This window comes from Oncorhynchus nerka, linkage group LG1 (assembly GCF_034236695.1).
Source record: "Oncorhynchus nerka isolate Pitt River linkage group LG1, Oner_Uvic_2.0, whole genome shotgun sequence".
NCBI classification, from domain to species: Eukaryota; Metazoa; Chordata; class Actinopteri; order Salmoniformes; family Salmonidae; genus Oncorhynchus; species Oncorhynchus nerka.
The window spans coordinates 33,815,066-33,959,244 of record NC_088396.1 but is presented as its reverse complement, the minus strand read 5'-3'; the positions used below and the strand labels follow the sequence as shown (position 1 = coordinate 33,959,244).

The 144,179-nt window shown below is 42.5% G+C and overlaps 1 protein-coding gene across 4 annotated transcripts; it reads left to right on the top strand.

Annotated features, from left to right (window-relative positions):
• Positions 1–80,572: 80,572 nt before the first annotated feature.
• Positions 80,573–140,766, top strand: LOC115129544 (ubiquitin-conjugating enzyme E2 E3). Of its 4 annotated transcripts, none has more exons than XM_065018349.1 (7): positions 80,573–80,657; positions 81,837–82,056; positions 83,372–83,422; positions 121,197–121,329; positions 137,233–137,328; positions 138,541–138,688; positions 139,899–140,766. In XM_065018349.1, exons 2-7 carry the CDS (start codon positions 81,848–81,850, stop codon positions 139,994–139,996), a joined length of 735 nt encoding a protein of 244 aa, XP_064874421.1. In that variant the 5' UTR covers positions 80,573–80,657; positions 81,837–81,847; the 3' UTR covers positions 139,997–140,766. The 4 variants fall into 4 exon arrangements, with proteins under 4 accessions (XP_064874421.1, XP_029515876.1, XP_064874425.1 ...); XM_065018353.1 differs by lacking the exon at positions 80,573–80,657 and adding an exon at positions 80,724–80,851; XM_029660016.2 differs by lacking the exon at positions 137,233–137,328.
• Positions 140,767–144,179: the final 3,413 nt, after the last annotated feature.

Below are 144,179 nucleotides of genomic sequence, written 5' to 3'. Positions count from 1 at the left end.
GATTACATCATGTTCCAGTGTTCCTAATGGAGGTGTAGATTACATCATGTTCCAGTGTTCCTAATGGAGGTGTAGATTACATCATGTTCAAGTGTACCTAATGGAGGTGTCGATTACATCTCATTTTCCAGTGTTCCTAATGGAGGTGTAGATTACATCATGTTCCAGTGTTCCTAATGGAGTTGTAGATTACATCATGTTCCAGTGTTCCTAATGGAGGTGTAGATTACATCTCATGTTGCAGTGTTTGTAATGGAGGTATAGATTACATCATGTTCCAGTGATCCTAATGGAGGTGTAGATTACATCTCATGTTCCAGTGTTCCTAATGGAGGTGTAGATTACATCATGTTCCAGTGTTCCTAATGGAGGTGTAGATTACACCATGTTCCAGTGTTCCTAATAGAGTTGTAGATTACATCTCATGTTCCAGTGTTCCTAATGGAGGTGTAGATTACATCTCATGTTCCAGTGTTCCTAATGGAGGTTTAGATTACATCATGTTCCAGTGTTCCTAATGGAGGTGTAGATTACATCTCATGTTCCAGTGTTCCTAATGGAGGTGTCGATTACATCTCATTTTCCAGTGTTCCTAATGGAGGTTTAGATTACATCATGTTCCAATGTTCCTAATGGAGGTGTCGATTACATCTCATTTTCCAGTGTTCCTAATGGAGGTGTAGATTACGTCATGTTCCAGTCTTCCTAATGGAGGTGTAGATTACATCATGTTCCAGTGTTCCTAATGGAGTGTAGATTACATCATGTTCAAGTGTTCATAATGGAGGTGTAGATTACATCTCATGTTCCAGTGTTCCCAATGGAGTTGTAGATTACATCATGTTCCAGTGTTCCTAATGGAGGTGTAGATTACATCATGTTCCAGTGATCCTAATGGAGGTGTAGATTACATCTCATGTTCCAGTGTTCCTAATGGAGGTGTAGATTACATCATGTTCCAGTGTTCCTAATGGAGGTGTCGATTACATCTCATTTTCCAGTGTTCCTAATGGAGGTGTAGATTACATCATGTTCCAGTGTTCCTAATGGAGTTGTAGATTACATCATGTTCCAGTGTTCCTAATGGAGGTGTAGATTACATCTCATGTTCCAGTGTTTGTAATGGAGGTATAGATTACATCATGTTCCAGTGATCCTAATGGAGGTGTAGATTACATCTCATGTTCCAGTGTTCCTAATGGAGGTGTAGATTACATCATGTTTCAGTGTTCCTAATGGAGGTGTAGATTACACCATGTTCCAGTGTTCCTAATAGAGTTGTAGATTACATCTCATGTTCCAGTGTTCCTAATGGAGGTGTAGATTACATCTCATGTTCCAGTGTTCCTAATGGAGATTTAGATTACATCATGTTCCAGTGTTCCTAATGGAGGTGTAGATTACATCTCATGTTCCAGTGTTCCTAATGGAGGTGTCGATTACATCTCATTTTCCAGTGTTCCTAATGGAGGTGTAGATTACATCATGTTCCAGTGATCCTAATGGAGGTGTAGATTACATCTCATGTTCCAGTGTTCCTAATGGAGGTGTAGATTACATCATGTTCCAGTGTTCCTAATGGAGGTGTAGATTACACCATGTTCCAGTGTTCCTAATAGAGTTGTAGATTACATCTCATGTTCCAGTGTTCCTAATGGAGGTTTAGATTACATCATGTTCCAGTGTTCCTAATGGAGGTGTAGATTACATCTCATGTTCCAGTGTTCCTAATGGAGGTGTCGATTACATCTCATTTTCCAGTGTTCCTAATGGAGGTTTAGATTACATCATGTTCCAATGTTCCTAATGGAGTGTTCTCATTTTCCAGTGTTCCTAATGGAGGTGTAGATTACATCATGTTCCAGTGTTCCTAATGGAGGTGTAGATTACATCATGTTCCAGTGTTCCTAATGGAGGTGTAGATTACATCATGTTCAAGTGTTCCTAATGGAGGTGTAGATTACATATCATGTTCCAGTGTTCCTAATGGAGGTGTAGATTACATCTCATGTTCCAGTGTTCCTAATGGAGGTGTAGATTACATCTCATGTTCCAGTGTTCCTAATGGAGGTGTCGATTACATCTCATTTTCCAGTGTTCCCAATGGAGGTGTAGATTACATCATGTTCCAGTGTTCCTAATGGAGTTGTAGATTACATCATGTTCCAGTGTTCCTAATGGAGGTGTAGATTACATCTCATGTTCCAGTGTTTGTAATGGAGGTGTAGATTACATCTCATGTTCCAGTGTTCCTAATGGAGGTGTCGATTACATCTCATTTTCCAGTGTTCCTAATGGAGGTTTAGATTACATCATGTTCCAATGTTCCTAATGGAGGTGTCGATTACATCTCATTTTCCAGTGTTCCTAATGGAGGTGTAGATTACATCATGTTCCAGTCTTCCTAATGGAGTTGTAGATTACATCATGTTCCAGTTTTCCTAATGGAGGTGTAGATTACATCATGTTCAAGTGTTCCTAATGGAGGTGTAGATTACATCTCATGTTCCAGTGTTCCCAATGGAGTTGTAGATTACATCATGTTCCAGTGTTCCTAATGGAGGTGTAGATTACATCATGTTCCAGTGATCCTAATGGAGGTGTAGATTACATCTCATGTTCCAGTGTTCCTAATGGAGGTGTAGATTACATCATGTTCCAGTGTTCCTAATGGAGGTGTCGATTACATCTCATTTTCCAGTGTTCCTAATGGAGGTGTAGATTACATCATGTTCCAGTGTTCCTAATGGAGTTGTAGATTACATCATGTTCCAGTGTTCCTAATGGAGGTGTAGATTACATCTCATGTTCCAGTGTTTGTAATGGAGGTATAGATTACATCATGTTCCAGTGATCCTAATGGAGGTGTAGATTACATCTCATGTTCCAGTGTTCCTAATGGAGGTGTAGATTACATCATGTTTCAGTGTTCCTAATGGAGGTGTAGATTACACCATGTTCCAGTGTTCCTAATAGAGTTGTAGATTACATCTCATGTTCCAGTGTTCCTAATGGAGGTGTAGATTACATCTCATGTTCCAGTGTTCCTAATGGAGGTTTAGATTACATCATGTTCCAGTGTTCCTAATGGAGGTGTAGATTACATCTCATGTTCCAGTGTTCCTAATGGAGGTGTCGATTACATCTCATTTTCCAGTGTTCTTAATGGAGGTGTAGATTACATCATGTTCCAGTGATCCTAATGGAGGTGTAGATTACATCTCATGTTCCAGTGTTCCTAATGGAGGTGTAGATTACATCATGTTCCAGTGTTCCTAATGGAGGTGTAGATTACACCATGTTCCAGTGTTCCTAATAGAGTTGTAGATTACATCTCATGTTCCAGTGTTCCTAATGGAGGTGTAGATTACATCTCATGTTCCAGTGTTCCTAATGGAGGTTTAGATTACATAATGTTCCAGTGTTCCTAATGGAGGTGTAGATTACATCTCATGTTCCAGTGTTCCTAATGGAGGTGTCGATTACATCTCATTTTCCAGTGTTCCTAATGGAGGTTTAGATTACATCATGTTCCAATGTTCCTAATGGAGGTGTCGATTACATCTCATTTTCCAGTGTTCCTAATGGAGGTGTAGATTACATCTCATGTTCCAGTGTTCCTAATGGAGGTTTAGATTACATCATGTTCCAGTGTTCCTAATGGAGGTGTAGATTACATCTCATGTTCCAGTGTTCCTAATGGAGGTGTCGATTACATCTCATTTTCCAGTGTTCCTAATGGAGGTTTAGATTACATCATGTTCCAATGTTCCTAATGGAGGTGTCGATTACATCTCATTTTCCAGTGTTCCTAATGGAGGTGTAGATTACATCATGTTCCAGTGTTCCTAATGGAGGTGTAGATTACATCATGTTCCAGTGTTCCTAATGGAGGTGTAGATTACATCATGTTCAAGTGTACCTAATGGAGGTGTCGATTACATCTCATTTTCCAGTGTTCCTAATGGAGGTGTAGATTACATCATGTTCCAGTGTTCCTAATGGAGTTGTAGATTACATCATGTTCCAGTGTTCCTAATGGAGGTGTAGATTACATCTCATGTTGCAGTGTTTGTAATGGAGGTATAGATTACATCATGTTCCAGTGATCCTAATGGAGGTGTAGATTACATCTCATGTTCCAGTGTTCCTAATGGAGGTGTAGATTACATCATGTTCCAGTGTTCCTAATGGAGGTGTAGATTACACATGTTCCAGTGTTCCTAATAGAGTTGTAGATTACATCTCATGTTCCAGTGTTCCTAATGGAGGTGTAGATTACATCTCATGTTCCAGTGTTCCTAATGGAGGTTTAGATTACATCATGTTCCAGTGTTCCTAATGGAGGTGTAGATTACATCTCATGTTCCAGTGTTCCTAATGGAGGTGTCGATTACATCTCATTTTCCAGTGTTCCTAATGGAGGTGTAGATTACGTCATGTTCCAGTCTTCCTAATGGAGGTGTAGATTACATCATGTTCCAGTGTTCCTAATGGAGGTGTAGATTACATCATGTTCAAGTGTTCCTAATGGAGGTGTAGATTACATCTCATGTTCCAGTGTTCCCAATGGAGTTGTAGATTACATCATGTTCCAGTGTTCCTAATGGAGGTGTAGATTACATCATGTTCCAGTGATCCTAATGGAGGTGTAGATTACATCTCATGTTCCAGTGTTCCTAATGGAGGTGTAGATTACATCATGTTCCAGTGTTCCTAATGGAGGTGTCGATTACATCTCATTTTCCAGTGTTCCTAATGGAGGTGTAGATTACATCATGTTCCAGTGTTCCTAATGGAGTTGTAGATTACATCATGTTCCAGTGTTCCTAATGGAGGTGTAGATTACATCTCATGTTCCAGTGTTTGTAATGGAGGTATAGATTACATCATGTTCCAGTGATCCTAATGGAGGTGTAGATTACATCTCATGTTCCAGTGTTCCTAATGGAGGTGTAGATTACATCATGTTTCAGTGTTCCTAATGGAGGTGTAGATTACACCATGTTCCAGTGTTCCTAATAGAGTTGTAGATTACATCTCATGTTCCAGTGTTCCTAATGGAGGTGTAGATTACATCTCATGTTCCAGTGTTCCTAATGGAGATTTAGATTACATCATGTTCCAGTGTTCCTAATGGAGGTGTAGATTACATCTCATGTTCCAGTGTTCCTAATGGAGGTGTCGATTACATCTCATTTTCCAGTGTTCCTAATGGAGGTGTAGATTACATCATGTTCCAGTGATCCTAATGGAGGTGTAGATTACATCTCATGTTCCAGTGTTCCTAATGGAGGTGTAGATTACATCATGTTCCAGTGTTCCTAATGGAGGTGTAGATTACACCATGTTCCAGTGTTCCTAATAGAGTTGTAGATTACATCTCATGTTCCAGTGTTCCTAATGGAGGTTTAGATTACATCATGTTCCAGTGTTCCTAATGGAGGTGTAGATTACATCTCATGTTCCAGTGTTCCTAATGGAGGTGTCGATTACATCTCATTTTCCAGTGTTCCTAATGGAGGTTTAGATTACATCATGTTCCAATGTTCCTAATGGAGGTGTCGATTACATCTCATTTTCCAGTGTTCCTAATGGAGGTGTAGATTACATCATGTTCCAGTGTTCCTAATGGAGGTGTAGATTACATCATGTTCCAGTGTTCCTAATGGAGGTGTAGATTACATCATGTTCAAGTGTACCTAATGGAGGTGTAGATTACATATCATGTTCCAGTGTTCCTAATGGAGGTGTAGATTACATCTCATGTTCCAGTGTTCCTAATGGAGGTGTAGATTACATCTCATGTTCCAGTGTTCCTAATGGAGGTGTCGATTACATCTCATTTTCCAGTGTTCCCAATGGAGGTGTAGATTACATCATGTTCCAGTGTTCCTAATGGAGTTGTAGATTACATCATGTTCCAGTGTTCCTAATGGAGGTGTAGATTACATCTCATGTTCCAGTGTTTGTAATGGAGGTGTAGATTACATCTCATGTTCCAGTGTTCCTAATGGAGGTGTCGATTACATCTCATTTTCCAGTGTTCCTAATGGAGGTTTAGATTACATCATGTTCCAATGTTCCTAATGGAGGTGTCGATTACATCTCATTTTCCAGTGTTCCTAATGGAGGTGTAGATTACATCATGTTCCAGTCTTCCTAATGGAGGTGTAGATTACATCATGTTCCAGTTTTCCTAATGGAGGTGTAGATTACATCATGTTCAAGTGTTCCTAATGGAGGTGTAGATTACATCTAATGTTCCAGTGTTCCCAATGGAGTTGTAGATTACATCATGTTCCAGTGTTCCTAATGGAGGTGTAGATTACATCATGTTCCAGTGATCCTAATGGAGGTGTAGATTACATCTCATGTTCCAGTGTTCCTAATGGAGGTGTAGATTACATCATGTTCCAGTGTTCCTAATGGAGGTGTCGATTACATCTCATTTTCCAGTGTTCCTAATGGAGGTGTAGATTACATCATGTTCCAGTGTTCCTAATGGAGTTGTAGATTACATCATGTTCCAGTGTTCCTAATGGAGGTGTAGATTACATCTCATGTTCCAGTGTTTGTAATGGAGGTATAGATTACATCATGTTCCAGTGATCCTAATGGAGGTGTAGATTACATCTCATGTTCCAGTGTTCCTAATGGAGGTGTAGATTACATCATGTTTCAGTGTTCCTAATGGAGGTGTAGATTACACCATGTTCCAGTGTTCCTAATAGAGTTGTAGATTACATCTCATGTTCCAGTGTTCCTAATGGAGGTGTAGATTACATCTCATGTTCCAGTGTTCCTAATGGAGGTTTAGATTACATCATGTTCCAGTGTTCCTAATGGAGGTGTAGATTACATCTCATGTTCCAGTGTTCCTAATGGAGGTGTCGATTACATCTCATTTTCCAGTGTTCTAATGGAGGTGTAGATTACATCATGTTCCAGTGTCCTAATGGAGGTGTAGATTACATCTCATGTTCCAGTGTTCCTAATGGAGGTGTAGATTACATCATGTTCCAGTGTTCCTAATGGAGGTGTAGATTACACCATGTTCCAGTGTTCCTAATAGAGTTGTAGATTACATCTCATGTTCCAGTGTTCCTAATGGAGGTGTAGATTACATCTCATGTTCCAGTGTTCCTAATGGAGGTTTAGATTACATAATGTTCCAGTGTTCCTAATGGAGGTGTAGATTACATCTCATGTTCCAGTGTTCCTAATGGAGGTGTCGATTACATCTCATTTTCCAGTGTTCCTAATGGAGGTTTAGATTACATCATGTTCCAATGTTCCTAATGGAGGTGTCGATTACATCTCATTTTCCAGTGTTCCTAATGGAGGTGTAGATTACATCATGTTCCAGTGTTCCTAATGGAGGTGTAGATTACATCATGTTCCAGTGTTCCTAATGGAGGTGTAGATTACATCATGTTCAAGTGTACCTAATGGAGGTGTAGATTACATATCATGTTCCAGTGTTCCTAATGGAGGTGTAGATTACATCTCATGTTCCAGTGTTCCTAATGGAGGTGTAGATTACATCTCATGTTCCAGTGTTCCTAATGGAGGTGTCGATTACATCTCATTTTCCAGTGTTCCCAATGGAGGTGTAGATTACATCATGTTCCAGTGTTCCTAATGGAGTTGTAGATTACATCATGTTCCAGTGTTCCTAATGGAGGTGTAGATTACATCTCATGTTCCAGTGTTTGTAATGGAGGTGTAGATTACATCTCATGTTCCAGTGTTCCTAATGGAGGTGTCGATTACATCTCATTTTCCAGTGTTCCTAATGGAGGTTTAGATTACATCATGTTCCAATGTTCCTAATGGAGGTGTCGATTACATCTCATTTTCCAGTGTTCCTAATGGAGGTGTAGATTACATCATGTTCCAGTCTTCCTAATGGAGGTGTAGATTACATCATGTTCCAGTTTTCCTAATGGAGGTGTAGATTACATCATGTTCAAGTGTTCCATAATGGAGGTGTAGATTACATCTCATGTTCCAGTGTTCCCAATGGAGTTGTAGATTACATCATGTTCCAGTGTTCCTAATGGAGGTGTAGATTACATCATGTTCCAGTGATCCTAATGGAGGTGTAGATTACATCTCATGTTCCAGTGTTCCTAATGGAGGTGTAGATTACATCATGTTCCAGTGTTCCTAATGGAGGTGTCGATTACATCTCATTTTCCAGTGTTCCTAATGGAGGTGTAGATTACATCATGTTCCAGTGTTCCTAATGGAGTTGTAGATTACATCATGTTCCAGTGTTCCTAATGGAGGTGTAGATTACATCTCATGTTCCAGTGTTTGTAATGGAGGTATAGATTACATCATGTTCCAGTGATCCTAATGGAGGTGTAGATTACATCTCATGTTCCAGTGTTCCTAATGGAGGTGTAGATTACATCTCATGTTCCAGTGTTCCTAATGGAGGTTTAGATTACATCATGTTCCAGTGTTCCTAATGGAGGTGTAGATTACATCTCATGTTCCAGTGTTCCTAATGGAGGTGTCGATTACATCTCATGTTCCAGTGTTCCTAATGGAGGTTTAGATTACATCATGTTCCAGTGTTCCTAATGGAGGTGTAGATTACATCTCATGTTCCAGTGTTCCTAATGGAGGTGTCGATTACATCTCATTTTCCAGTGTTCCCAATGGAGGTGTAGATTACATCATGTTCCAGTGTTCCTAATGGAGTTGTAGATTACATCATGTTCCAGTGTTCCTAATGGAGGTGTAGATTACATCTCATGTTCCAGTGTTTGTAATGGAGGTGTAGATTACATCTCATGTTCCAGTGTTCCTAATGGAGGTGTCGATTACATCTCATTTTCCAGTGTTCCTAATGGAGGTGTAGATTACATCATGTTCCAGTCTTCCTAATGGAGGTGTAGATTACATCATGTTCAAGTGTACCTAATGGAGGTGTATCTTACATCTCATGTTCCAGTGTTCCTAATGGAGGTGTAGATTACATCTCATGTTCCAGTGTTCCCAATGGAGTTGTAGATTACATCATGTTCCAGTGTTCCTAATGGAGGTGTAGATTACATCATGTTCCAGTGATCCTAATGGAGGTGTAGATTACATCTCATTTTCCAGTGTTCCTAATGGAGGTGTAGATTACATCTCATGTTCCAATGTTCCTAATGGAGGTGTCGATTACATCTCATTTTCCAGTGTTCCTAATGGAGGTGTAGATTACATCTCATGTTCCAGTGTTTGTAATGGAGGTGTAGATTACATCTCATGTTCCAGTGTTCCTAATGGAGGTGTAGATTACATCATGTTCCAGTGTTCCTAATGGAGGTGTAGATTACATCTCATGTTCCAGTGTTCCTAATGGAGGTGTCGATTACATCTCATTTTCCAGTGTTCCTAATGGAGGTGTAGATTACATCATGTTCCAGTGTTCCTAATGGAGGTGTAGATTGCATCTCATGTTCCAGTGTTCCTAATGGAGGTGTAGATTACATCTCCTGTTCCAGTGTTCCTAATGGAGGTGTAGATTACATATCATGTTCCAGTGTTCCTAATGGAGGTGTAGATTACATCTCATATTCAAGTGTTCCGAATGGAGGTGTAGATTACATCTCATGTTCCAGTGTTCCTAATGGAGGTGTAGAATACATCTCATGTTCCAGTGTTCCTAATGGAGGTGTAGATTACATCTCATGTTCCAGTGTTCCAACTTTTAAATAAGGCTGCATGTGATATGTCTTAATGTGACACCATGCAGCCAATGGCAATGTCTGCTTTAGGTATATTGCCAGGAACCACTTGTGGATTTGACAGCTCTAACACAGTTCCACCTACGACACTGTCAAAACAACCGCTATACGGATGTCGGCTAATGTGGATCTGATTCAATAGAGCCCTAAATCTAGAATCCTTAATTAAAACATTAACATAGCGTCACCCAGCCTCTGTTTCGGTAAAAAGATGAGGGATGGGCCTGGAGAAATGTAAGCACTCTCAAATTCATAGATAGAGCTATGGATGAAAGCACTGACCATCCATGATATCAAAATTACAGTTGCAACCATGTTTTGAGGATGTACATTGTTTCTATACATTTACATTGTTTACAAACATTATAGTGAAACAAGCTTATATTTTGGGTTCTGATGGAGTACGACAGCTGAACTAAGCTCATGAGGCATTTATAAGTTACATTCTTCAAGAATCAATGGGTATATATCATTGGATGTATCAATTAAGGATTCCAGTTTTAAACCTAATCCATACAGATATCCATATTAGGACAGCTTCAGAGTCATGACTGACGCAAAGGGTGTCCTAATATGGGCACAGTCTTCATTTAGCTAGAGGTTGGCCAAACAAATTAGTTTAATCCCATCAGATCCAATAATTACTGTCTGCTCACATTAGGCTCTATGGCTTGGCCCGAGCAGGAACGGAACAGAAGTGTTTCTTCCTGTGGGTAAGAAGCAACACAGCCCTGTTCATGTCCCCTTCATCTATCTACCCTGTGGGGATTCTGAGAATCACACCCTGCTGGGCCTAAGAATCCTAGCCTGGTCTCAGATCAGTTTGTGTGGCATGCCACAAGTTTATGCTGCTAATGCATGACAATGACCATAGAAGCTGGCAAGACAGCACAAACGGATCTTGGACCAGGCTACAATAATCCCTCTTGCCCGCCTGGTGGATTGTTTGGCCTAGCTAGCAATACAGAAAGATCAAAGCCTGATCCCAGATCAGTTTGTGTTATTATCTGTTTCCATTGGCAAGACCGCACAAACAGATCTTGCTGAGGTGAAGTCTGCAGAAACAGCTAAGGTCAGGGGATGGTGTAACTGACTCAGAGCTATCTGTCCTCAAACACTGAGTGATGAGAGATGAGACTGATCCATGAAGAATAGGACAGTGGAGGGTCACAGAGAGAGGGTCACAGAGAGAGCTAGGAGGAAGACACTGATGGCTTTAAAAGGCGGTTTGTGAGGATCTAAACTAGAGAGGATATGTGATGGATATATTGATTGTTCAATGTTCATCCCACTGTCAGCAAGACAGTGTTGCACTATAACAACAATTGGGATGTACCATTTTAGATAAGTCGTTAAGATCAAAACTGTAGTGAACTGCTGTCCAATCATCAACAATGTAAACATATCCTGTATCCTCAGTTGGAGTCAGTGGACAAATATTATAATCATATCCTTTACATTTCTACTAACCCCCTTCAAAGTCCATTATGACCTGTCAGCCTAATTAATATAAGACCCACTGTTGCGTTGCTCCTTAGCAGAGAGAGAGAGGGGGCATAAGAGAGGAGGGTTCATTTCATGTCAATAAATTCAACTTCAGAGGCACTGCTGCTGTAATCTTTGGCAAATTTAACATTGCTTTTATTAGTTTTAAATAACAGCCTTAATGACTCGGAACATAATGCTTAACAGCTTATGATGAAAACATCTGATAGATAGCTGCATTTGATGATACGATTTGCCGTTAAATCACAGCATTCCATAAACATTATTTGATGTTCGAAAACAAGCCATTTGTCATTCACAGACCTGCCAACCTTAAATCATTTTTATGAGCACCACTTTAGAGCGGCGGCGGCCCCATGGACACCATGACCACACACGTGCGACACCCATACTGCTCAAATCATAGGCAAATGCCTAATAATGATGATGTTGGCAGAAAACTACCTCAGTAGGCATGGTAGACTATAGACTGTTATGGGTACTTGGTAATTGGCTGCTCTTCAGTAGCTAACTAGAAATACTATTAAATGTACAATCAGGGATCTCCCTAGGATTTTCTGACACGGTGATACTGATGTAGGCTTAAAAGGTTGGGTAGCGAGGAGATCCGGAGGGGGTCAGTCAACTTCCCCCCTCAGGAAGTTGGAGCATTTAGCTTTAAAAAAAACAAAAAACAACCTGTAACTGCCAATTCCTGAAACCCAGAGTCTTAAAATTATGTAAAACAATGTAGCCAGCCAGGGTCGGTGCCCGAACGAATCAGCTGGACGGACATTTGATTTCCATAGGGGGGGGGACGTTTTTTCACAGGACCTATGTGTGCACGCAGCAGCCTCTGCCATATAGACACATTGATACACCATGGTCCATTGGCAGCTAAATAAATGAGCACATGGAACTCAGAGATAGTCTACAGGCCAATGCAGCAGTAGGCCTATAACTTCCTTTGTCAACTAAGTAAAATACATAGGCCTAAAAACTAGAAAATAAAAACTAGAAAATATCCTAATGAAAATTCAGGTTCTCTCAATCGCAAACATCTCTCTACTCCAACTGTCTGCCTCCCTTTCTATCTGTCTTTACTTGAGCTATTGCTAGCGAAGTGCAACATTGTATCAAATCAATCAACTGGGTCCGGCCTGAAGCTTTCGCTGGCGAACTTGCAACATCAACAGTCTTTTCCTGGCCCTCAGAGTTTACAGCGCCAGTGAACATGGGACAGACAGCTGTTTTTAGGAATGTCAGGTATTTTATGATGTTTCCACTGAATATATGGGATCCTCAGATAATAATATTATCATAAAATTGTGTCCTTTCGCACCGAGGCTTGGTGACTATCGAGGTCGCGAGTGTTGGATTTTTTTTCAAATGAGGAACTATTGTCACGGTTGTGTGGAGAAATATAGCAGGTTGTGAACTCTTTAAACAACGTTTCACTCTGGGAAGGTGAATGGTAAAAGGACCCTATCTTTCAAAGATAATTCGTAAAAATCAAAATAACTTCACAGATCTTCATTGCAAAGGGTTTCAACACTGTTTCCCATGCTTGTTCAATGAACCATAAACAGTTAATGAACATGCACCCGTGGAATGGTCGTTAAGACACTAACAGCTTACAGACGGTAGGCAATTAAGGTAACAATTATGAAAACTTTGGACACTAAAGAGGACTCTCTACTGACTCTGAAAAATACCAAAAGAAAGATGCCCAGGGTCCCTGCTCATCTGTGTGAACGTGCCTTAGGCATGCTGCAAAGAGACATGAGGACTGCAGATGTTGCCAGGGCGATAAATTGCAATGTCCGTACTGTGAGACGCCTAAGACAGCGCTACGGGGAGACAGGATGGACAGCTGATCGTCCTCGCAGTGGAAGACCACGTGTAACAACACCTGCACAGGATTGGTACATCCGAACATCACACCTGCCGGACAGGTACAGGATGGCAACAACAATAGCCCGAGATACACCAGGAACGCACAATCCCTCTATCAGTGCTCAGACTGTCCGCAATAGGCTGAGAGAGGCTGGACTGAGGGCTTGTAAGTGCTCTTCACTGACGAGTCACGGTTTTGTCTCACCAGGGGTGATGGCCAGATTCGCGTTTATCGTCGAAGGAATGAGTGATACACCGAGGCCTGTAGTCTGGATCGATTTGGAGGTGGAGGGTCCGTCATGGTCTGGGGAAGTGTGTCACAGCATCATCGGACTGTGCTTGTTGTCATTGCAGGCAATCTCAACGGTGTGCGTTACAGGGAAGACATCCTCCTCCCTCATGTGGTACCCTTCCTGCAGGCTAATCCTGACATGACCCTCCAGCATGACAATGCCACCAGCCATACTGCTCATTCTGTGAGTGATTTCCTGCAAGACAGGAATGTCTGTTCTGCCATGGCCAGCAAAGAGCCCGGTCTGAATCCCATTGAGCACGTCTGGGACCTGTTGGATCGGAGGGTGAGGGCTAGGGCCATTCCCCCCAGAAATGTCCGGGAACTTGCAGGTGCCTTGGTGGAAGAGTGGGGTAACATCTCACAGCAAGAATTGGCAAATTTGGTGCAGTCCTTGAGGAGGCGATGCACTGCAGTACTTAATGCAGCTGGTGGTCACACCAGATATTGACTGTTACTTTTGATTTTGACCCCCCTTTGTTCAGGGACACATTATTCCATTTCTGTTAGTCACATGTTGTCATGTCCGTCAAAAGGAATGTACCAAGGCGCAGCGTGGTAAGCGTACATTTTAGTTTATTTATAATGTCGCCAACAAAACAAGAAAATAACAAATGAACGTAAAGCTACGTAGTGCTCGCAGGCCACTACACATAGACAACTTCCCATAATAACAAAAGGGAAAAGGATGCCTAAGTATGATTCCCAATCAGAGACAACGATAGACAGCTGTCCCTGATTGAGAACCATTCCCGGCCAAAACATAGAAACACAAAACATAGAAATCAGAACATAGAATGCCCACCCAAATCACACCCTGACCAAACCAAATAGAAACATAAAAAGGCTCTCTAAGGTCAGGGCGTGACACATGTCTGTGGAACTTGTTCAGTTGTTGAATCTTGCTATGTTCATACAAATATTTACACATGTTAAGTTTGCTGAAAATAAACACAGTTGACGGTGAGAGGACATTTCTTTTTTTGCTGGGTTTACATTTTTTTACATTTTTTGCTGGGTTTGCATTAACATACACTACCGTTCAAAAGTTTGAGGTCACTTAGAAATGTCCTTCTTTTTGAAAGAAAAGCAAATTTTTTGTCTATTAAAGTAATGCTTTTCTGTGGCTATGTCATGGTTGATTGTATGATTTGAATGATTTTATTTAGACAGGAGTAATTCTATTGTTTTGTCAAAACATCAATTTACTTTAGAGGAAGCCAGCATCCGAACAGTTAGGGCTGGGCTGTATACCATATTTTACGATGCACTGGTATTGATCCGCAGACCGGTTTGGGTTTTTACTTTTCCTTCTATAGTAATAAGTCATCTCCTGCCATTCTCTCTCTTTCTTTCTCTCTCTCCATGCCGCTTTCCACACAGACCTAGACGTCCACCTGTCACTCAAGGAGCACATTTGTTGTTGCTTGACCACGAGACACTTGCATTTAGTCTGCATGATCAATGAAGAACAAGCAACAACGTTGAGGACAACGATGCTGTTTTTACTTTGCTTCTTAATATAAATCCACTAGTGTTCAATATTTACACTATTCATTTGTTTCTTACATCTGCAAATGGCTAGTTTGTCTTTTCTTAGCAAGTTGGGCCTAAATCGTGTTAGCCACTAATGATAATCGCTTGTTAGCTTGATAGCTACCAACAGTTAACGCAAGTGTCGTGTTTTGCTCTAAATTGCAAATCAAATCGCATTTGCAACACTTAAAAATAAGGCTTACATTGTTTGCCCATATAGTGCAGACATACGTGGCAGTGTGGAAATGATCTCAAATGTGTGTTTGAAATTCAGAAATAGATGAAAATGCTGAAAATGGTTTTTGGTTTAATTGAACAGTGTAAAACAATCATCATTGAAATCACGTAAGCTGGGTGTACAATACACGATTTTGGCCATAATTTAGCTGTCCCAGACACGTTGGATCAGAGACAGAATCCCCATGTCGTTGCTTACTTGGGGCATGTGGTCATCACTGATGCTCATTTAATGTGAGCGGGTCAAAAGATGCAATCTGAGGGCTACTGTTCTCCTCTTTGAGCAGTCCAATACATCCCCATATTTTCAAACATGGAACTTGTGGATACGTCATCGGAGGAACCAGACCGTGGCTTGTCGCCAGAGGAACCGGACCGTGGGTCGTCGCCGGGGGCTCCGGGCCATGGATCGTCGCCGGAGGAACCGGACCGTGGATCCTCGCAGGAGGCTCTGGACTGCATACCATCGTAGGAGGCTCAGGTCTGCATATCGTCGCTGGAGGTTCCAGACTGTGGACCGTCATTGGAGGTTCCGGACTGTGGACCGTCGTTGGAGGTTCCGGACTGTGGACCTTCGTTGGAGGTTCCGGACTGTGGACTGTCGTTGGAGGTTCCGGACTGTGGACCGTTGTTGGAGGTTCCGGACTGTGGAACGTCGCCGGAAACTCTGGACTGGGAACTGTCGCCGGAAGCTCTGGACTGGGAACTGTCGCCGGAAGCTCTGGACTATGGAGGCGCACTGGAGAGAAGCCATATCTAAGACTGGCCAATAAAAAGAAAAGATTAAGATGGGCAAAAGAATACAGACACTGGACAGAGGAACTCTGCCTAGAAGGCCAGCACTGAATATATATATTCATTCCCCTTGACTTATTCCACAGTTTGTTGTGTTACAGCCTGAAATGTAACCGGCTAACTTTTTAAAATCTAACCCATCTCCACACAATACCCCATAATGACAAAGTGAAAACATGTTTTTGAAAGATTTTGGGTATGTCTGTATCAGCTTTACCCATCTGGATTTGGGGATTTTCTCCCATTCTTCGTTGAAGATTTTTTCAAGCTCTGTGTGTGTTTTGTATGTGTGTGTGTGTGTGTGTGTGTGTGTGTGTGTGTGTGTGTGTGTGTGTGTGCTTGCCGTCTCTCGTCTCTCTGCTCCGCTGCACCAGCTCTATTTCTCATCCTCAGCGTCTTGGACAGGGCCAGGCTAGAGGGAAGTTAGGAAGTCAGGATGAGGTCTCACTGTGCGAGGAGACAGCCAATGTCCTGACACAACGAGAAGAGACGCTGGTTGTGTCTGAAATGACACCCTATCCCCTGTATAGTGCACTACTTTTGACCGGAGCCCTATGGGCCTTAGTCTAAAGTAGTGCAGTATAGGGAATTTGGTTCCATTTATGATAAAAACTTTATAATTTGCATTATCCGTAATGGAAAAAGTGAATAAAGAGTTTGGCGAAGAATAAAATACTAATCAGTGTATTGGACCTACAGGAGCATTCAGCCTTCAAGTACTGAAGCTGACAGTCAGGCAGGCAGACTGGTGAAGCACACTTCTTGAATCCTGAAGTACTACAAGGTGCAGTGATTTTAGTACTATCTCGCACAAGGTGGCTGAAAACGAACAGAGGGTGTGTTCCAACTGGTACCTGATGCACTATTTAGTGCACTATTTTTGACTAGAGTCCTATGATCCTTGATCAAAAGTAGTGCACTAAATATGGAATAGGGTGACATTTGGGATGAGTTTCTAGCAATTCAATGTGACCAGACTGCTTCATTAAGTCTGTATCACATCACTCCAGATTTACTCTCTGTATGGACAGATAATCCTTACAGTACCAAAAACTCTTATTTCTCAATGCTTAGTACAGTGGTCTCAGAGAAACAGTGTTGCACTGCTCTTGGTTGTGTGTTTAAAACAGACCAGCATCAAACGTTATCATTATCAACGTTTACTAATGCAAAGGTGTCATGTCCATAGGGGCGCAAGGGTTTGTCCTGTTCAAAAAAATGTCAGATGTTAAATGAATTACTAAACTTTATTTTTACCCACACATTTTATCATAATTATTTTAAAAAAAAATGTCAGCTGTATATTGCGGAGGGGTCACAGTAATTGGACTAGGCAAAGAGTACCCTATTCTCTCTAGTAAGGGGTTCTTTCCAAGGTGCACCACAGAGCAAAGATTTGCGTGCAGACGGTATCTTGAGTGGATGAAGAGAGAGCATGTCGAGTGATTTGATCTTTTGATGTGATTTTAGCTGCCAGTGATGGGCAAGACACAAAGGAGGTATGTTTGGAAATTAATTTGATAAAGTTATGTAGCCTATTGATTTCTTCTTGATGAATAAATACAACTAAATTGTTTTGCTGTTTCTCTGTAATAATAGCCACCTAGCGTTATTTAATTGGCTTTAGCTAGCCAGCTTGATAGGTTCCCAATCTCACAACCTCATATCTATCTACCAAGCCATTTCAGGCTATCAATATCTTAGCTGACATGCCTGCTGGCAAGGTTGCTAGGCTTTAGAAATGACAGAAATTGCTTTAAAATTTGGGTTATGATACTATATACCAGTGCGGTAGTTGTACTAAACTCCTAAGGCATACAAATTCTTAAAGAAACAATGTGCGTCATTAATTAAAATGACAATTAAACATGTAAAGAGGTATGCTTAGATAAGCTATGCATAAAAATATACCTATTGTTTTTTTTTACATAGAATTAGGCATAAGGATTATGCCTCTAGATTACATGAAACATCTGTTTCAGAAGTTTGAAATCTTCAAAATTTTCCGACTTCCACCTCCGTCCATCTTCACGTACTTTGTACCCCCTCTAAAATAATGGGTGCATGACGCCCCTGAATATGAGGTTAATCAATCTAATATAAATTGGTTAATCAAATTAATCAATCAGATGAATCAATCTCTAATCACTAATATGAGATTAATTAATTCCAAATTGATAATCTTGGTGTCCAAATTGATAATCTTGACAATTCTGGTAAACTTTGTACCATATAATACACACAGGTTGTACAATACCATACATACAACTGCCAAAATAATGGAAACACTTGAGAAAATTAGGGATATAAAGTATATTGAAAGCTGGTGCTTCCACACAGGTATGGTTCCTGAGTTAATTAAGCAATTAACATTCCATTGTGTATAAAAATACTGGGCAGGCCATTATTTTGGCTACCATGGTTATGCCCCCATAGGATGACAATGCCTCCATCCACAGCACACGATTGGTCGATCGCTGAATGGTTTAATGAGCAACCCACTTCTCTGTAGCGGCGCCTGAGACAGCGTTTTCACCATCAACAAAATGTATTGTGGAAGAATAGCATCGCATCTCTACAATAGAGTTCCAGACACTTGTGGAATCTTCTTTAACCTGTCTTTTTATTTTTTATTTTATTTAACCTTTATTTAACTAGACAAGTCAGTTAAGAACAAATTATTATTTACAATGACGGCCTACCATGGCCAAACCCGGACGACCCTGTGCCAATTTTGAAACTAACTGCAGCTCTTTGTTAAGTGTTGAAGTCATTTCAGTCATTTTGGTAGCTGATGTATATAGTGTTGAGTCATCCGCATACATAGACACACTGCTTTTTTTCAAAGCCAGTGGCATGTCGTTAGTAAAGATTGAAAAAAGAAAGGGGCCTAGACAGCTGCCCTGGGGAATTCCTGATTCTACCTGGTTTTTGTTGGAGAGGCTTCCATTAAAGAACAACCTCTGTGTTCTGTTAGACATGTAACTCTTTATCCACAATATAGCAGGAAGTGTAAACACATAATACATACAGTGGGTACAGAAAGTTACCACCCCCTTTCAAAATGTTCACCTTTTGTTGCCTTACTGTCTGAAATGAAAACACATCAAATTGGACTTTTTCCGACTTCATACACACTATTTGAAGAATCTCAAATCTAAAACACTTTTGGGGGTTACTACATGATTCCATATGTGTTATTTCATAGTTTTGATGTCTTATCTATTATTCTACAATGTAGAAAATAGTAAAAAAAATAAAGAAAAACCTTTGAATTAAAAATAAATGGCAAATAGATCTGGCTTTACAACCGATTGGCTAACATACTGCATATTGAGAAATCATGTGACTAAACTGAATTAAAAGAAGAAGAAACTACACCATGAATTAAAAGAAGAAGAAACTACACCATGAAACAAAGGTAAATTACATAAAGAATGATAGTTAAAAGCTTTGGAGCACCTTAAATGAAATTTTGGGCAAAAATGAAAACTCTGCTCCATCATTCATTGAATCAGATTCATCACAAAACCCACAGATATTTCCTACTACTTTAATGATTTTTTCATTTTTCATTTTCAGTTCCATTCTAGAACTTTTGACCGGTAGTGTATTAAATCTAAAACAATAACCCCACCCTTAGAATTGCAATTACTTGCTGAGGTATAAAAAACCACCTTCCAAATAACAAATCATGCTAATTAGCATGATATCAATTGTAGTGACTTTGATTAGTTTAGAATAAAAGCAGTTGTTCATAGAGTACTCTGCTTAGTAATGCAATTCAAAGCAAATAATTCACAATGGGAGGAAAGGTACTTTCAAAAGATCTACAAAATACAGTTGTGGAAAGGCACAAGTCAGGGGATGGATATAAAAAGATTTCAAAAGCTTATCCCACAGTTAAGACCATTATTATGAAGTGGAAGGCCTTTATGGCAAAGACTTGTCAATGTGTGCATGTGGCCACAATATCACACGCGCTCCACAAATCTGGCCTCTATGGGAGGGTGGCAAGAAAAACACCACTCCTCAAAAAAAGCCACATCAAGTCTCGTTTGAGCTTTGCCAAAAGCACATTGTAGATTCCGAGGCCAAGTGGCAAAAGGTGTTGTCGTCAGATGAGAACCTTTTGGCCTGAATGCAAAACCCAATACATCTTTTCACCCAAAGAACACCATGCCTACAATAAAGCACGGTGGTGGCAGCATCCTGTTGTGGGGGTGTTTCTCTTCAGCAGGGACTGGAGCACTTGTCAGGATAGAAGGGGAAATGGACAGTGCAAAATACCGACAGATTCTTGAGGAGAACCTACAACTGTAACAATACAGAGGCGGATGCAAGATGCAAGCAACGATGGTTTAATGAATACAGGTTACAGCAGCAACAGGACAGACAGACTGTACTCAGACGGAATCCGACCCAGGGACTAGGGCGCATCCTCCTATGTGAGCGTGCTGAGAAACCCAGGTGAGAGTGTCCGGATGGGTAGGAAGGAGCACAGCAGATAATCCACACAAGGGCGGCGAGAGATGAGTACGGACACACGACACAACCTCAGGGAAGTAACAACGATCTGACAACAAGAAACACTGGTTACAGAACATATAAAGGGAAGATAAGTGATTCCAGCTGGCGCAGACAATCAGGCCGAGATTGGGAACCACGCCCACACAAACACGGGGGAGAGAGAGAGAGAGAGAGAGAGAGAGAAAAGGAAAAGGAGGCAGTGGATTCATGAACCGTGACAACAACCCAAACCACAATAACAAAGCAACCGTACAGTAGCTGAAAGACAAGAAGGTGAATGTCCTTGAGTGGCCTAGTCAGAGCCCGACCTAAATCCCATCGAGAATCTATGGAATGACTTAAGTGCAGTCCATGAGAGGTCACCATACAATTTGACTGAGCTTGAACAATTCTGAACGGAAGAATGGGCAAATATTGCACAGTCTAGGTGTGCAAAGTTAGTAGAGACGTATTCAAAGAGACTCATGGCTGTAATTCAAGCAAAAGGTGGTTCCATAATGTATTAACACAGAGGGTGTTCATGATGAAAGCCAGTCAATATTTAAATCACCCAGAAAATATACCTATCTATTGATATCACATACATTATCAAGCATTTCACACATGTTATCCAGGTACTGACTGTTAGCATTTGGTGGTCTATAGCAGCATCCCACAAGAATGGGCTTTAGGTGAGGCAGATGAACCTGTAGCCATATTACTTCAACAGTATTTAACATGAGATCCTCTCTAAGCTTTACAGGAATGTGGTTCTGAGTATAAACAGCCACACCTCTACATTTGTCATTTCTGCATTTTCTGTAGATCTTATAACCATGTATTACTACCACTGTGTCATCAAGGTATTATCTAAGTGAGTTTCGGAGATTGTCAGAATATGAATGTCATCTGTTACTAGCAAATGATTGATTTCATGAACCTTGTTTCTTAAGCTACATACAGTTGAAGTCAGAAGTTTACATACACCTTAGCCAAATACATTTAAACTCAGTTTTTCACAATTCCTGACATTTCATCCTAGTAAAAATTCTCTGTCTTAGGTCAGTTAGGATCACCACTTTATTTTAAGAATGTGAAATGTCAGAATAATAGTAGAGAGAATGACTTATTTGAGCTTTTACTTCTTTCATCACATTCCCAGTGGGTCAGGAGTTTACATACACTCAATTAGTATCTGGTAGCATTGCCTTCAAATGATTTCACTTGGGTCAAACATTTCGGGTAGCCTTCCACAAGCTTCCCACACTAATTGTGGCCCATTTTGGCCCATTCAGAGCTGGTGTAACTGAGTCAGGGTTGTAGGCCTCCTTGCTCGCACATGCTTTTTCAGTTCTGCCCACAAATTTTCTATAGGGTTGAGGTCAGGTCTTTATGATGGCCACTCCAATACCTTAACATTGTTGTCCTTAAGCCATTTTGCAACAACTTTGGAAGTATGCTTGTGGTCATTGTCCATTTTGAAGACCCATTTGTGACCAAGCTTTAACTTCCTGACTGATGTCTTGAGATGTTGCTTCAATATATCCACGTAATTTTCTGTCCTCATGATGCCATCTATTGTGTGAAGTGCACCAGTCCCTCCTGCAGCAAAGCACCCCCACAACATGATGCTGCCACCCCCGTGCTTCACCGTTGGGATGGTGTTCTTCGGCTTGCAAGCGTCCCCCTTTTTCCTCCAAACATAACAATGGTCATTATGGTCAAACAGTTTTATTTTTGTTTCATCAGACCAGAAGACATTTCTCCAAAAAGTATGATATTTGTCCCCATGTGCAGTTGCAAACCGTAGTCTGGCTTTTTTATGGTGGTTTTGGAGCAGTGGCTGAGCGGCCTTTCAGGTTATGTTGATTTTGGGCTTGATTTACTGTGGCTATAGATACTTTTGTACCTGTTGTACCTGTACCAAAGTACGTTCATCTCTGTAGACAGAACGCGTCTACATCCTGAGCGGTATGACGGCTGCGTGGTCCCATGGTGTTTATACTTGTGTACTATGTCACGCCTTGGTCAATAGGTTTTGTGTTATCGTTATATATTTTGGTCAGGCCAGGGTGTGACATGGGTTTATGTGTTGTGTTCGTATTGGGGTTTAATAGGCATTGGGATTGTGTATGATTAGGGGTGTGTCTAGTTAGGCTTGGCTGCTTGAGGCGGTTCTCAATCAGTCAGGTGATTCTCGTTGTCTCGGATTGGGAACCGTATTTAGGTAGCCTGAGTTTCACTTTGTATTCGTGGGTGATTGTTCCTGTCTTTGTGTAGTGTGCACCAGATAGGCTGTAATAAGTTTCACGTTCCGTTTGTTGTTTTCGTAGTTCACAGTTATTTCATGTATCGTTCCATTTTCATTAATTAAAGATTCATGAGTAACCACCACGCTGCATTTCGGTCCGACTCTCTTTCCACAACAGACAACGCCGTTACATACTATTGTTTGTACAGATGAACATGGTACCTTCAGGCGTTTGGAAATTGCTCCCAAGGATGAACCAGACTTGTGGAGGTCTAAAAAAAAATTCTGAGGTCTTGGCTGATTTCTTTTGATTTTCCCATGATGTCAAAGAGGCACTGAGTTTGAAGGTAGGCCTTGAAATACATCCACAGGTACACTTCCAATTGACTCAAATTATGTCAATTAGCCTATCAGAAGCTTCTAAAGCCATGACATCATTTTCTGGAATTTTACAAGCTGGTGAAAGGAACAGTCAACTTAGTGTATGTAAACGTCTGACCCATTGGAATTGTGATACAGTGAATTATAAGTGAAATAATCTGTCTGTAAACAATTGTTGGGAAAATTACTTGTGTCAGGCACAAAGTAGATATCTTAACCCACTTGCCAAAACTATAGTTTGTGAACAAGAAATTTGTGGAGTGGTTGAAAAATGTGTTTTAATGACTCCAACCTAAGCGTATGTAAACTTCCGACTTCAACTGTATGTTAACGTATTTTTAACACTTTTTTAGGATGCTTGATTATTTTTCTTGCTTTACTGGGAAGCTTAGCAGAGTTAGACATGCTCTGGTTATTTATGTTAGTGCAGGGTGAGCTGCACACAATGGACTTCCTGCTAGGGCACACCACTTCAGTGCTAACAGTATAATTCTGGTTCATAAGCATATGATTACTGCATACAATAGCTGTAGAATCAGCAGAGACATTCAGGGCAGCAAGAGGGACATAAATTAGGTTACTTACATTGTATCTTCCAACGCCGCTGGGATAATGTACATTTGCTGAAGCATTATGACAACTCAGTGACACAATGTTAGGGATTAAATGCACTGGGCTTGGGTCATTGATAAGTCATTGTCTCAACGCAGCCATATAATGCTGTGGAAGGATCCATGAACCCAAATGATTTATAATACGAGGTTTGTTTCCAGAAGGTATCAAAATTGCCAATAAATGTTACACCCACAGAGCTGCAATAGTCTCGTAGACAGTGATGGAGAGCTACATGTCTGCTGAACTGTTCAATGCCATGGTTTAAGGAGGGCAGAGTGACAGATATTATGGGGCGTTTGTTGGTGTCAAGCAGTGACCCAATCAGTTCTTTAAAATCCATCTTCAGCTGTTCGGAGCATGCCTTTTCATATTTGCTGACAGTAGCTATCTAGTAGCTATCTAGCTACAGCATATAAACTCGCCCCTCTGCAAACACTCCTCCAATGTGTTTTACAAGGCAGTACTTGTTTAAATTAGGTAAGAGAAAATGATGTTACCATTGGTGTATTCAAATGAGCGTTAAGTTGATGTCACCTTATGCCCTTAATAATGAATCCAAGTGTTTGACATGGGGGGAGGGGACCAGTAACTTTATGATCAAACTTTATCAATGTAGAAGCAACAGTCATCTTTCCTACTTTGGTTGTTATACTTTGATCTGGTTTCCATCAAATATCATAACATTTAATGAAAATGAAATTTGACAAGATTTTGACTTGCACGTGACTTTCAAGCATTCATCAGTCAGACTATTCACAAAGTATGATGATTAACGTATCATCATCACAACCTTAAAACACCCACTTGAATCACATTTATTTAAGCCAATTCACTGCAGTCATAATTGGAGTCAGTCTAATTGATTCAGGGTGTGAGTCCCAAATGGCACTATATAGTACAGTACGGTTGACCAAAGCCCAGTGGGCCCTGTTCAAAGGTAATGCAAAAGTAGGGAACAGAGTGGCATTTGGAACACATCCAGGGTCCTGTTTGATCAGAGTGGAAGCCGTGCAACCCCATCTATCTTCCCCCCTGTGATGTGTTAAGTTATCCTGTTCAACCTTTAAAGAGATTGAACAGGATATTAAGCACTTACAAATTCGTAACATATTGTACACATTGGAATTCGTAACATGTCATATGAAATGAATGATATGCACAATTTTCGGGGACCCATTTTGGCTTGTGAGCTCTACTTTGAAAACTACTGGCTGAAATGATCCAAAACCTCCATAAAGCATCTTTAAGGCGCTAAATCATAGGTGTAAACGATTAAAGACAGGTCTGAGCACTACACACGGTAGAATGGCTAAGTTCATGATGCGTGATCTTCCTGGCATAAAGACAAAAGACTAATGCCAGATCCCCAGTGGGAATCGAACCCACAATCCTTGGCATTGCAAGCTCCGTGCTCTACCAACACACATAGGACCACCATAATGACTGATACCAGGTCAGTTCTGTCAGCTTCTTCATGCATCTTGTACTGTGTAATGGATTCCTTTGAACCATGACCAATGACACTATACTCACATTGCAATGATGGGCGTTTTTCAGGCCAAAACACCTCAGTATGCGAACTGATACCTAAACCCATTCCTTTGAAGGCTCATTCATTCTACACAGTTCAGCACCATAACAACTGACTGAGAACAGCTATCCCACCCATTCCCTCTCCCTCCTACCTCACCCGCTACCTTCCATAAACAATCTCACAACAACTAGCTGTAGTTAGAGACAAATGCAGGACAGGCAGGGGATGCTTAGAGAAGTGCCATACAAGAGACAGCAGGATCAGGGGCCTTATTTATAACCGTTGCGTACATTTCCAACTAAATATCTGCGTAAACTTGATGCATGCCACACATACGCATGTTTACTGTTATAAATCACACCCCTCATGGAACTGTGAAAACACCGCCTGAAAAGCACCCATCATTCACCTTTTATTGTGAAAATAATGCCCTTATTTGCTGTATACTTTGGAAGTATTGGAATTAGGCCAAGGCAGTTTCTAAAGGAAATAGCAATGGAAAACTTGATCAAATGTCTCTGGAGGTGTTGACAGAATGTTGAAAACTTTCTGACATCTTAAAGACAAATAGAACAGCAAATTGTTCTAGACCTGTAAACAGATCATTTGAATTCAATAATCTTTAGCATTGACTTTTTCCTGAACATGGAATATTAGTCCATCATGGACAGAAAAGGTGGTGAGGAATGTATTCTGCAATGGTTATGAAAATATGAATTATGTTTCTAAATGAAATATTATTTACTTGAGACATTTGAATTTACAGTAGACTATTCAGATGCACAGTAGCCTAAAAATATATATATGGAAAAGGTGAACTGTATGTTCTACCATTAAACCTAGCTCTGTATCAGCTCCCATAGAGCAAAATACTTGAAATAATTGATCTATCTACTGTAAAGTGGGTCCAAGCATGTCATTATATCCCCCATTTGCACAAAATACTAGGCTACTTGCAATGCAAAACTTCAATCACTAGAAACTGTGCATATGCATGGTCTACAATTTGTGGGTAGCTAGGTACTTTCTCACGTTAAGTGAAGTTTTTATAAATGCCTACTTTTGCGTGAAAACTGGCACATGCATGTTTCTGGATATATTTACAGCACTGAGAATGACAGATCCCCAGGGTGTTGTTATGTGGAAAGTCAAGAGAGAGGAGAGAGAGAGAGAGAGAGAGAGAGAGAGAGAGAGAGAGAGAGAGAGTGAAGTAGAGCGAGTGACAGAGTGGAGAGAGAAAGAGAGGGAATTGAATTGCGAGAGAGAATTGAAAAGAGAGAGAGATTGCTAGAGATAGTATAGAGAGCCTCTTCTGGCTTCTCTTGAGTGAGGTGCCCAGGTTGTGCTGTTGAGAAATAAAGAGAGGCAGAGAAACTGCCTGTGATTTGCACCATGCTACTGTGGAGACAGTAGAGGAGAGGTAAAGAGAGAGGGGAGAGAGAGAGAGGGGATAGCTTCTGAATCACACTATTTAATACTTCATTGGAATGAAGCTACTGTGGAGACTAGAGAGGGAAAGAGAGAGATAGAGGGGGAGAGAAACTACTAGAGAGGATAGAGAAAGACAACGTCATACTGAATGTAGCTACTTTGGAGACTAGAGAGAGAGAGAGACTAGTAGAATAGAGATTTGCATCATGCTACTCTTCTCTTGGCTTCTTCTCACTCCCCGCAGTACAGAGACAGACATAGCTTGTTTCTCTTCCTCTTAGCCTGGAATGAAAGAGAGGAGCAGAGGGATGCCAGTCCCCCGCCAGTCCCCCAGTGAAGTAGGCTGACTGGAACGGTTGTGAGGGCCAGATGCTGCAGATGGAGCTCAGGCTCAGCCACCATACCGCCCCTGTCCCTAGCTGCAGCCAGCTGCAGTGGGACCACACCGCCCGATCCATCACCTCCTCCCGCTCTCTCCTTAGCCGGAGAGGAGATACACAGGCTGGCTGTGAAGGAATGCCATCTGCCCGCATGAGGAGAGGGTAACCAAATGAAGGCATGACAGCAGGGCTTAAGAAATGAGAATCCCACACACTGCACTCGCCAGTATCGCTCGTTTATTTGAGCTTACGTATCAACCTCAGAGTCTTTGTCAGAGCAAGATCAATAGACAATAGAAAAAGATACACCTCCATCGTCTGTGTGTGACCACCCTCAACAACCTGTACTGGATGGATACTCTTCTGCTTATCTGACAGACAAGACACCCATGGCTGAGCACTACTCCTGTTTCACCTGCTACAATCACCACTCACAACTCACACTGACTGGGGATCAGATCAAAACTAGTTGTTTGACAATGACAACCGGCCCCTTCCTGTTCTGCTGTCTAATGTAGTGCCGGAACCATGTGTAAGACAGAGGGTGTGTGCCAAACGGTGGGCCAAAACTAATGCACTTAATAGGGATTAGGGTGCCATTTGGGACACAGGCAGCAGCAGCCCCTACATATTTAAAATGTTTTTAATCTCTTTAAAGAGCAACTGCCCCTAAAAACCAACTCATCCCTTATATGAGTCAGCAACATTTATTCTATTGTCAAAATTGACGACAAAGTGTACATACACTGTAGGATCATTTTGGGCATGAAGTCAGTCTCGTCGAAAATGGAGTTTGGAACCTTGTTGCGTCACAACGAAAATGATGGTTGGATTTGGATTACAATTATGTCAACAAATCAGGCCTCCTTTTGCCAAACTCCACGTGCAAATTGCCCCTCTCCAGGACCTGAAGATTAGCTTGCAGTTCTCCCATCCCAGCTCGATGAGTTTAAACAGGAGAACGGCAAGATGACAACAATCTGTAAGCCATTGAGAGATGACACCAGTTCTGTATGTGAATCCATGATACCGATGACGGAGAAATCAGATTATCTCGAGGGACAATCAAGACGGAACAACATTGTCGTGGACGGAATAGCAGAATCTCCACATGAGACCTGGATGGAGTCTGAGGACAAATTGAGGGAAATTGTCTTGGAGAAATTAAAGATTGAGGCAGAGCGTGCCCACAGGACTGGACAACTCACCAGCGGCCATATTATATTATGTTTCCCCAGGAAAGGGCTAACATTCATATATTAGCCATTTCTGATACTCACTTCGAAATTTAATTTGATGAGACAGCAATAGCAATACAAGGATATGACATCTATAGGAGACACAGGAATGATGAAGGGGGGTGTTGTTGTATATATTCAGAGCCATATCTCTGTAATGCTTAGAGAAGATCTTATGTCAAGTGTTATTGAAGTGTTGTGGTTGCAGGTTCACCTGGCACATCTAAAGCCTTTTCTTTTGGGGTGTTGCTATAGGCCACCAAGTGCTAACAGTCATTATCTGAATAATATGTGTGAAATGCTTGATAGTGTATGTGATGTAAAAAGAGAGGTCTACTTTCTGGGGGACCTGAATATTGACTGGTTTTCATCAAGCTGTCCGCTCAAGAGGAAGATGAGACCAGTGCCTATAATCTGGTTCAGGTTATTAATCAACCTATGAGGGTGTTTACAAACACTACACGAACAAGATGTATTGTACGGATACATTTATTGATCACATTTTCACTAATACTGTAGAACTTTGTTCTAAAACTGTATCTGTACCTATTGGATGCAGTGATCACAATATAGTGGCTATATCCAGGAAAGACAAAGTTCCAAAAGCTGTGCCTAAAATAGTGTATAAGAGATCATACAAAAGATGTTGCTGTGAATCTTATGTGGATGATGTAAAAATATTTGTTGGACTGATGTGATTAATAAGGAGCATCCAGACACTGCACTTTATGAATTTATGGAATTGCTTCTTCCAATTATTGAGAAACATGAATCTGTTAAGAAACTGACGGTTGAGGCTCCATGGATTGATGGGGAATTGAAAAACTGTATGGTTGAAAGAGATGGGGCAAAAAGAGTGGCTAATAAGTGTGGCTGCACATCTGACTGGCTGACATACTGCAAATTTAGGAATTATGTGACTAAATTCAACAAAAAATAAGAAGAAACAGTATTATGAAGCCAAGATGAATGATGGGAAAAGTACTTTAAATTAAATTATGGGCAGAAAGACAAATTTCTGCTGTACTCCCTGTTCACCCATGACTGCATGGCCATGCACGCCTCCAACTCAATCATCAAGTTTGCAGACGACACAACAGTAGTAGGCTTGATAACCAACAACGACGAGACAGCAAATAGGTAGGTGGTGAGGGCACTCGGAGTGTGGTGTCAGGAAAACAACCTCTCACTCAACGTCAACAAAACAGATGATCGTGGACTTCAGGAAACAGCAGAGGGAGCGGAGAAGGTGGAAAGTTTTAAGTTCCTCTGCGTACACATCACAGACAAACATGGAATGGTCAACCCACACAGACAGTGTGGTGAATACATTTTGCTTGTCATCTAAAACCCTCACAAACTTTTACAGATGCACAACTGAGACCATCCTGTCGGCCTGTATCACCACCTGGTACGGCAATTGCACCGCCCACAACAGCAGTGCTCTCCAGAGGGTGGTGCGGTCTGCACAATGGATCGCCATGGGCAAACTACCTGCCAGAAGGCGAGGTCAGTACAGGTGCATCAAAGCTGGGACCGAGAGACTGAAAAATAGCTTCTATCTCAAGGCCATCTGTTTAACAGCTGTCACTAATACAGAGAGGCTGCTGCCTACATACAGACTTGAAATCATTGGCCACTTTAATAAATAGATCACTAGTCACTTTAATAATGCCACTTTAATATTGTATACATATTTGCATTATTCATCCCATATGTTTATACTGTATTTTTAAACCATCTATTGCATCTTGCCTCTGCCGCTCGGTCATCCCTCATCCATATATTTATATGTATATATTCTTATTCCATCCATTACATAGATTTGTGTGTATTAGGTAGTTGTTGTGGGATTGTTAGATTACTTGTTAGATATTACTGCACTGTCAGAACTAGAAGCACAAGCATGTATCTACACTCACAATCAAATCTGCTAACCATGTGTATGTGATTTGATTTGACTTACCCCTTCAGACATGCCACGAGGGGTCTTTCACAGTCCTCAGGTCCAGAACAAATTCAAGGAAATACAGTATTATACAGAGCCATGAGTGCATGGAATTCCCTTATATCTTATATAACTTAAAGTGAACAGCAAACATGGTTTCAAAAAACAAATAAAGCAACACCTCACTACATTACGCCTCTCCCCCATGTGACCTACTTGTTGTGTGTACAGTATGTACTGACATATATGTGTAAATGATGCACACACACACACACACACACACACACACACACACACACACACACACACACACACATGTTAATGTTTTAAAATGTAGGTACACTGAACAAAAATATTTTACTGAGTTACATTTCATATAAGGAAATCAGTCAATTGAATTAAATTCATTAGGCTCTAATATATGGATTTCACATGAATGAGAATACAGACATGCATCTGTTGGTCACATATACCTTTAAAAAAAGGTAGGGGCGTGGATCAGGAAACCAGTCAGTATCTGGTGTGACCACCATTTGCCTCATGCAGCATAACATATCTCCTTTGCATATAGTTGATCAGGCTGTTGATTGTGGCCTGTGGAATGTTTTCCCACTCCTCTTCAATGGTTGTGCAAAGTTTTGGGATATTGGTGGGAACTGGAACACGCTGTTGTACACATCGATCCAGAGGATCCCAAATGGGTGACATGTCTGTTGAGTATGCAGGCCATGGAAGAACTGGGACATTTTAATGCTACCAGGAATTGTGTGTAGATCATTGCAACATGGGGCCATGCTGAAACATGAGGTGATGGCGGCAGATGAATGGCACGACAATGGGCCTCAGGATCTCGTTAGGGTATCTCAGCGTAGCTATTACCTCCGCAAGGCAATCAAACAAGCTAAGCGTCAGTATAGAGACAAAGTAGAGTTGCAAATCAACGGCTCAGACACAAGAGGAATGTGGCAGGGTCTACAGTCAATCACGGATTACAAAATGAAAACCAGCCCCATCGCGGACCCAGATGTCTTGCTCCCAGACAAACTAAACAACTTCTTCGCTCGCTTTGAGGACAATACAGTGCCACCGTCACGGCCCGCTACGGAAACCTGCAGATTCTCCTTCACCGCAGCCAACGTGAGTAAAACATTTAAACGTGTTAACCTTTGCAAGTCTGCCGGCCCAGAAGGCATCCTAGTCGCTTCCTCAGAGCATGTGCCGACCAGCTGGCTGGTGTGTTTACGGACATTCAATCAATCCCTATCCCAGTCTGCTGTTCCCACATGCATCAGAGGGACACCATTGTTCCTGATCCCAAGAAAGCTAAGGTAACTGAGCTAAATGACTATTGCCCCGTAGTACTCACTTCCATCATCACTAAGTGCTTTGAGAGACTAGTCACGGATCATATCACCTCCACCCTACCTGACACCCTAGACCCCACTCCAATTTGCTTACCGCCCCAATAGGTCCACAGACGATGCAATCACAATCACACTGCACACTGCCCTAACCCATCTGGACAAGAGGAATACCTATGTAAGAATGCTGTTCATTGACTACAGCTCAGCATTTAACACCATAGTACCCTCCAAACTCGTCATTAAGCTCGGGACCCTGGGTCTCGACCCCGCCCTGTGCAACTGGGTCCTGGACTTTCTGACGGGCCGACCCCAGGTGGTGAGGGTAGGAAACAACATCTCCACCCCGCTGATCCTCAACACTGGGGCCCCGCAAGGGTGCGTTCTTAGCCCTCTCCTATACTCCCTGTTCACCCATGACTGCGTGACCATGCACGCCTCCAACTCAATCATCAAGTTGGCAGACGACATAACAGTGGTAGGCTTGATTACCAACAACGGCGAGACGGCCTACAGGGAGGAGGTGAGAGCCCTCGGAGGGTGGTGTCAGGAAAACAACCTCACACTCAACGTCAGCAAAACAAAGGTTGTGGACTTCAGGAAACAGCAGAGGGAACACCCCCTATCCATATTGACTGGACAGTAGTGGATAAGGTGGAAAGTTTTAAGTTACTCGGCGTACACATCACAGACAAACTGAATTGGTCCACCCACACAAACAGCGTGGTGAAGAAGGGGCAACGGCGAGAACATCCTGTTGGGCTATATCACCGCCTGGTACGGCAACTGATCCGCCCACAACCGCAAGGCTCTCCAGAGGGTGGTGAGGTCTGCACAAAGCATCACCAGGAACAAACTACCTGCCCTCCAAGACACCTACACCACCCGATGCCACAGGAAGGCCAACAAGATCATTAAGGACAACAACCACCCGAGCCACTGCCTGTTCACCCCGCTATCATCCAGAATGCGTGGTCAGTACAGACGCTTCAAAGCTGAGACCGAGAGACTGAAAAACAGCTTCTATCTCAAGGCCATCAGACTGTTAAACAGCCATCACTAACATTGGGTGGCTGCTGCTAACATACTGACTCAAATCTCGAGCCACTTTAATAATAAAAAATGGATGTAATAAATGTATCACTAGTCACTTTAAACAATGCCACTTTATATAATGTTTACATACCCTACATTACTCATCTCATATGTATATACTGTACTCTATACCATCTACTGCAGCTTGCCTATGCCGTTTGGCCATCGCTCATCCATATATTTTTTGTAATGTACATATTCTTATTAATTCCTTTACACTTCTGTGTATAAGGTAGTTGTTGTGAAATTGTTGTTGTGAAATAGTTGTTGTGAAATTATCTAGAGTGTTGGTGACTGTAATTGTGCTGCTGGAAACAATTTAATTATGTTTTTTTTGACGACGTTTACTGACACAGGCCATATTCAACGGGTGTTGAGCATTCGTAAGTTCATCAGTTATTCTGAGCGAGAGTAATAATTCTGCCTGGCAAGTTTGATGTATTAGTAGCCAATTTATGTTAGGTAGTCCATGCAGCTTATTATGTGACTTGTTATGCAATTTGTTAATGAGAGAACTGTAGATGCTTTTGCCAATGGGTAGGTTTTATCTGGCCTGTTCAAACTTCAACATAGTACCTGTCTCTGTGAGAAGTAAGATGGCGCCTAAGAGGATGGCTGATGTTTTACATGCTCCTGACCGATTGTGTTATTTTGTTCTTTTTTTTGCGTTGTTTGTAACTTGTTTTTTGAAACTTTATTTTGTACGTAATGTGGCTGCTACCATCTCTTATGACCGAAAATAACTTCTGGACATCAGAACAGCGATTACTCACCACGAACTGGAAAAAGCTTTTTCCTTTAACGAGTCCGACCAGAAGGATATACTGCTCTCCCGGGAAGACGCCCAAATCCCTGCCATTTGCGTGAAGAAAAGACAGAGGAAAAGAGGACGCAGATTGGACTGCCTTCTGAGAATCCGTAGGCGAGCGAGGAAACTCACACTGCTTCCCGCTCTACTTGCTAATATGCAGTCATTGGAAAATAAAATTGCTGACCTACGATTACGATTGTCCTCCAGTACCAACAGGACATTAAGAACTGTAATATTTTATGTTCCACCGAGTCGTGGCTGAACGACGACACGGATAATATAGAAATGGTGGGATTTTCCATGCACCGGCAGAACAGAGATGCTACGTGTGGTACTGTAAGACGAGGGGTGGGGTTGTGTGACTTTTTGTCAATAACAACTGGTGCTCGATGTCTAATCTTAAATAAGTCTCGAGGTATTAAACGCCTGAGGTAGAGTACCCTATTATAAGCTGTAGACCACACTATCTACCAAGGGAGTTCTCATCTGTATTATTCGTAGCCATCTATTTACCACCACAGACTGATGCTGGCACTAGACCACACTCAACCAACTCCATAAGACCATAAGCAAACAAGAAAATATTCATCCAGAAGTGGCGCTCCTAGTGGCCGGGGACGTTAATGCAGGCAAACTTAAATCAGTTTTACCAAATTTTTACCAGCATGTCACATGTGCAACCAGAGGAAAATAAACTCTAGACCACCTTTATTCCACACACAGAGATGCATACAAAGCTCTCCCTCGCCCTCCATGTGGCAAATCTGACCATAATTCTATCCTCCTGATTCCTGCTTACAAGCAAGAACCAGTGACTCGCTCAATACGGAAGTGGTCAGATGACGCGGATGCTACGCTACAGGACTGTTTTGCTAGCAAAGACTGGAATATGTTCCGGGATTCATCCAAATGGCATTGAGGAGTATACCACCTCAGTCATTGGCTTCATCAATAAGTGCATCGACAACGTCGTCCCCACAGTGACCATACGTACACATCCCAACCAGAAGCCATGGATTACAGGCAACATCCACATCGAGCTAAAGGCTAAAGCTGCCGCTTTCAAGGAGAGGGACACTAATCCGGAAGCTTATAAGAAATTCCGCTATGCCCTCAGACAAACCATCAAACAAGCAAAGCGATAATTCAGGATCAAGATTGAATCCTACTACACTGGCTCTGACGTTCTGGATGACTGTGTGATAATGCTCTCGGTAGCCGATGTGAGCAAGACCTTTAAACAGATCAACATTCACAAAGCCGCGGGGCAAGATGGATTAATAGGACGTCTACTCAAAGCATGCGAGGACCAACTGGCAAGTGTCTTCACTGACATTTTCAACCTCTCCCTGACTGTGTCTGTAATACCTACATGTTTCAAGCAGACCACCATAGTCCCTGTATCCAAGAAAGTGAAGGTAACCTGCCTAAATTATTGCTGCACCGTAGCACTCACGTCCGTAGCCATGAAGTGCTTTGAAAGGTTGGTCATGGCTCACATCAACAGCATCCTCCCGGACACCCTAGATCCATACCGCCCCAACAGATCCGCAGATGACACAATCTCAATCGCACTCCACAATGCCCTTTCCCACCCGGACAAAAGGAACACCTATGTGAGAATGCTGTTCATTGACGACAGCTCAGTGTTCAACACCATAGTGACCACGAAGCTCATCAATAAGCTAAGGACCCTGGGACTAAACACCTCCCTCTGCAACTTGATCCTGGACTTCCTGACGGGCCGCCTCCAGGTGGTAAGGGTAGGCAACAACACGTCTGCCACGCTGATCCTCAACACTGGGGCCCCTCAGTGTACTTAGTCCCCTCCTGTACTCTTTTTTCACCCACGACTGCGTGGCCAAACACGACTCCAACACTATCATTAAGTTTGGGGGCGACACAACAGTGGAAGTCCTGATCACAGACAACAATGAGACAGCCAATAAGGATGAGGTGTGGTGCCAGGACAAAAACCTCTCCCTCAATGTGAGCAAGACAAAGGTGCTAATCATGGACTACAGGAAAAGGCGGGCCAAACTGGCCCCCATTAATATCAACGGGGCTGTGGTGGAGCGGGTCGAGAGTTTCAAGTTCCTTGGTGTCCACATCACCAATGAACTATCATGGTCCAAACACACCAAGACAGTTGTGAAGAGGCCACAACAAAACCTTTTTCCCCTCAGGAGAATGAAAATATTTTCCATGGGTCCCCAGATCCTCAAATATTTCTACAGCTGCACCATTGAGAGCATCCTGACCGGTTGTATCACCGCCTGGTATGGCAACTGCTCGGCATCCAGCCGTAAGGCGCTACAGAGGGTTGTGCCCACGGCCCAGTGCATCACTGAGGCCAAGCTTTCTGCCATCCAGGACCTACAGTGGGGCAAAAAAGTATTTAGTCAGCCACCAATTGTGCACGTTCTCCCACTTAAAAAGATGAGAGAGGCCTGTAATTTTCATCATAGGTACACTTCAACTATGACAGACAAAATGAGGGAAAAAAATCCAGAAAATCACATTGTAGGATTTTTTATGAATTTATTTGCAAATTATGGTGGAAAATAAGTATTTGGTCAATAACAAAAGTTTATCTCAATACTTTGTTATATACCCTTTGTTGACAATGACAGAGGTCAAACGTTTCACAAGGTTTTCACACACTGTTGCTGGTATTTTGGCCCATTCCTCCATGCAGATCTCCTCTAGAGCAGTTATGTTTTGGGACTGTTGCTGGGCAACACGGACTTTCAACTCCCTCCAACGATTTTCTATGGAGTTGAGATCTGGAGACTGGCTAGGCCACTCCAGGACCTGGAAATGCTTCTTACGAAGCCACTCCTTCGTTGCCCGGGCGGTGTGTTTGGGATCATTGTCATGCTGAAAGACCCAGCCACGTTTCATCTTCAATGCCCTTGCTGATGGAAGGAGGTTTTCACTCAAAATCTCACGATACATGGCCCCATTCATTCTTTCCTTTACACGGATCAGTCGTCCTGATTCCTTTGCAGAAAAACAGCCCCAAAGCATGAACACCCCCATGCTTCACAGTAGATATGGTGTTCTTTGGATGCAACTCAGCATTCTTTGTTCTCCAAACACATCGAGTTGAGTTTTTACCAAAAAGTAATATTTTGGTTTCATCTGACCATATGACATTCTCCCAATTTTCTTCTGTATCATCCAAATGCTCTCTAGCAAACTTCAGACGGGCCTGGACATGTACTGGCTTAAGCAGGGGGACACGTCTGACACTGCAGGATTTGAGTCCCTGGCGGCGTAGTGTGTTACTGATGGTAGGCTTTGTTACTTTGGTCCCAGCTCTCTGCAGGTCATTCACTAGGTCCCCCTGTGTGGTTCTGGGATTTTTGCTCACCGTTCTTGTGATCATTTTGACCCCACGGGGTGAGATCTTGCGTGGAGCCCCAGATCGAGGGAGATTATCAGTGGTCTTGTACGTCTTCCATTTCCTAATAATTGCTCCCACAGTTGATTTCTTCAAACCAAGCTGCTTACCTATTGCAGATTCAGTCTTCCCAGCCTGGTGCAGGTCTACAATTTTGTTTCTGGTGTCCTTTGACAGCTCTTTGGTTTTGGCCATAGTGGAGTTTGGAGTGTGACTGTTTGAGGTTGTGGACAGGTGTCTATTATACTGATAACAAGTTCAAACAGGTGCCATTAATACAGGTAACGAGTGGAGGACAGTGGAGCCTCCTAAAGAAGAAGTTACAGGTCTGTGAGAGCCAGGAATCTTGCTTGTTTGTAGGTGACCAAATACTTATTTTCCACCATAATTTGCAAATAAATTCATTAAAAATCGTTGAATAGTTGAATAGTTGAAGTGTACCTTTGATGAAAATTACAGGCCTCTCTCATCTTTTTAAGTGGGAGAACTTGCACAATTGGTGGCTGACTAAATATTTTTTTGCCCCACTGTATATAATAGGCGTGTCAGAGGATAGCCCATCAAATTGTCAGAGATTCCAGTCTCCAGTTTTCTCTGCACGCTCCAGTTTTCTCTGCTACCGCATGGCAAGCGGTACCTGAGCGCCAAGTCTAGGACCAAAAGGCTCCTTAACAATTTCTACCCCCAAGCCATAAGACTGCTGAACAATTAATCAAATAGCCACCGGACTATTACAATGACTCCCCCCCTCCATTTGTTTTGTGCACTGCTGGACCTTGCTGTTTATTATCCTCACATAGTCACTTCACCCCTACCTGCATGTACAAATCACCTCAACTAACCTGTTCCCCCGCACACTGACTCGGTACCGGAACCCCCTGTATATAGCCTTGTTATTGTTATGTTACTGTGTTACTTTTAATCATTTTTTAATTAAACGTTTTACTTTTGTTTATCTGGTGATTATTTCCTTAAACTCTTCTTGAACTGCACTGTTGGTTAGGAATTGTAAGTAAGCATTTCACGGTAAGGTCTACACTTGTTGTATTCGGCACGTGACAAATAAAGTTTGAGTTGATTTGTGTCAGATATGAACAATCCTAACTGCCATTGGTAATAGAACAGTGACTATGTGTGTATGTGGCATCTCACATCTCACTGTAAATCTCCCTGTAGTTATTGAACACAACCTGCAGGAGGTTTGTTTGTTGTGATTGAATGGGGGTAAATAGCTGTGGGCAAGGTCCTGACAGATGAGTGTGTCTTGGTGGCGGCAAGGACACACCCAAGAAACTAGAGAACGACTGATAATGATTGTTTTAGGGTCGATGCCGATTATGGGTCTCAAGGAGGCCAAAGAGAATATTTTAAGGTGATATAATATCGTTCAATTTTAAAATGTTGAGGACAAACTTTCCCAGTGACTGCCATGTATGAATTAATAAATCAATTTTAAAATGTTGAGGACAAACTTTCCCAGTGACAGCCATGTATGAATTAATAAATCAATTTTAAAATGTTGAGGACAAACTTTCCCAGTGACAGCCATGTATGAATGAATAAATCAATTTTAAAATGTTGAGGACAAACTTTCCCAGTGACAGCCATGTATGAGTTAATAAATCAATTTTAAAATGTTGAGGACAAACTTTCCCAGTGACAGCCATGTATGAATGAATAAATCAATTTTAAAATGTTGAGGACAAACTTTCCCAGTGACAGCCATGTATGAATTAATAAATCAATTTTAAAATGTTGAGGACAAACTTTCCCAGTGACAGCCATGTATGAATGAATAAATCAATTTTAAAATGTTGAGGACAAACTTTCCCAGTGACAGCCATGTATGAATTAATAAATCAATTTTAAAATGTTGAGGACAAACTTTCCCTGTGACAGCCATGTATGAATTAATAAATCAATTTTAAAATGTTGAGGACAAACTTTCCCAGTGACAGCCATGTATGAATGAATAAATCAATTTTAAAATGTTGAGGACAAACTTTCCCAGTGACAGCCATGTATGAATTAATAAATCAATTTTAAAATGTTGAGGACAAACTTTCCCAGTGACAGCCATGTATGAATTAATAAATCAATTTTAAAATCAAACAATAAATGTGACTTTGTGTTTAACAATCTAACTACATAACAATATAATGGTAATAATTATATTTGAATGGTCAATTAAGATAGCATAGGCCTATTTGCAATACAAGTGAATACATATTCAATAGGAGTGTGTTAATGCATTGAGTTATTGAGCTTGTTTTGACAGTAGAGTCTATGGTGCTACAGATTACAATCTGTTTACCTTCAATTTGGGACTTCTATTAGCCTACTGATGAACAACATATTTCTATTACAGCATGTTGGATGACTGTCATTCATATTCCATTCACCCAGTTATATGTAACATCGATAGGTTTAGGCTACTACATGATACTATAATGGTCCCTATACCCATCATGAGGTTGCTACAACCTAGCTTATGAATTAAAGTTTATAACGTAGGTGCACAGAGGTCGTGAGAACATTTTTGAGGTGACAGACAATGACACATAGACAGACCTTGCAGACGTTTGCCTGCATCTAGCTGATCTAGGGTGTAATCATTAGTCCAACAGTTGCAAACGAGAGTTTCTATTGGTCAAATTCAGGTATATTTATTCCAGTTTCATTCCGTTTGCTTCCGTTTAAGAAAAGTTTTTCAACAGAATTGACGGAATGAATACACCACTGATCACATGTAAACACAGTTCACTTTCATAGCAGCCACGTTGTATTCCTTCACTCATCTATGCGCTCTCATCTTCTCACCTTTTACCTTTGCTTGTGGACTTCAATGCACAACACTTCAGCTGTATGTGACCAGGCGAAACAAACTTTCTAAGCCAAACCATATCATAACCTCTACACACAGCCTACATCGTTGTCACCATATTAGCTAAAGTAACATCATAGTCAACATGGCATTAGTAAACCCGCTACAATCATGCAGTACAGTGTACAGTGAGTAAGCAGTTTATCAGTTACACCTGCAGGCCCTAGTGCCAATACATTAGTAAAACCATGGTGCTACCCTAGAGAGTGCTGTTGAGGCTACTTTAGACCTTCATTGCAAAACAGTGTGTTTTAATCAATTATTTGGTACTGTGAACATATTTAGTATTGTTTTATCTAAAAAGGATATGTTAAATGTTTCACTGTTTTTACCTTTATCAACTGTCAATGTACGGATATGATTCCGGCTGGTCAGATCAGCACACCAGTAAATACCTAATGTTTCACCACAAGTCAGATGGCTAGTTGCCAAAAATGGTGCTTCACAATGGTAATCAGCTAACGTTAGCTAGCTACATTGGCTATTAGCTCCTATCTGATATCTTAGCAGCATATTTATCTAGCCAACTAGGTAGCATAGTAGCGAATATAGCTAGCTAGCTAGCACCACAGATAAAAGGATTAGTTATGACTTAAATGTAAATGTAAATGTAGTTATCGTAATCTTTGCTAACAGGTCATATAGCCACCTGCTTAGCTATCTAGCTAGCTTGCTTATTTCATGCATGTCCTGGCACATAGACACAAGCCTTATTATTAGTTAATTAAAGAAACAGGAATTCAATTTTAGTCACTGTGTCAATTCATCCATTTCTCAATACCACACCTTTCTGTTGGAGAACGAGCTAGCTTGCTGCTGCTGTTGATTTTCCCAGCTAGACATTCCTCAGCATTGTGCAGTGCTCGTGGCTCAGACGGTGAGTGGTGGCTGGCATAGCAGTAGTTTTGTTATGTAGCTGGACTATCGGCAACGCCGATAGAGAAGGGCCAATAACCGACTAGAAAAGGCCAAAATCAGCCCGATGTATTGACTTGGCCGATTATCAGTCATTCTCTACAAGAAACACCCACATTAAACCACACCCCTAAGCCAACTCACATTTGGCTTCTGTCATGTCCGCCAGCATTTTTTGAGGAGCAAGCCAAAATACTAGGTGGGTACAGTTCCCCATTTGAAACGGTAGTATGTGCTTATTGATGAAGCTCACAGTAAACAGTAAGCTCACAGTCATTCAATAAACCTGAGAACTGTCCCATTCAGTTCTGTCTCTTTCCTCACACTGCCTGCCTGGCGGTCTCTGATTAGATTGGCTGATGAGATGAGATTGTTCCTTCCTTTTTTTGTCCAATGATACTTCAATATAATAATGAGAGGGATGCTATCCACTTGCACTATTAAGTGTGTATGATTAGCCTACTGAGAACGCCAGGTCCTTTGCGATAATGATACCCTGCACTGCTTTTAACATGGGAGACGAATTGGCTTTGTGTAAAATGTCAGGGCGGGTTTTATGGACGCTCCCTGAGGGGTGATGCAGAGTAATTGGGGCCTGAAAAGGCAAAAAATGCTTTGGATTCCAGGGATCCTTTATGGGGAAGATCGGGTGGGTCCTACACATCACACACACACACACGCGCGCGCGCACACAACCGAGACTAAAACATGACCCACATACTGCAGCCAGCATACCCCTAGTCTAAGCTGTGTGTGTGTGTGTGTGTGTGTGTGTGTGTGTGTGTGTGTGTGTGTGTGTGTGTGTGTGTGTGTGTGTGTGTCTGTGTGTGTGTGTGTGTGTGTGTGTGTGTGTGTGTGTGTGTGTGTGTGTGTGTGTGTGTGTCTGTGTGTGTGTGTCTGTGTCTGTGTGTCTGTGTGTCTGTGTGTGTGTGTTCTCTTTGTGACATCAGTGACTGGGTTGAATGGATTTATTGGCTTCCACAGCTTCTCCAAGGGACCAGAGAAAGCCATTAGAAAACACATCAGCCATGCAAATATAACCCCGGATGATGGGAACATTTCCATGTATTAAAAATGTGGAATACTGTTTCAGTTTCTCTGAAGACTATCAATGACCACCACCATAGCAAGGAACGCTGCTAAACGTCACCATCTACTTCTGAATTAATGGATGAATGGATGAATTAATGAAAGAATGGATGAATGACAATTATGTTTTTACAGTGATGTGCTTAGTCCTAGGAGTTGATGATTATGCTTGCATCTTTTTGTGATAAGATATCTAGTCGTAGTTGCATATTTTAAAGAAAAACGTATTTTACCAGGTATGTTGACTGAGAACACATTCTAATTTACAGCAACGACCTGGGGAATAGTTACGTGCATAATAGTGCATGGGGCTGTACCGAGACCACAGCTGTAATCATAGGAAGGAGCAGAACAGGGCTGTGTACTGCAGTCAGATACATTGCATTTAAAAGTAGCAAGAGGGGGCCTAGTAGATCCATGACTGAACAAGAGCCCCCTTTGTTCTGTGATGGACGCGCACACACAGACTTGGCCCAGTGCAGCAGCAGTGCACTTATTTTGGCCCAGCACCTACTGTATGTCTGAGTCAAGCCCTGCTGTTTGTACTGAGGCGTGGAGGGCGGTGAGTCCCATGGCAGGTTACAGGGGGAGGAGTCGTCGCTGTGATTAATAACCCAGGACTAAACTTCCTCCAGCCACCAGTGAGAGTAAATGTCATTCTGGTTCATCAGTTTCGATGTATTGCCCATGTGAGGACAATACAACAGAACTGATAAGGTTGAGAGCATTGACACTTTTGTAGCTTTAATGAGGCTTACACAAGAGTTTGAGTTCCTCAAGTGCCTATTCCAATGTTGAGATAGTTGCAACTGTTATATTTCAATAATGTATATTAAAGTATGTAATGTGCTAAAATATTGAATAAAACTAAGGTGTACAAACTTCACATGATGAACACCAATTACTTTTTGCTATCACGGGTGACCAAAAACAACTACCCGGAAGACACTCCCCCAATAGGCCACGCCTCCTGAAAATAACAAGATTACCCAAATATTGGTTAATTTAACCAGCAGTTAAAATTTTATTCACTATTTTAAGGAGGCTTGGCCTAATGGGGTGTGGCTTTAATATTGTTATTTTTGGCCACCCGTGAGAGTAAATGTAATTCCTGTGTTTCATGTTAAGTTTGTACACTGCAAATTCAAATTTTCCTTCAATATTTCAGTATACTTTTAATAACATTATTATTTCAACATTATCACAAAGTGGTAACTATCCTGACATTGGGATATGCATAACCACTTGCAAAACGCCTCATTAAAACTACCGAAGTGTCAGAGCTCAGCCTTAATGTGTGATGACAATACAACAGAACAGATTAATCAGAATTACATTTACACTCACAGGTGACCAAAAATAACTTTCTGAAAGCACACGCCCCTACTAAGCCACACATCCAGTCTTCACACCTCAACATTTTTGTATCATCAGTGATGCTTACAGAAGTGTATAAGTTCCTTAACACTAGAACCGCCATAGGCCAATGGCCACTGACGTTTGATTTTGTAAATAAGATTAATCTGCCCCCCAAAAAGCAATGTTCTGCTCCATCCCAGACTGTCCTAAATGTTTGTATTTTACATTGCTCATTTGTCAGAATTTTTAAATCACAAACAGAAAAATATTTAGAGCCTATTTACCAGTTTTTTCACACCTACTCCCAACTTAATCCGCCAAGACAATTCGCAGTAGGACGTTGGTACTCAGTCAGGCGCTAATACGTCCTACTTTCCCCACTGAGTAAATTACAATTGGATGAATGGACAATAATTGTGCACCTTCACAATTTAATTTAAATTAAAACCAAACTGAACAATAAAGAGGGTGAAGTGGTTGATTTAATATAGAAAGACAATAGTGTAATTTTGAGTTATGCCTATTTATCAGCGTTGGTGCTCATGTTAATAATTTGACCGTGCACCTTATGGGTCGATACCATTCTCTTTTCAAATCAAATCAAATCAAATGTAATTGTATATGTCACATGCGTCAAATACAACAGGTGTAGTAGACCTTACAGTGAAATGCTTACTTACAAGCCCTTAACCAACAATGCAGTTTTAAGAAAATACCAACAACCCCTCCCTCCAAAAGTAAGAGATAAGAATAACAAATAATAATTAAAGAGCAGCAGTAAATAACAAGAGCGGGTCTATATACAGGGGGTACCGGTACAGAGTCAATGTGCCGGGGCACCGGTGTCGAGGTAATTGAGGTAATATGTACATGTATGTTTTACTATATAAAAATAAGCTGTTATGGGACTGTTTCATGTATTGTTACTATATTACTGATGACATTTAAGGGAAACAAAAAAATGTTACGTGTTGCGGTAGGCCTTCAGAATATTGCAAAACATATCCTTGACTCTATCCAGGTTGATATGCGCGGAAAAAACATATCCTTGACTCTACCCAAGTTGATATGCGCGGAAAAAACATATCCTTGACTCTACCCAAGTTGATATGCGCGGAAAAAACATATCCTTGACTCTATCCAAGTTGATATGCGTGGAAAAAACGATGTGTAATCTGATGAGTGACAATATTATCAGTTGTCAAATTGTACATGAAGAGGTGGGCACATCTTGTAATTGACAGATGCAGGGAAAGGAGCATAATTTCATAAAATCCTCAGTCAGAGTCACATGCAGGTAAAACATGTTTATTTCTATATAGTAGCCTGACTGCAGTTTGGCTTCGTTACTGACATGAGGGCAAATGCTCACCTTCGATGGCCACTGGCACGCTGGAGGTGTGCTCTTCAATAATCAATTTTGGTTTCAACCGGGTAGTGTGCGAGCGTTTTGCTGATGTCAACATTGTGAGCAGAGTGCCCCAAGGTGGCGGTATGGTATGGACAGGCGCTAGCTACGGACAACGAACACAATTGCATTTTATTGATGGCAATTGAATGCACAGAGATACAGTGACAAGATCATGAGGCCCATTGTCGTGCCATTCATCTGCCGGAATCACCTCATGTTTCAGAATGATAATGCACGGCCCCATGTCGCAACGATCTGTACACAATCCCTTGAAACTGAAAATGTCCCAGTTCTTCCATGGCCTGCATACTCACCAGACATGTCACCCATTGAGCATGTTTGGGAAGCTCTGCATCGAAGTGTACGGCAGTGTGTTTTAGTTCCCGCCAATATCCAGCAACTTCGCACAGCCATTGAAAAGGACTGGGACAACATTGCACAGGCCACAATAAACAGCCAGATCAACTCTATCTGAAGGAGACGTGTCACGCTGCATGAGGCAAATGGTGGCCACACCAGATACTGACTGGTTTCCTGATCCGCGCCCCTACTTTTTGTCCATAAATTTAAATTGGCTTATTTCCTTATATTAACTGTAACTCAGTAAAATCGTTGAAATTGTTCCATGTTATATATATTTTTTGTTCAGTGTGTATGTTCAGCATTTCAGTTGACAAAGTTTGAAATAAAGCTAAGCAATACGTCAAAAGATGGAAGATGAAAGGGCAACTTTCTATAACCATAATGACTCAACTTTTAATCATTCTATCAATTTGAAACTGATTGAGAATCTTGAAAGCACTAGTAGGAAGGTGTATGTGGAAGCAGCTGTTGATAGCTAAAAAAACATGGAAACAGCATACAATTCAGTTGTGAATCTCGAACTGTTAGACATCTTTTTAGTATTTGAATAAATGCTAAGGGTAAGCCCCGGTACCCAGTTACATGTACAACCACAAATCCTGGTACATGAGTGTTTCTCAACATATGGTACAAATTTGCCACATCGACCTATCACTTCCGCCATATTAGATTTTCCGCCATCTGGATCTTTGATCAAATCTTCAGAAATCTTCTTATCATGAACCGTATATCCGATTGACTCTGTCCCTAGTAGGTTTGCGAAAAGCTAAGCGATTTGTCAAAAGATCAGAGAGAAAAATAAAATACAAATGTCCTCAATTAACACCTTATATCTCCACTTCTCTTTGCTTGATCAACTTGAAACTTGCACATAAAGTGTTTTCAATTGCTACATGTACACAAGAGAGGATGTATAATGATTCCATGCAAATGTCTCTTTCAGTCTGCTAATAAGCAAGCATCTCTTTTATTGTTGCTTGCAGATATATTTTGTATTGATTTCAAAGGAGACAACTGAGGGAAAATCATGAATGTGCAATATAGCCAGAATGTAACAACATATTCCAAATCAACAACCACCCACAAGTACATATAGACACTCTCTACAGCTGAGGGAAATCCTCATTCAAACATACACTTACTAGGTTTGCATCCCAAATGGCACGCTATTCCCTATGTAGTGCAGGTATTGCATAGGGGGCCATGGTCAAAAGTAGTGCACTACATAGGGAATATGGTGTCATTTGGGATGCAGAGAAACCTGACGTCTCAGAAGAGCCTTCATACTTATAAATAAAAAATACATTCTCGATAATAAATAATGCAATTCCTGCGTCTCTAGTCTCTCGCTCGAGGAAACGTTTCCATCAATTGCACGGGTCTTGTTTGTTATTACCCAGCCCTGCAGGATAAATTTGTTCAACACAATCTAATACCATGAGGCGTTACAAGGCGCGGAGGCTGACAGATTTGTTGCAGTGCGAGTTAATCTTTCATAATCACTGATAGAGCCATTGAACAGACGTGATGGTGTGTGTGTGTGTGTGATGGTGATGTGCAGGTTGACTCATAACCCACAGTCCCCTGGTTACATACGTGGGGCCAACAGGTTTAGGATCATGAAATATTCTGTGGATGAAGGGCTGGTGGGCGGTGGGCGGTTTGAATAAAGAGAAGAAAAAAATCCATAAATGTATATTTATTGTGCAATTTATCTATAGGCTACATTTAGTTATTTTTACTCTTTTTAAATTGGGGGGGGGGGGGTAGATCAGCTTTAATATTGCATACACATTGTAGGTTCTATCAATTTAATTGTTTGCATAAATTCAATTGATTGGACATGATTTGGAAAGGCACACACCTGTCTATATAAGGTCCCAGAGTTGACAGTGCATGTCAGAGCAAAAACCAAGCCATGATGTTGAAAGAATTGGATTGGGTTGGGTAGAGGCACAGCTCTGGAGAAGGGTACCAAAACATTTCTGCAGCATGGAAGGTCCCCAAGAACACAGGGGCCTCTATCATTCTTAAATGTAAGAAGTTTGGAAACACTAAGACTCTTCCTAGAGCTGGCTGCCCAGCCAAACTGAGCAATCGGGGGAGAAGGCCCTTGGTCAGGGAGGGAGAACCTAATGGTCACTCTGACAGAGCTCCAGTTCCTCTGTGGAGGAACACCACTGTTTATATTCGGCCATATTCCCAGTCATCTTTCAGTGGTTAAATGCGATGATTCGCTCTTTCAGTTTTGTGCTAATGCCACAGTGGGTACAACATCTCCATATGCACTTCCTTATAAACTCACTCATCGAATCAGCGTATAAATCGATGTTATTCTTTGAGGCTGCCCGGAACATTTCCCAGTCTGTGTGATCAAAACAATCTTGAAGTGTGGATTCCGATTGGTCAGACCAGCGTTGAATAGTTCTTGTCACAGCTACATCCTGTTTGAGTTTCTGCCCATTGGATGGTAGGAGAAAAATGGAGTCGTGGTCGGATTTGCCGAAGGGAGGGTGAGGGAGGGCCTTGTATGCATTGTGGAAATATTGAGTAGCAGTGATCCAGTGTATTGCCCGCACGAGTGCGACAATCAACATGCTGATAGAATTTATGCAGCCTTGTTCTCAAATGTGCTTTTTTTATGTTTATCCCCAGCTACAATAAATGCAGCCTCAGGTTATGGTTTCCAGTTTGCATAGAGTCCAGTGAAGTTCCTTGAGGGCCATTTTGTATCGGTTTGAGGGGGTATATACACGACTGTGACAATAACCGACTAGAATTCTCTTGGTAGATAATATGGTCAGAATTTGATTGTAAGGAATTCTTGGTCAGGTGAACAAAAGGACTTGAGTTCCTGTATATTGTTATGATTACACCATGAGTCGTTAATCATGAAGCATACACCTCCGCCCTTCTTTTTCCCAGAGAGATGTTTATTTCTGTCCTGAGAGAGCCATGTTTCCATGAAACAGAGAATGTTGCAGTCTCTGATGTCTCTCTGGAAGGCAACCCTTGCCCTAATTTCATCTACCTTGTTATCTAGAGACTGGACATTGGCGAGTAATATACTCGGAAGTGTTGGGTGGTGTGCACGCCTTCGAAGTCTGACCAGGAGGCCAAGAGATGAGATATACAATGCCTTGCAAAAGTATTCACCCCCATGGCATTTTCCCTATTTTGTTGCCTTATAACCTGGAATTAAAATTGATTTTTTTTTTGGGGGGGGGTTGTATCATTTGATTTACACTACATGCCTACCACTTTGAAGATATAAAATATTATTTATTGTGAAACAAACAAGAAATAAGACAAAAAAACAGAAAACCTGAACATGCATAACTATTCACCCCCACAAAGTCAATGCTTTATACCTTTTGCAGCAATTACAGCTGCAAGTCTCTTGGGGTATGTCTCTATAAGCTTGGCACATCTAGCCACTGGGTTATTTGCCCATTCTTCAAGGCAAATCTGCTCCAGCTCCTTCAAGTTGGATGGGTTCCGCTTGTGTACAGCAATCTTTAAGCCATACCACAGATTCTCAATTGGATTGAGGTCTGGGCTTTGACTAGGCCATGTAACAGCAGCTCTTCAACTTCAGCAGGCTGAAGAAAGACATTTAAATGTTTCCCCTTAAACCACTCTAGTGTTGCTTTAGCAGTATGCTTAGGGTCATTGTCCTGCTGGATGGTGAACCTCCATCCCAGTCTCAAATCTCTGGAAGACTGAAACAGGTTTCCCTCAATAATTTCCCTGTATTTAGCTCCATCCATCATTCCTTCAATTCTGACCAGTTTCCCAGTCCCTGCTGATGAAAAACATCCCCACAGTATGATGCTGCCACCACCATGCTTCACTGGTGGATGATGGTATTCTCGGGGTGATGAGAGGTGTTGTGTTTGTCAGATAACGCAGCGTTGTCCTTGATGGCCAGAGTACCTTCTTCCATGTGTTTGGGGAGTCTCCCACATGCCTTTTGGTGAACACCAAACGTGTTTGCTTATTTTTTTCTTTAAGCATTGACTTTTTTCTGGCCACTCTTCTGTAAAGCCCAGCTCTGTGGAGTGTACAGCTTAAAGTGGTCCTATGGACAGATACAGTTTAAGCTGCATCCCTGTCTCACACCACGGCCTTGTGGGAAGAAATGTGTGTGTTTTTTGCCAATTGTAACCACACACTTGTTGTTTGTGTACATAGATTTTATAATGTTGTATGTTTTACCCCCAACACCACTTTCCATCAATCTCTCTCTCGCTCTCAAGCTAGCCATCTAGAAGACCAGGAATAAACTGTTTTACAAGGGGTTAGTGGCAGCAAGACTGAATGTGTATTTTTTAAAATTATTATTCTTATTTATTTTTATATTGCAACAATAATATCAATATTATACATCAATAATCAAATCAAATGTATTTATATAGCCCTTCGTATATTATCTGATATCTCAAAGTGCTGTCCAGAAACCCAGCCTAAAACCCCAAACAGCAAGCAATGCAGGTGTAGAAGCACGGTGGCTAGGAAAAACTCCCTAGAAAGGCCAAAACCTAGGAAGAAACCTAGAGAGGAACCAGGCTATGTGGGGTGGCCCCAAAAAGACTATTGTTATAATAACTTAGGACATCATTTATATGTGACAAGGCAATGAGACATTGACAGACATTCAGAGACTTTTTGCATTTCACAAGTTTGATAGATTTATAAAATTGTAACAGATCAATGAAAAAAAAACTAGAAAATAAGGAATTTTTACACCCAATTTACATTTGTGAGTATAATATTTGGCCAAGAGAATAATAATGTTAATAAAATAGTTATGATGGGAATTACAAGGAGAGGGCATAATTCCATTTAATATCATCAACGGTAAACATGGGGAATACTGGAAATGTTAGACACAACCATTCATGAATTTCAATCCATAGTTTACTAGAATGGAGGCATGAATTTTTAAAAGGATCAGAGGATCAAAAAATACAAGGCATTATATTGTCATCTTTTGTGCAAGAAATCATTAACAGGGTAGATGGAAGAAAATATTTTTAAAGTAGTTTCATTAACTTTTGGGATAACTGGACAATAAAGGAAAAAGGTAGTTGCTTTTCACCATAGCATGGGTTGGTCACTTCCATAGCAATATATTGAATTATAATCACCAAAAATTACTTCATTAAATGTCAATCGTATCCACTTGTTGTTGAATTTTTTGTCGAAAAGATTCAAGTCACTAATTTGTAAAATTGGATAAGAGGGAACAACCTCATAATATTACAAAGTGTTCTTAATAAGTCCAAGTAAAGCAAGTGGAATTGCTTTGCAAACCTTCTGGGTAATTGTATGGTCCTGCAGGGCCTTATATTATGTAGTAGGTCTACCTGTTTGAGCTCCTGTTTAGACAGATTCCATTTGGTTTCTCAAGGGAGGTTGTACAGTCTTGCCCTCTACCAGTCTCCATTCAGATAGGACAGTTTAAGCCTGATACAGAGGCTATTTCTTTTGGGCTATTGCCTAGTTTATATTTGGTAAATCTACTTGAAAATGTTGTATGATATGGCACTTTCACCATTGGATCACCAAGACCTGTAAATAAATATAGTCTCTGAGCACGTCAACCTGCCTTGCCTTCTGCTGATGTCATGCCCTTACAACTGCTACAAGGTCTCTATTTTACAATTACATAGGGTAATCAAAATGTGTTGTAGACAAAATAATGAAAAGGGCTGTCTGGTAGTGTCACGTTGGTCATATTGATGAGACCAAGGCGCAGTGTGATAAGCATACATACTTCTTATAATGAAGGAAAAAAACACTAAACAAACTAACAAAGAAACAAAACGAACGTGAAGCTATATAATAACGAGTGCTGACATGCAACTACACATAGACAATAACCCACCAAACCAAAATGGCAAATGGCAACCTAAAAAGATTCCCCAATCAGAGACAACGATAAACAGCTTTCTCTGATTGGGAACCAATTCAGGCCACCATAGACCTACATTTACCTAGACAAAACCAAAACCCCATAGATATACGAAAAACCCTAGACAAGACAAAACACACGTATCACCCTCGTCACACCCTGACCTAACCAAAATAATAAAGAAAACAAAGATAACTAAGATCAGGGCGTGACAGTACCCCCCCCCAAAAGGTGCGGACTCCCGGCCGCAAACCTAAACCTATATGGGAGGGTCTGGGTGGGCATCTAACCTCGGTGGCGGCTATGGATCTGGACGCCGCCCCCCTTCTTTACTCTGAGTCCGCTCTTGTAGCACAGACCCGTGGATCATCGTCGGAGGCTCTGGACTGCGGATCCTCGCTGCGTGGATCATCGCCAGATGTTCTGGACTGGGGACCATCGCTGGAGACTCCGGACTGGAGACCGTCGCTGTAGACCCCGGACTGGGGACCGTCGCTAGAGACCCCGGGCTGGGGACCGTCGCTGGAGGTTCCGGACTGTGACCCGTCGTTGGAGGTTCCGGTCTGTGAACTGTCGCCGGAAGCTCTGGACTGGGTACTGTCGCCAGGCGCTCTGGACTGGGTACTGTCGCCAGATGCTCTGGACTGGGTACTGTCGCCGAACGCTCTGGACTGCCGAACCGCACTGTAGGCCTGGTGAGTGGTGCCGGCACTGGTGGTACCGGGCTGGGGACACGCACCTCAGGGCGAGTGCGAGGAGCAGGAACAGGGCGTACTGGACTGCCGAGGCGCACTATGGGCCTGGTGCGTGGTGCCGGCACTGGTGGTACCGGGCTGGGGACACGCACCTCAGGGCGAGTGCGAGGAGCAGGAACAGGGCATACTGGACCCTGGAGGCGCACTGGAGGCCTGGTGCGTCGTGCGGACACTGGTGGTACCGGGCTGGGGACACTCACCTCAAGGCGAGTGCGAGGAGCAGGAACAGGACGTACTGGACTGCCGGGGCGCACTATGGGCCTGGTGCGTGGTGCCGGCACTGGTGGTACCGGGCTGGAGACACGCACCTCAGGGCGAGTGCGGGGAGGAGGAACAGGGCGTACTGGACCCTGGAGGCGCACTGAAGGCCTGGTGCGTGGTGCCGGAACTGGTGGTACCGGGCTGAGGACACGCACCTCAGGGCGAGTGTGAGGACCAGGAACAGGGCATACTGGACCCTGGAGGCGCACTGGAGGCCTGGTGCGTCGTGCGGGCACTGGTGGTACCGGGCTGGGGACACTCACCTCAAGGCGAGTGCGAGTAGCAGGAACAGGGCGTACAGGACTGCCGAGGTGCACTATAGGCCTGGTGCGTGGTGCCGGCACTGGTGGTACCGGGCTGGAGACACGCACCTCAGGGCGAGTGCGGGGAGGAGGAACAGGGCGTACTGGACCCTGGAGGCGCACTGAAGGCCTGGTGCGTGGTGCCGGAACTGGTGGTACCGGGCTGAGGACACGCACCTCAGGGCGAGTGCGGGGAGGAGGATCAGGGCGTACTGGGCTCTGGAGGCGTACAGGAAGCCTGGTGCGTGGTGTTGGCACTGGTGGTACTGGGCTGGTGACACGCACCTAAGGGCGAGTGCGGGGAGGAGGCACAGGATACACTGGACCGTGGAGACGCATTGGAGATCCAGAACATAGAGCTGGCTCAATACATCCTGGCTGGATGCCCACACCGGGCTAGAATAGCGCACTGGAGACACCGTGTGCATCTCTGCATAACACAGTGCCCGACCAGTTACACGCTCCCCCCGGTAAGTATGAGGAGTTGGCTCAGGTCTCCTACCTGACTCAGCCAATCTCCTTGTGTGCCACCCCCCAAAAAATCTTGGGGCTGCCTCTTGGGCTTCCGTGCTAGCCATGTACCATCATATCGTCGCCATTCCTCTATACTCCGGTATTGTTCCTCGTAGTGTCGCCATTCCGCTTTCGCTGCCTCTAACTCCTCCTTAGGACGGCGATACTCCCCCGGCTAATATCTCCTCCCAGGTCCATTTCCCCATTAAGCGCTGTTCCTCCTTTTTGGTCCTGGTTTGGTGGGTTATTCTGTCACATTCGTCATATTGATGAGACCAAGGCGCAGCGTGATAAGCATACATGTGTCACGTCCTGACCTTAGTTCCTTTTTTATGTCTCTATTTTGGTTTGGTCAGGGCGTGAGTTGGGGTGGGCATTCTATGTTTTTCATTCTATGTTTTGTTCTGTGTGTTGTATTTCTAGGTGTTTGGACTGGTATGGTTCCCTATCAGAGGCAGCTGTCAATCGTTGTCTCTGATTGAGAACCATACTTAGGTAGCCTGTTCCCACCTGTGTTTGTGGGTAGATGTTTTCTGTGTCTGTGTTTTACCATACAGAACTGTTTCGGTTTTCATTTATTTCTCTTGTTCTTCTGTATTCAGTGTTCGGTTACATTTCATTAAAATATGGACACTTACCACGCTGCGCATTGGTCCGATCTTTCCTACTCCTCCTCAGAAGAGGAGGAAAACCGTCACAGAACCACCCACCACCAAAGGACCAAGCAGCGTGGAAGAATGGACTCCTGGACATGGGAGGAAATCTTGGACGGCAAGGGACCATGGGCACAGCCGGGAGAGTATCGTCGTGCTAAAGAGGAGCTGGAGGCAGCCAAAGTGGAGCGATGACGCTACGAGGAGTTGCCTCGAAGAAAAGTGCACGAGAGGCAGACCCAGAAATGTTTTGGGAGGTGGCACACGGGGAGTTTGGCGGAGTCAGGTAGGAGACCTGAGCCAACTCCCCGTGCTTACCGGGTGGAGCGTCGTACTGGTCAGGCACCGTGTTATGCGGTGGAGCGCACGGTGTCTCCAGTGCACGTTCACAGCCCGGTACGTTACATCGCAGCTCCTCGAATCGGCCGGGCTAGAGTGGGCATTGAGCCAGGAGGGATGAAGCCGGCTCAGCGCAACTGGTCTCCAGTGCGTCTCCTCTGCCCGGGTTATACGGCACCAGCCCTACGCACGGTGTGTCCCCGGTTTGCCAGCACATCCCAGTGCGGCCTGTTCCAACTCTCCACACTTGCCGGCCTACAGGGGGTATCCAGCCAGGACGAGTTGTGCAGGCTCGTTGCTCGAGACCTCCAGTGCGCCTCCACGACCCAGTGCATCCGGTGCCTCGGCCAAGGAAGAGGCCGCCTGTAGGTCTCCCCAGCCTGGTGAGTCCTGTGCCTGCTCCCAGAACCAAGTCTCCCTCCAGTCCGGATACGCCAAAGCCGCCCTCCAGTCCGGATCCGCCAGAGCCGCCCTCCTGTCAGGAGCCGCCCTCCGCCCGTCTGTCCGGAGCCGCCAGAGCCACCCTTCACTCCAGAGCCGCCAGAGCCGCCCTTCACTCCGGAGCTGCCAGAGCCTCCCGCCTGTCCGGCGCCGCCAGAGTCTCCCGCCTGTCCGGCGCCGCCAGAGTTTCCCGCTTATTCGGGGCTCGCTGTAAGGGTCCCCAGTTTGGGGTCGGCGCGCGCCACTCCAGAGGCGCCACCTAAGTGGGCCAAGACTAAGGTGGAGTGGGGTATACGACCCGCACCAGAGCCGCCACCGTGGTGAAAGGCCCACCTAGACCCTCCCCTATAGGTTCAGGTTTTGCGGCCGGAGTCTGCACCTTTGGGGGGGGGGGGGGGGGGGTACTGTCACGTCCTGACCTTAGTTCCATTTTTTATGTCTCTATTTTGGTTTGGTCAGGGCGTGAGTTGGGGTGGGCATTCTATGTTTTTCATTATACAGTGGGGCAAAAAAGTATTTAGTCAGACACCAATTGTGCAAGTTCTCCCAATTAAAAAGATGAGAGAGGCCTGTAATTTTCATCATCAGTATACTTCAACTATGACAGACAAAATTATTTTTTTAAATCCAGAAAATCACATTGTAGGATTTTTTGTGGATTTATTTGCAAATTATGGTGGAAACTAAGTTTAAAAAAACATACCACCCTCGTCACACCCTGACCTAACCAAAAGAATAAAGAAAACAAAGATAACTAAGGTCAGGGTGTGACAGGTAGCCTTAATAAAAGTACAAAGATTTGTAGTTAAACAAGTCATTGCATGTATAGGAGGGGGGCTTATTCTAAATCTGCACTTCTACTCTGAGACGATGAATACATATGGCCCCATATCATATGCCATGTACAACAATCAAAAGTATTGTCACAATGTCATAACACCCATCTGACATTTCTCAGTTGATACTGTATACATTGTACAGTATATCAACAGTCACAACAGTCACACTGTTATATGCAAGGCCTGGATGCATACCATAACATACCAATCACAATCAGGTGCAGGTCTGATAATAAAGCCTGCTTCATTAGGGGCATCCAGTGAACTAGTGTGCCTGCTATGATTCATTTAGAGAAAACAAGAGTGAGTTAATCCATAAAAACTAATTCTAAACAATGACTGGGGATTCTAATTGAACAAAAGGAGTTATAGAATAAGCCTGAACAGTACTCAGTTCTGGTCCTTTAGGATCCCGCTGTAGAACTCCAGTGGTTAAGAATTCTCATAAGAACCAGAGAGAGGGACAGACTGAGTAACTGGATCACAGTAGTCGGAGAGGTGCCTTGTCTTGATCCTTCGAGTCTATTGAAGGCAGGCCAGCCACGTTTGAGAGATTACTCAGGTCCTAGTCTACAGAGAGAGAGAGAGAGAGAGAGAGCTCCCCTTGAGGTTTCTCTTTCTCAGATCATCTGTGATAGAGGTGATCATAGTCTTGCTATTGAGAGAGGCCGCCGAAGGCAGACCTGGCTCTCAAGAGAAGACAGGCTATATGTGCAGGCTAAGCTGCACTTCCTAACCTCGTGCCAAATGTATGACCATATTAGAGACACATATTTAACTTTTGTTTATTATCTATTTCACTTGCTTTGGCAATGTAAATATATGTTTCCCATGCCAAGAAAGCCCTTTGAATTGAATAGAGGGAGTGCTAAAAAGTGAAGAGGTCACCCCCAGAGGGCCAAGACAGAACTGGAGTTGTCCCGGTCAGAGTGAAATCTGAGAAGCCCCCTGCCGTCTCCCTGCGCTGTCATCTTTTTCAGAGCTAGTCATCTTTTTCAGAGCTAGTCATCTTTTTCAGCCGTGTGTATTTTTAGAGTGCATTTACAGTGTAGGTCCGTCGGGCTCAATCGTGTGCTGAGTCTGTAGGACCAGGAGACAACCATCACACACATTTATATAATAACATCATAATTACAAAGAGCTGACTGGCCACTGACTTTACACACTCTCTCTCTCTCACACACACACACACACACACACACACACACACACACACACACACACACACACACACACACACACACACACACACACACACACACACACACAATCATCATTCTCTGCCCTCTCTCACGTCGCTCTCCCCTCTCATGTCGCTTTCCTCAGATAGCTCTGTGGCAGCCACCTTTCAAACCCCAGCAGCTAAATTATACTGTTTCGAAAGCACTCCACAGCCACACATTTTATGTCACTCCACAGCCACACTCCAATCTAAATTTCACAGCTGCCCCTGGGAAGGAGTTGACTGGGATTATGTCCCAAAAGGCACTATATCCCCTATATTGTGCACTACGTTCTTTGGCCCTGGTCAAAAGTAGTGTACTAAATAGAGAATAGGGTGCCATTTGGGACTGGGTGATTTAGAGGCTGCAGGTGCATGGCCTGCCAAAACATGGTTCTCAACAGAGAGAGACACAAATATAGTCTGGGCTGTAAAGGTACGTAAATCTCCAGTATATCTGTTCAAATAAAAACATTGTTTTGTGTTTGTAAAAAGATGTTATTGAAAAATATTGAATATCTGAAACATAGCAGTTGGAAATAGATGCTTATGGGGCTGGGGTGTCTACTATATCGCAGTGATACAGAGGAACGACCCATTGACACACATCACATTGCCTGTGTCCAAAATGGCATCCTATTCCCTATTTAGTGCACTACTTTTGACTAAGGCCTACGGGCCTTAGTCAAAAGTAGTGCACTAAATAGGGAATAGGGTGGCATTTGGGATGCATTCTTGTCAATGGCCCTGAGAGGACATGGTTGTCAGTTGGGGATATCCTTCATCAGTCGCAATATAGTGGCGTGAGATTGAAAGGAGGGTGTCATTACTCATCTGGCTGTCAATACAACAAGTAATCTAGGTTGTGTCCCAAATGGCACCCTATTCCTTATTTAGTGTGCTACTTTCGATCAGGGCCCATAGGGAGACAGCCTAGATTACTTGTTGTATTGACAGCCAGATGAGTAATGACACCCTCCTTTCAATCTCATGCCACTATATTGAGACAGCCTATTCTCTCCCCTTCAAAACCTGCGTCTGCACACAGCACCCTGGGGCGTCAATCAGCTAGTAAATGATGAAGAGTACCTGGAACATTATGAAGCAGTTCTGTCTGTCTCTCTCAATTGGCTGTTCATTGAAGGCTATAATGAGTGGAGCATTCAGTATTCATTGATTTTCACCAGAAGTTTTGATCACTTAGAATGTGTCCTAAATGACACACTATTCTCTTCAGAGTGAATAGGTTGCCACTCTTCTCTTCAGAGTGAATAGGTTGCCACTCTTCTCTTCAGAGTGAATACGTGAATATGCCACTCTTCTCTTCAGAGTGAATAGGTTGCCACTCTTCTCTTCAGAGTGAATAGGTTGCCACTCTTCTCTTCAGAGTGAATAGGTTGCCACTCTTCTCTTCAGAGTGAATAGGTTGCCACTCTTCTCTTCAGAGTGAATAGGTTGCCACTATTCCCTTCAGAGTGAATAGGTTGCCACTCTTCTCTTCAGAGTGAATAGGTTGCCACTCTTCTCTTCGGAGTGAATAGGTTGCCACTCTTCTCTTCGGAGTGAATAGGTTGCCACTCTTCTCTTCAGAGTGAATAGGTTGCCACTCTTCTCTTCAGAGTGAATACGTTGCCACTCTTCTCTTCAGAGTGAATAGGTTGCCACTCTTCTCTTCAGAGTGAATAGGTTGCCACTCTTCTCTTCAGAGTGAATAGGTTGCCACTATTCCCTTCAGAGTGAATAGGTTGGCACTATTCTCTTCACTGAAAAGGGAATAGGTTGCCATTTGTGTCACAACTGAAGAATGGGCTGATTGCTTGATCAGCCATTCTAAAAAACAAAACACTACAGGGTTAACATCATCATTTAACATAGTTTTTCCTGTAATGTTTTTTTTATGACATGTTTGTAGAATATATTCATTTATTTAACCTTTACTTTTTTATAGGGAAGTCAACAGAGATTGTCCTCTCTCCAGCCTTCACCCTGTGTGGCTGATTCCTCATGCAACTCTGTCCAACCCTCATCTCTTTATCATACACAGCCAGCACCACAGGGGCACATCAATCAGGTATTTATGAGGACCCAAGGTCAGCTCTAACCTTACTGGAACAAATGGCTGAAATATATCTGGGGTAGATACAGCCGAGAATTTGATATACCTACAGATCCTACAGAGGGAATAATAAGTATACAAAGAATCATGTACTGTATGTCATGAATCGTGAATATATGTCATACTGTATATTGTGTGCAGGTTCATTCAATTTATGCTGTGCAATATTGAACCCTTGGTGAAGAGAAGAAGTGAAGTGCTTAGTTGAGTTGATAGTAACAGAATTCTTTCTCTGTGACTATAAGCCTTCTTCATCATTCTCACGATAGACCACCTACTCAGTAATTCATCCTGTTGACTGTGTCCGCATCAAGAATAAAGACATGATGTGTTATGAAAGTACAAAGAGACCAGTGTGAGGATGACAGCCAGGAAGAGATGAAGGGGTTAGTAGGAGGAGAAGATGGAGAGAGGGATTCCTTGAGGAGTACTTGACGCTGGAGGGTGTGAGGTACAGTGAGTGCTGATTTACATATAAATGTAAGAATATGATAAAATGGCTTGAGGGAGATTGAGAGACTACGGTTCCTCAAACTGGACCACAGACAATGGACACCCTGATGGGTAACAATAGTCATCACTTTTGAAGATGGACAAAACTAAAATCATCATTTTCAAGATTAACTGAACTAAAATCATCATTTTCAAGATGAAATAAACTAAAATCATCAAGTTTGAAGATGATCAGGTTGATATAAATAAGAAACAAATTCAAAATACAGTAACAGTAAAGCAGGTTTGGAAACCAGTGAAAATCATTGTACTGCCAGCTAACACTGTCTACCTCCATCCCTGCAATGCATTGTTCCAACCATCTTTAACAGTAAAGCAGGTTTGGAAACCAGTGAAAATCATTTTACTGCCAGCTAACACTGTCTACATCCATCCCTGCAATGCATTGTTCCAACCATCTTTAACAGTAAAGCAGGTTTGGAAACCAGTGAAAATCATTGTACTGCCAGCTAACACTGTCTACCTCCATCCCTGCAATGCATTGTTCCAACCATCTTTAACAGTAAAGCAGGTTTGGAAACCAGTGAAAATCATTTTACTGCCAGCTAACACTGTCTACCTCCATCCCTGCAATGCATTGTTCCAACCATCTTTAACAGTAAAGCAGGTTTGGAAACCAGTGAAAATCATTTTACTGCCAGCTAACACTGTCTACCTCCATCCCTGCAATGCATTGTTCCAACCATCTTTAACAGTAAAGCAGGTTTGGAAAACAGTGAAAATCATTTTACTGCCAGCTAACACTGTCTACCTCCATCCCTGCAATGCATTGTTCCAACCATCTTTAACAGTAAAGCAGGTTTGGAAAACAGTGAAAATCATTGTACTGCCAGCTAACACTGTCTACCTCCATCCCTGCAATGCATTGTTCCAACCATCTTTAACAGTAAAGCAGGTTTGGAAAACAGTGAAAATCATTGTACTGCCAGCTAACACTGTCTACCTCCATCCCTGCAATGCATTGTTCCAACCATCTTTAACAGTAAAGCAGGTTTGGAAACCAGTGAAAATCATTTTACTGCCAGCTAACACTGTCTACCTCCATCCCTGCAATGCATTGTTCCAACCATCTTTAACAGTAAAGCAGGTTTGGAAACCAGTGAAAATCATTTTACTGCCAGCTAACACTGTCTACCTCCATCCCTGCAATGCATTGTTCCAACCATCTTTAACAGTAAAGCAGGTTTGGAAACCAGTGAAAATCATTTTACTGCCAGCTAACACTGTCTACCTCCATCCCTGCAATGCATTGTTCCAACCATCTTTAACAGTAAAGCAGGTTTGGAAAACAGTGAAAATCATTGTACTGCCAGCTAACACTGTCTACCTCCATCCCTGCAATGCATTGTTCCAACCATCTTTAACAGTAAAGCAGGTTTGGAAACCAGTGAAAATCATTTTACTGCCAGCTAACACTGTCTACCTCCATCCCTGCAATGCATTGTTCCAACCATCTTTAACAGTAAAGCAGGTTTGGAAACCAGTGAAAATCATTTTACTGCCAGCTAACACTGTCTACCTCCATCCCTGCAATGCATTGTTCCAACCATCTTTAACAGTAAAGCAGGTTTGGAAAACAGTGAAAATCATTTTACTGCCAGCTAACACTGTCTACCTCCATCCCTGCAATGCATTGTTCCAACCATCTTTAACAGTAAAGCAGGTTTGGAAAACAGTGAAAATCATTGTACTGCCAGCTAACACTGTCTACCTCCATCCCTGCAATGCATTGTTCCAACCATCTTTAACAGTAAAGCAGGTTTGGAAAACAGTGAAAATCATTGTACTGCCAGCTAACACTGTCTACCTCCATCCCTGCAATGCATTGTTCCAACCATCTTTAACAGTAAAGCAGGTTTGGAAACCAGTGAAAATCATTTTACTGCCAGCTAACACTGTCTACCTCCATCCCTGCAATGCATTGTTCCAACCATCTTTAACAGTAAAGCAGGTTTGGAAACCAGTGAAAATCATTTACTGCCAGCTAACACTGTCTACCTCCATCCCTGCAATGCATTGTTCCAACCATCTTTAACAGTAAAGCAGGTTTGGAAAACAGTGAAAATCATTTTACTGCCAGCTAACACTGTCTACCTTCATCCCTGCAATGCATTGTTCCAACCATCTTTAACAGTAAAAACACAAAATAAAATACAACACTATCCTAATTGACTCTGCATAGAAACCATAGACTCACAAAGAGGACAAAAGAATCCAAACGAATACAGCTGCTGTCTTTGACTGCATCCCTAATGGCAGCCTATTCCCTATATAGTGCATTACTTTTGTCCCGAGACCTATGGGCACTGCACAAAAGAAGTGCAATATAAAGGGAATAGGGTGCTATTTGAGACGCAGTTTGTATGTTCTGTAATCCTCTCTCTCTGCCCCAGGCTGCAACGAGAGAGAGAGAGAGAGAGAGAGAGAGAGAGAGAGAGAGAGAGAGAGAGAGAGAGAGAGAGAGAGAGAGAGAGAGAGCCTGTCTGCCTCTGTCTGTCTGTCTGTCTCTGTCTGTCTGTCTGTCTGTGCCTCTTTCTCTCTCTGTCCGTCTGTCTATCTCAATTCAATTCAAGGGGCTTTATTGGCATGGGAAAGATATGTTAACATTGCCAAAGCAAGTGAAGTAGATAATATACAAAAGGGAAATAAACAATAAAAATTAACAGTAAACATTACACTCACAGAAGTTGGAAAATAATAAAGACATTCCAAATGTCATATTATGTATATTTACAGTGTTGTAACAATGTGCAAATGGTTAAATACAAAAGGGAAAATAAATAAACATGGGTTGTATTTACAATAGTGTTTGTTCTTCACTGGTTGCCCTTTTCTTGTGGCAACAGGTCACAAACCTTACTGCTGTGATGGCACACTGTGGTATTTAACCCCGTAGATATTGGAGTTTATCAAAATCGGGTTTGTTGTCGAATTCTTTGTGGATCTGTGTAATCTGAGGGAGGTATGTGCCTCTAATATGGTCATACATTTGGCAGGAGGTTAGGAAGTGCAGCTCAGTTTCCACCTCATTTTGTGGGCAGGGTGCATATAGCCTGTTGAGAGTCAGGTATGCCTATGGCGGCCTTTCTCAATAGCAAGGCTATGCTCACTGAGTCTGTACATAGTCAAAGCTTTCCTTAAGTTTGGGTCAGTCACAGTGGTCAGGTATTCTAACACTGTGAACTCCTTAGGGCCAAATAGTATTCTAGTTTGCTCTGTTTTTTTGTTAATTCTTTCCAATGTGTCAAGTAATTATCTTTTTGTTTTCTCATAATTTGGTTGGGTCTAATTGTGTTGCTGTCCTGGGGCTCTGTGGGGTCTGTTTGTGTTTGTGAACATGGTATGTATAATTTTATGTTCCTTTTGATGGCGTAGAATGCCCTTATCTCTCTCTTTCTCTGTTTCTCTGTCTATATATCTCTCTGTCTCTCTCTCCCTCTGTCTCTCCATCTCCCTCTCTCCCTCTCTCTCTCTCTCTCACTCAATTAAATTCAAAGGGCTTTATGGGCATGGGAAACATATGTTTACATTGTCAAACCAAGATAAATATATAATAAACAAAAGTGAAATAAACAATAAAAAATTAACAGTAAACATTCAACAGTTACAAAAAAATCAATACATTTCAAATCTCTCTCTCTCTCTCTCTCTCTCTCTCTCTCTCTCTCTCTCTCTCTCTCTCTCTCTCTCTCTCTCTCTCTCTCACTCTCTCTGTCTCTCTCTCTCTCTCTCTCTCTCTCTCTCTCTCTCTCTCTCTCTCTCTCTCTCTCTCTCTCTCTCTCTCTCTCTCTCTCTCTCTCTCTCTCTCTCTCTCTCTGTCTCTCTCTCTCTCTCTCTCTCTCTCTCTCTCTCTCTGTCTCTCTCTCTCTCTCTCTCTCTCTCTCTCTCTCTCTCTCTGTCTCTCTCTCTCTCTCTCTCTCTCTCTCTCTCTCTCTCTCTCTCTCTCTCTCTCTCTCTCTCTCTCTCTCTCTCTCTCTCTCTCTCTCTCTCTCTCTCTCTCTCTCTCTGTCTCTCTCTCTCTCTCTCTCTCTCTCTCTCTCTCTCTCTCTCTCTCTCTCTCTCTCTCTCTCTCTCTCTCTCTCTCTCTCTCTCTCTCTCTCTCTCTCTCAGTAACAACAGACTCTACTTCTGCAGTCATCTGTTATAATCTTCCTCATCCAGACTATTGTTAAGAATGACATTGAAATCACACTTAATTCTTATGTAGTGACATTCAGAAACAAAGCATGTCCCCAGACAGAGCAGAAGACGATGCCAGAAGGTTTAGTCACCTATCAGTCTCTCTAAGGCAACTAATCCTCAGGGGCTCATCTCAGTCATCGACACACTGACCTTTGGCTCTCTATGCACTAGAATAATGCCATGTCATAGATTTGAATATTGCTTCACTGCATCCACAGGAAACTTAGTAATTTCAAAATATATTATACTTAACACCACATTTTTTTTTTAAATGCAGTAGTTTTGATTGACCATATAGTTTGATTCATGAGAATAGGAGTGCGTTCTGGCAAAAGGGCTTGAAATGATGCCATTACGAGCCGTTTATATCCTGAACTGATTGCAACCTGGTTGATTGTAATCTGTTTGTTGACATCACTTCAACAAGTTTTGTCCACTGGGTATGGCCTGAATCCCTAAAATACTGTACATCTAGCCTGGTCAAACTAGGAAGGAATCCCCTCAACAGAACTCCATTATAACAGATCACCCATCAGCTGAGCTAGACCAGACCTGGTGACAGATTGCACTGATTGAAACCAACACATGCCAGAACTGCCAGTCCTACCAGCGAGGGAAGTGAAGCAGATGTCATTTGAATATGGCATTATGCCCATACAGAGTGTTGCCTGCTGTGGTGCCTGCAATGGTGCCTGCTGTGCGTTGCTCCTATTGCTGCGAGGTACAGTTGAAGTCGTAAGTTTACATACACCATAGCCAAATACATTTAAATACACTTAGCCAAATACATTTAAACTCAGTTTTTCACAATTCTTGACATTTAATCCCAGTGAAATTCCCTGTTTTAGGTAAGTTAGGATCAACAATTTATTTTAAGAATGTGAAATGTCAGAATTATAGTAGAGAGAATTATTTATTTTAGCTTTTATATCTTTCATCACATTCCCAGTGGGTCAGAAGTTTACATAAACTCAATTAGTATTTGGTAGCATTTCCTTTATATTGTTTAACTTGTGTCAAATGTTAGCCTTCGACAAGCTTCCCACAATAAGTTGGGTAAATTTTGGCCCATTCCTCCTGACAGAGCTGGTGTAACCGAGTCAGGTTTGTAGGCCTCCTTGCTCGCACATGCTTTTTCAGTTTTGCCCACAAATCTTCTATAGGATTGAGGTCAGGGCTTTGTGATGGCCACTCCAATACCTTGACTTTGTTGTCCTTAAGCCATTTTGCCACAACTTTGGAAGTATGCTTGGGGTCATTGTCCATTTGGAAGACCCATTTGCGACCAAGCTTTAACTTCCTGACTGATATCTTGAGATGCTGCTTCAATATATCCATATAATTTTCCATCCCCATTATGTCATCTATTTTGTGAATTGCACCAATCTCTTCTGCAGCAAAGCACCCCCACAACATGACGCTGCCACCCCCGTGCTTCATGGTTGGGATGGTCTTCTTTGGCTTGCAAGCCTCCCCCTTTTTCCTCCAAACATAACGATGGACAAACAGTTATTTTTTCATTTCATCAGACCAGAGGACATTTCTCCAAAATGTACGATCTTTGTCCCCATCTGCAGTTGCAAACTGTAGTCTGACTTTTTTATGGCGGTTTTGGAGCAGTGGCTTCTTCCCTGCTGAGCAGCCTTTCAGGTTATGTCGATATAGGACTCGTTTTACTGTGGATATAGGTACTTTTGTACCTGTTTTCTCCAGCATCTTCACAAGGTCCTTTGCTGTTGTTCTCGAATTGATTTGCACTTTTCGCACCAAAGTACGTTCATCTCTAGGAGACAGAACGCTTCTACATCCTGAGCGGTATGACGGCTGCGTGGTCCCATGGAGTTAATACTTCCATACTATTGTTTGTACAGATGAATGTGGTACCTTCAGGCGTTTGGAAATTGCTCCCAAGGATGAACCAGACTTGTGGAGGTCTACAAAAAACAAATCTGAGGTCTTGGCCAATTTCTTTTGATTTTCCCATGATGTCAAGCAAAGAGGCACTGACTTTGAAGGTAGGCCTTGAAATACATCTACAGGTACACCTCCAATTGACTCAAATGATGTCAATTAGCCTATCAGAAGCTTCTAAAGCCATGACATCATTTTCTGGAATTTTCCAAGCTGTTTAAAAGGCACAGTCAACTTAATGTATGTAAACTTCTGACCCACTGGAATTGTGATACAGTGAATTATAAGTGAAATAATCTGTCTTTAAACAATTGTTGGAAAAATGACTTGTGTCGTGCACAAAGTAGATGTCCTAACCGACTTGCCAAAACTATAGTTTGTCAACAAGAAATTGAAAAAAAGGGTGGTTGAAAAACAAGTTTTAATGACTCCAACCTGAGTGTATGTAAACTTCCGACTTCAACTGTAGATCAAATAAAATAAAATGTTATGGTCACATACACACATTTAGCAGATGTTATTGTGGGTGTAGTGAAATGCTTGTATTCCTAGCTCCAACAGTACAGTAGTATCTAACAATTCACAACAATAGATAGACATCCATAGACATCTAGTGCCATGGAAAATACATTTTATTTCACCATTTATTGATTTTTTTTACATAGGGGCGGTTTTCGCTCAGGTTAATAACCAATGTAGGTTGGTGAGATTGGTTTGACATGTTGCTGAGTGGATGGGGATTATGAACCAAGATGGGTAATAATGATGACTAAATTTTCCTTCCCAGCACAGAATGAAAGAAAGAAGCAGCAATAAGAAGAAAGAGAGAGACAGAGAGAGGAAAGAAAGAGAGAGAGAAATAGAGAGAGGAAAGAAAGAGATAGACAGGGGAGAGACATAGAGAGGGAGAGACAGAGAGAGGGAGAGACAGAGACACATGGAGAGACAGAGAGAGACATAGAGGGGGAGAGACTGTCACGCCCTGATCTGTTTCACATGGCTTTGTGATTGTCTCCACCCACCTCCAGGTGTCACCTGTTTCCCCCATTAGTCCCTGGGTATTTAATCCGGTGTTCCCTGCTTGTCTGTTGCCAGGTCGTATTATCAAGTCAACCAGCGTGTTTTTACGTGCTCTTGCATTTTCTTATCTCTCTTGTGCTAGTCCTCCTGGTTTGTCCCTTGCCTGCCTTGTCTCTGAACCCGCCTGCCTGACCATACTGCCTGCCCTGACCTCGAACTTGCCAGTCACTCTGTACCTCCTGGACTCTGACCTTGTTTATGATCTTTTGCCTGTCTACGACCATTTTCTTGCCTGCCCCATTATAATAAATATCTGGGTCTTGCCATGTGCCCTTATAGAGACATATATATATATATATATATAGAGAGAGAGAGACATAGAGAGAGAGAGACATAGAGAGAGACGTAGGGAGAAAGACATAGAGACAGAGAGACTTAGAGAGAGAGACAAAGAGATATAGAGACAGAGAGGGAGAGACAGAGAGACAGAGAGACTTAGAGAGAGATAAGAGAGAGAGAGACATAGAGAGAGAGACAGAGAGGGAGAGAGAGACAGAGAGGGAGAGACAGAGATGCTGGACTGAGAGAGAGACAGAGAGAGACAGAGACATAGAGAGGGAGAGACAGAGAGACGTAGAGAGGGAGACATAGAGACAGAGAGACAGAGAGGGAGAGACAGAGAGACTTAGAGAGAGACAGAGGAAGAGAGAGAGACATAGAGAGAGACAGACAGAGACATAGAGAGGGAGAGACAGAGAGGGAGAGACAGAGACTTAGAGAGGGAGAGACAGAGAGAGACTTAGAGAGGGAGAGACAGAGACAGAGAGAGACTTAGAGAGGGAGAGACAGAGAGAGACTTAGAGAGGGAGAGACAGAGAGAGACAGAGAGACATAGAGAGGGAGAGACAGAGAGAGACAGAGAGAGACATAGAGAGACAGAGAGAGACATAGAGAGGGAGAGACAGAGAGAGACAGAGAGAGACATAGAGAGGGAGAGACAGAGAGACAGAGAGAGACAGAGAGGGAGAGACAGAGAGAGTCATAGAGAGGGAGGGAGAGAGAAATAGAGAGACAGAACGAGGGAGAGAGCGAAATAGAGAAGAGAAAGAGAAAGAGACAGAGAGAGAGTGAGGAGAGAGAGGAAGGAGAAGAGGAATCACACAAATCCCCCTTTCACTAGCAATAATTAATGAGAGATATTAGTGCATCACATTTAACATGAAAAATACACTGTAGTAATCATACTGGCAGAGAACAATTGGGACACATGGACAGAGGGAGGGAGGGAGGGAGGGAGGGGGAGGGAGGGAGGGGGGAGGGAGGGAGGGAGGGAGGGAGGGAGGGAGGGAGGGAGGGAGGGAGGGAGGTGTTGAGAGAGAGTTTTGTGAGTAATGTTGACTGTTAATTTTTATTATTTATTTCACTTTTGTTTATTATCTATTTCACTTCCTTTGGCAATGTTAACATATGTTCCCCAAGCCAATAAAGCCCCTTAAATGGAATTGAATTGAAATTGAATGGAGAGAGAGAGAGAGAGATGGGAAAGAGAGGGAGATGGGAGTGAGTGAAGGTGAAAGGGAGAAAGATGGGAGAGAGAGAAAGAGGGTTAGTCTTGAAAGGAGGTCTTTGTACCGTACATCAGCTTTATACTGTAAATTAATCTAGGTCAACAGAGAGCAGATTGGAGCTAAAACACAATCCTGTTTAATAAATCAACAGCGATTAAGACCAGAGTTGTGTTCGCTCAGCTCCAGACTGAAACAGGGAGTGTTTAGATGGCTTTATCCAATAAAAAACACACATTTTTGTTTTCTAAATAACCCTAATGTGCCCTAATGAACATAACCCTGCCCATAAATGATGTGTGTTGAACCACCTTCCCCTTGTCACTGTCTCATTCAGTTCCAGAGTCTTTTGGTCTGACTTTGTTTCATGTTTCCTTACCTGTAAGTTGTAATACACCTCAGGGTTCATGACTGAATGAATGATATGAATTGACAGATTCAGTTTGTCCCCCTCCGAGCAGCACTTCTAATCATCACACTGTTGTAATGGAGCAAAATCATGTATCTGTGGCCCAGTGTCGTCAAGATCATACTTTACATAGTGGTCCATGGATAGAAAAACACACATACACACGCAGGCACACACACTTACACACACACGATGCGTCAAACAAGCTTTATAGTGCATTACATGGGGAATAGAGTGTCATCTGGAATTGAACCATTGTGATCAAAGAGGGCGTATATCCGCTCTGAGCCCTCCCTTTGGCACGTCTCCAGATATGTTAAATCTACAATCCAATCAGTGAACATACACAGTCAGGAGTTATTCACACAATAACCTCCCCCACAAAAGACAGCATAACTATGAACTTATGACCACTTCTTTTAGACCACCTTTGTGCTATTGGATTACAACAAAGTCAATATTTGTTGTCTTTTGACAAAATCCATTGCAGAGAACAATCTATAAGAAATGTCACGATGAGCTGTTTGTACACTGCTCAAAAAAATAAAGGGAACACTTAAACAACACAATGTAACTCCAAGTCAATCACACTTCTGTGAAATCAAACTGTCCACTTAGGAAGCAACACTGATTGACAAGACATTTCACATGCTTTTGTGCAAATGGAATAGACAACAGGTGGAAATTATAGGCAATTAGCAAGACACCCCCAATAAAGGAGTGGTTCTGCAGGTGGTGACCACAGACCACTTCTCAGTTCCTATGCTTCCTGGCTGATGTTTTGGTCACTTTTGAATGCTGGCGGTGCGTTCACTCTAGTGGTAGCATGAGACGGAGTCTACAACCCACACAAGTGGCTCAGGTAGTGCAGCTCATCCAGGATGGCACATCAATGCGAGATGTGGCAAGAAGGTTTGCTGTGTCTGTCAGCGTAGTGTCCAGAGCATGTAGGCGCTACCAGGAGACAGGCCAGTACATCAGGAGACGTGGAGGAGGCCGTAGGAGGGCAACAACCCAGCAGCAGGACCGCTACCTCCGCCTTTGTGCAAGGAGGAGCAGGAGGAGCACTGCCAGAGCCCTGCAAAATGACCTCCAGCAGGCCACAAATGTGCATGTGACTGCTCAAACGGTTAGAAACAGACTCCATGAGGGTGGTATGAGGGCCCGACGTCCACATGTGGGGTTGTGCTTACAGCCCAACACCGTGCAGGACGTTTGGCATTTGCCAGAGAACACCAAGATTTGCAAATTCGCCACTGGCGCCCTGTGCTCTTCACAGATGAAAGCAGGTTCACACTGAGCACATGTGACAGACGTGACAGAGTCTGGAGACGCCGTGGAGAACTTTCTGCTGCCTGCAACATCCTCCAGCATGACCGGTTTGGCGGTGGGTCAGTCATGATGTGGGGTGGCATTTCGTTGGGGGGCCGCACAGCCCTTCATGTGCTCACCAGAGGTAGCCTGATTGCCATTAGGTACCGAGATGAGATCCTCAGACCCCTTGTGAGACCATATGCTGGTACGGTTGACCCTGGGTTCCTCCTAATGCAAGACAATGCTAGACCTCATGAGGCTGGAGTGTGTCAGCAGTTCCTGCAAGAGGAAGGCATTGATGCTATGGACTGGCCTGCCCGTTCCCCAGACCTGAATCCAATTGAGCACATCTGGGACATCATGTCTCGCTCCAGCCACCAACGCCACGACACACTGTCCAGGAGTTGGCGGATGCTTTAGTCCAGGTCTGGGAGGAGATCCCTCAGGAGACCATCCGCCACCTCATCAGGAGCATGCCCAGGCGTTGTAGGGAGGTCATACAGGCATGTGGAGGCCACACACACTACTGAGCCTCATTTTGACTTGTTTTAATGACGTTACATCAAAGTTGGATCAGCCTGTAGTGTGGTTTTCCACTTTAATTTTGAGTGTGACTCCAAATCCAGACCTCCATGGGTTGATAAATTTAATTTCCATTGATAATTTTTGTGATTTTGTTGTCAGCACATTCAACTATGTCAAGAAAAAAGTATTTCATAAGAACATTTCATTCATTCAGAACTAGGATGTGTTATTTTAGTGTTCCCTTTATTTTTTATTTTTTATTTTTTTGACCAGTGTATATAATTGTGTGAGGCAGGTAGAATTTCAGAAGCCATTCAAACAAAACTAGATGCATGTTATAACTTGTCAATGAGCAAAATCTGAATAAAGAAATCAGATCAGTTATCTAATAGTCAGATGCAGCAAAAACACACCAAGCTTTCTTTCAAAATACTGCATTTAACTTGATAAGAACCATATGAGAAACATCCAGACATCAGGGGCAACACCTTATAATGAAATAACTGGACCATACTCTTAATGAAATACTATAATCTTGTCTACCAACTGTTATTTTCCCACAGAGTAAACCTGATTAAATCTCAGCTACAGTGAAAACAAATAGCTCTACTGCTCTAGCCAGTATGAGAACATTGGGTGGCAGTCCTCTACAATACTGCATTTAATGTCTTTCCCAAATGGCACCCTAGTCCCTATATAGTGCACTACTTTGACCAGAGTGTGGTCAAAAGTAGTGCACTATATAGGGATAGAGTGCCATTTTGTTTGCAACTTTGTCTCTGGATACGTTACAGCCCATAACTTGGTTAGCGAGGTGCCTGCCTTCCATGTCTCACCGGGAGTTAAATATCAGTGTGAGGAAAATATTACTTCCTCTACAACCACACCAGAGAGAGAAAACAACATCAGATTACACATTGTTCTTCTGCGGGTGTTATCTTTGGCTGCATGGAGCCTCTGACATGGCGGAGTGTCATGTCTAGGAGTCTGTATCTACCAATGTGGTGTTTCAGCCTCTAGATCCAGGAGAAACAGGAGCACTTCCTTGAGGAATGGAGGCTTCTCTCTTCTTAAAAAAATGGACATCCGATTTCTAATGCCCTTTCGCTTTTGAATTATTCTTTGAAGTTACATAGAGGGAGATAAACAACAGAGAAGCTTAGACAGAGTAGCCAAAAAAGGGTCTCAAACTCTGCTGCCCCTTCTTCACCACGCTGTCTGTGTGGGTGGACCATTTCAGTTTGTCCGTGATGGGTACGCCGAGGAACTTAAAGCTTTCCACCCTCTCCACTACTGTCCTGTCAATGTGGATAGGGGGCTGCTCCCTCTGCTGTTTCCTGAAGTTCACGATCATCTCCTTTGTTTTGTTTACATTGAGTGTGAGGTTGTTTTCCTGACACCACACTCCGAGGGCCCTCACCTCCTCCCTGTAGGCCTACCACTGTAGTGTCATCTGCAAACTTGATGATTAGTTGGAGGCGTGCATGGCCACGCAGTCGTGGGTGAACAGGGAGTACAGGAGAGGGCTCAGAACGCACCCTTGTGGGGCCCCAGTGTTGAGGATCAGCGGGGTGGAGATGTTGTTGCCTACCCTCACCACCTGGGGGCGGCCCGTCAGGAAGTCCAGGACCCAGTTGCACAGGGCGGGGTCGAGACCCATGGTGTTAAATGCTGAGCTGTAGTCGATGAACAGCATTCTTACATAGGTATTTCTCTTGTCCAGATGGGTTAGGGCAGTGTGCAGTGTGATTGCGATTGCGTCGTCTGTGGACCTATTGGGCCGGTAAGCAAATTGGAGTGGGTCTAGGGTGTATGGTAGGGTGGAGGTGATATGGTCCTTGACCAGTCTCTCAAAGCATTTCATGATGACTGAAGTGAGTGCTACAGGGCGATAGTCATTTAGCTCAGTTACCTTAGCTTTCTTGGGAATAGCAACAATGGTGGCCCTCTTGAAGCATGTGGGAACAGCAGACTGGGATAAGGATTGATTGAATATGTCAGTAAATACACCAGGCAGCTGGTCTGCGCATGCTCTGAGGACCAGAGTTGAACAGACCTGAGCGTGGGTGCTTCCTGTTCTAGTTTCTGTCTATAGGCTGGGAGCAACAAAATGGAGTTGTGGTTAGCTTTTCCGAAAGGAGGGCGAGGTTAGAATAACAAATGATCTAGGGTTTTACCAGCCCGGGTCGCGCAATCGATATGCTGATAGGATCTGGGAGCCTTGTTTTCAGATTAGCCTTGTTAAAATCCCCAGCTACAATAAAGGCAGCCTCAGGATATGTGCTTTCCAGTTTACATAGAGTCCAATGAAGTTATTTCAGGGCCGTCGATGTGTCTGCTTGGGGGGGATATACACGACTGACTATAAATGAAGAGAATTCTCTTGGTAGATAATGCTGTCTGCATTTGATTGTGAGGAGTCTAAATCAGGTGAACAAAAGGACCTGAGTTCATGTATGTTGTTATGATCACACCACGTCTCATTGATCATAATGTATACACCCCCGGCCTTCTTCTTACCAGAGAGATGCTTGTTTCTGTCGGCGCGATGTCTGAAGAAACCAGGTGTCTGTACCGACTCCAATAGCGTGTCTTGAGTGAGCCATGTTTCCATGAAACAAAGAACGTTACAATCTCTGATGTCTCTCTGGAAGGCAACTCTTGCTCGGATTTCGTCTACCTTGTTGTCAAGAGACTGGATATTGGCGAGTAGTATGCTCGGGAGCGGTGAGCGATGTGCCCGTCAACGGAGCCTGACCAGAAGACCGCTCTGTCTGCCCCTTCTGCGGTGCCGTTGTTTTGGGTCGCCGGCTGGGATCTGATCCATTGTCCAGGGTGGTGGCCAAACAGAGGATCCGCTTCAGGGAAGTCGTATTCCTGGTCGTAATGTTGGTGAGTTGACATTGCTCTTATATCCAATAGTTCCTCCCAACTGTATGTAATAAAACCTAAGATTTCCTCGGGTAACAATGTAAGAAATAACACATAAAAAAACAAAATACTGCATAGTTTCCTAGGAACGCGAAGCGAGGCGGCCATCTCTGCTGGCGCCGGAAGTCTGCAGCACTTCCACTATACCAGACTAATGCTCGTGGCTCTATCTACACTCGGTACTCGACAGAGGGCACCTTCAAAAAGATGGAAGATACACTTCCTGCTCTCTGAGTGTCTGACCTTGCTGACTCATATTCTTTATACAAACAGAGGCAGCTCATGCTTGGTTTTCCCTTCCATAACAAAGTTAAAAGAGAGGGGAAAGCTTAAGTGGCTCAATAAACTAACTTCAAATATAGACATCCCCGATACACAAACACTCTTAGTAAATATGATTCAAAAAAACTAACACACACTAGGTCCTACCTTGGGACATACCACTTCCAACCAAAATACATACAGACAGCACAAGAAGTGGATGTTGGGTTTTGAAGAGCAATGTTCCAGTCCAGATGCAGTCTGTTTGTATGCACTTGAAGTGCTTGTTGTGAATCTCTGCCCTGTCTACTGTAGCTGTTTCCCTGGAATGGATGGATGAAAAGAGAGAGAGATCTGTGAGCAAGTGATATGTGTATGTGAGAGAGAGAGATATGTGTGTGAGAGAGAGAGAACTATGTGTGATTAAATATTAATGTCCATTTCGTCTGCTTCTGTGTGCTGATGGTCTAATTAAGAACTCATTAATATTAAAGCAGGACAATCATTTTAGGGTTCAGGCAATTCCTAAATTTACTCTCATTTAACCTTTTAAAAGCACAAAGTGAGTGCCACAAAGTACGGGACATTTATTTATAGTGGTTTTGGAACTGTGTGTGTATGTGTGTGGGCAAATGAATCACTTTGGCTGTCTTGTAAATGCAAACTAATTGTCTTTAGAGTAGCTCTCAGTTTAGTTATGATTTACTTTATTCTATCTACCTGTCGTGCACACCAAAGGCTTTGAAACACTTGAGTATAGCATTTTATGGTCTGACAAATGCAGTTCGCTGATTATGATCAGAAATATCTGCTCAGTATCTACCAGTAGAGTGGTATCTCTCTGTTATGATAAGGGTTTTTCAGTCGCCTATTAACTGTTATTACACATATCATGGATGAGTGATTAAGGACATCCTGCAGCTTTTAGTCAAATGCAGGTGTATAATGTTCCTTTACTTTGCATACCTTTGAAAAAGGAGCTTGAAGGCTTCAGTTAAGCCCTAAAACAGTTAAATCCACTGGAAGTTGGATTTAGACAGTACACGGATGATAGCTTTGCAGATAACTATCAGTTGACCTACTGATTCATTCAAAGACATTCCTTACCTCCTGGGTAAATAAATACATGAATAATTAACTTGCACATATTCCCAGCCAACAAGTGCTCAGCATATGTGGAAACTCCTTCAAGACTGTTGGAAAAGCATTCCAGGTGAAGCTGGTTGAGAGAACGCCAAGCGTTTGCAAAGCTGCCATCAAGGAAAAGGGTGGCTACTTTGAAGATTCTGAAATATAAAGTATATTTAGATTTTTTTGAACACTTTTTTGGTTACTACATGATTCCATATGTGTTATTTCAAAGTTTTGATGTCTTCGCTATTATTCTACAATGTGGAAAATAGTCAAAATAAAGGCCCCTTAGTCACAGTGAAGGGAAACCGTAACGCTACAGCATACAATGACATTCTAGATGATTCTTTGCTTCCAACTTTGTGGCAACAGATTGGAGAAAAAACATTCCTGTTTCAGGACGACAATGCCCCGTGCACAAAGTGAGGTCCATACAGAAATGGTTTGTTGAGATTGGTGTTGAAGAGCTTGACTAGCCTGCACAGAGCCCTGATCTCAACCCCATCAAACACCTTTGGGATGAATGGTAACACCGACTGCGAGCCAGGCCTAATCACCCAACATCAGTGTCCGACCTCACTAATGCTCTTGTGGCTGAATGGAAGCAAGTCCCCGCAGTAATGTTCCAACATCTAGAGGAAAGCATTCCCAGAAGAGTGGAGGCTGTTATAGCAGCAAAGGGGGGACCAACTCCATATTAATGCCCATAATTTTGGAAGGTGTTCAATGAGCAGATGCCCACATAATATTGGTTATGTAGTGTATAATATATATGCTATTTAGCAGAAGCTTTTATCCGAAGTGAATTACAGTCATACGTGTATACATTTTTACTTATTGGTGGTTCCGGGAATTGAAACCACTATCCTGTTGTTGGACGTGCCATGCTCAAGTTTTAATGTCATGTGTAGTGAAATGCCTTTATGCAAGCTCTAAACCCAACAATGCAGCCATCAATATCAATGTAGTAATCAAAGTAACATAAGGCATTAGGATATGTGATAAACAGAGCAGCAGCAGTGTGTATGATGATTGCTTGTGAGTGTGTGTGAGTGTGTGTGAGTGTGTGTAGAGTCAGTATAAATGTGTGTGCATGTTATACAGTATGTGCATGAGCAAATTCATTGTGTGTGTGTGTGTGTGTGTGTGTGTGTGTGTGTGTGTGTGTGTGTGTGTGTGTGTGTGTGTGTGTGTGTGTGTGTGTGTGTGTGTGTGTGTGTGTGTGTGTGTGTGTGTGGAGTCTTGCACAGAGACAGGGCAAAAAAATTAAATAAAATGTAGGCATTTTGTTAGCTATTTAGAAGTCTTATGGTTTGGGGATAGAAGCTGTTCAGGAGCCTGTTGGTGTCAGACTTGATGCACCTGTACAGCTTGCCGTGAAGAAGCAGAGCGAACAGTCTATGGCTTGGGTGGCTGAAATTTCTAAAAATAAAATTGGGACTTCCTTTCACACTGTCTGATATAGAAGTCCTGGATGGCAGGGAGCTCGGCTCCAGTGATGTACTGTGCTGTCTGCACCATCTTCTGTAGGGCCATGCGATTGAGGGCAGTTCTGTTACCAAGCAATGGCCATGCGATTGAGGGCAGTTCTGTTACCAAGCATACCAAGCAATGATGCAGCCAGTCAAGATACTCTTAATGGTGCAGCTGTAGGACTTTTTGAGGATTTGGCGGCCCATACTAAATGATTTCAACCTCCTGAGGGGGAAGAGGCGCAGTCGCCCCCCATTTTCTGTAGTCCATGATCAGCTCCTTTTTTACTGACATTGAGGGAGAGGTTATTGTCCCGGCACCACACTGCCAGGTCACTGACCTCCTCCCTGTAGGTTTACCACCATCGTGTCATCAGCAGACTTGATGATGGTATTCGAGTCATGCGTAGCCACGCAGTCATAGGTGTACAGAAGGGGACTATGCATGCACACACACCTGTGGTGCCCCCGTGTTGAGGGTCAGTGTGGGTCACCCTCACCACCTGGGGTCAGCCCGTCATGAAGTCCAGGATCCAATTGCAAAGGGAGGTGTTCAGTCCCAGGGTCCTGAACTTGGTGACAAGGTTGGAGGGGACAATGGTGTTGAACACTGAGCTGTAGTCAATAATCATCATTCTCACATACAGTAACTTTGGAAAGTATTCAGACCTCTTGACTTTTTCCACATTTTGTTACATTACAGCCTTATTATTATTATTATTGAATAAAAACAATTTCCTCAGCAACCTACACACAATACCCCATAATGACATTAGACATTTAGACATTTTAGCAAATGAATTAAAAACAAAAAACTGAAATACCTTATTTACATAAGTATTCACACCCTTTGCTATGAGACATGAAATTGAGATCAGGTGCATCCTGTTTGCATTGGTCATCCTTAAAATATTTATACAACTTGATTGGAGTCCATCTGTGGTAAATTCAATTGAGTGGACATGATATGGAAAGGCACACGCCTGTCTATATAAGGTCCCAAAGTTGACAGTGCTTGTCAGAGCAAAAACCAAGCCATGAAGTCGAAGGAAATCATTTCTGCAGGGATCCTGTAGGGATCCTGGCACCATCCCTACGGTGAAGCATGGTGGTGGAAGCAACATGCGTGGGGATGTTTTCAGCGGCAGGGACCGGGAGACTAGTCAGGTTTGAGGGAAAGATGAACGGAGCAAATTACAGAGAGATCCTTGATGAAAGGGCTCAGGAGCTCAGACAGGGGTGAAGGTTCACCTTCCAACAGGACAATGAAAATAGCTGTGCAGCAACGCTCCCCATCCAACCTGACAGAGCTTGAGAGGATACGCAGAGAAGAATGGAAGAAACTCCCCAAATACAGGTGTGCCAAGCTTGTAGCGTCATACCCAAGAAGACTCGAGGCTGTAATTGCTGTCAAGGGTCTGAATACTTACGTAAATGTAATATTTCAGTTTTTTATTTTACATAAATTAGAAAAAATTCTAAAAGCCTGTTTTTGATTTGTCATTATGGGGTATTATGTGTAGATTGGTGAGGGAAAAAATCAATTAATACATTTTAGAATAAGGCTCTAACGTAACAAAATGTGGAAAAAGTCGAGGGGTCTGAATACCTTCTGAAGGCACTGTATAGATCTGTTGGGACGGTATGGAAATTGGAGTGGGTCCAGGGTGTCTGGGATGATGGAGATGATGTGTGCCATAACAAGCCTTTCATAACACTTCATGATTACAGATATGAGTGCTACAGGGTGGTAGTCATTTCGGCTTAAAGCCTAAGAGTTCTTGGGAACACGTGATGGTGGTCAGCTTAAGACATGTGGGGATTACAGACTGGGATAAGGAGAGGTTGGAAATGACTGTGAATATGCCTGCCAGCTGTTTTGCGCATGCTCTGAGAATACCGTCCAGCCTGCGGCCTTAAGATCACTCAGTTCTCTGGGTCAGTGGTGGCCCTCACGCATGGCCCTGTGTTTTATTGTAGACGCGTGCATAAAATGCACTGAATTTGTCTGGTAGAGAGGCATCATTGGGCCGATCATGTCTGGGTCTTCCTTTGTTATCCGTAACTGACTGAAGCCCTTGCCACATGTGACGTGCATCGGAGCCTGTGTAATATTATTCCTCTTTATTCCTGTATTGTTATTTTGCTTGTTTGATGACTCTGTGAAGGTCATAGTGGAACTTCTTGTACTTGTTCCTGTCCTCGGCCATAGCCTCAGGGTAGGGACAACGTCACCTTCACAGTGGGGACAACGTCACCAGTGCATGCCCAAATGAAGCCGGGGACGGAGGTGGTTAGCTCGTTGATGTTATTGTCTGAGTCTCGGAACATATTCCAATCAGAGCAAGCAAAGCAGTCCTTTAGCATAATCTCTGATTCTGATGACAATTTCTCAATGGAGCAAGTCCCGGGTACTTCCTGCTTCTGCTTGTAAACAGGAGTTTGGAGTCATGATCTGATTTGCCGAATGGGGGACAAGGGAGGGCCTTGTATGCTTGCTTGTGGGTGGAGTAACAGTAGTTTTGGACTTTTTCGCCCCTAGTGGCGAAGGAGACGTGTTGATGGAGGTTGCTTATGTATAGCCTCTTGCAGTTTGTTAAGTGTCAGCTTGTAATTTTTCTTTTCCTGAGGTGGTATGCATACAACCGTTACGAAAAGCTGAAAAAGCTGAGCTGAGAACTCACTCGGGAGGTAGAAGGGTCGGCTTTTTACCATCAGCTATTCCAAGATGGGTGAACAATGGGTCAAGACTTCCACTGCGCTCAAGTCGGCACACCATTTGTTGTTGTTGAAGAGGCAAACCCCTTCCCCTCTCGATTTCCCTGACTCCACTGTCCTGTCCGCTCGGTGAATGGAGAATCCGTAGAGTTGGATAGCCCTGGGGTATATCTTGTCCGAAAGCCATGTTTCAGAAAAGCAGAGAATATTGCAGTCCCGTTGGTTGCAAATCCGCGATCGGAGGTCATCCTTCTTATTATCAAGTGACTGGCCAGTAGAATGGAGGGAAGAGGTGGCAGGTTTTCCCTTCGCCTTAACCCCGACAGGACTCCTGCCGTTTCCACTTGGAAACCCCCAAAATTGGGTCAAAATGCCAGAAAGAATACAGGGCAGATGATTCAAATTCAAAGTTGAAACCAGAATTGAGGTAAGTAACTGCCGAGTTATTGTTAAAGTTATTGTTGGTTATAAGAAATAGCGGATACAGTTTGTGAAAATAAAATAAAAAATAAACGGCAAAAGAATCACAAAATAGCAAAGTTGGGTCGGAGCTAACAAAGCTGCAGCCGTACAGTACAGTGCCATCTCAGAATTTTAACTGAGCTACAGAGGACCATGATCTACTCCTAATGTAACCGTTTGTTCATTCTATTCTATGCTCTAGATTTCTCTCCATACTGTACATCTGATTCATATCATGGGTAAGTTGAGCCTTGTATTTCACTTTTATGACATCAATAGGAAAGCAGGAATCCATGCAGCTCTGTTTCCCGTTTCTTTCCCTGTTGTCAGTGCGCTGTAACGGACGATAAGGCCCAGACGTCAGACACTTGCTCTCTCCTCTCCTCTCCTCTCTCAGGGGAGAGAGACATGGGGAGCGCTAGCCAGCTCTAGCCACACAGCCAAACCAAACAATCTTTCCATTCTCATTTCCCCTCCAGATTCTGAGAAGGAGCCATCAAAGATTCTGAGAAGGAGACATCAAAGTGTGTTGCAGCTGATACTGAAGCCTACACTGAGCAATTGTATCATTTTTGTCTACTATCTTGTAATTACAATGGCATGACATGTACTTAGCAAATCATTCACTGATAATGTGTTTTCCCCCTCTAGCAATCAACTATCTGTTTATCTGCCACGTGTCAAGAGTTGCAGCTCTTCCTCCTGTTTGCACATGCATCCTATGGGAGCTGCGGAAGTCGCAACATTTTCTGATTTCACCTCTCTTCCCTGTGAGTGAGAGGCTGACAACTGCACATTCCAGCCTGCCATGACAGTGTGTGACTTATTTCTGACTCCTGTGTTCTTCATGTTGACACCTGACACCCTGGAGCCCCCTTTTATTTGTTTAGTTTAACCAAGCTGTCATCATGGCATTCATTTGAATGTGTGTATGTGTGTAGTGCAGAGAGGTATTCACAAATCAATTCCAATGTTTGAGGTTGTTGGCTATTCTTTCATGCTTCTGCCCTCAACCTTGACATAACTCAACCTACAACTGTGTGACCTGGCCTTGGAGACAGAGCCTGTTCAAGACCCAGCAACAGTTTACTATATCACACAGATAAACCATAGGTGCTTCCTTTGTCTCTGAATGAATGGGTCAATGATAAAGTGCTGTAAACAGTCAATAGAACTGTACCTACAGTAGCCTATTCAAATGCCACTTGAAATAAAATCAGTTCTCCAATTATGATGAACATTTTAAATGAATTCTATGATGATACTATATTCTATTAATTATTAACGTTTCATGTAAAATAGATGCATGTTCCATGATAGAACACAATTACATTAGGTTTTTGGCCTATATATGTAATAAATTGACAAGTATTTGGCAACTTTCGATTTTTTCCAAAGATATACTATTACAGCCTTGTTTATTTACAATGTATCCCTTCTCCCGTTCCATGAATAGCTGCAGTCAAGGCAATAATCACAGCAAACTTTCACAAGGCAAGTATTCAACTGTAGTAAATAATAACATACCAAGCATTGTTCCAACCTGTGTTATGTAATTCCTCTCTGCTGTTTAGAATCTCCAAAACAACAATAGTCCTACATGTGCTCCCTTACTAAACGAATATCAGAGGACTGCAAGAAGTGACAGCCAGTTGATTTCGTGCCGTTTGCTCCATGACCATCATTTGGAAGCGAGAGTGAAAACGAACCCCTTGACTCAATGGATCCAAAGCAACGATTGACTCACTCGCTATCCAGCGCCACCTGGATTCCAGGCCAGTACTGCAGCATCTCCTTTCCTTCCGATTCTCCAATGTCCACAGCTTGGCCGGAGCTTGTCGTCTTCCCGGCTCCATTTCCACCGGATTTTTAACGCTCCTACCCGTCTCAGATCAAGACGAGACCACGTCAAAGGTAAAGAAGAAGCTCCAATGATCTGGGAGAGTCTAGGTTAGGCGGAGAAAGATCGTCCTTATTTGGTGTTTTCAGCGCTGTCGTGTTAGAGGGAGCTTGCTCGGAACTGACTTCATGCATCAGTTGGTACACCATGCTGATACTGGAGTGTCTCCTACCATAACAAACCTCTCCGTTCTACAAAGGATTCTAAGGTCGGATTCGAATCATTTATCGTTCCTTAGGATGCGTCAAATGACTTATAATCAATATGCTCATATTCGTCGGGTATATACGATTAATGCTCTCCTAAAGTGGGAGAAACATGCTGTGTTTTATTTAGCTCGCCTGCATGCCTTGCGAGCCCCCCTTACTGCAAATAGGTGCAATTATGTTTTCCCTGCAGCTCTTCATTCGCATTCTCCCAACCAATATTGGTGCGCTGGTGACTGTATGCTGTTTGAGTGTTCTGTGTTGTTTTCACCTATTGCTTGGCTTTTGACAGATAAAGCTCCCGGGATCTCACCACAAAACGAAGGTAGCCTAGTAACGTTAGTCAGTAGTCACAATGACTGAATCCGAGCCTGCTTTTATTAACGACAAGGCTACAAATGAGCTGCGATAATGTAGCCTTGTGTTACGGTTCTGTGGGGGGATTATTCAAAGCCAATTGGACCGAGCTAATGGAATGATTTGGTGCTCCTTATCTAACCATCTAGCTTGCTATAGGCGTGTGGTGTGACCATTATGGAAACATCGTGAACATCGTTTGTCCTTCAAAATGACAGGAATTTTAATTAAGTACTCTAATGGATTTTATTGTTATTGTTAGCTATTGTTTATGAACAACTTTTGATGAATAGACGGTAATGTTCAACATCCAACCATGTAAGTCGACAGCAGGACACAGACTCTGAGAAATGAATACTAATGTAGGCTATGAACCAAAGACCAACCCACAAAGGGGTCTACCAGTCCAGAGAATTATGTAAAGTTGAGGTATGATAACCTACCTGTCTGATGAGCAGCATCTCTCTCTCTGTATGTATGTATGTATCCCATTGATAGATCCAATTAAAAAGTGTCTATCTTTTCTTCTTTATGGGGGGAAATATATGTCCAGTGAAAGGCTATATGTCTATAGATGCTAGCCTATATTGCATTGATTAGTTTGATAACTTTTCTGTCGTTCGTTTTCAGGGGGAATCAAAATGTCCAGTGAAAGACAGGGGCGGTCAGATGACGAGAGTCCAAGCACCAGCAGTGGTAGTTCTGATGCGGACCAGAGAGACCCGGCGGTGCCGGAGCCAGAGGAGGCGGAGGAGAGAAAACAGCAGCCCCCCACACCTCCTCAGCAACAGAAGAAACCCACCAAATTATCCAGCAAGACTACCGCCAAGTTGTCCACTAGTGCTAAAAGGTAATGTCTTCATTATCATAATCACTGTATTCTTACAATCAGGGATACTGTAGTCTACATGATCCTTATGTTAAACTGAGTAGCCTAATGAATAATTTATGGTTAATTTATAATGCTTTAATCCTTTGAGACACAATAAGATTGTTAAAAACTAAAGCCATGCAAGTACATTATCATAGTAATGCCTTTATTTGGTTAATTGGTCTATTGTCGCTGGATATGCATCGTTTGTCAAGTTAGGCTACAGGAGCAGAGCAGGACTTAATATTACTTGTTCACATCTAACTTAGCGTATCTGAGGATACATTGTTTTTGAGTTCACATACTTGTGATGGTTGAGTATTGTAAAATAGGTGTTTTCACGCTCACAGTTGATGTCTTTCCTGTGTTGCAACCTGTGTTTGTTTGGTTGTAGAAAACTGTTTCTAAGTTTGGGGAGAAAATTGTCAAAAATATTTTTATGACAAATGTCCTATTCCTCTTATTAGGCCTATGCAACTATGTTTAGTGTTGGTAAGAGGAGAATGATCACTTTAACGTCCAACTAATAAATATAAAGCAGTTGCATGCAATTTTATCTGAGCTTCAAAAAGAAACTGACTTGTCTACACGATAGTCTTAAAAAAATGTATCAAGTACTAACAGTAGATGAGAAAACAAATGTATTGAGTGGCAAGTATGTCAAAATCCTCCCCTTTTCTCCCTTACACACCGTTAATAATGCTTTAGTAACAGCACTCTACTCAGCTCTCTGTTTAAAGGCCCTGTCAAATATACCCAAGGTCCTCCCCCCTCCCTCTCCCTCTCTACCTCATTTGCATATAAGCTTTAAAAGAAAATATTTTGTGCTAAAAGTGACTGGAATGGGTGGATGAGCGGCAGGATGGTAGGTGAGGGGGCTAGCTTTGTGCTGGGGGTGAGAGGGTTGTGTTGGGGTAAACGGACAGGGAGTAACGAAGGAGAGAAAGTTTTGCTGTTCTGGGTTTCGGGTTCTGCCTGGGAGAACAAAGAGGAAGCAGCCATGTTAGCTGTGCTGAGCGGAGAGAGAGAGGGGGGGGGGGGGGGTGGCGTGCAGTTAGAGCATCGCTGGTAGAGGGCAGTGGAAATCTCTAGTCTCGAGCTGTAAACTCTCTTCTCTTCTCACAGCTTCTCTTTTCCTCTCTCATTTCTCTCTCTCTCTGACAGCAAAGACCACGATAGAAACAAGTCTGTTGACTTCAAAGTGTTTTTAGTGTGTGTATTGTTCATCCCTCCAGTGTAGTGCTGTACATTCTCCTCTCACAGCTTCAGCACATGTCTCATTTCTCTTCCACAGAATCCAGAAGGAGCTCGCTGAGATCACTCTAGATCCACCACCTAACTGCAGGTATGGCAAAGATTTCATATTCATTTATATTCTCAGTTTATGCTCTTTTTGTTGATAAGGTTTGAAGGCGTCAGCATGCTTCAGGTCGGCTGGCGCCTAGCCGAACTGTGCTAGTCGAACTGAAGGAGTGTGCTTGCATCCTCCCTTAAAATACCGTCCCTTGAAAAACAATTCCTCTTCCTCAAAATAGTCATAATTAATCTAAGATAACACAAGAAATCTGTCATAGATTTTGCAGTTTTTGCCGAAGAGATCTTAGTCGTGCAATTTGACATCTAACTAAAATGTGCATGAAAACAAGTCGTCCCCCCCGTTGAATGACAACAAAGACTTTATTGAAGAATTTCTACTGTTGACCAATCACCGAAGAAGGGGAGTGGACTTAGTCTCCGAACTTCGACTTGCCTTCAGAAAAAATGCTGTGTACCCGAACAGCTGTAAAAACCTTAGCCGAAGGCCAAAACGAACAAAAACGCCACAAAATGTAGTCATAATATATGCGCAAACTCTGCCGAACTGTTTCGGTTGGGAAGCATGCAGACGCATTAATTAAGGCTGCCTCTTATGTGTTCCGCTGTCACACAAAACTGTTGCAGATATATTTTTTTACTTATTGTATTACTATTATAGTGTCGTAATAGGACATTTATATTATTTCAATGCTAGGCTTCAAAGCAGAGACAGAGAGGAAAGTCTGGTGTGGTGGTTTTTGATGTGTTAAATCATTTATGTTTAGCTATGGTCTTTGCACTGTCATGTTTTTAATAATGCAACAGATGCTGCATTTACGCAGACTGTCTTATATTCCATCTTTTGTAACGGGGTTGACATAGATTTGTGTTTATATCGGAGTTGACATAGATATGTGTTTATATCGGAGTTGACATAGATATGTGTTTATATCGGAGTTGACATAGATATGTGTTTATATCCAGACTGTATCACAACCGGCTGTGATTGGGAGTCCCATAGGGTGGCGCACAATTGGCCCATCGTCATCAGGGTTTGGCCACTTGCCTAGTTAAATAAAGGTTACATTTTTTTTTAAATGACAGAGTTGACATAGGTATGTGTTTTATAAAACAGATGTGATGCTGCAGATTCAGTGTAATTATGTTTAATTAGTGAATGTATGATTTTATGTTTTTGATGACCGCGGAGGAATTTTGCTTTATATTCTTTTTACTGTTCGTTTAATGAAACATGTTTTTGGGAGGTATTTTTTGTGGTCTGTTTGTAAAGATTCTTGAATGCCATTTTGCCAGTCTTGAGTCTCCTGTAATTGAATAGATGTCATGCAACCTGATAAACTTTACAATACTTTACTTACTGGGGTAGGCAATCATTCTTTAATCAAACCAGTGTTGCACAGATACCGGCAGAGGGTATTTTCACTGTTTTTTAATTGCATTTTAAATGTTTACAACCAAGGAGAAATTACACACAGTGACCAAATGATTTGGATTGCATTGAGTTTGAGTTATCCCTCCGAATATGTGTTTCATTCATGAAGTCGGTTAGCTCTAATGACTTTGACCCTGGCCCGGGATTTTCCTTCTAGGATTTATTCATGAAGCAGCACTATGACATATGGTCTTTGTTTTGTTCTCTAGACCCGGGGTTTAAAGGGGGGGTTTTGGCATTCTTTAGACTAGCCCCTTCACCCCTCTATTGGGCTGCAAACATGAATTATTTCCTGTTAAACAAACCTCACCGTGCCCACTGACCCTTTGAAAGGCCCTCTCTTAAGACGCCGTGTGATATGATTCATGTTGCAACAATATCACACTAAGATTCGACATGAATTCCTTTGACTCCACATTTGTGGTTTTAAATTGGAAGCAGTTAGTGTGTGGTGTCATAGACGTTGATGTAGTTTCTGCTACCTTTAGTCAAGAGCCATTTATCAGAAACTACTTTGCACAAACATTCTGTTGTCTAAAAAGCTGATGTTGCATGTATGCATCGGTTAAGTTAACCTTCGCCATGCAAGACTTCCTTACTAAGATGCAGCTCAGGTCACTGTATCCCTGTGAGGACGTGGATCATGGACCACTGATCAGCAAGATGTGGCTTAATGTCTGTGGGTGAATGTGTGCTCCTCCTCCGCTTCCTGTTGTGGTAATGCGGTATTGGTGAGCTCCAGCCCACACCGTGTGTCTTCTGAATAGAAAATCGGGGGATCGATATCGTGCCGCGGCACGACTAGGGGATTCCTGAGACAACGTTGATAATGGTCATTGACAATGCAGATTTGATGGCCTTTCATGGTCTGATCCTCTGCTCTGCGCTGTGCACTCTCAGAGTAGAAGTGCTGATGTAGGATCAGTTTAGCCTTTCAGATTATTATGGCTATCATAAAATGGACAGGGGGGCCCTGATCCTGTTCTCAGCAGAAGGAGATAATAACCCCACAATGCCTATATATCAGCTCCATCCCTGGCTCATGATTTCCCTTTCAATTAGTAGGACAGTCAGTCAGTCAGTCTGGTTGCATCCCAAATAGCAACCTATTCCTTATATAGTGCACTACATTTGAGGCTCTGGTCAAAAGTTGTTTACTGTATAGGGAATAGGGTGCCATTTGGGATGCAGACTCGGTCTCCGCAGTGCGTTGTTTACCTGGAGGCTGCCTGGGATGTTACATTAATTTGATGATAATGCATCACATTTCAGCAGCACTGCCTGGCCTGGACACATCATGGAAAAGAAAAAAGGTACCTGGATCTGGTTTCAGTTGTTTGACCTAGCCTAGTTCACTGTTGTCAGTTCGGTTGCATTATCAACTATCAAGTAACACACATACCCACACACACAAATCTGTCATTGTGCCCTTGAGCAAGGCACTTAACCCCAATCGCTCCATGCGCGCTGGACAATGGTGAACCTGGCCATGACCCCACTCCCAGCAGGTGTCTCAGGGGGAGTTGGGATTTGCAATGAAACACATATCCATTACACTCTTGTACAAGTGTCCACCCACAAGTGTGTAACTGGACAAATATAAGCACCCCCCAAATTAAATTATTATAATGACTAATCTAAGTGCAAGCTCACCTGCAATTTGACACTAAGAAATACAGACTTAATGGACTGAATGCCATTCTTAAACAGATTAATTCAAACATTGTCTGTGTTCTGCTAGTCCACATCGGCCAGTGACTCGTTCCCTCTAGGAAAAATAAACATTTTATATTATATTTGATTAATCATTAACCCAAATACTTATTATACCTGATGGATGAGGGATATCCTGGTTTCTATGTCCCTGTTTATGCTGATAATATTATATAATAATGCAGACATACCATATATTACCGTCCAATATCATCCAATATTTCCCCACTGAGAAACACTAATATTGCTTGTCAGACCACACATAAACATACATATTTATGATCAAAGGACATACAGTGAGCTCGAAAAGTATTGGCAATTTATTACATTTTTGGGGCTCTGTACTCCAGCAAATGATACAATGACTATGGGATTGAAATGCAGACTGTCAGCTTTAATTTAAGGGTATTTTTATACATATCGGGTGAACTGTTTAGAAATTTCAGCACATTTTGTATATAGTCCCCCCATTTTAGGGGAACAAAAGTATTGGGACAAATTCACTTATATGTGTGTTAAAGTAGTAAAACTGTAAGTATTTGGTACCATACTCATAGCATGCAATGACTACATCAAGCTTGTGACTCTACACATTTGTAGGATGTATTTTTGGTTGTGATCCAGATCATTTTGTGCCCAATAGATATTCATGGTAAATAATCTATTGTGTCATTTTGGAGTCACTTTTATTGTAAATAAGAATAGAATATGTTTCTACATTAATGTGGATGGCCGATTAATTAGGGCCGATTTCAAGTTTTCATAACAATTGGTAATCGGCATTTTTGGACGCCGATTATGGCCGATTACATTGCATTCCACGAGGAAACTGCATGGCAGGCTGACCACCTTTTACACCAGTGCAGCAAGGAGCCAAGGTAAGTTGGTAGCTAGCATTAAACTTATCTTATAAAAAACAATACATCTTCACATAATCACTAGTTAACTATTAATAATGCAACCGAACTGACAACAGTGAACTAGGCTAGGTCAAACAACTGAAACCAGATCCAGGTAGTGCTGCTGAAATGTGCAGTAGCAGGCTCATAAGCATTCATTCAAACAGCACTTTCCTGCGTTTGCCAGCAGCTCTTCGCAATGCTTGAAGCACAGCGCTGTTTATGACTTCAAGCCTATCAACTCCCGAGATTAGGCTGGCAATCCTATAGTGCTTATAAGAACATCCAATAGTCAAAGGTATATGAAATACAAATGGTATAGAGAGAAATAGTCCTATAAATTCCTATAATAACTACAACCTAAAACTTCTTAACTGGGAATATTGAAGACTCAAAGGAACCACCAGCTTTCATATGTTCTCATGATCTGAGCAAGGAACTTAAACGTTAGCTTTTTTACATGGCATATATTGCACTTTTACTTTCTTCTCCAACACTGTTTTGGCATTATTTAACCAAATTGAACATGTTTCATTATTTATTTGAGACTAAATTGATTTTATACATGTATAATATTAAGTTAAAATAAAAGTGTTATTTCAGTATTGTTGTAATTGTCATTATTACAAATATATATATACATGTATAAAAATCGTCCGATAAATCAGTATCAGCTTTTTTGGTCCTCCAATAATCGGTATCAGTATCGGAGCTGAAAAATCATAATCGGTTGACCTCTAGTCCACAATCAGCTCTTTTGGCGTACTGACGTTGAGGGAGAGGTTGTTGTCTTGGCACCACCCTGTAGGCTGTCTCATCGTCATTGTTGACATCGTCGTGTCTTTGGCAAACTTAATGATGGTGTTAGAACCATTTTATCTTTGGAGTGTTCTCCCTAGAACCCTCTATGAACGGTTCCACCAGCCTTATTATCATTTAAAATGTAATTACATATAGCATAAGACCTTTCTTTGAGGGACAGGTTATACCCTAACACAGGGGTGTTAGAAATCTCCTGGTTTACAGGTCACACCAGGCCTGCAAGTCACATAATGGTGGCTTGCAAAGTGCTGTGTAGTTCCTATTGGAATCCATCCAGTTACGATATCCAACAAATGGAATGTTTTAATCACCCGCAACCTGCATTCAGAAAGACTGCCACGGTAAGGAAGATTTGAATACTGAGACTACCTCAATCATCTAAACTGGAATAACCATCTCTGTAACGGGTGCAGTAAATACAATCATTAACATTTGGATTAGTTTAGAAAACTGTATGTTATTTATCTTTGTGCAGCATAAAATGTATCATCCAGTCAATATACATGCACAAATACAGATATTATAGTAAAACAAACAATAGAGAATGCTGGGAAATATGATATATGGTTCTATTTAGAAGGCTTCTTGTCTTCCAAAGAATCATCAAATAACCCTTTCTTCCAAAAACGGTTCTTAGGATGTTAAAGGTTTTAGGTAGAACCCGTTGCCTTACAAAGAACCTGTGTCTTCCAAAAAGCAGTTATTCTGATCAAAATGGTTCTTGGTAGAAACCTATCCCTCAGACAAGAACCCTTTTGTAACCCTTTTTTCTAAGAGTGTAGGTATTACAAACTGGGTCAGGGAGAGCTTGAAAATGTCAGTGAAGACACTTGCCAGCTGGTCATCGCATGCTCTGAGTACACGTCCTGGTAATCTGTCTGTTAACCTGTTTAAAGGTTTTACTCACATCGGCTACAGAGAGCGTGATCACATAGTTGTCCGAAACAGCTGGTGCTCTCACACATCGTTCAGTGTTGCTTGCCTCGAAGTGAGCATAGAAGGCATTTAACTCGTCTAGGCTCGTGCCACTAGGCAGCTCGTGGCTGGGTTTTCCTTTGCAATCTGTGATAGTTTGCAAGCCCTGCCACAGCCGACAAGAGTCAGAGCCGGCGTAGTAGGATTTGATCTTAGTCCTGTATTGACGCTTTGCCTGTTTGATGGTTTGTCAGAGGGCGTAGCAGGATTTTTTATAAGTGTCTGGATTAGTGTCCCTTTCCTTGAAAGTGGCAGCTCTAGCCTTTAGCTCAGTGTGGATATTTCCTTTAATCCGTTGCTTCTGGTTGTGATATGTATAACGGTCACTATGGGGATGACGTCGTCGATGCACTTATTAATGAAGCCGGTGATTGACGTGTTGAACTCCTCAATGCCATCGGATGAATAGCAAAACAGTCCTGTAGCTTTACATCCGCTTCATTGGACCACTTCCGAATTGAGCGTGTCACTGGTACACAGAAAAAAATGTGGAGACAAAAAGGGTTCTACCAGGAACCAAAAAGGGTTATCCTATGGGGATAGCCGAATAACCCTTTGTTCTTAGAGTGTACTTCCTATTTGAGTTTTTGCTTGTAAGCCGGAATCAGGAGGGTATAGTTATGGTCAGTTTTCCCAAATGGAGGGCGAGGGAGAGCTTTGTATGCGTCTCTTTGTGTGGAGTAAAGGTCATCTAGAGTTTGTTTCCCTCAAGTTGCACAGGTGACATGCTGGTAGAAATTAGGTAAAACTGATTTAAATTTTCCTGCATCAATACCTCGAGACTTCCTTAATATTAGAGATCGTGCACCAGCTGTTGTTAGCAAAGATACATACACCCCCGCCGTTGAGCTTACAAGACGCTGTCGCTCTGTCCTCGTTCAGCCACGACTCCGTGAAGCATAATCTCGAACTGCGCTCATCTAGTTTGTTCTCCAATTATTGCACATTCGCCAATAGAACAGAGGGTAGAGGAGGTTTATTTACTCGCCTCCGTAGTTTCATCGGGCTGCCCCCATGTCGGCCTCTATATCTCTGTTTTTTCCTCTTCCGCGTGTCGTGGATTAGGGGCTGGTCCCAGATGAGCAGTATGTCCTGCGCGGCCGAGTCATTGAAGTAGAATTCTTCAACTAAATCGAGGTTAGTGATCGCTGTTCTGATGTCCAGAAGCTCTTTTCAGTTAAAGGAAACAATGGCGGAAACATTATGTACAATAAAAGATCAGAAACACACACAACAGCAGAATTGGTCAGTAGCCCTTAAATCGTCCGATTTACATGTCAGCGCCACACTACTAATCAATACATTTGCAGAGAAAGAGAGAGAGAGGTGTTAGAGGAAGCGAGCGAGAGAGAGACAGAGAGAGAGAGAGAAGGAGGGAGGGGGAAGGGGAGAGGGGGGGGGACAGCATATTCAATCTCCTTTTTATGCATCGTTATCAGATTCCTCTTTATGAGGGAGGGAAGCCCAGAGTGTGAAAGTAGTGGTTTTGTGACTGTATTATGGTCGGTTGTTAACATTGCATTTTGAATATAAAGATGTGTAGACAGGTAGGCCTAGATGGAGGTGAAATAGGTTACTACACTACAGGGTTTATAATACAGTATTAAAGACACCTGACTTTAAAAAGCAACCATCAACAGCACTAGAACATGGATTGAACCATCTATGTCTGCCCTGCATAACCAGCTCACTTGAAAAGAGGATGTCAATCTCAATATGACTTCCCTGGTAAAATAAAGGATACATAGTAATCGAAATGATTTTGTTAAATATACAATTGTGTGGTTCAAATTCCCAACTTTAGGTCCATGTATACGTTGGAGCTGTTCTTGTTGTTTGCTTGTCTTGTGTATTGATTGTTAATTCTGCATGGCGGGGTAGATTTCACCATCTGTCCATCCCTAGCTCTCTTATTAGGAAACAGCAGGTGGAAAACATCAATCCTTTTCATCATCTGGTTTCCAGAGGGATACTGTTGAAGAATAATTTAGGGATATTATCAAAATTATGAAAAAGCCTACTCTTATTTATCCATGTTCCATTTATTTATTCATACAATCTAGTTTGTATGTAATTGGTAAATGAGTTATGTGATTGGTGATCTGCTTTGCATTTAGCCTACTGTAGTTCAGAAAGAGATCAGGGGAAGAAGCATTGTTAGTGTGTATGCTACGAGCTTAAAGAAAAAAAGGTTTCCAAAGGGTTTCGCCATAGGACAGACGTTTTTGGTTCCAGGTAGAGCCCTTTTTCCTTCCAGGCAGAACTATTTTAGGTTCCATGCACCTGGAACTGAAAGGGTTCCACCTGGAACCAAAAACTGTTCTTCAAAGGGTTCTCTTATGGGCACAACCAAAGAACCCTTTTAGATTCTAGATAGCAACTTCTTTTCAAAGTATATAGACCATAGTCAACCAGAGAAACTCATACCCCTCAACATAGACAAGTATTCTATTTCTCTTGTCATTATTACACCTAGATGAAGCAGTGCATTTAGAGTGGACTATGAAGAAATATGATGCTGCTACCATTGTCCTGTTCATCCAAGATGATCCACCTCCAAGAAATGTTTAAAGAAAGCTCTAGGCTGGAACTTGTCATTAAGGTTTGATGCCCATGTCTGATATGAATAAGAATGAGTTGATAGTCATGCTGCTGGCAGTTATCTGCCCTGTTACTTTCTCAGCTGTACTGAGAGTCTTGGACATTCTACCCTGCATTACTGACGGGTCAGCCAGTGAAACATTGTTTCCATGTACATGTAAGCCACAGTGTCACGCCTTGGTCTTAGTATTTTGTGTTTTCTTTAGTTATTTGGTCAGGCCAGGGTGTGACATGGGTTTATTGTGTTGTCGTATTGGGGTTTTTGTAGGCATTGGGGATTGTGGCTGAGTAGGGGTGTCTAGCATAGGCTATGGCTGCCTGAGGCGGTTCTCAATCAGAGTCAGGTGATTCTCGTTGTCTCTGATTGGGAACCATATTTAGGTAGCCTGGGTTTCACTGTGTGTTTGTGGGTGATTGTTCCTGTCTTTGTGTTTGCACCAGATAGGGCTGTTTCGGTTTTCATTATTTCATTTCGTTATTTTTGTAGTTTCTGTATATATAGGTTTTCCTTCATTAAAATATATCATGAATCATCATCACGCTGCATTTTGGTCCGATCCTTGTTCTACCTCTTCGTCAGAGGAGGAGATAGAAGAGAGCCGTTACACACAGTACATGTAGGCCCCCTCCTCACTCCTCCCTTCACTCTCCTCCCTCCCCCCTTCACTCCTAAGACTGCTAAGAAGGTTATTCTGTCCTGTCATAACACTATACCTGTGATCTTGTGTGGTGTCGTGGGTTAAATTCCCGTTGGGATCGTATACACATGCTAAAAATCGCATGCACTCGCCGTACTGTAAGTGGCTTTGAATAGAAAAAAGTGCCATGCGTTATTTAAGTTATAATGCCCGAGACGATGTTGAAGGCCGGCAGACCGTGCCAATATATCCTCCAAACACCGGCTTCGAGGGCATTATCACTTTTATACACCGGGTTACCAACATATTCAAATAATGATTTACATTCGGAAAGTATTCATACTTTTTCCACATTTGGTAAATTACGGCCTATTTCTAAAATGGATGACATTTTTACATCAATCTACACACAATACCCCATAATGATGAAGAAAAGACAGGTTTTTATTTTAGCTAAAAAATATAAATACATTTACATAAGTATTCAGATCCTTTACTCAGTACTTTGTTGAAGCACCTTTGGCAGCTATTACAGCCTTGAGTTTTCTTGTTTATTAAGTTTTCTTGGGTATGACACTACAAGCTCACACCTGTATTTGGGGAGTTTCTCCTGTTCTTCTCTGCAGATCCTCTGAAGCTCTGTCAGGTTGGATGGGAAGTGTCGCTGCACAGCTATTTTCATGTCTCTCCAGAGATGATCTGGCTGGGCCACTTAAGGACATTCAGAGACGTGTCCTCAAGCCACTCCTGTGTCGTCTTTGCTGTGCGCTTAGGGTCGTTGTCCTGTTGGAAGGGGAACCTTTGCCCCAGTCTGAGGTTCTGAGCGCTCTGGAACAGGTTTTCATCAAGGATCTTTCTGTACTTTGCTCTGTTCATCTTTCCCTCTATCCTGACTAGTCTCCCAGTCCCTGCTGCTGAAAAACATTGCCACATCATAATGCTGCCACCACCACGCTTCACCGTTGGGATGTTGCCAGGTTTCCTCCAGACGTGTCACTTGGCATTCAGGCCAAAGAGTTCAATCTTGGTTTCATCAGACCAGAGAATCTTGTTCCTCATGGTCTGAGAGTCTTTTGGTGTCTTTTGGCAAACTCTGAGCTCCCAGTGGCGCAGCGTTCTTAGGCACTGCATCTCAGTGCAAGAGGCGTCACTACAATCCCTGGATCAAATCCAGGCTGTATCAAATCCGGCTGTGATTGGGAGTCCGATAGGGTGGCGCACAGTTGGCCCAGCGTCATCTGGGGTAGGCCATCATTGTAAATAAGAATTTGTTCTTTTAACTGACTTGCGTATTTAAATATAGGTTAAAAAAATAATAATTCAAAGCTGGCTGTTATGTTCCTTATACTGACGAGTGGCTTCCGTCTGGCCACTCTACCATAAAGGCCTGGTTGGTGGAGTGCTGCAGAGATGGTTATTCTTCTGGAAGGTTCTCTCATCTCCACAGAGGAACTCTGGAGCTCTGTCAAGAGTGACCATTGGGTTCTTAGTCACCTCCCTGACCAAATCAAATGTATTTAATTATATAGCCCTTCTTTCATCAGCTGATATCTCAAAGTGCTGTACAGAAACCCAGCCTAAAACCCCAAACAGCAAGCAATGCAGGTGTAGAAGCACCAAGGCTCTTCCACCAAGATGTATCAGTTTGACCTTGCGGCCAGCTCTAGGAAGAGTCTTGGTGGTTCCAAACTTCTTCCATTTAAGAATGATGGAGGCCACAGTGTTCTTGGGGACCTTCAATGCTGCAGAGATTTTTTGGTACCATTCCTCAGATCTGTGCCTCGACACAATCCTGTTTTGGAGCTCTACTGACAATTCCTTCGACCTCATGGCTTGGTTTCATGCACTGTCAACTTTGGGAACTTATATAGACAGGTGTGTGCCTTTCCAAATGATGTCCAATCAATTGAACTTACCACAGGTGAACACCTATCAAGTTGTAGAAACATCTAAAGGATGATCAATGGAAACAGGATGCACCTGAGCTCAATGTCGAGTCTCATAGCAAAGGGTGTGAATAGTTGTGTAAATAAGGTATTTCTGTTTTGCAAAAAAAAAAAAAATCTGTTCTCGCTTTGTCATTATGGGGTATTTTGTGTAGATTGATGAGGAAAATTGTTTATTTAATCCTTTTTGGAAAAGGCTGTAACATAACAAAATGTGGAAAAAGTCTAGGGGTCTGAATAATTTCTGAATGCACTGTATTTTAGTTAAAACATTATATAGATGAATTTATTCATACTATTTCATCCTTCCACAAGATATAGTCCAGACAGAAATCTAGGGTTGCTACCCAAGCTGGCTGGTCGTTCGTTCTATCAGTTCATTTGCCAGAGACGCGACCCAGTCATTCAGTATTTTTGTTCTGTATCTATAGACGAGACCCAGTTGTTTGTTGTAAATGTTTCATTGCCATACTGGCTTGTAACGTTTTTATCTCTTGCTTGCTAGTTTGCCTACTACGGCTAACTTAGTCATGTCAAACAGCCAGAATAACAGCAAAGTAGCTGCATTTGCGTTTGTTTATGCTGTTTTCTAGTGACATTTATTTGGACACAATCACTTCAACTGAACACAATCACTTCAAACTGAAGCTGGAAAGATTGCAAACTAGCTGCATTTTGTTTTGTTTTACCTGTTTTCTATTGATAGTTCTTTGTTTATATCCCAACTCCCGACACGTTCATTACTATGGGACAGCTGGAGATCCAATTTGAATATTGAAACAATGTTGCAAATGTCAGAGAGACAGACAGCAAGTTAATACAAATCTCCGTTGTTGAAAATGAAATGTTAGTCTAAAAGAAACGTGAGATAATGTCTAGATGCTTTTTATAGTGGAGATCAAGTTTATAAATTGCCTGGCTGGGTTGACGAGACAGTGGATTGCGCAGTCAGATGGAACAGAGTAAATAGGCATTTTATCGTCATAGATTTAGCCCGTGGTAACTTGTGGAATAGACACCATCTGGAATGCGGATTTAACTAATCAGCATGCAGGATTAGATCCACCCGTTGTATAAAAGTGTATTATTATCTGACAGTACCTGCAGTCTTTTCCTAAGGTAAAACTGCTGTCCACTCCAGTCCTGGCTCTTCCTCGCTGTACTCTTTCTAACTTCCTTCTGTGCTGGCTGCCTTTCAAACACACATTTACTCCTGAGATGACATACAAGTATTTATCTGGCTGAGCCTACCCTGTCAGAGTCCCACTGGGGTTTGTTGTGGCAGAAAATGACCCAACAGACACCACCCTACACGCACATACAGTTCACACACGCTCCCTGTCCCCTGTGCCCCATCAGTCTGCCCCTTCCACACCTCTATATAGGAAACAACAGGCGCCAAACCACTATTGATCTGTTATCAGTCGGAGATGCATGAACAGTTTCCCCACCTCCCTCGTCCATTCTCACACACTTGATGTGTTATTGAAATGTGCTGTGTTGTGTTTGTTGCCTCTGTTCTGAGTGATTCATTCAGTGTATTAAGATCACCTGTGTGAAGCCTTGCCATGCTTCTGATTAATGCATTCGGTCGTTTGTGAATTAATTACACTTAGCTTGTCTCACAGGGGGACGAGGGTGTTTTAGATTATAGTCTGACCTTCTGGTCCTAGTCTTTCAAAAGTGGTCTATTTATCCAGATTTCGGCTATCGGATAGGATTAACTGCATAGAAATAGAATGAATTGAACGGGAGTCCCCATTCAAGTCAATGATTCGTCCATTCTATTCATTCTATTTATATGCATTTAATCCTATTCAAAAGATGACGTCTGAATAACTTTTGAAAAACTGAGCCCCGGAGAATGTCCTGTAATCTGGGCCTGACTAAAAGCTGCATCCTGCGGATCCACTTGCACACTCCCTCTCATGGATTTATCAACAGTGGAAACCCATTATAATTAAGTCATTTAGCAGATGCTCTTATCCAGAGAAACTAGGACTAAGTGCCTTGGTCAAGGGCACATCAGCAGCTTTTTCAACTTGTCAGCTCAGGGATTCAAACCAGCAACCTTTCAGTTACTGTCCCAATGCTCTTAACTGCTAGGCTACACCAATCCACATTATTTAGCTCACCACTTAGTGCAGCAACCTCTCCTCTCTTGTTAATGTTACTGCATTACAACAACTTGTTTTATAGGCTTACAAAAAGACTAGAGTGTCTAACCTGTGAATAATATGAAAGAATGATTCCTGATTGCTGTTTGGGGAATGGAATATGAAAGCCTGGGTTTTTATAAAAGGCAGCCAAGAGAGATTCTAACTACTTAGAGAGGGTTCTCTGCCTTGGATGTTATGTGAAGCCAGTCCTGCTTCAATTCCTCCAGATATGGTAAATGTAGATAATGATTCTTTATCTCTGTGTCATGCTTGTCCTCCCCCGCCCTTAAATCCGGTTTCCACTAGATTCCACAGCCACAAAGTCGAAATTGGCTAAATCGTAAATCAGAAATTAGCTTTTTGGTTTTAATTTAAGGTTTATGGTGGGAATAGGGTTAGCAGTGTTGTTAAGGTTAGAGTTAAGGTTAGGGTTAGGTTTATTGTAGAAATGAAAGGGGTTTAGACATTATTTTAACTTTGTGTCTGTGGCCTTAGGGCCTCTTTACACTACACTACAAACTAGGTCCAGGAGAGATACGTGTGTAGTGTAAAGGCTGCATTCTTCGGTTTGGCTGGCTAGGTGAACCGAATGAGTGTGCTCGCATACTCCCTTAAAAGACCTTCGCTTGAAAAACAAGAAAAGGTGCCAATAGTGTGTCTGTTTTGAGACACCGTAGCCAGTATACACTTCCTCAAAGTAGTCAGAATAAATCTAAGATAACTCAAGAAATGTGTCATTCATTTTGACAGTTTTGCTGGGGAGATCTTAGTCACACAATTTTACATCTAAGTTTGGTGTAATATTTCTCAAGTAAAACAATGTGCATGAAAACGAGCCGTCTCTTGTTGAATGACAACAAACACTTCAAGAATCCCTACTGTTGACTGTTATTTGTGTGCGCGAACCGATGAAAAATAGTTGCCTAAAACGAAAAAGAAAATCTCTAATAGTCGTCATAATATATGCACGAAGCATGCGGCCATCTTAAAGAGACAGATCTAGATTTAAATCTAGATTTAAGAGATATCTCCCCGCCTAACTCCGGAGGTAGTGTCGGAGACATCTACAACACATACCCCCCTCTGAGTGGTATAATGTAAAGACAATGGCTCTCCCACACCACATGTCCCTGCAAGAATGACCTGTATTAACTTAACTTAATACCAGTAATTTGCCAAATTTAAAATGAAAGGCTTTAAAAATATATCAACATATTTCCTTGTCCCATAGTTTTCTAAAATCAAGTAACATTTTATTGGTCACATACACATATTTAACAGATATTATTGCGGGTGTAGCGAAATGCTTGTGTTCCTAGCTCCAAAAGTGCAGTAGTGTCAAAAAATTATTCAAAACAATACACACAAATCTAAAAGTAAAATAATGGAATTCAGAAATATATAAATATTAGATTGAGCGGTGTCGGAGTGGCATTGACTAAAATACAGTAGAATAGAATACAGTATATACATATGAGATGAGTAAAGCAGTATGTAAACATTATTAAAGCGACTATTGTTCCATTATTGAAGTGGCCAGTAATTCGAAGTCTATGTATATGGGGCAGCAGCCTCTTAAGGTGCAGGGTTGCGTAACCAACCGGGTGGAAGCCGGCTAGTGATTTTCTCAGTCTAGCGACTCCTTGTGGCAAGCCGGGCGCCTGCAAGCTGACGGTGGTCGCCAGCTGAACGGTGTTTCCATTGGTAAGGCTGGCTTCCGGGTTAAGCGAGCAGTGTGTCAAGAAGCAGTGCGGCTTGGCGGGGTTGTGTTTCAGAGTACTCATAGCTCACGAACCTGAGTCCGTAGGGGAGTTGCAGCGATGGAACAAGACTGTAACTACCAATTGAATATCACAAAATTGGAGAGAAAAGGGGTTAAAAGTTAAACAAACAAAAAAATTAATAAGATAAGAAGCTCCTGTATAGCTGGAATTGCTATCTTATTTTGTTTTTCTATATACTATGGTATTTACGGTATTCCAGTAGCTGCACTCAAACATGAAGCAGGAATGTGGCTTTAGCTACACCATATCCAAGCCTAGTGTAAATAGAAAGTTGCAAATCTGACTTTGAAGAGATAGATCTCACTACACATATTTTACTAATGTAAATCCAACTTTAAATCCCAGGTATGTCATAATGTCATAATGTAATGTGCTAGGCTGCTGGCTCTTTGCTCTGTCTAAATCCAATGTCTCAGGAGTGGGCTCTGGGCTGGCTGTTCCTCACCCTTCCCCCTCTACAGTGTCTCCTGAGTGGGCTGGCTGTCCCAGTATGATCCCCTCCCCCCTTCTATGCTCAGAGCCCATCACTCAGGCCTGATAACACAGAGAACAGAAACCTTTTCATGCCACGGCCGTTTGGCCTAGACCTCAGATAACACACACACACACACACACACACAAACAAACGAATGCACACATGTAGCATGAGATAACAATATGTAGCATGAGATAACAATATGTAGCATGAGATAACAATATGTAGCCTGAGATAACAACAGTACCCCCTCATGTCACAATGCTACTAGGTGAGGGATCGGAAGAATAAAGGTCTCATTTCTTTGTGATCGCTGTTATTTTTTCCCGCCTCCAGCTATTTGTGGCTTCGTCTCTTTTTCATTCAAGGACAATCCAGGATTCTTGTCCAGCAAGATATTGTTTTCCTTTTGCAATCGCTCTCCTCCTTCTCTGCTGATTTCATGGAGACCTAACCTCATTAGTCTATTCGTTTTGGGTTAAAGGCCAGGCCACTCAGCATACAACTGTTCTGTTGCTGAGTTGTGGGTGGTTCACTTTTCCACTTTTGAGTGTTTTTCCTTTGCAATCATGGTCCGTATTCACACAGAGTGCTAGCTAGGAATGCTGATCCAGGATACAGTTTTTCATTTTAGATCATAATGAATAAGATTATATAGACGGGTAGAACCTGATCCCAGATCAGCATTCCTACTCTGAGACGCTTTATAGGGAATAAGGTGACATTTAGAACGCAGATCTAGCTCCTTACTGTAACACTGAGAGCACAAGGCCACACCACTCAGTTTCACACCAGCCGCGGCCCGGGTAGTGGTGACAATAGAAAGCCAAGGGTCCCAGAGAGGGAGTCTCATCTCATTACATCTCTGGGACAAAAGAGACCAGACCCTACAGACCCATAGGCCAGCTGCCCTTCTCCTCGACACACACACATACACACACACAAAGGGAAGACCAGCTACACAACACGCTAGTCCAATTGGGCTAACCGTTTTTTTTTTACTGCCTGGCTCCCTTTGAATCAGACAAAAGAGCTCATCCTGTTTTCAAAGTGGCCTATCAACGAGCCGCTCTCCACATCAGGCACTTGTTGTTGTCAGTGAAGCCTGCCCGTTTCCTACATTAGCATTTCTCTTTTCCTCCTCCAAGCCTCCATGGCTGAGTCCCAAATAGCACCCTATTCCCTATGTAGTGCACTACTTTTGACCAGGACCCATAGGTTGTGTGATGATTCACTATATAGGGACTAGGGTGGCATTTGGAACGTAGTCTCCTCTCTGCCCCTGGCCCGGCTGATGCTGAGCTAGCTGAATCTAATCACGGAGCCCCAGTAGGGAAGCCGGCCTGTGGGCCGCATCTGTCTCATCACTGTGTACCTGTCAATAGACCTGGGATGTGGTGGTGTTGTTGTGCATCATCACCAGTAGTTTGTCTTGTATGACATGCTCACTGTGCACTATGCTCATCCAACCTAGAGACATTCTGTTTATCTGTAATTCCTATTGTTTGACAACGCTGGTTTGGATACTCACTCCCTCTCCTTGTTTTCATGATGTGTATTTTCTGTGTGCTGTTTCCCTGTGAAGAATTCATGGCACATATGATTGTACCAATATCTTATGAGTCAGAAGACTGTCTCACAGAACAGCATCACAGGGACACGACAGATACAGTACCTTGTCCAGACTATTCCGTTCATGTTTTTGTGTCTATTTTCTATGGAGAATATAGCCAGGTTTGAATCAAGTTGAAAATGACTTAGCATCTGTCAGAAACAGCAATGTTATGGCATGTTTACTGATTAAAAACGTGTTCATGGAGGTGTAACAAGTTCAAATGAATAGGTATCTTCTTAGATGTTCATGAACTTGATGAGGTCGAGAGGAGAGCAGAGCTGTTACAGGATACACACGTGTGGGTTGTCCTCCACATTCATTGTTGAATGTGGATTTGAATTATGACTTTATAAACACAACACCACAAGAAACATTTAATTCGTGTCAACATCCGTGTCAGGCCTCAAACAGAACACTGTTTTGAAGTGCCCCTCTCTCGCTCTCTCTTTCTCTCTCTCTTTTTGTATCATAGCAGGATGAAGTGAATAGGGCTGCTCTCTTTCATGGCTGTCTGCCTTGTCATAATCCACAATTAAAAGTCTTGGCAGATCTCTTAGCAACAAGTCTTAGCAGAGATAGTTCTTACACGCACACAAACACACACACACAGGCACGCGCGAGTGCATACACACACACACTTGGGAAAACACAGTCAGGCACACACACACACACACACACACACACACACACACACACACACACACACACACACACAAAGGCAATAACTCATCAGTAGTGATTCATCTCTCAGTCAGTCTCTGCTCCTCCTCAGATCCCACCTCCTCAGTCCTCTCTTGGGACATACATTATAGAAGGGTTTCCTCCCACTCTGCCCAGAGTGGGTGAAAACACACTTTGGCGATGAAAATTCACTTCCTTATGTTATAAAATACATTTCACCAAGACAAATATGATCCTTCATGTTCTGAATCATTCAGAGGGGTCTTTCTCAAACATACCATTGACATTATATCCAAAAAGGCAGATTTTGTAGCCTAATACATCCTATAATAAGCACTGAGCTCTGTTGACAGAGTGGTGCCGCTTCTCGCAGCGAGTTTTGTGGATTTTACTTGTTGTGGTGGTCTCCTCCAAAGTTGTTTCCGTGGGATCGCAAAAAGGTCAATTAAATGACGAGTTCAGCTCAGGGCTCCTTTGACATTTCGCGTTAATATGGAAAGCGTATGCTAAACTATGAAAATACATGTCATGTCTCAAAATCGATATCCATCCTACCTCTTTATTGCCAAGACAATGCAGGAGTGGCTTCGGGACAAGTCTCGGATTCGAGAAGAAAGATGACGAGTTCAACGGTGAGCCTGACAGGTAACCTTAATTATCACACAGCATCCAGCCTAGATGACGCAATGCTATTTTCCTTGACCACTTTTTTTCTCTGGCCTCCATTGATTTAGTAACCCTAATCTTGGCCATCCTACAAGGGTAAATACTCCAGTACATTTAGAACGGATTGTTATTTTACTGCTGCTCTTTCATTTTTTGTTACTTTTATTTCCTATTTTTATTTACGTATTTTTCTTAATTAAAACTGCATTGTTGGTTAAGCATTGTTGTAAGTTGTAAGTAAGCATTTCACTGTAAGTTCTACACCTGTTGTATTCGGCGCATGTGACAAATAACATTTAATATGATTTGATTTGATCGAGACATGATGTTTGGACCATTGTTTTTCTTAGAGGAGTGTCTACACAAATTGGTCAAAATATGCATTTTTGATTGGACACCCTAATTATAGAGGCACTGCTTTTCTACTATTGGTCGACCTGGTTGTTATGGATTGTTTTGTAGTGGTCTGATTTGATTGTGTGTTGCTTGGTTGGTCTATCTATTGTAGTAGTGGTGGTATGACAAATCTGAAATTGTGAATGGATTACTACCTCAGGGCTTTTCAAAAGGGGGGTTCATGCTTGCTAAAAAGTATATCTACTGTATACAGTGCATTCAGAAAGTATTCAGACCCCTTCCCCTTTTCCACATTTTGTTACGCTACAGCCTTATTCTAAAATGGATTCAATAAATCTAAATAAATCTACACACAATACCCCATAATGACAAAGTGAAAATAGGTTTTTAGAAATATTAGCAAATGTATAAAACACAAACATATCTTATTTAAATAAATATCTTATTTACATAAATATTCAGACCCTTTGATATGAGACTCAAAATGTATGGTAGAGTGGCCAGACGGTAGCCAATCCTCAGTAAAAGGCACAGCCCGCTTGGAGTTTGCCAAAAGGCACCTACAGGTCTCTCAGACTTTGAGAAACAAGATTCTCTAGTCTAATGAAAACCTGGCACCATCCCTATAGTGAAGCTTGAGGGTGGCAGCATCATGCTGTGGGGATGTTTTTCAGCAGCAGGGACTGGGAGACTAGTCAGGATCTAAGGAAAAATGAACGGAGCAAAGTACAGCGACATCCTCAGACTTTGGCGAAGGTTCACCTTCCAAAAGGACAACGACCCTAAGAACACAGCCAAGACAATGCAGGAGTGGCTTCGGGACAAGTCTCTGAATGTCTTTGAGTGGCCCAGCCAGAGCCCGGAAAATATCTGTGCTGCGACGCTCCCCATCCAACCTGACAGAGCTTGAGAGGATCTGCAGAGAAGAATGGGAGCAACTCCCCAAATAGAGGTGTGCCAAGCTTGTAGCGTCATACCCAAGAAGAATCGAGGCTGTAATCACTGCCAAAGGTGCATCAACAAAGTACTGAGTAAAGGGTCTGAATACTTATGTAAATGTGATATTATTATTTTAAACTGTTTTTGCTTTGACATTATGGGGTATTGTGTGTAGATTGATGAGGGGGAAAAAACTATTGAATCCATTTTAGAATAAGGCTGTAACATAACAAAATGTGTAAAAAGTCAAGGGGTCTGAATACTATCCGAATGCACTGTATATGAAACCATGTTGTGCTTGTTGACCAGTGAGTGTATCTTTGTTTTTCTGGGCTGGCATGATGTTCTCAGCATAACTAGAACAGGACTAGAAGAGAATCTCTACTGTCATACATCACATGCATTGCTGTTCGCTTTATGCACTCAATACTCTCTGCCATTGCAGAGACCACATCCTGTTGTGTGTTTCGGAATAGCACCAGACAGTGTTGCTCGTTCACCATCTTTGAAGCTGGAAAGATCTGGGTTGTAGAGCACCTTCTGCTCTCACTGTAAGGTATTAGTGGTAATAGCAGAGACATATATTACACCATGTTTTGCAAGAATGACTATGCTTGAGGAATTCCCCCAGGGCAAGGTTCCCCAAATGATGGCCCGCGGGTGATTTATTTGTCCCCCCAAGTTTTCTGATCTGTTTGGGCTTCTTGCGAAATGATTTGTAATTATGTTCCGGCCCGCCGAACATTCCAAGGGCATATGGAATCCCCACTCTAGACAGCTGGGTAAGAGGTGGGTAATTGAATAAACTACGGGCCCTGGTCAAAAGTAGTGCATGATGTAGGGAATAGTGTGCCATTTGGGACGCAGGCCTAGTCTTTCAGACCAGAAGCTCTGCTATATATCTGGATTTTTGCAGAACTGGCTGCTTTTTAAAAGCACTATCATGCAAATCTAAACAGTTGCAGATCCTGTCACACTGAACCACTGAACACATTTAATTCAAAGGCTTTAAGATTGATGAAAGTTGATGGATTTAAAATCAATAATTAATTAGAAAAGTGCCAGAAGTGAAAGTGTCCCAGTTTGATCCCGTAAATACGCACATGCAGCTGCAGAGCAGTTGAGTTCACTTCAGCAATCAGGACTAGTAGTTTATCAAATCAAATCAAGCTTTATTTATACAGCACATTTCAGACATGGAATGCACCGCAAGGTGCTTTACAGGAAAAAATGAATAAAAAACTATGAAAATAAAAGCTTAAATTAAAAAGCTGAAAAGTTTAGTTTTAGTTTATGAGGATCCCCTTTAGCTACTTCACATGCAGCAGCTACTCTTCCTGGAGTCCACATAAAATGTACAAATACACAACTAAGTACAGAACAACTATAGACAAGGACATTAAGTAAATTAAATATGTAATACGAAAAAATATATAAAAAAATACGAGTTATATATTAGAAAGACAAAAAAAGACAAAAAACACTATTTACAAATGATTCATATATACTGTACATATTAATATTCTTAGTCACAGTTAAATGAGATCTTTAGATAGAGAGGCTCTGTGATACAAGATGTTTTTTTCATCTGTTTTTTTAATGCTCATCTTGCCTTTTGTCTGACTTACCTTTGGTGCCAAAGCATTCCATGATGACATGGCTCTATACGTAACAGAGCGACGCATTACATCTGTTTTTGGTTTGGGTACAGTGAAGAAACGCATAGGGTGGGGGTATGTATGTCTGTTTGAAGTGTATGCAAATAGATTATACAAGTGGTTAGACATTTTCAACATGACACATATTTCATAAAGAGAAGTAGTCAATTTCTCCTCAACCCTCAGCCGTGAAAGACTATCATGCATGTTGTGGATGTTAGATGTGTGTGCAGTTAAGGGCAGGGAGTGCTGTTTTGTTTTGAGACCGCTGCAGCTTTACTACGTCTTCTCTGCTGCACCTGACAATATTACCGCACAGTAATCAAGATGGGACAAGATCAGAGCTTGAACAACTAGTACAGTTTATCTTTATGTCAAAAACGCACTTTCTTGGGACTTGAGTTTTCCCTGTTACTCTCTGTATTGAGCAGGAGCATCAGGACATCAGCAGGGCTTGTCTGAAATGTCGCTCCAGATCACAAACTTTATGTCATGATCATTTTGCAGGCAGCTGGGGTGAAGTGCACTCAGTGCAGTGGTGGGGCTCGCTTCTCCGAGCTCTATGCATCCGTCATGCTCTTCCTTCAGAGCTCTGTCAGGTTTCTGCATGCACTGCTCTCTTCCTCCCAGGTGTGTGCAGAACAGAACAACTCAGTATGCTTAGTTAAGTACTGTATCAATGATGCAGTGAGATACCACTGCCTACTGCAGCAAATACTTCAGCTATATAGATACAGACGGTTGAAAGAACAACCCGTTTTCCCCTCTGCGGATCGATAAAGTCTATTCAATCAATCAGGCCCTTAGATGATCCCCAAATTCATTTTCAAGTTATTGATGAATCTTTCCGGAAGCTGCTTCAGGCCCCCAGCTGATTGTCAGCCATGTTTGTGCTCTATGATATACAGCAACAATTCAGATAAGGGAACTCCTGTTTAAGAACATCCCCTCTGTCGGATTCTGTCGTTTCACCGTTTGTTGGCCTTTATAGATGATTTTGTTATTTTTAAGATGCTGGATACTTTACTGTGATAGCTTTAGCTTGCCGTGGTGATAAATTGTAGTCGTTTTGTGGCGGAAATAAAAACTTTATATTTTTTTTACCCACAAATGATTCACAAATATTTCACAAATAATGCACAAATGTCTCGTAAATGATTCCCAAACATGTTTTTATAAAGGGCAGTATCTGTGATTAATGGCATATAAATATCTGTTTATTTTCTCTGGAAGCCGTTTCATCTCATTCTGCCTGTGATGTAATGGCTCGTGATAAAGCTGACAGTTTATATAGCATATCAGGTTCAGATGCAGTCTTGCTTAGCATACGGATATCTATTTGTGTCAGATGTACAACAACAACACGCCTAAAGGAAAATGATGATTCTTGAAAAGATCTCTAAAATCCATCTTTATTAACCCTTGAGGAGAGCACTATAGACCAATGTCTCGGAGAATGTACTGAAGGCAGGACGATCACAAAAAGGGGTGATGAATTATTGTAGTGGTCTATCAAAAGAGTTCCGTGTTCCTTTCTCCACTCGCAACTAGCTAGTTTACCTCCGTCTTATACCATTATGATTGAGGATAAATGCTAAATGCATCCTAAAGATATAAATTATGTGAAGTGAAACATAAATTGAAATAGTGTGTGGTAATGATGCGTGTGGCTGTTATATTCAACCATAGCAAAGCTGAGGTGTGGTGTATTGATTGTTTCAGCATTTGTTCGGTGTAAAGTGTTGGGTGGGAGGCATAGCTCGACACTTTCATTTGATTGCGCTCCGCTCTTCTCCAGGCAGATGTAGCATCATTGTTCTGCAGTATTACCTACACTTCTCATGTCTCTTTGTGTCGTAATAAAGTGCTCTGTATTTGACACTTTAAGAGCTGTGGATTATGGTTATTTATATAATAACATCATAATTACAAAGAGCTGACTGGCCACTGACTTTACACACTCTCTCTCTCTCTCTCACACACACACGCACACACACACACACACACACACACACACACACACACACACACACACACACACACACACACACACACACACACACACACACACATGGATAGATAACAGTCTAAGTCATATCCTGTAACATGATTATAGCTTCTGGTGCCAGCAGGAGGGAGGGGGAGTGCGGGAGAGTGGGGAGAGCGGAAGAGAGGAAGAGAGAGGGGTGGCCTAGGGAGGGGGAGAAAGGAGCCCTATTGGCTCTGGTAAAAAGTAGTGCACTACATAGAGAATCAGGTGTAATTTGGGACACAGACCATAGCTCTGGATCGATGTAGGACCACAAACAGGAAACACCATCAGTCAGTATTGTTTTGGATGTTTTCTCAATTTTTTCTAGCTATTTATTCTGGATTTCCTATTTTGCCTCTGGCGTGGAAGGACTGCCCTGGAAAAGGCTTTTATACTGAAGTGCTTGCTTCTGTAAAGTGAGTGTGAAAGAATCAGAACCTAAGTCTTGTTAATAGCAACAGTTTTCTGTGGAGTGTAAGGTTAAAGGGGCAATCAGCAGTTGCTACACCCACTTCTTGTGACGTATACATTAATTATGTGTACCCATTGATATGAATATAACTTGTAAATGCCTCATGAGCTTAGTTCAACTGTTGTTCCCCATCAGAACCCAAAATATAAGCTTGTTTTAATGTTTGTAAACTAATACAATTTTAAACAAACACTGTATAGCATCCTAACATGGTTAAAACTATAATTTTGATATCATGGATGGTCAGTGCTTGCATCCATAGCTCGGTCTATGAATTTGAGAGTGATTCAACTTCTCCAGCCCCGCCCTTAGCTTTTTACCAAACCAGGGGTGATTGCTGCTTTAAAGGGTAACAAGTCCTTACATGGTTGCTAAACTGAACTCTGCAGTGTGGGGTGACTGAACGTAGTATGTACGAGGAGCAGGAAGGAGGTTCTCTGCAAACACACGGGAGGTGATTTGTGTGCACACTTGCATGTAACCTGAGGAAAACTTGTATTACACCATACTACCAGCCCTGGGGCTGCAGGGAGAGAGCGGGAACCAACGACAAACCCACCACTCCACAAACACACATTACTGAGGTCAAGCCATTTTTTAGCAGGAATATTACCAGACATTCACCACTAACTAGCAGGCCTTAACTTGGCTTGGATCCTATTTCCTATTATGTAACACAAGCAGCATATTGATGTAATTGCATCATAAATGAATGTGTTTTATATATTTTGTCTCCAGTGGGGTTTGGAACTAGTCAGTGTGGCTATACATGAATGTGTTGATTTTTCTCCAGATGGGTTAGTTAGTGTACATGTAGCCAACCTGTCTACGAAAATGCATGCACCCATGACTGTAAGCCTCTTTGGATAAAGTGTCTGCTAAATTGAATATATATTATACTAATATAAATTCACGTGTTATATGTTCTTCTGCGGGATTAGTATAGCCTGGTCCCAGATCTGTCTTTGATGTCATGCCAACTGCTGAAAGATGTGGGACCAGGCTAGGTTAGCAAGGTGGTGGTGCTTCTTTCTGTCTATCACACCAGGAAGGCTGTCTGTCTTGGCCAGCAGACAGATACTATACCTGGGAGGATTTCTGATCTCTGTATGTCAGCTGTGTTCATTCCACTGCCCCAGAGATTAGTGGTGTTCCAACACTTAAACGTTTAAATGAAATTGGAATTGTGAATAACGCGAAGAAAAATGCCATAAAGTTAAGATTGCAGTGCAGTTATCACAAAACATTATTTTCTGTGTTATAGCCTAAATAGACAATAGGCTATAAAGGCCTGTGGAAGGTTGTGTAATTTAAACTAATCCAGAGAGAAAGAGGCAAACTTTAGGTTGACAGATTACCAAGACATATGCACACCAAATATTTTTCTGCCAACCTCCTCCTCTCTCTACATTGGGCTGGCTTGCCCGGGATGTATTCATTACGCCAATTCTGTTGCAAAACATTTCTTAAACGGAAGCAAACGGAATGACACGGAAAGGGATCTACCTGTATTTGTCCAATACAAACTCTCGTTTTAGTTGCAAAATGTTCAGTTTTGGACTAATGATTTCACCCCTGCTCTTTCTCTCGGCTTATGATGTAAGTGTGTGTTCAGTCTTCGGTCTTTTGGGTGTAGAGTATCCTAGCCTATTCATTGATGATAGGCCCTGCTTTACTGAAGTTGCGAGACATTGCAAACCAAGAAATCGAGAATTCAATTATTTTGTAGTCGACTCTCCACCACTATGTCATCATCGTTAACAGCTAGAAAAATGGTGAACTCCTGTATGGCAATACTTTGAGAAGCTAAATGAAAAGGAATAGCAAACTTTGTGAGGTGAAATTGAGGTACAGTAATGGAAGTACTTGTGCAATGCTTAACCATCTGAAAGGGACTCACTGTGAGACCGAAACCGTTGCTGGCAGCAGCACAGTTGAATTGTGCATTTCTGTGGTGGAAAAATAAAAAAAAGTAAACCGGAAACTGATTTAAAAAATGCAGTTTAAAAGTTAAAAACAATTGTCCATTTGTCACATCCCTACCAGAGATTCTGGAGTAGTCTGTAATTCTGCCAGACGAGTTTAGGAGTAGTAGCCCTTGTAGTATGACTGACTGAATATGGTGTGGCTGCTGAGGTGTTGCTGGCTTGGCTTGGTGATTTTTAAATTTTTATTTCACCTTTATTTAACCAGGTAGGCCAGCTGAGAACAAGTTCTCATTTACAACTGCGACCTGGCCAAGATAAAGCAGTTCGACACAAACAACCACACAGAGTTACACATGGAATAAACAAACGTACAGTCAATAACACAATATAATTTTTTTTTATATAAAGTGTGTGCAAATGGCGTGAGGAGGTGAGGCAATAAATCGGCCTTAGTAGCGAAGTAATTACGATTCAGCAATTTAACACTGGAGTGATAGATGTGCACATGATGATGTGCAAGTAGAAATACTGGTGTGCAAAAAGTTCATATTAACAATATGTGGATGAGGTAGGTAGATTGGACGGGCTATTTACAGATGCTGTAAGCATCATTGCTCAGACAGCAGTAATGCTATATGGTTTAGTAGTAGTAGCTAGGGTTGAATAGCGGGAAACGGGTTACCGAGCCCACTCTCTTTTCCCGCAATCAATAACTGTGAGAAACCTGTCAATTATAATAAATTATTTTTATGAACAGGATTATGTGAAATGGAACTGTTACATTTCTAAATCTGGCGTCTCTATGGCCTACTCTCAGTTATCTGCATGATCAATCATCAACGCTCAGGGTGGGGACAGACAGCACATCTCGGTATGGAGTGCAGTTTACAATGCATGTATCATCTCATCATGGTAACTTTTTTCTTGTGACAGGTATATATTTGCTGCAGATGAGCAGATACAATAGTAATATAAAAACTGAGTGCATGTCTAATTTATACATATCCATCTCGCTTTCAGGGTTACCTTCATTTTTTTTGGAAAGATATTTTTTTAAATTCCAGATGCAAAGTTTTAAAACAGGCTATCACTCGAATATGGTTGCTTTAAATAATTGTGCATGTGAGCACTCTCTCATAGTATTTTTCTCTCTCCATCAATTCCATTCAAATTGCATCCAAAATAAATAATCATGTTCAAGATTGAACAAAAATATAAATGCAACTTGTAAAGTGTTGGTCCCATGTTTCATGAGCTGAAATAAAAGAGCCCTGAAATGTTCCATATGCATAAAAAGCTTATTTCTCTCAAATGTTGTGCACAAATGTGTTTACATCCCTGTTAGTGAGCATTTCTACTTTGCCAAGATAATCAATCTACCTGACCTGTGTGGCATATCAAGAAGTTGATAAATGGCATGGTCATTACATAGGTGCACCTTGTGCTGGGGACAATAAAATGACACTAACATGGGCAGTTTCGTCACACAACACAATGCCACAGATGTCTCAAGCTTTGCGGGAGTGTGCAGTTGGCATGCTGACTGCAGGAATGTCCACCAGAGCTGTTACCAGATCATTTAATGTTGTTTTAGATAATTTGGCAGTACAGTGGCTTGCGAAAGTATTCACCCCTCTATATTTTTGGGGGGGTTGTATCATTTGATTTACACAATATGCCTACCACTTTGAAGATACAAAATATTTTTTTGTTGTGAAACAAACAAGAAGTAAGACAAAAACACAGAAAACCTAAGCATGCATAAATGTTCACCCCCCCCCCCCCCCCCCCCCCCAAAGTCAATCATTTGTAGTGCCACCTTTTGCAGCAATTATAGCTGCAGTCTCTTGGGGTATGTCTCTATAAGCTTGGCACATCTAGCCACTGGGAATTTTGCCCATTCTTCAAGGCAAAACTGCTCCAGCTCCTTCAATTTGGATGGGTTCCGCTGGTGTACAGCAATCTTTAAGTCATACCGCAGATTCTCAACTGGATTGAGGTCTGGGCTTTGACTAGGCCATTCCAATACATTTAAATGATCCCCCTTAAACCACTTGTGTTGATTTAGCACTATGCTTAGGGTCATTGTCCTGCTGGAAGGTGAACCTCCATCCCAGTCTCCAATCTCTGGAAGACTGAAACAGGTTTCCCTCAAAGATTTCCCTGTATTTAGCTCCATCCATCATTCCTTCATTTCTGACCAGTTTCCCAGTCCCTGCCGATGAAAAACATCCCCACAGCATGATGCTGCCATCACCATGCTTCACTGTGGGGATGGTGTTCTCAGGGTGATGTGAAAATTGTTGGGTTTGCGCCAGACATAGTGTTTTCCTTGATGGCCAAAAAGCTCAGTTTTAGTCTCATCTGACCAGAGTACCTTCTTTCATATGTTTGGGGAGTCTCCCACATACCTTTTGGCGAAAGGCATGTGGGAGCAATGACTTTTTCTCTGGCCACTTCCGTAAAGCCCAGCTCTGTGGAGTGTACGGCTTAAAGTGGTCCTATGGACACATACTCCAATATCCGCTGTGGAGCTCTGCAGCTCCTTCAGGGTTATCTTTGGTCTCTTTGTTGCCTCTCTGATTAATGCCCTCCTTGCCTGGTCCGTGAGTTTTGGTGGGCGGCCCTCTCTTGGCAGGTTTGTTGTGGTGCCATATTCTTTTAAATTTTTTAATAATGGTGCTCCGTGGGATGTTCAAAGTTTGGGATTTTTTTATGATCTGATCTGTACTTTTCCACAACTTTGTCCCTGACCTGTTTCGAGAGCCCCTTGGTGGTGCCCCTTGCTTAGTGGTGTTGCAGACTCTGGGGCCTTTCAGAACAGGTGTATATATACTGAGATCATGTGACAAATCATGTGACACTTAGATTGCACACAGGTGGACTTTATTTAATAATTAGATTATTATTATTATTTAAGGGCTTCATAACAAAGGGGGTGAATACATATGCACGCACCACTTTTCAGGTTTTTGTTTTGTAGTAATTATTTTCATTTCACTTCACCAATTTGGACTATTTTGTCCATTACATGAAATCCAAATAAAAATCCATTTAAATTACAGGTTGAAATGCAACAAAATGGGAAAAACACCATGGGGTGAATACTTTTGCAAGGCCCTGTACATCCCACCGGCCTCACAACCGCAGACCATGTGTAACCTCGGCAGCCCAGGACCTCCACATCTGGCTTCTTCACCTGTGTGATCATCTGAGAACCAGCCACCCGGACAGCTGATGAAACTGTGGGTTCAGACAACCAAAGAATATCTTCACAAATTGTCAGAAACCGTCTCAAGTTCACTCATTTACGTGCTCGTTGTCCTCACCAGGGTCTTGACCTGACTGCATTTTGGCGTCGTAACCGAAGTCAGTGGGCAAATGCTCTCCTTCGATGGCCACTGGCATTGTGGAGAAGTGTGCTCTCCACGGAGGAATCCCAGTTTCAACTGTAGCGAGCAGATGTCATGGTGAGTGCGAGCGGTTTGCTGATGTCAGCGTTGTGAACAGAATGATCTATGGTGGCGGAGGGGTTATGGTATGGGCAGGCAGGCAGAAGCTACAGACAACCAACACAATTGCATTTTATCAATGGCAATTTGAATGCACAGAGATATCGTGACGAGACCCATGAGGCCCATTGTCATGCCATTCATCTGCCGCCATCACCTCATGTTTCAGCATGACAATGCACGGCCCCATGTCGCAAGGATCTGTACACAATTCCTGGAAGCTGAAAATGTCCCAGTTCTTCCATGGCCTGCATACTCATCAGATATGTCACCCATTTGAACATGTTTGAGATGCTCTAGATGGACTTGTACGTCAGCGTGTTCCAGTTCCCGCCAATATCCAGCAACTTCACACTGCCATTGAAGAGGACTGGGACAACATTGCACAGGCCACAATAAACAGCCTGATCAACTCTATGTGAAGGAGATGTGTCGCACAGCATGAGGCAAATGGTGGCCACACCAGATACTGACTGGTTTTCTGATCCACACCCATACTTTTTTAAGTATCAGTGACCAACAGATGCATATCTGTATTCCCAGTGATGTCAAATCCATAGATTAGGGCCTAATGAAGTTATTTCAATTGACTGATTTCTTTATGTGAACTGTATTTCACTAAAATCTTTGAAATTGTTGTATGTTGCGTTTATATTTAGTTCAGTATATATATACAGTACCAGTAAAAAATTTGGACACACCTATTCATTCAAATACATTTTAGAATCTTCACAGTAGCCACCCTTTGCCTTGATGACATATTGGCATTCTCTCAACCAGCTTCATGAGATAGTCACCTGGAATGCATTTAAATTAGCAGGTGTACCTTGTTAAAAGTTAATTTGTGGAATTTCTTTCCTTCTTAATGCGTTTAAGCCAATCAGTTGTGTCAAGGTAGGCGTGGTGTTCAGAAGATAGCCCTAATTGGTAAAAGATCAAGTCCATATTATGCCAAGAACAGCTCAAATAAGCGAAGAGAAACAACAGTCTATCATTACTTTAAGACATTTGAAAGTTTCTTCAAGTGCAGTCGCAAAAATCATCAAGCACTATATTGAAACTGGCTCTCGTGTGGACCGCCACAGGAAAGGAAGACCCAGAGTTAGCTCTGCTGCAGAGGATAAGTTCATTAGAGTTAATTGCATCTCAGATTGCAGCCCAAATAAATGCTTCACAGAGTTCAAGTAACAGACACATCTCAACACCAACTGTTCAGAGGAGACTGCGTGAATCAGGCCTTCATGGTTTAATTGCTGCAAAGAAACTATTACTAAAGGACACCAATAATAAGAAGAGACTTGCTTGGGCCAAGAAACACGAGCAATGGACATTAGACTAGTGGAAATCTGTCCTTTGGTCTGATGAGTCCAAATTTGAGATTTTTGGCTCCAACCACCATGTCTTTGTGAGACACGGAGTTGGTGAATGGATGATCTCTGCATTGTGGTTCCCACTGTGAAACATGGAGGAGGAGGTGTGGGGGTGCTTTTCTGGTGACACTGTCGGTGACTTATTTAGAATTCAAGGCACACTTAACCAGCACGGCTACCACCCCATTATGCAGTGATATGCCATCCCACCTGGTTTGCGCTTAGTGGGACTATAATTTTTTTTCAACAGGACAATGACCCAACACACTTCCAGGCTGTGTAAGGCCTATTTGACCAAGAAGGAGAGTGATGGAGTGCTGCATCAGATGTCCTGGCCTCCACAATCATCCGACCTCAGCCCAATTGAGATGGTTTGGGATGAGTTGGACCGCAGAGGGAAGGAAAAGCAGCCAACAAGTGCTCAGCATATGTGGGAACTCATTTCAAGTGAAGCTGGTTGAGAGAATGCCAAGAGTGTGCAAAGCTGTCATCAAGGCAAAGGGTGGCTACTTTGAAGAATATAAAATATGTTTTGATTTGTTTAACACTTTTGGGGGGGCTACATGATTCCATATGTGCTATTTCATAGTCAATGAGAATGGGAAATCACTGGAATAATCATTTATTGAATGCATTAACAGAAATGACTGTAAACAAACAAACATTGTAGATTAGAAATGAATGGTCAATTTACTAGCAGTGATATATTTAATGGGGAATTGATAGACACTAACAATCAAACACAAACAATTCAAACAATGGTGGGAGGGAACGCATTCTGGATAGACATGTGCATTGTGCATCTTAGCCACATTCTCTTTCTTCTTGGCCTGTGCCATCCCTGCGGCCCCCGCAATGTATCAGTTCACTGAGATGGGCGTGAATAAGACAGGCATCTCGTAAAATATATATATAATATTTGCTACTGCTCGACAAAAGAAAATCTCGGTCAACCAACAGCCTATCGACCAAACAATTGGGGTTAGCCCTACATTCTACACACTCACACTCACACTGACACTCCAATACACACACACACACTTAATTTGCTTACACACACACATAACACATACTGAATCTACACACACGCACACACACTCACATACAATCATATTAAACGCGGCTGCTACTCTGTTTATCACATATCCTAGTCACCTTACCCCTGTACATATCTAACCCAAACACTCCATTATCGGTGCACATTCGCTCATGACTGCACGGCCAGGCACAACTCCAACACCATCATTACGTTTGCTGATGACACAACAGTGGTAGGCCTGATCACCGACAACAATGAGCCTAAAGGGAGGAGGTCAGAGACCTGACCGTGTGGTGTCAGGACAACAACCTCTCTCTCAACGTGATCAAGACAAAGGAGATGATTGTGGACTATAGGAAAAGGAGGACCGAGCACGGCCCTATTCTCATCGACGGGGCTGTAGTGGAGCAGGTTGAGAGCTTCAAGTTCCTTGGCGTCCACATCACCAACAAACTAACATGGTCCAAGCACACCAAGACAGTCGTGAAGAGGGCACAACAAAACCTATTCCCCCTCATGAGACTGAAAATATTTGTCACGAGTCCTCAGATCCTCAAAAGGTTTTACAGCTGCACCATCTTACTGATTCCGATATATCTGCTAAAATACTGTTTTACATCGGGGAAATTAAAAAGCTAAAACATTTCACACTGAATTCTCATAAATTGCAATCCAAAAGACCAATTGTCCAATAACTATGCTTCAAATGTTGATTTCATACATTGTGATAATAATGGCACATCTTGACAATGGCCACACGTGTTCTAATAAGCATGAGATTCCCTTTTCATCCTACTTATTGAATATCGGTATCGGTGGAGTTATCGGCCCATACCGTTATATAGCGTTAAAAGGCCAATATCGGCCGATATATGAGTTGTAATTATACTATAATACAAGATTTTTTATTTATTTAACCAGGCAAGCCAGTTAAGAACAAATTCTTATTTTACAACGACGGCCTAACCCGGATGACGCTGTGCCAATTGTGTGCTGCCCTATGGGACTCCCGATCACGGCCGGTTGTGATGCAACCCAGGATCAAACCAGGGCCTGTAGTAACGCCTCTAGCACTGAGATGCAGTGCTTTAGACCGCTCCGACACTCGGGAGCAATTAATACGGGCTTAAAAAATATTAGCCTACTGGAGCTTGTTTCATTTATTTACCCAATTGCTACACTGTAACACCATGAGACGTGGCACATTTATAACTTAAATGTCAGTGTTGAAAACTTACACATTAGGCATTTAGATTTGCCTATAGGTGTTCTCATCTTCAACACAGGTGTTTAGAATGCAAGATTAAACACGACAGTCAGCTTTTTCCAGTCAGTTTCCAACCAGGAAAACACCTATATCTTCTTAGTGTTCAGATTTGAAACACTTTTCCTATCATCCTGTTTAGAATTACTTTTAGTCATTGATGTGGTTTTCCATGCATTTTAATCAGATCAGTGTTAGGAATGTCTGTGACCTTACCTACATTTCAGCAAAACAGAACAGGACATTTGATTCAAGAAATAGTTTCAGTCATGTGGTGTTGTTTCTCGATCGTGTTAATTTCTGTGAACTCTCTGAGTGGAACGATCGGCTACATGACTCGAGCAGGGGAAGCAGTTTGAGTTTGAAGTGGAGGGAGTACAGGGCTTAGCATGTCTCGAGGAGGCTAAAAAGAGATTTTGGCTTAAAAATATTTTCAGAAGGTGTAGGGTAATTGGTGAAGGGAGGAGGATGGGATTGAATCTGTAAAATTCAAATCAAACTGTATTTGTCACGAGTACAACATGAGTACAACATGTGTAGACCTTACTGTGAAATGCTTACTTACAAGCCCTTAAGAGTTAAGAACATATTTACCAAATAAATAAAAAGTAACACAATAAAATAACAACAACAAGGCTGTATCAAAGGTGTACCGGAAACTGAGTTAATGTGCAGGGGTACAGGTTAGTCAAGGTCATTTGTACATGTAGGTTGGGGCTAGCGATGATGGGGAAGAAGGTATGCTGAGGAAGATTTTTGTCAAGTTCAAACAGAGTGAGCCGGACGCCAGTTTGAGTTCTGGAGGTGAAATGGAAGGGGTAGAAGGTGTTGTGAGGAGCTCGAAGCCCGAGCCTTGCATTGATAGACATGGTTAGGATAAAGATACATTTGTTCCAGTGGGAGGGAGATTTTTGAAGAGGGTGGAACCAGGCCTTTTTGCTGATCCATGGGTGGTTTCAGGTTGGGTGGAAAAGATGGTGGGTGCTGTTGAGTCGGTGAAGGTAACCTGAAGTGGACTTGTAATGTTTGTTTGTATTACCTTAGCTCGGAGGGCACAGGCGCTCCATGCGATGCAACTTGGGGAAAGCCCTGTATCTTGCCTTGCACCATTGAAGGGAGTGATTTCTGGGGTAGTGTTAAATGTGGAGGTGGAGCAATTTAAGTTGAAGATTCCTGGTGTTTGTGACACCCACCGTTCGTTGCGACACAGATTCGGTGGTGAAACAGTGGTGACACGGTCTGTTATTTTCAGTTTTGATTCAGAGTCTTTACCTGACAAAGTAATGTTATGATATATGAGTTATGCTGTTAGAGCTGTTGTGCCAAATACACTGCGGTGTTATAGGTGTCACGTTTATGGGCATGTTGCAGCAGTGTGTAGGAGGGAGACTCCAGGATGTGGGAAGTGTGCAGGAGGACATGGGACAGAGGAATTTGTAGTTTTTGTGGGAAAAGTTGTGTGTGTTGTAGTGGTGCCCATGTTACTGGGGATCAGAGGTGTCTGGTGTGAGAGAGGCAGGTTGACGTGGCCAGGGTCAGAGTAGTGCAGAAGGTGTCGTATTCTGAGGCAGTGAAGAAAGTAGTGGAGGGTGGATGAAGGGTGAGGGACTCTGAGAGGATCCCTGGGAATAGTAGATATGTGCCAGAACAGAGGAATAGGCCAATGAGTGATATACAGAGTGGACAAAACAACTTCTGTTGAACGATGGTATATCCTCTTCAATCAGTGTAGATGAAGGGGAGGAGGCAGGTTAATGAAGGATTGGTAAGCATTGAGACAAATGAGACATGGATTGTGTATGTGTACCGTTCAGAGTGAGAATGGGCAAGACAAAATATTTAAGTGCTGGTTTGTGTCAACAACTGCAACAGTGCTGAATTTTTCGCGCTCAACAGTGTCCTGTGTGTATCAAGAATGGTCCTCCACCCAAAGGACATCCAGCCAACTTGACACAGCTGTGGGAAGCATTAGAGTTAACATGATTCTGAAATAGTAGATATACCACCGTTCAAAAGTTTGGGGCCACTTGGAAAGAAAGGCACATTTTACGTCCATTAAAATAACATCAAATTGATCAGAAATACAGTGTAGACATGGTTAATGTTGTATATTACTATTGTAGCTGGAAACGTCAGATTATTATCAGCAACCATCACTCCTGTTTTCCAATGGCACGTTGTGTTAGCTAATCCGAGTTTATAATTTTAAAAGGCTAGTTGATCATTATAAAATCCTTTTGCAATTATGTTAGCACAGCTGAAAACTGTTGTTTTGATTAAAGAAGCAATAAAACTGTCCTTCTTTAGAGTATCTGGAGCATCAGCATTTGTGGGTTCGATTACAGGCTCAAAATGGCCAGAAACAAATAACTTTCTTCTGAAACTCATCAGTCTATTCATGTTCTGAGAAATTAAGACTATTCCATGCGAGAAATTGCCAAGAAACTGAAGCTCTCGTACAGCGCTGTGTACTACTCCCTTCACAGAACAGTGCAAACTGGCTCTAACCAGAATAGAAAGAGGAGTGGGGGCCCCAGTGCACAACTGAGCAAGAGGACAAGTACATTAGAGTGTATAGTTTGAGAAACAGGCACCTCACAAGTCCTCAACTGGCAGCTTCATTAAATAGTACCCGCAAAACACCAGTCTCAACGTCAACAGTGAAGAGGCGACTCCATGATGGCTGGCCTGAACAGGTTGTAGGCTGTGGATCTTTGCACGTAACATATCCTAGTTTCCTTGAGATATGTACATTAAGGGACAGGTTTACATAAGCCTGGTCCCAGATCTGTTTGTGCTGTATAGCCGACTCCTATGGTCATAGTTGGGTCACGCTTTTTTTGGATAGTCCTGCTTTTCCATCTGTAGATGGTCATACTATCAACAAACTCTCTGTTGATAAGCAACTGCTTGCTAAGGTTACGGTTAGGGTAAGGTTTAGAATAAGGGTTAGGGTTAACGTTAGGCTTACAGCTAGGGTCTGGCTTAATAGATAGTTTAAATGTTAATGCTAGTCTGTAGATTGTCTGTAGAACATCTTCAGATAGACTATCCAAATAAAGTGTTACAGTTGAAATGTTACTGATAGTCTGTAGAACATCTTCAGATAGCCTATCCAAATAAAGTGTTACAGTTGAAATGTTACTGATAGTCTGTGCATAGTCTGTAGAGCATCTTCAGATAGCCTATCCAAATAAAGTGTTACAGTTGAAATGTTACTGATAGTCTGTGCATAGTCTGTAGAGCATCTTCAGATAGCCTATCCAAATAAAGTGTTACAGTTGAAATGTTACTGATAGTCTGTGCATAGTCTGTAGAGCATCTTCAGATAGCCTATCCAAATAAAGTGTTACAGTTGAAATGTTACTGATAGTCTGTGCATAGTCTGTAGAGCATCTTCAGATAGCCTATCCAAATAAAGTGTTACAGTTGAAATGTTACTGATAGTCTGTGCATAGTCTGTAGAGCATCTTCAGATAGCCTATCCAAATAAAGTGTTACAGTTGAAATGTTACTGATAGTCTGTGCATAGTCTGTAGAGCATCTTCAGATAGCCTATCCAAATAAAGTGTTACCCAAAGTTAACTATAATACAGGGCAAACAGATCTAGCACCAGGCTAGATGTACCGTTATTCCTAAATGAAAGTCTCCTGTATAGTAAGTAACAGTGAGATCAGGTAACAAGGTGAGGGAGTGTCTCTCAGACAGCCAGGTTGGCAGCTTAAAGAAGGGCTTCATGCCTCTGCTGAAGGTTTGTCAGATTGATGTGTGGAGGGAAGAGGTGAAAAGATTGATCTGTCTCTACCACCAGATATCTCCAGTGAAGGACAGATGGCTATAGTTAAAGCATCATCACCTGTTCTGGCATTCTGTCCCTTTGTCTTCTAGCTCAGAGTTCTTTGTCTAGATCTTATGGGTAAAACAAACTGTTTAATTTTGCTCTAAAACCAGGATTATAATAATGATCAGCCTGTGTTTGATTTAACTTCTCTGACTGACATCGTATACAATATAGGACAAGGCTAGTGATCATACATTTGTACAGTCATATTGATTTTATTTATACCCGTATTATTGACAGTGCTGTAATCAGGGTGTATTTTTATCAATTGTCCTATTGACAATGGGTCGAGTACTTTACTGAGAGACTGGTGAGTGGTGAGTGGCCTCTCTGTCTCTCTCTCTCTATCTCTCTCTCTTTCTCAAGGCTACTGACAGACGTGTGTGTGTGTGTGTGTGTGTGTGTGTGTGTGTGTGTGTGTGTGTGGTGTGTGTGTGTGGTGTGGTGTGTGTGTGGTGTGTGTGTGTGTGTGTGTGTGTGTGTGTGTGTGTGTGTGTGTGTGCGTGCGTGCGTGCGTGCGTGCGTGCGATGTCTTTTCATCACATGGTAATAGAGCCGAGGGTGAATAGTGAGGACAGTGTAGATAAGTGACTGTCTGCTCAAGGCAGCTTCCACCCCCTCATTCACCTGCTTGTCTGAGTGCTACATTAACACATAGCTAGCTATCTCTCCTGTTAAGATATGCTTCTACAGCCTATTCAGGCAGAGCCCTGACTGTGTGACTTTCCCCTGTGATAGCTTGTCCATTTACATCCATTTAAATGGGTCTGGAGGAGTGATGCTGGTCTCTAACTGAGGAACTGAGGTGTAATAGGTAGCAGCAGGGTCCAAAAATCAAGTCATGAAATAAAGACCCTCACATTATTGAATTTTTCCACAGTTTTATTGAGTGCAGCGTTTTGACCTGTAAGTCTTTGTCAGGCGTAACAATAAAGGCAGAAAGGGTTTCACTTACTCTGGCTGTTGTCTTTGTGTATTTGCAGTGCGGGACCCAAGGGAGACAACATCTATGAATGGAGATCCACCATCCTGGGACCACCAGGCTCTGTGTACGAGGGAGGGGTCTTCTTCCTAGATATCACCTTCTCATCCGACTACCCCTTCAAGCCACCAAAGGTACTGTACGCTTTATTCACTTGCTTTATAGGTTTAGAGGTGGTTGGTTAAACAGTTCAGTAACATGGGAGCCTCTGCTTGCGTCCCAAATGTCACCTTGTTCCCTATGTAGGGAATAGGGTGCTGTTTAGGACGCAGCCTCTGTCTGCAGTTAGTCCTCTATTGTTCTACATGGAGGTCAGGGCTGACAGGAGTTTGCTGAGGTCATCAGTTGAAACCTTGAGGCTGATTAACATGATGTCTTGTCTTGTGTTTTTGACTAACTGGCGCTGCCCAGCCATCATCTCCTTGAGGCTACTACACAGCAGCAGTTACACTACAGCACTCTGCTCTACTGTCACATGACTGTGGAGACCAGGGGACCAAAATAACCCTGAGCCATTTAACACAATGCTGTTATTATTGAGAAAGAGAGGCAGCAGCAGCAGAGAGAAGAGAGAAGAGAGAAGCCCAGCAGAGTCTCTGTGTGTCCCAAATGCCCACTATTCCCTACATAGTGCACTACTTTTGACCCAGGCCCTTAGGGCTCTGTAGTGCACTACAGTGCCTTCAGAAAGTATACACACAATACCACATAATGTCAAAGTGGAATTATGTTTTTATAAATTTTTACAAATTAATAAAAAAGGAAAAGTGGAAATGTCTAGGATCAATAAGTATTCAACCACTTTGTATGACAAGCAGGAGTAAAAATGTGCTTATCAAGTCCCATAATACGTTGCATGGATTCACTCTCTGTGCAATAGTGTTTAACATGATTTATGAATGACTACCTCATCTCTGTCCTCCACACATACAATTATCTGTAAGGTCCCTCAATCAAACAGTGAATTTCAAACACAGATTCAACCACAAAGGCAAGGGGGGGGTTTTCCAATGCCTCGCAAAGAAGGGCACCTATTGGTAGGTGGGTAAAACATTTAAATATCCCTTTGAGCATGGTGAAGCTATTAATTACACTTTGGATGGTGTATCAATACACCTAGTCACTACAAAAATACAGGCGTCCTTCCTAACCGGAGAGGAAGGAAACCGCTCAGGGATTTCGCCATGATGCCAATGGTGACTTTAAAACGGTTACATAGTTTAATGGATGTGATGGGAGAAAACTGAGGATGGATCAACAACATTGCAGTTACTCCACAATACTAACCTGACTGACAGAGTGAAAAGAAGGAAAACATGCATTCTGTTTGCAACAAGGCACCAAAGTAATACTGCAAAAAATGTTCCAATGCAATTTACTTTTTATCCTGAATACAAAGTGTTATGTTTGGGGCATATCCAATACATTACTGAATAACACTCCATATAGGTTATTTTACCCACTTTTTTCAATCTTGGCTCATCGCTGCAACTCCCCAACGGGCTCTGGAGAGGCGAAGGTATGCAGACTAGCTGGCTGGTATGTTTACGGACATCGCTCTCTATCCCAGTCTGCTGTCCCCACAAGCTTCAAGATGGCCACCATTGTTCCTGTACCCAAGAAGGCAAAGATAACTGAACTAAATTACTATTGCCCCGTAGCATTCACTTCTGTCATCATGAAGTGCTTTGAGAGACTAGTCAAGGATCACATAACCTCCACCTTACCTGCCACCCTAGACCCACTTCAGTTTGCATAACAGGTCCACAGACAATGCAATCGTCATCACACTGCACACTACCCTATCCCATCTGGACAAGAGGAATACCTATGTAAGAATGCTGTTCATTGACTATAGCTCAGCATTCAACACCATAGTACCCTCCAAGCTCATCATTAAGCTTGAGGCCCTGGATCTCAACCCTGCCCTGTGCAACTGGGTCCTGGACTTTCTGACGGGCCGCCCCCAGGTGGTGAAGGTAGGAAACAACATCTCCACTAGGGTCCCACAAGGGTGCGTGCTCAGCCCCTTCCTGTAATCCCTGTTCACCCATGACTGCGCGGCCATGCACGCCTCCAACTCAATCATCAAGTTTGCAGACAACACAACAGTAGTAGGCTTAAATTACCAACAACGACGAGACAGCCTACAGGGAGGAGGTGAGGGCACTCGGAGTGCGGTGTCAGGAAAACAACATTTCACTCAATGTCAACAAAACAAAGGAGATGATAGTGGATTTCAGTAAACAGCAGAGGGAGCACCCCCCTATCCACATCGACGGGACAGCAGTGGAGAAGGTGAAAAGTTTTAAGTTCCTCGGCGTACACATCACAGACAAATTGAAATGGTCCACCCACAGAGACAGTGTGGTGAAGAAGGTGCGAAATTTGGCTTGTCACCTAAAACCCTCACAAACTTTTACAGACGCACAATTGAGAGCATCCTGTTGAGCTGTATCATCGCCTGGTATGGCAACTGCACCGCCTTCAACCGCAAGGCTCTCCAGAGGGTGGTGCAGTCTGCACAAAGCAACACCGGGGGCAAACTACCTGCCCTCCAGGACACCTACAGCACCCGATGTCACAGGAAGGCCAAGAATATCATTGAAGACTACAACCACCCGAGCCACTGCCTGTTCACCCCGCTACCATCCAGAAGACGTGGTCAGTACAGGTGCATCAAAGCTGGGACCGAGAGACATGTTGACATGTTTACATTACTCATCTCATATGTATATACTGTATTTTATACCATCTGTTGCATCTTGCCTATGCCACTCGGCCATCGCTCATCCATATATTTATATTTACATATTCTTATTCCATCCCTTTACCTATTTTATTATTTATTTAATTTATTTAACCTTTATTTAACCAGGTAGGCAAGTAGTTAGTTAGTTAGGTAGTTGTGAAATTGTTAGAATACTTGTTAGATATTAACAAGAACTAGAAGCAAAAGCATTTCGCTACACTCGCATGAACATCTGCTAACCATGTGTATGTGACCAATAAAATTTGATTTGAAGTCATGTGTCCGCCAGAAACATGACCCACTTAACAACGTCCTTAAGACCCACCAGCCAGCCGCACCAATGTTTCAGAGGATACACCATTCATCTGGCATTTGGGGTCAGCCTGCCCACCACAATGAGTCATTAGAGCACAATGAGCCAAGTAAAGCCCCATCTGCCAAACCCTCCCCTAACCCAGACGACGCTGGGCCAATTGTGCGCCATCCTATGGGACTCACGCCCATGGCTGGTTGTGGCACAGCCCAGGATATGAACCCAACACTGTAGTAATGCCTCTAGCACTGCTGCATGCAATGTAGTGCCTTAGACCGCTGCGCCACTCTGGAGCCCCATTATAGTGGTGGCTGCATTATGTTATGGGTATACTTGTAATCGTTAAGGACTGGGGAGTTTTTCAGGATAAAAAATAAACGGAATGCAGCTAAAACACAAGGCCAAATCTACACTGTAGTTGATAACCAATAAGCCAGTGAATGTTCCTGAGTGGCCGGGTTACAGTTTTGACTTAAATCTACTTGAAAATCTATGGCAAGACCTGAACATGGTTGTCTAGCAATGATCAATAACCAATTTGACAGAGCTTGAAGAAATTTCAAACGAATAATGGACAAATGTTGTGCAATCCAGGTGTGGAAAGCTTAGAGACTTACCCAGAAAGACTCACAGCTATAATCCCTCCCAAATGTGCTTCTACAAAGGATTGACCCAGGGGTGTGAATACTTATGTAAATGAGACATTTCTGTTTTTAATTTTCAATAAATGTGCAAAAATTTCAATAAACATGTTTTCCCTTTGTCGTTAGGGGGCATTGTGTGTAAAAAATATATTTAATCAATTTTGAAATCAGGCTGTAACACAACAAAATGTGGAATAATTCAAGGGGTATGAATACTTTCTGAAGGCAGGGAGTAGGGTGCCTTTTGGGATGCAGCTTCTTGTCTGTTATAGGCACTGCAGGGCTCCTCTTTTTTAGAAGCGTATATTCTCAGTAATATGCTACAATAGGCTACACTGCCTATTATGTTTCTGAGAAAACTATACGGGAGGTGGATATAATCAGGATCATAATAGCTTTCTGCTAGTGGAGGGAGCAATAGGGTTATTTCATAGAAAGCAATCCCATTTCACATAAAACTAACATAATCTATTTAGGAGAAATCACCCTCAGAACTAAACGCTGTACCACTCTATACTCTATACTGGATTGAGGGGGTGTCATGATATGTTTGCTCTGTCTAACATTTTTATTATTCAACACAAATCCGCTGTTTACAGTGATGGGATTAGCCTTTACAGTGGTTATGGTAATACAAGACTGAGTCTGGCTCGTCTGGTTTCTATTAACATGTCATAAAGATGGCATATACAGTTTGACTGGAGAGGGAGAGGGAGTCAGACCCCAGGGTAATTGGTAGCATGGAGGGGAACCACACCGCCTCTGAACAAGTCTGCTCTCGCTCTACTCTCTCTCTCCTCTCTTTCTCTCTCGCTCTCTGTCTCTTTCTCTCTCTCTTATCTCTCTCCCCCTCTAATGTCAAAGCCATAAACAGCTAGTGGTATCATTAAGATCATTGGCTGTGCGTGGCCCTAATTGGTTTCCCCTGAAATAAGGGCTGCTCAGAGAGAGAAGGCCTCAATGGGATGGATGTTAAAAGACTTCCCTTATGTAAACACCACATAATTTCACATGTGGAAAATCACATGATTTCACATGTGACATTTCCACATGTTTTGCATGTGGTGATGTGGATTTTCACATGTGAAACCATGTGTTAATGGAACATTTCATGTGAAACTATGTGTTTTTGGAACACTTCACATGATATTTCACATGTGGATTTTCACGTGATCGCATTACCTTTCACTTATGGACTCAAGTTTTCACACGAGATTTCACAGGTGATGCCCTGCAAACAAATATGCGTCTTCATGATACACACACAGTATTTTCAACTTACATATTGGACACATAACTACATTGTGTATGTTTATTTATATAGTACTTATTATTCAACCTGTCTTTACCTGGGATTAGACCTCACAACCTCTTGGTTCACTGCATTCCAATCGTCCTGCTACGCCACCATGTCTGTGTCATTAACTCATTTCAACCGTATTCCTAGACTTTGGAATTCAAAGTACATCTCAGATTTGCTAAAAAATACTTTCACCTGATTCAGTGTATTTTTTAGCAAATCTGAGATTCAGGTGTAACATTAAAGTAAAATAATATGCCCACCAACATTAGACAACGTCACAGAAAACCCTCAAATTGCTGAAATAAGTAAATGTAATCAATGATGAGAGAATAGTCAGAATAACTGATAACTAAAATAGCAGTGCAGATGTCACTCTTTTGCTAAGTGCAGAGATGCCGACGGAGATGGCCGCCTCGCTTCGCGTTCCTAGGAAACTATGCAGTTTTTTGTTTTTTTTACGTGTTATTTCTTACATTAGTACCCCAGGTCATCTTAGGTTTCATTACATACAGTCGAGAAGAACTACTGAATATAAGATCAGCGTCAACTCACCATCAGTACGACCAAGAATATGTTTTCCGCGACGCGGATCCTGTATTCTGCCTTACAAACAGGACAACGGAATGGATCGCATGCAGCGACCCAAGGAAACGACTCCGAAAAAGAGGGAAACGTAGCGGTCTTCTGGTCAGACTTCGGACAAGGGCACATCGCGCACCACTCCCCAGCATACTTCTTGCCAATGTCCAGTCTCTTGACAACAAGGTTGATGAAATCCGAGCAAGGGTAGCATTCCAGAGGGACATCAGAGACTGCAACGTTCTCTGCTTCACGGAAACATGGCTTACTGGGAAGACGCTATCCGATGCGGTGCAGCCAACGGGTTTCTCCACGCATCGCGCCGACAGAAACAAACATCTTTCTGGTAAGAAGAGCGGTGGGGGCGTATGCCTCATGACTAACGAGACATGGTGTGATGAAGGAAACATACAGGAACTCAAATCCTTCTGTTCACCTGATTTAGAATTCCTCACAATCAAATGTAGACCGCATTATCTTCCAAGAGAATTCTCTTCGATTATAATCACAGCCGTATATATCCCCCCCCCCCCCCCAAGCAGACACATCGATGGCTCTGAACGAACTTTATTTAACTCTTTGCAAACTGGAAACCATTTATCCAGAGGCTGCATTCATTGTAGCTGGGGATTTTAACAAAGCTAATCTGAAAACAAGACTCCCTAAATTTTATCAGCATATCGATTGCGCAACCAGGGGTGGTAAAACCTTGGATCATTGTTACTCTAACTTCCGCGACGCATATAAGGCCCTGCCCCGCCCCCCTTTCGGAAAAGCTGACCACGACTCCATTGTGTTGATCCCTGCCTACAGGCAGAAACTTAAACAAGAGGCTCCCACGCTGAGGTCTGTCCAACGCTGGTCAGACCAAGCTGACTCCACACTCCAAGACTGCTTCCATCACGTGGACATGTTTCGTATTGCGTCAGATAAAAATATTGACGAATACGCTGATTCGGTGTGCGAATTCATTAGAACGTGCGTTGAAGATGTCGTTCCCATAGCAACGATAAAAACATTCCCTAACCAGAAACCGTGGATTGATGGCAGCATTCGCGTGAAACTGAAAGCGCGAACCACTGCTTTTAATCAGGGCAAGGTGTCTGGCAACGTGACCGAATACAAACAGTGCAGCTATTCCCTCCGCAAGGCTATTAAACAAGCTAAGCGTCAGTACAGAGACAAAGTAGAATCTCAATTCAACGGCTCAGACACAAGAGGCATGTGGCAGGGTCTACAGTCAATCACGGACTACAAGAAGAAACCCAGCCCAGTCACGCACCAGGATGTCTTGCTCCCAGGCAGACTAAATAACTTTTTTGCCCGCTTTGAGGACAATACAGTGCCACTGACACGGCCTGCAACGAAAACATGCGGTCTCTCCTTCACTGCAGCCGAGGTGAGTAAGACATTTAAACATGTTAACCCTCGCAAGGCTGCAGGCCCAGACGGCATCCCCAGCCGCGCCCTCAGAGCATGCGCAGACCAGCTGGCTGGTGTGTTTACGGACATATTCAATCAATCCCTATACCAGTCTGCTGTTCCCACATGCTTCAAGAGGGCCACCATTGTTCCTGTTCCCAAGAAAGCTAAGGTAACTGAGCTAAACGACTACCGCCCGTAGCACTCACTTCCGTCATCATGAAGTGCTTTGAGAGACTAGTCAAGGACCATATCACCTCCACCCTACCTGACACCCTAGACCCACTCCAATTTGCTTACCGCCCAAATAGGTCCACAGACGATGCAATCTCAACCACACTGCACACTGCCCTAACCCACCTGGACAAGAGGAATACCTATGTGAGAATGCTGTTCATCGACTACAGCTCGGCATTCAACACCATAGTACCCTCCAAGCTCGTCATCAAGCTCGAGACCCTGGGTCTCGACCCGCCCTGTGCAACTGGGTACTGGACTTCCTAACGGGCCGCCCCCAGGTGGTGAGGGTAGGCAACAACATCTCCTCCCCGCTGATCCTCAACACGGGGCCCCACAAGGTGCGTTCTGAGCCCTCTCCTGTACTCCCTGTTCACCCACGACTGCGTGGCCACGCACGCCTCCAACTCAATCATCAAGTTTGCGGACGACACAACAGTGGTAGGCTTGATTACCAACAACGACGAGACGGCCTACAGGGAGGAGGTGAGGGCCCTCGGAGTGTGGTGTCAGGAAAATAACCTCACACTCAACGTCAACAAAACTAAGGAGATGATTGTGGACTTCAGGAAACAGCAGAGGAACACCCCCTATCCACATCGATGGAACAGTAGTGGAGAGGGTAGCAAGTTTTAAGTTCCTCGGCATACACATCACAGACAAACTGAATTGGTCCACTCACACTGACAGCATCGTGAAGAAGGCGCAGCAGCGCCTCTTCAACCTCAGGAGGCTGAAGAAATTCGGCTTGTCACCAAAGCACTCACAAACTTCTACAGATGCACAATCGAGAGCATCCTGGCGGGCTGTATCACCGCCTGGTACGGCAACTGCTCCGCCCTCAACCGTAAGGCTCTCCAGAGGTAGTGAGGTCTGCACAACGCATCACCGGGGGCAAACTACCTGCCCTCCAGGACACCTACACCACCCGATGTTACAGGAAGGCCATAAAGATCATCAAGGACATCAACCACCCGAACCACTGCCTGTTCACCCCGCTATCATCCAGAAGGCGAGGTCAGTACAGGTGCATCAAAGCTGGGACCGAGAGACTGAAAAACAGCTTCTATCTCAAGGCCATCAGACTGTTAAACAGCCACCACTAACATTGAGTGGCTGCTGCCAACACACTGTCATTGACACTGACCCAACTCCAGCCACTTTAATAATGGGAATTGATGGGAAATGATGTAAATATATCACTAGCCACTTTAAACAATGCTACCTTATATAATGCTACTTACCCTACATTATTAATCTCATATGCATACGTATATACTGTACTCTACATCATCGACTGCATCCTTATGTAATACATGTATCACTAGCCACTTTAACTATGCCACTTTGTTTACTTTGTCTACATACTCATCTCATATGTATATACTGTACTCGATACCATCTACTGTATGCTGCTCTGTACCATCACTCATTCATATATCCTTATGTACATATTCTTTATCCCCTTACACTGTGTATAAGACAGTCGTTTTAGAATTGTTAGTTAGATTACTTGTTGGTTATCACTGCATTGTCAGAACTAGAAGCACAAGCATTTCGCTACACTCGCATTAACATCTGCTAACCATGTGTATGTGACAAATAAATTTGATTTGATTTGATTTGAGTTGATTACAGACTTTGTTGTGCAGCAGTAAGGGCAGCATACCTCAAATCCAGAGATTGTGTGTTCAAATCCCAGGTGGGGTCATACTTTAGCTGAACAGAGACTTCACATGTGAAAAACATATGTGAAGTTTCAAAACCAAATTTGTAAAGTGTTCCAAAAACACATTTTCACAAGTGAAATGTCACATGTGAAGTGTTCCAAAATCACGTTTTCACGTAAAATATCACATGATTTCATATGCGAAATGTCACGTGAAGTGTTCCAAAAACATGTTTTCACATGTGAAGTTTTCACAGAATTTCACATGTGAAATGTCAAATCATGTGATTTTCCACATGTGAAATAATGTGGTCCTACATGTTAGCCATTGCTGTAATAGGATACTGTATTAGTGTTTTGATACATGTTTACTGTCAATTGCAATGCAGACCACTTCAAATCAAATCAAATCAAATGTTATTTGTCACATACACATGGTTAGCAGATGTTAGTGCGAGTGTAGCGAAATGCTTGTGCTTCTAGTTCCGACAATGCAGTAATAACCAACAATTAATCTAGCTAACAATTCCATAACTACTACCTTATAGACACAAGTGTAAGGGGATAAAGAATATGTACATAAAGATATATGAATGAGTGATGGTACAGAGCGGCATAGGCAAGATACAGTAGATGGTATTGAGTGCAGTATATACATATGAGATGAGTATGTAAACAAAGTGGCATAGTTAAAGTGGCTAGTGATACATGTATTACATAAGGATGCAGTAGATGATATAGAGTACAGTATATACGTATACATATGAGATGAATAATGTAGGGAACATTATATTAGGTAGCATTGTTTAAAGTGGCTAGTGATATATTTTACATCATTTCCCATCAATTTCCATTATTAAAGTGGCTGGAGTTGAGTCAGTGTGTTGGCAGCAGCCACTCAATGTTAGTGGTGGCTGTTTAACAGTCTGATGGCCTTGAGATAGAAGCTGTTTTTCAGTCTCTCGGTCCCAGCTTTGATGCACCTGTACTGACCTCGCCTTCTGGATGATAGCGGGGTGAACAGGCAGTGGCTCGGGTGGTTGCTGTCCTTGATGATCCTGTGACATCGGGTGGTGTAGGTGTCCTGGAGGGCAGGTAGTTTGCCCCCGGTGATGCGTTGTGCAGACCTCACTACCCTCTGGAGAGCCTTACGGTTGTGGGCGGAGCAGTTGCCGTACCAGGCGGTGATACAGTGCTCTCGATTGTGCATCTGTAGAAGTCTGTGAGTGCTTTTGGTGATAAGCCGAATTTCTTCAGCCTCCTGAGGTTGAAGAGGCGCTGCTGCGCCTTCTTCACGATGCTGTCTGTGTGGGTGGACCAATTCAGTTTGTCTGTGATGTTTACGCCGAGGAACTTAAAACTTACTACCCTCTCCACTACTGTTCCATCGATGTGGATAGGAGGGTGTTCCCTCTGCTGTTTCCTGAAGTCCACAATCATCTCCTTAGTTTTGTTGACGTTGAGTGTGAGGTTATTTTCCTGACACCACACTCCGAGGGCCCTCACCTCCTCCCTGTAGGCCGTCTCGTCGTTGTTGGTAATCAAGCCTACCACTGTTGTGTCGTCCGCAAACTTGATGATTGAGTTGGAGGCGTGTGTGGCCACGCAGTCATGGGTGAACAGGGAGTACAGGAGAGGGCTCAGAACCCACCCTTGTGGGGCCCCAGTGTTGAGGATCAGCGAGGTGGAGATGTTGTTGCCTACCCTCACCACCTGGGGGCGGCCCGTCAGGAAGTCCAGTACCCAGTTGCACAGGGCGGGGTCGAGACCCAGGGTCTCGAGCTTGATGACGAGCTTGGAGGGCACTATGATGTTAAATGCCGAGCTGTAGTCGATGAACAGCATTCTCACATAGGTATTCCTCTTGTCCAGATGGGTTAGGGCAGTGTGAAGTGTGGTTGAGATTGCATCGTCTGTGGACCTATTTGGGCGGTAAGCAAATTGGAGTGGGTCTAGGATGTCAGGTAGGGTGGAGGTGATATGGTCCTTGACTAGTCTCTCAAAGCACTTCATGATGACGGAAGTGAGTGTTACGGGGCGGTAGTCGTTTAGCTCAGTAACCTTAGCTTTCTTGGGAACAGGAACAATGGTGGCCCTCTTGAAGCATGTGGGAACAACAGACTGGGATAGGGATTGATTGAGTATGTCCGTAAACACACCAGCCAGCTGGTCTGCGCATGCTCTGAGGGCGCGGCTGGGGATGCCGTCTGGGCCTGCAGCCTTGCGAGGGTGTTTGTGCGTCATGCAAACATGATACACTGATTATTTTATAGTAAGTTACCAGCTACTTTTTATGCATTTCCACAGCTGAACTGTATTTTGTCATTAAATTTACAACAACGAACTATGCTGCCAATCAGCAAGTGATGCACATGTTGTCAACAGAAGAGTCGGTGAATGCACAGTAGGTTACGAGCAAAGATTGGTTACTGTCCCCCAAAAATTGGCAGTATGTATCTGTTAATTTGACAATAACTTACTAACTAGTAGTTTCCAAGTAAAAAATGACAAATTCACAGCAACTTCTTGCAACAAGTTGCAATTAACTTAAAGCACAATAACCTCTTTACAGTGCAGCTCATTAGTGACACATGCTCTTACAAAGTGCTTGACTTACATCGGCATAACCATCAAACACTTAAACTGCTACAACAACTGCTTGATCACTGCTAGTTTTACCTAAATGTTACGTTGGTGGTGATAATTGCACAATTATTTACTTGATTCTGGGCAGCGTTGAATAATGCAGAAATGCACTCCTGCCAATATGTATGTGGCCCATATTTATTTCACACTCACAGATCTGGTGGTGTAGCTGCACTGTAGCAGGACATTTCAGGTTGTTAGCGACTGAGAGGTTATGAATTCAAATTCCATTCAAGGTCCCAATAGTGGTAACAGTACAATATTCTACAGTAATTGAAATCAGAATTTTAAAAAATAAATTATTTCACATTTATTTAACCAGATAGGCCAATTGAGAACACATTTTTTACACCTAAACAAACGTACAGTCAATAACACAAAAGTAAAGAAAATAGAAAAATCTATGTACAGTGTGTGCAAATGTAGAAGAGAAGGGAGGTAGGCACTAAATAGGCATTAGAAAATAATTACAATTCAGCATTAATACTGGAGTGATAGATGTGCAGATGATGATGTGCAAGTAGAGATACTGGGGTGCAACAGAGCAAGAGGATAAGTAACAATATGGGGATGAGGTAGTTGGGTGTGCTATTTACAGATTGGCTGTGTACAGGTACAGTGATCAGTAAGCTGCTCTGACAGGTGATGCTTAAAGTTAGAGAGGGGGTTATAAGACTCCAGCTTCAGAGATTTTTGCAATTCGTTGGCAGCAGAGAACTGGAAGGAAAGGCAGCCAAAGGAAGTGTTGGCTTTGGGGGTGACCCATGCAATATACCTGTTGGAGCGCATGATATGGGTGGGTATTGCTATGGTGAACAGTGAGCTGAGATAAGGCAGGGCTTTACCTAGCGAAGACTTATAGATGACCTGGAGTCAGTGGGTTTGGCAACGGATATGTAGTGGGGGCCAGCCAACGAGAGCATACAGGTCGCAGTGGTGGGTAGTATATGGGGCTTTGGTGATAAAATGGATGTCACTGTGATAGACTGCGTCCAGTTTGCTGAGTAGGGGGCTATTTTGTAAATGACATCGCCGAAGTCAAGGATCGGTAGCATAGTCAGTTTTACGAGGGTATGTTTGGCGGCATGAGTGAAGGAGGCTTTGTTGCAAAATAGGAAGTCGATTCTAGATTTAATTTTGGATTGGAGATGCTTAATGTGAGTCTGGAAGGAGAGTTTACAGTCTAAACAGACACCTAGATATTTGTAGGTGTCCACATATTCTAAGTCAGAACCATCCAGAGTAGTGATGCTAGTCGAGCGGTTGGGTGCGGGAAGAAATCGGTTGAAGAGCATGCACTTAGTTTTACTAGCATTTAAAAGCAGTTGGAGGCCACGGTAGGAGTGTTGTATGGCGTTGAAGCTCGTTTGGAGGTTAGTTAACACAGTGTCCAAAGCAGGGCCAGATGTATACAGAATGGTGTTGTCTGCATAGAGGTGGATCAAATAATCACCAGCATCAAGAGCGACATCAGTATAATGTTTCTTGATATAAATAACGCCTACAAGTTGTTGTGTATATATTTACTTTATTTTCACTGCAACTTTAGGCGAAGTGCACAAGTGTGTTCTTGGCAATAAATATATAGCTGATCTCCTTTATGTCTACAGACCTGGTGACACAGCAGGAATTTCAGATAGCTAGCAACCAAGCGGTTCTCAGGTTGGTTACCAAGTGATTCAAATAATAGGGCTCCTGAGTGTTACAGCAGTCTAAGGCACTGCATCCCGGTGCAAGAGGTGTTCCTACAGTCCTTGTTTCAATTCCAGGCTGTATCACATCCGGCCCGTGATCGGGAATCCCATAAGGCGGCGCACAATTGGCCCAGCGTCGTACGGGTTTGGCTGGGGTAGGCTGTCATTGTAAATAAGAATTAGTTTTTAACTGACTTGCCTGGTTAAATAAAAAAGAAAGTGGACTGTTTTTTAAATAAAGCATCATACTGTCCATTAACACGATAATTTAGCAATAAAAATACAGTGTCATATTCATGGGATCACATGTAGAAATTTTTCCTCCCCATGTCACATTTATTTCACGAGATTGTTTTTTTTACATGCTGTCACTTGTAGTTTCATGTTATCACATGTTGAGATTTTGCATCCTCTTTTTGTCACATTTATTTCACGTTAATTTCACGACATCACGTTCTTACATCTGCTAACATGTTGTCATGTGTATTTTTATGTTATCACATGTTGCTTCACATTACCTTTACATTAAATCACGTGATCATATGAGATTTGCAATTCATGTGTTTTTTCCTTAAGTTATTTCAACACATGTCACCGACTGGCCTAGCTACCAGATATAGCAGGGAAATGCTAATAGATATTCACACACCATTTGCTGGTACCTGAGGTCTCCCGGTCTTATCTACTGTATGGTGGCTTAATTATGGGATGTGTTAAGTTGCCATACACATTTATGCCAATTGCCTGTCTTTATGCTGTTTTATAAAGGCAAATGTGAAGGATGTATGATTTAGCTTTGTGAGGTTTAGATGATGACAGTATCTGCAGACTTAACAGCCAGGGAGCTGTGGATGGTTGGGAATGTTCTTTGTCCTCTGTAAATGTTCTAGCTCCTCAGTAAATGTTCTAGCTCCTCAGTAAATGTTCTAGCTCCTCAGTAAATGTTCTAGCTCGTGACCCTTGCATGCTTTATTGTTGACCCAATTGTTAACACTGTAGCTTATCTTATCTGGCTGGCTGATAAAGCCTGAATGTGTTTCATGCCTTCCTCCTCTTCCACAGGTCAGTTTTCATTTGAGGAAAGTGGGCCTAACAAAAACAATCAGGTCGTACTGATCTGTATGTATGTGTTGTTTCCTAGCCAGTGTACAGTTGAAGTCGGAAGTTTACATACACTAGGTTGGAATCAATTAAACTCGTTTTTCAACCACTCCACAAATGTCTTGTTAAACTTGTTAGGGCTAGGTGTTCCGCTAGCGGAATTCAAAAATATTTTTTTGAAATATTTAACTTTCATACATTCACAAGTGCAATACACCAAATTAAAGCTTAACTTCTTGTTAATCTACCCATTGTGTCCGATTTAAAAAAGGCTTTACAGCGAAAGCACGCCATATGATTATGTTAGGTCAGAGCCTAGTCACAAAAACACATACAGCCATTTTCCAGCCAAAAGAGAGGAGTCACAAAAAGCAGAAATAGAGATAAAATGAATCACTAACCTTTGATGATCTTCATCAGATGGCACTCATAGGACTTCATGTTACACAATATATGTATGTTTTGTTCGATAAAGTTCATATTTATATCCACAAATCTCAGTTTACATTGGCGCTTTATGGTCAGTAATGTTTTGCCTCGAAAACATCCGGCAAAATTTCAGAGAGCCACATCAATTTACAGAAATAGTCAACTTTGATAAAAGATACAAGTATTATGCACAGATTTATAGATAAACTTCTCCTTAATACAACCACTGTGTCAGATTTCAAAAAATCTTTACGGAAAAAGCCAACCATGCAATAATCTGAGTACGGCGCTCAGACACAAAAACAAGCCATGCAGATACCTGCCATGTTGTGGAGTCAGTAAAAGTCAGAAATAGCGGTATAAATATTCACTTACCTTTGATGATCTTCATCAGAATGCACTCCCAGGAATCCAAGTTCCACAATAAATGTTTGTTTTGTTCCATAAAGTCCATCATTTATGACCAAATACCTCCCTTTGTTAGCGCGTTTAGTAAACAAATCCAAACTCACGAGGTGCGGGCAAGTCCAGGCGAAAGTTCAGACGAAAAGTTCAAAAAGTTATATTACAGTTCGTAGAAACATGCCAAACGATGTATAGAATAAATCTTTAGGATGTTTTTAACATAAATCTTCAATAATGTTCCAACCGGAGAATTCCTTTGTCTTTAGAAATGCAATGGAACACAGGTCGCTCTCACGGGTGTGCGCGTGATCAGCTCATGCCACTCTGGCAGACCTCTGTTTGAATCAGCTCTCATTCGCCCCCACTTCACAGTAGAAGCCTCAAACAATGTTCTAAAGACTGTTGACATCTAGTGGAAGCCTTAGGAAGTGCAATATGACCCCACAGACACTGTATATTCGATAGGCAATGAGTTGAAAAACTACAAACCTCAGATTTTCCACTTCCTGGTTGGATTTTTCTCAGGTTTTCGCCTGCCATATGAGTTCTGTTATACTCACAGACCTCATTCAAACTGTTTTAGAATTTTCAGAGTGTTTTCTACCCAATACTACTAATAATGCATAATAATATGGATATATTAACTTCTGGGCCTGAGTAGCAGGGAGTTTACTCTGGGCACGCTTTTCATCCGAATGTATGATCTCTGTAATTGCAAACAAAGGTTTCTGTACCAAATATTAAGTTCTGCTTTTCTGATGTATCAAATACTTATGTAATGCAATAAAATGCTAATTAATTACTTAAAAATCATACAATGTGATTTTCTGGATTTTGTTTTAGATGGGGAAAATAAAAAGAAATCAGCCAAGACCTCAGAAAGAAAATTGTAGACGTCCACAAGTCTGGTTCATCTTTGGGAGAAATTTCCAAATGCCTGTAGGTACCACGTTCATCTGTACAAACAATATTACGCAAGTATAAACACCATGGGACCATGCAGCCGTCATACCGCTCAGGAAGGAGACGCGTTCTGTCTCCTAGATATGAACTTCCTTGGGGGGGGGGAGTGCAAATCAATCCCAGAACAACAGCAAAGGACCTTGTGAAGATGTTGGAGGAAACAGATACAACATGATCTATATCCACATAAACGAGTCCTATATCGACATAACCTGAAAGGCCACTCAGCATGGAAGAAGCCACTGCTCCAAAACCACCATAAATAAAGCCAGACTACGGTTTACATGAGGACAAAGATCATACTTTTTTGAGAAATGTCCTCTGGTCTGATGAAACAAACACCATCCCAACCGTTAAGCACGGGGGTGGCAGCATGTTGTGGGGTGCTTTGCTGCAGGAGGGACTGGTGCACTTCACAAAATAGATGGCTTCATGAGGCAGGAAAATTATGTGGATATATTGAAGCAACATCTCAAGCATCAGTCAGGAAGGTAAAAGCTTGGTCGCAAATGCGTCTTCCAAATGGACAATGATCCCAAGCATACTTCCAAAGTTGTGGCAAAATTGCTTAAGGACAACAAAGTCAAGGTATTGGAGTGGCCATCACAAAGCCCTGACCACAATCCCATAGAAAATTTGTGGGCAGAACTGAAAAGGCGTGTGTGAGCAAGGAAACCTACAAACCTGACTCATTTACACCAGCTCTGTCAGGAGAGATGGGCCAAAATTCACCCAACTTATTGTGGGATCTTGTGGATGGCTACCCAAAACATTTGCCTCAAGTTAAAGAATTTAAAGGCAATGCTACCAAATACTAATTGAGTGTATGTAAACTTCTGACACATTGGGAATGTGACAAAAGAAAAAAAGCTGAAATAAATCATTCTCTACTATTATTCTGACATTTCACATTCTTAAACTAAAGTGGTGATCCTAACTGACCTAAGACAGGGAATTTTTACTCGGATTAAATGTCAGGAATTGTGAAAAACTGAGTTTAAATGTATTTGTCTAAGGTGTATGTAAACTTCCGACTTCAACTGTATATATTTACTTTATGTTGTCTCCTAGGTGACATTCTGCGCCTGGAACTACCACTGTATCATCGACAGTCAGGGTTTGATCTGTCTGGATCAACTTTATGTTATTTCTTAGGTGATGTTAGATCTGCTTTATTTCATTCCGTAGGTGACATTCCGCACCAGGATCTACCACTGTAACATCAACAGTCAGGGTGTGATCTGCCTGGATATCCTGAAGGACAACTGGAGCCCCGCCCTCACCATCTCCAAGGTGCTGCTGTCCATCTGTTCCCTGCTCACAGACTGCAACCCTGGTGAGTGACACGACACAGTGGTCAACCAATCAGACATATAGTATATATACTGTACACATGTAACAGACTGCAACCCTGGTGAGTGACACAGTGGTCAACCAATCAGACATATAGTATATATACTGTACACATGTAACAGACTGCAACCCTGGTGAGTGGCACAGTGGTCAACCAATCAGACACATGCAACAGACTGCAACCTTGGTGAGTGACACAGCGGTCAACCAATCAGACGTACACTGAGTGTACAAAACATTAAGAAAACATTCCTAATAGTGAGTTGCACCCCCCTCCCTCTCAGAACAGCCTGTATTCAACGGCACATGGACTCCACAATGTGTCAAAAGCGTTCCAAAGGGATGCCTACCCATGTTGACTCCAATGCTTCCCACAGTTGTGTCAAGTGGGCTGGTTGTCCTTTGGGTTGTGTACCATTTTTGAAACACACGGGAAACTGTTGAGCGTGAAAAACCCCAGCAGCGTTGCAGTTCTTGACGCAGACCGGGGTGCCTGGCACCTACTACCACTTAAAAAAGGCACTAGAATCTTTTGTTTTGCCCATTCACCCTCTAAATGACACACATACACAATCCATGTCTCAATTGTCTCAAGGCTTAAAAATCCTTCTTTAACCTGTCTCCACTGATTTGAAGTGTTTAACAAGTAACATCAATAAGGGATCATCGCTTTCACATAGATTCACCTGATCGGCCTGTCGTGGAAAGAGCAGGTATTCATAATGTTTTGTACACTCAGTGTATAGTAGATACAGCCTGCAACCCTGGTGAGTGACACAGCGGTCAACCAATCAGACATACAGTAAATATACTGTACACCAGTAACAGACTGTAACCCCAAAGCAAGCCTCAAAACCAAAGAGATTACACTGCACTTGACTTGTGGAATGTTTGCGCTGTGTCAGGGATGGGACAACGGGACAGCCATAAATTTAGAAATTCTACTCAATCTTTCTTCTACCTTGATGTATGCTTCAATTTCTACTTGAATGAAGTCATTTATACAAAAACAAAAAACGCAGTCCTGTATGCCTGGCTTGAGACTTGATCTAAGTTCGTTCTCTTTCCAATGACTAAGGCCTCTTACTCATGACTGTCTCATCCCTTTCCTCTTCAGTCATTTTAGACTTCCGCAACCCTCTTACTAATGTGTTGCTCATCTCTTTCCTGTCTTCTCCCTTTCCTCTCCTCAGCTGACCCTCTGGTTGGTAGCATTGCCACTCAGTACCTGACCAACAGAGCCGAGCATGACAGGATAGCCCGACAGTGGACCAAGAGATACGCCACTTAGAGGTCACGACCCCTAACCCCGTCCTGTCTGATCCCCTGTCCACCCAGTCCCCCTGCCTGCAGTGTGAAGGTCCCGGAGGCGACGTCACATCGTGCAACAAATCTTTATAGCCTTTACAATACGGACTTCTGTGTATATGTCTGATTACTGATTCTACTCCTCCACATTTTTTCCCTGCAATGAGGACTGGGTCTGAAGAGAGACAGAGAGAAAGATCCAAGCAGGCATTGTCTCACGTCAGATAGCGAAGTGTCGCCTCTGTCTGCACTGATAGTTCATGGCAACACAGAGCGTTAGAATGACGCCATCTGTCGGAAGACAATGCCCAACAAAAGGTAAATGTATATTGGAGTAGAATTTTGTCGCTGTAGATTTTAGTTATGTTTAAATGCCTCTACTTGCAAGTCTTGCTTCTTTGGGATATTAAAAAATCAAATGTATTTTGTGATGTAATAAAGGAAACTATTCCTAAAGTCTCAACCAAATATTATGGTGCATTTTAGCCTTCTCCATTATCTGTATGAAGTTAAAGAAGAAAAAACAACTAGCTGATGTAGATTATTAGAGATGATGATGTCATTTATATGAAAGCCAGACACCCATTTCCAGTTATGTAGTTACATTATACTGTTGTGATGACTCTGTTTTACCTTGTCAATTTGTAATGAAAACGAGATTTCATTGAAACCTTTTTGTAGCTCAACAAAAGATGAGCCACCACTGTAACATCCCCAAAACACAATAAACTTGTCCCCAAGGGTTGAATTGTACAGTGTAAACTCATGGATGATTGACATTGGCAGCTAGCATTCAATAACCAGGGTTGCATCCCAAATGACACCATATTCTGACTTGTAACCAGAGCCCATGCGAAGAAGGGCACTACATAGAAGATAGGTTGCCATTTGGGACATAGAGAAAGGCTCAATTTGTTCAGGGCCAATGAGAGGAATGAGAGAACCCCGGGAAATGACCAAGACAATGTCATTATGTTACATAAAGTTGGACACTCAGAACTGCTGCTCTGCAAACTGCTGTACTGTTATCTCTTGAGATGTATAATTTCATACTGATTCTACACCTGCTATTACCATATGAGGACTGATGTCTGTAGGAAAAGACGGTGCTCAAATCGACCTAGACTTGAAGTACACATAAAAGGGGAAACAGACGCAGCTCTCCATCTCTTGAAGTTAAATCCTATGAGAATAAAACAAAACGTTGAAGGATGGAAAGAGAGAAACTGGTAAATGCTATTCAAGTAGAATTTTGTAACTGTAGTAGATTTAGTAGATATAGTGTTCTCTATTTTTGCTAGCGGCCTCTATACTCTATAAACATAGATACAGGTTTTCGTTTTTATTGACGTGGGTTTTTTCATTATTCTCTATCGATCTCGGACTTGTTTGATGTGTGGTTCAAGAGTTGGTCTCTGAAGAGTAGCTGCTGTCAGTGTTCGGGCAAATTTTTCTATTTTCACTGTCTAGCCTCAACAGTGGAGTGAGAGATAGATATTCTCTGGCCCGTATCATAACCCTGGAGATGGATAGAAGAATACCTGGTAGTGGTGCTTTAGGATTAAGGCATAGGTACCACTACATACTGGTCTGTGTTTTGTCGCAATTGCTGAGGTTAGGCTGTTGGTATTGCAAGCTGATCCTAGATCTGTTTCTAGGGGCAATTTCACCCTTAAAATCACCCTCTCATAGTTAGATCACCCCCTTGTGGTTGGATCTTTGAACTACACACACCTGGAAGAGGCTATTGTTCTAGTACTCATGGTCTTGTTCTACATTGAGTTATGCTCTATGACCATAGATAGATACCATGTTGCTGGTTTAATGAAGCAATATTCATATGATGCGTTGAGAAACCACAGTAAGTCAATTATTACTTGCGGTGTATCTGATGATTCCAACTTTTTTAAGACTAGATGGGAAGAGATGCTTATAAGATAAATGGCTAGTTGAAATTCTAAACCATACTGAACAAAAATATGAAAGGTACGTGCAACAATTTCAAAGATTTTACTCAGCTACAGTTCATATAATGAAATCAGAACTGAAATAAATAAATTAGGCCCAAATCTATGGATTTCACGACTGGGCAGAAATGCAGCGATGGGAGCCAGACCCAGCCAATCGTAAATTAGTTTTTCCTCACAAAAGGGCTTTATTACAGATATAAATACCTCTCAGCACCCCCCAATCCCCCCTCAGATGATCCCGTAGGTGAAGAAGCCGGATGTGGAAGTCCTGGGCTGGCGTGGCTACATGTGGTCTGTAGTCTCTAAAACAGTGTTGGAGGCAGCTTATGGTAAAGACATTTACATTCAAATCTCTGGCATCAGCTCTGGTGGACATCATTCCAGTCAGCATACCAATTGCATGCTCCCTCAAAACTTGAGACATCTGTGACATTGTGTTGTGTGACAAAACCGCACATTTTAAAGTGGCATTGTATTGTTCCCAGCACAAGGTGCACCTGTGTAATGATCATGCTGTTTAATCAGCTTCTTGATATGCCACACCTGTAAGGGGGATCAATTATCTTGGTAAAGGAGACATTTTCAGCAACAGGGATGTAAAATAAGCTTTTTGTGTTCATGGACAATTTCTGGGATTTTATATTCCAGCTCATGAAACATGGAACCAACACTTTACATGTTGCGTTTATATTTTCGTTCAGTGTAGTTATCACATTGTGTATAACATGAATTACTCTGTGTATATCAGGAATTCTGACTGGAATTATCACAGTAGGGAGACAGAGGAAGAGAAATTGAAGCATAAGGAGAGAGTAATTAATTATCTTTTCAAAGATTGAAAGGGTGGAGATCATAAATGGACATATCACAGACACACACATAGATTGAGAGAATCCCTATGGCTGGTAGGGCAAGCTGTAATGCTTTCCCTACCATGGGCCAAGTGGGGCCTCACTCTCCACTGAATTTCTCTCAGACAGCAGGACTGCTGTCATGAGACAAGGTAGAGTATAGCCCACAAACTCAGGGGTGAGTCACCCCTGAGTTTGAAGCCCCACTTGGCCCATGACTGACAGCAGTCCTGCTGTCTCTGAGAGAAATTCAGTGGAGAGTGAGGCCTTTCCCACCACCGTGTGTGTGAGTCTACACAGCAAGACCGGACTAAGATAACATGACTGGTGAACAGGTCAGGGTTCCATAGCCACAAGCAGAACAGCAGAAACTGAATCAGTAGCACAACCAGGTGGACTGCGGACGGGGACAGTCAGGAATCGTCAGGCCATGTAGTCCTGAGGCATGGTCCTAGGGCTCAGGTCCTCCAGGAGAGAGAGAGATGGGAGAATTAGAGGGAACATACCTAATATCACACAGGACACCAGATAATACAGGAGAATTACACAAGGTTTGACAGACTAACCCTAGCCCCCCGGCGCATAGACTATTGCAGCATAGATCCTGGAGACTGAGAAATGGGGGGGGTCGGGGAACACTGTGTCCCCGTCCAAAATTACTCTAGGACAGGGCCAACCAGGCAGGATATGACCCCACCCACTTTGCTAAAGCACAGCCCCCACACCACCAAAGGGATATCAACAGACCACTAACTTACTACCCTGAGAAAAGGTGGAGTATAGCCCACAAAGATCTCCCCCACCGCACAAGCCCGAGGACAGAAAGGATGGGAGAGCGAGAGCAAGCCAGTGACTCAGCCCCCGTAATAGGGTCAGAGGCTGACAATCCCAGAGGAGAGTGGGGAGCAGGCCAGGAAGAGACAGCAAGGGTGGTTCGTCGATCCAGGACATTGACATTCACCTTTGCACCCCTGGGCTAGACAACACTCAATCATAGGACCTATTGAAGATATGAGTCTTTAGTAAAGACTAAAAGGATGAGACAGAGTCTGCGTCTCTCACATGGATCGGCAGACCATTCCATAAAAATGTAGCTCTATTAGGAGAAAGCACTGCCTCCAGCTGTTTGCTTAGAAATTCTAGGAACAATAAGAAGGCTTGTGTCTTGTGACCGTAGTGTACATGCAGGTATGTACGGCAGGACCAAATCGGCAAGATAGGTAGGAGCAAGTCCATGTAATGCTTTTTATGTTATCAGTAAAACTTTGGAAGTCAGCCCTAGCCTTAACGGGAAGCAAGTGTAGAGGTTAGCACTGGAGTAATATGATCAAATGTTTTAGTTCTA

What these genes read in the sequence shown, in the direction of transcription:
- LOC115129544 (XM_065018349.1), top strand. Translation starts at nt 81,848, where the DNA reads ATGTCCAGTGAAAGACAGGGGCGGTCAGATGACGAGAGTCCAAGCACC. An exon ending in TTGTCCACTAGTGCTAAAAG is followed by an intron (nt 82,057 to 83,371) that starts GTAATGTCTTCA and finishes TCTCTTCCACAG; the next exon opens with AATCCAGAAGGAGCTCGCTG. An exon ending in GCTCACAGACTGCAACCCTG is followed by an intron (nt 138,689 to 139,898) that starts GTGAGTGACACG and finishes TCCTCTCCTCAG; the next exon opens with CTGACCCTCTGGTTGGTAGC.